At 46.3% G+C, this 142025-nt stretch overlaps 5 protein-coding genes and 1 long non-coding RNA gene across 19 annotated transcripts; 5 read left to right on the top strand and 1 right to left on the bottom strand.

Annotated features, from left to right (window-relative positions):
• Positions 1-612: 612 nt before the first annotated feature.
• RGS16 (regulator of G protein signaling 16) lies at positions 613-7958 on the top strand. Its single transcript, XM_038413309.2, has 5 exons — positions 613-761; positions 2141-2242; positions 3140-3201; positions 4653-4819; positions 5114-7958. The coding sequence occupies exons 1-5, from the start codon at positions 721-723 to the stop codon at positions 5312-5314; spliced, it is 573 nt and encodes a 190-aa protein (XP_038269237.1). The 5' UTR covers positions 613-720; the 3' UTR covers positions 5315-7958.
• A 16653-nt stretch (positions 7959-24611) lies between these two features.
• Positions 24612-43889, top strand: LOC122455371 (2-5A-dependent ribonuclease-like). Of its 8 annotated transcripts, none has more exons than XM_043520233.1 (8): positions 24663-24861; positions 32815-32907; positions 37433-39086; positions 39415-39503; positions 39954-40171; positions 40284-40419; positions 41920-42071; positions 43683-43889. In XM_043520233.1, exons 3-8 carry the CDS (start codon positions 37637-37639, stop codon positions 43819-43821), a joined length of 2184 nt encoding a protein of 727 aa, XP_043376168.1. In that variant the 5' UTR covers positions 24663-24861; positions 32815-32907; positions 37433-37636; the 3' UTR covers positions 43822-43889. The 8 variants fall into 8 exon arrangements, with proteins under 8 accessions (XP_043376167.1, XP_043376168.1, XP_043376166.1 ...); XM_043520231.1 differs by lacking the exon at positions 32815-32907 and adding an exon at positions 26743-27097; XM_038412276.2 differs by lacking the exons at positions 24663-24861; positions 32815-32907 and adding exons at positions 25398-25595; positions 35596-35709.
• On the top strand, positions 40601-78273 carry LOC119859748 (2-5A-dependent ribonuclease). 5 transcript variants are annotated; one of them, XM_043520224.1, is made up of 9 exons: positions 40601-40611; positions 58681-60360; positions 60767-60858; positions 63733-63944; positions 64107-64239; positions 67630-67745; positions 68160-68257; positions 76840-76946; positions 77957-78273. In XM_043520224.1, the coding sequence occupies exons 2-8, from the start codon at positions 58878-58880 to the stop codon at positions 76911-76913; spliced, it is 2208 nt and encodes a 735-aa protein (XP_043376159.1). In that variant the 5' UTR covers positions 40601-40611; positions 58681-58877; the 3' UTR covers positions 76914-76946; positions 77957-78273. The 5 variants fall into 5 exon arrangements, with proteins under 5 accessions (XP_043376159.1, XP_038268202.1, XP_038268198.1 ...); XM_038412274.2 differs by lacking the exon at positions 40601-40611 and adding an exon at positions 56271-56517 and having other exon boundaries at positions 64110-64239; XM_038412270.2 differs by lacking the exon at positions 40601-40611 and adding an exon at positions 56273-56517.
• On the bottom strand, positions 75143-109169 carry RGSL1 (regulator of G protein signaling like 1). Its single transcript, XM_038414306.2, has 22 exons — positions 109157-109169; positions 105279-105361; positions 102972-103046; positions 102043-102172; positions 99116-99220; positions 98681-98842; positions 95918-96918; positions 95036-95098; positions 91613-91844; positions 90155-90262; positions 89575-89683; positions 88360-88553; positions 87114-87231; positions 85709-85805; positions 85034-85163; positions 83879-84056; positions 81888-82026; positions 81042-81166; positions 80747-80859; positions 77054-77149; positions 76662-76725; positions 75143-75582 (listed from the first exon to the last, which is right to left on the bottom strand). The coding sequence occupies exons 1-22, from the start codon at positions 109167-109169 to the stop codon at positions 75546-75548; spliced, it is 3372 nt and encodes a 1123-aa protein (XP_038270234.2). The 3' UTR covers positions 75143-75545.
• On the top strand, positions 99964-107859 carry LOC122461259. Its single transcript, XR_006283131.1, has 3 exons — positions 99964-100085; positions 104638-104692; positions 107027-107859. It is a non-coding gene; the product is annotated as an uncharacterized LOC122461259 (long non-coding RNA).
• Positions 109170-128945: 19776 nt separating the features above from the next.
• On the top strand, positions 128946-137463 carry GLUL (glutamate-ammonia ligase). 3 transcript variants are annotated; one of them, XM_038414157.2, is made up of 7 exons: positions 128946-129183; positions 131312-131502; positions 132896-133057; positions 134008-134154; positions 134675-134802; positions 135054-135253; positions 136525-137463. In XM_038414157.2, exons 1-7 carry the CDS (start codon positions 129050-129052, stop codon positions 136841-136843), a joined length of 1281 nt encoding a protein of 426 aa, XP_038270085.1. In that variant the 5' UTR covers positions 128946-129049; the 3' UTR covers positions 136844-137463. The 3 variants fall into 3 exon arrangements, with proteins under 3 accessions (XP_038270085.1, XP_038270087.1, XP_038270086.1); XM_038414159.2 differs by having other exon boundaries at positions 129017-129173; XM_038414158.2 differs by having other exon boundaries at positions 129056-129178.
• The last annotated feature ends 4562 nt before the right edge of the window (positions 137464-142025 follow it).

The raw sequence follows: 142025 nt of genomic DNA, 5'->3' as shown, positions 1-142025 counted from the left end.
ATCTGGAGATTGTAAACCATTTAAACTGGGTTTATAGTTACTTATGCCAGAATGCTGCAAAATTGCCTGAATGTAACAGTGCATCTGGCCCATTGTTTAAACCCCAGTGAGGACAAGCACATTGTAGCTGGTGTTTTCCCAACATGCTCATATCTGTAGTGCAGACAGGACTAAGTAGTCTCCAGCCAGTGGTACTTGCTGATAACTGCTATGCTTTTCATATATTACACAGATTATTTTATTTTAAGAAAAAGAAAAGCTTCCCCTTCTCCAGACACCTGTAACAGCATATCTTCCTTATTTCATGGCAGACAATCTAGGGGCAGTCACAATGATAATGGCTTCTGATGTTTACATAGCAGATATAGTTTATAGGTGGAAATTAGTCTGTTTTTCCTGTTATCTGGGAACAGGTTAGGATTGTGATGTTCAAGGACAGCTCTGATTCTCCCCGCACTTCCTTCTCTTAACACACACAAAAGAAACCCACCTAAATCATTATCATCTTTTCTTACTACTGTCGGAGCTTTTGGTTGGCTAGAGGCTGGAGCTGTGTGTGGCTAACCCCACCCACTTCTCATGTGATATAAAGCACAGCTCCCAGGCCCTGCTTCCAGGCTACAGCACAGGATTACTGCAGTTGCTTGCTGCTTTCCATTCCAGTGACAAGGAAGAAGCCTGTTGTCAGCTACCTACCCTCCTGCCTGCCCAGTTCTCAGCATGTGCCGGGGTTTAGATGCAATTTCCACATGCTTGGAAAGGTAAGAGGTTTTGAAATATGGGAACTCTGGGAAATAAAGGACTCGTTGATACAGAAATATTAAATTCAGTACCAGACCTTATGGCCCCTTTTGCATGGGCAATGATGCTGTTTGTAAAACTGGGACACAAACTGTGTTTAAATCATAGCTAACAATGGTTTAAGCAATATACTTTAGCAATATAGTACCAGGGAGGAGAGGAATGTAGGAGTAAGCAATATGAAGGAATAGTGCTGCTTTTATATATTTTTAATGCTTGAGGTTTGTCTTGCTATCCCCTTCAATTGCAGAACTTGCTTTGCCCTGACAGCAGCAAACATATTTAAAATAAACAATTATGTGGATGCAGAGTCTTGTGCTACCTGTTTGGCATTGAATTGATTATTTTTATAACTGTTCTGAGACAACTTGTATAAGCAGTAGAATATGAATAACACTTGATCTGTACCCTTTCTTAGGGATGGTACTCTAGGGAGCAGGTGATATAGCGGGTAGCTGTCTCTGTATTGTTGCAAAGATGCAGTGGAAGGGAGGTGTCTCAATACTGTCACAGAGATGCTGTGGCACGGAGCTGTCTCTGTGCTGGCATAGACACGCCACTGCAGGCAGCTGCACCAGTACTGCAGCAGAGACCATGTGGCATAGATAGTTCTGTTGTGTTGCAGATACACTGTGGCATGGGGCTGTCTGCACAGTGTGGCAGAGACAGCAGGACAGGGAGCTGTCTCAATACCGCTGTTGAGAAGAAAGCGGGTTCACTATATTTTCCCTGAGACTCCAGAGCAGAAGAGAAAAGAACTGAGGACAAGAGGATCAGGAGAGCAGAGCAGAGATTGACCAATGGACACCAGGGTGAAGAGGAAGCCAGAGGGATAACGAAAGGGCCATACAGGGCAGGCAGCTGCCTCTATGCTATACACTAACCAGGCAAACACCTCCACCTCTATATGTGCATACAGGAGAAGCGTATAGAAGAAACCATCTCCCAAGGAGCTACTGAGAGTTTTCTAGTGGGTTCTGGTGGCAAGGGGTGGGACTGGAGAAGATAATTCATAAGTAGGAACACGATAACTAATACTAAAGATAGTGGGCTAAGCCAATTACAGGAATAAAGGGCTGAAACTTCACTAGAGTCAATGGAGCTGTGCCTGCTTCTATCCATGTTTAATTTGGTCCGGTATATCCATGCTGGATTCAGAGAGAGTGCCAGCTAATTGCATCCTGTGGCCTTTTTCTGTAAGGATATAATGGTAACAAGCCTGTCCTGACAACATGCCTTCCCTTCATTTGAGGAGAATGAACCTCTGCCCCCTAGTGGCCATTCCTTGCCTCTTAGTATCTATTCCATACCCATCTGCTGCTCCTTTTCTGTCTTTCAGAGCCAAACAACTCAAGACTCGTTTAGGGATCCTGATTCATAAACCGGAGTTGGGACATGAGGCTGAGAGCTTCAGCACATCTGAGCAGGGCTCCAAACTGAGGTAAGCCAAGCCTGCCTTCTCTCCCAACTCAGCACAGGCCCCCTGCTGCTGTACGTGGGTGGACATAGGAAAGAGAACACAGCAACAGAGCACTGTATCATGAGTAGGGTGACCAGACAGCAAATGTGAAAAATCAGGACCGGGGGTGGGGGTAATAGGAGCCTATATAAGAAAAAGACCCAAAAATCGGGACTGTCCCTATAAAATTGGGACATCTGGTCACCCTATGAGAGAGTTCTATTAGTCCCCAAGGACTGCACTGGGATTGGATCATGTTTATGCCCTTCTCCATATGAGGAAGAAAGCCCAATACATCAGCAGAACTCACAGCTCTCCACTCATTAAGCCCCACCCTGAAATTTTCAGAGGGGAATGTTTATTACTCAGCTCTACCAGTCATAAAACCAGACTGGACAACAGGAGCCCTAGTGTGTGGCATCTGGAACCGTGTGGTGTCCCAGCTTCAGGCTAGACACCAGAGTGGACTTAACCAATTACTGGAGTCCCGCAACCAGCTGCTGGACTCTGTCTGGGAAATGTAGTCAACCTTAGAACCAGGACCCTCACTATTTGAAGGCAAACTCTTTGCCAGAGCTTGTACCAGCTGGAATTGGCTCTTTTGAATATCTATACAGAAAAACAACTGGCCATAGCTACACTGTGGAGCTAAGATCTAGCGAGTCATCTGGGAGAGTAAGTGAGTGAGAGAGAGGGAGGAAGAATGCTGGGTCTCTTACTTTAGTTTTCTATGGAGTGATGCAATTCTCTCCTCTTCCCCTAAACGCAGTTGCTTCTGTCACAGAGCTTTTTCTATCCCTGAGACTTTGGCCAGATTGAATACTTGTTTTTTTTTTCCATAAAACAAGGTTAATACTTCACTTTACTTTTCCTCTCCAGAAACTCCTCAGAGGAAGCACTAGAATGGAAGAAGTCCTTTGATCACTTGTTGAAGAGTAAAAGTGAGTATGAGTCTCTTGTGTACTTCCCCCTCATGCTGTCATACGAGACTGAGTGGGAGGGGAGACTAAGGACTAACCGTGTGCGTAAGTTCAGCATAATAGGTAATGTTTGCCCATTCTCAGACTAGAATAAAAGAAAGGTCAGTCTTTAAGAACTGCTTCCTTCTCCCTCCTGAGAGTATTGCTTTGATTGAAAAAAGGACAGTGGAGCAGATAACTGTCTGAACAAGCTGGGCAAAAACCAAACAGAATTGCTGCATGGCCAAGTAGGGTTGTCATTTTTCAGGCTTGGTCCTCTTTCTGGCAGAGACGTTGCATCACAATGCAATGCCATGTTGTTGGGGCATAAACGTTACCATGCTGATGTGGTCAGTGGGATGTATCACTTTGTCAAAACCTGGACTGTAAATTGTCCTGCAGACTAAGGTTATTACCAATCCCAGTTTCAATGCACATTCAGTAGAGACCCATGAAAACTGATATTGTTCAACTTTGGGATTGAGGCAATGCTACCGCTTGTACTGTTTAGAATTTTTGCAGAGGGAGAATTCGACAGCTTTCCTCTAGAATGGTAGGAAATGCCCAGAGGTATTGATTCGGTGTGATTTTAGTATATCCATCCTACCATCCAGACTGTCTGTACTTGCAATCTGCTGTGCTATGCACTAGTGTCCCAGTAAAAAAAAAATCTCTCACACACATAAGTACTTTTCAGGGATACACTTCGGAATCAGGTGAGGGTTATTTCCTTCCTACATGGCAGCAGTGCCCAGGAGTTAGACTATTAAATAAGTGACATTAGAAATAACAAATTTTAAAACTAAAGTGGACTGAAAATGTTACTGACATAATAGAAATGACTCCACAGAGGAGAGGCCCTTCTCTACTGATAGGTTGAAACAAGGAGCACAACCAAAACTGTGTCTTTAACTGTTTTGGTTAACAAGTACATTCAGAGGTGTGACTTCATAGACCCTCTTGAACATGAAGCACGTGTGCTTCTGCACTGCTTGTGACTTGTTCCCTGTACAACTGAGCCAAGAAGGAGAGAGTCACCACTCGGAGCTGTTCAGGTACTCGTGGAGGGCATATAAATACCTAGATAGATCTACAGAGATCTATCATCTGTTTCAAAGCCACAGGGATTACACTCTGGAGAACCATTCCAGAAGGTCAGACATGCAGAACATGCTGGAGACACTGGGTGTGCCCTGTTCCATTCTTGTCTGTGGGAAGGTGGCTTATTGGAACCCAGAGGCCAACAAACAATCTGAGAAGGGTGAAGTAGAATCTTATGTCATGGTCTGAACTCCCAGAGAGACTTTTCAATAATGCTAAATTACTCAATAAGCAAAATGTATTTTAAAACCTGGCAGCATTCTTTATCTCCTGAAGCTGCTTCCTTTTCCCCTTCTTCTATCCCTAAATCTAATTTTCCTTGTTCTTCACAGATGGGGTGGCTACATTCCATGCCTTCCTGAAGACAGAGTTCAGTGAGGAAAACCTAGAGTTTTGGTTGGCTTGTGAGGAGTTCAAAAAGTCCCGGTCAAAAACTAAACTGTCATCCAAGGCCCACAGGATCTTCAAGGAGTTTGTTCAAAATGAAGCACCTAAAGAGGTCAGAATTATTTCTAGCTTTTGTATTTTATGGTATGGGTGTGGAATTGAGAAATGTTTCACTTATTTAACATAACTTTGACAGTAATGTGCTTCCCCCACTCATACCATGGAAAAATTAATTCCCACACACCAAATGCTGTCTTACTATAGAAGGCACATCATCTGATTTCCCAGAAGACCATAAATATTTACAGTCATGCCCCCATTTTATTTATGGAGGGAAATCATTTTTCCTTTCCATATGGTAATGTTTCTACATGAAAAGAATATTGTGTCCTGTCCTTCCTCACAGGTGAATATTGACCATGAAACCAGAGAAATAACCCGGAAGAACCTGACAGCTGCCACTTCTTCTTGTTTCGATGCTGCACAGGCAAAAACCCGCACTTTGATGGAGAAGGATTCCTATCCCAGGTTCCTGAAATCTACCTCCTACCAGGACTTAACAGAGCAAGCCACCAGCCATAGCACCAGCAAGTGGTTGCATACCTGATCCAAGTCACCTGCACTGCCAGAAACTGGGGGGTGAGGGGAAGAGCCACATAGTGAAGCAAACATAGAGGCAGGAGCCTGAGAAACAGTGACTGAGGCAGAAAGAGCTCTGAGCAGTGGGGTTTTGGCTAAAGTCCTGGGATTCTGTCCTTATCAGGATCCCCAGGATCTCAAACGCTTCCATGTACCTCCGAGCTGTAGTGAAGAGCACCTATCCCACACCACGGGGATGGGAGATGGTGAAATGGGAACTGCTGGGAAAGAGATGGGTGGACAGTTGCTTATATGCAAGCAAGCACTCCAGTGACGGGCAGTGGGGGAAAAGTATGCAAGAAGAGACTTGCACTAAAAGCAGAGAGAGGGGAGCTGGATGAGAGGCTCCATTGAATAACAGCTTCCATTGAAAACAGGGCAGATTTAATTTCCCCCCCAAACTGTCCACCATCTGATGCTGAACTTTATGCATGTCTGTCTGTATGAGAGAGAGCCTCAGTCTGCTCTCAAGACCCTGCCTCTGTACTGACACAAATTATGAAATCTATATAGTGCTCAGAAGTTTGCAATTTCTGCAGTGGCCAATTAACCCACCCCAGTCTCCATGTTCTTGCACCAGCTGGAATTTCCAGCATCTCAGATCATAAAGATGCAAGCACAACTTTGGGTTTTCAGCCACAGGAATTCTGCACCTGCTTTGTTTTGATTGAGAGATTTCAGGTTCTATTCTGCCCTCTTCCATGCTTGCTTTGGGAGATCCTTTACACCTCCTTCCAGTAAGATATCAGCATAGCATGGACATTTCCCCACCCCTCACATAAACTACACAAGCTCATGTTTTGGTCTTGTAGATTATTGTGTGCAATCTTGGATTGCATGCCCCACTTTTTATTTTTGTTGATAAAATTTCATAGATGAGCACAGCACTTTACAAAGTACATACTTTGGGTATACCCTTGCCCTGAGGAGTTTACAACTGAAATTGGATTTATTGTAGATACCACAGTCCTTAGATACCATGGTGACAGGCACTACATAAAAACCCAAGAGAGGTACATAGAGAGAATGCCAATACAGTCAAGGATGAGGCACAAGTGTGGCAACAGCTGGAGTCCTAATTGGTCAGGGCTGGCATTGTTTTTTTTTTTTTTTTTCTTTAAAGAAGACATGGGGAAGGGGAGATTGAGGAGGGTTGATTTATTGTCTGAGTGTGGAATTGGAGAATGATGTTTAAAAAGGCCCAAAGAGACAGACTTTTAAAGGTATTTAGGCTACTAACTCCCAATTTTTTTTTCCATTTGTGTTTTCACCTGCAAAATGTGCCCTTCTGTAATTGACTGGGCAGGGGCTCCTCTTCTTACGGGCCGCCTTCAAATACAGAAGTTCGCTAAGATCATGCCTCCTCTCCTGTGCCTCTGCCTCAGCTGCCATAAAAGGAGCCCTGCAAAATATAGATTAGGAGATAACCTACTGGGGGGAGAAGGGGGTCTAATGTAATTTGTGTTTCTCATGCATGTTCCTCCTGAGAAAGAGAAATGGGTCCTTGAATTAAATGTGGGAGAGGAAATGCAGAGATCTCCCTTGGTTTTAAATCTGGGCTTAAGTCCCCTACCTGGTGAAATCAATAGGCAGAATACTGAGCAGGTTACTTGCATTTAATGATTCTCACAAAATAGAGTTCTGTAAGCATAAAGCTCTGAGACAGTGAAAGAATGAGGAGTATTTGTGGCACCTTAGTCTAAACAAATTTATATGAGCATAAGCTTCCCCCCCCCCCCACTGCATGTATCTGATGAAGTGGGCTTTAGCCCATGAAAACTTATGCTCAAATAAATGTGTTAGTCTCTAAGGTGCCACAAGTACTCATTCTTTCTGCTGATACAGAGTAACATGCCTACCGCTCTGAAACCTGAGACAGTGAAAGTGGTTGAAAACACATTTAACCAGAAGCTGCTGTCCAATGCTTCTCTGAGAAGCCTGTAGCACATTTCATTTGCTGAGACTTTTGGCACAAAACTTGATTTTTCAGAACCACCCTGATTAGGTATTTACAGAGCCGTTAGCTAGATTATATAATTATTCAGACACTGAGGGTGCAGCTACACTGGTGCTAGCAACAGTATAAATACTAGTGTAGCTCGGGCTCAGGTGTTTTCAGCACTGTCTCACTGAAAACCTGCCTTGAGCAAACTTTCCTGGTAAGACAGAAGCATAGTGCAATCTTACCTGCAGCAATTTATTCACAAATGCCAAATCCGGAGATCCTTAATCAGTTGATACTCATTCTTTGCCCCAACAACCTCCTTTTCACTTCCATGAGCATTTGCCTGAGTAAATACAGAGAATTTGCCCTGGATCGCTAGTGGTGTCCTCCTATTGCAATTTGTCTGGCCAGTGGCTTCAAGAATCTCAAGAACTAGTGGCTGGACTCCCTTCTGCATCCTCCTCTCCTCTTCCTTCCAATTCTACCTCTGAGTCTTCATGGGTTCCAGCTGGGTTCTCAAGAGATTCTAGCTGCTTTAATATTTATTATTTATTTTCCACAACTGGAACTAGCTTCACAATGCTATTGAGATACACATTGTTCTGATTACATGGTTAACACAGTATCGTTATTTATTATTATTAGGAAATAAAACAAAAAAAATTGACTGCTTCCCTATTGTCTGTTTTTAAATTACTCTTTTTGCATTGGTGATCGTGGGACATAAATTGTAGTTTATGGCAACATTGCACATGGGTTGCATGTCCCTCACAATGTTGTTTTAAAACAATTACACTACCAGAAGCAGACACACTAAAGGAGTGGAAGGGGACTTTTTTCACAAGATAGCGGTCTTATTTAAGAGAAACTAACCAGTTCCAAAGATGATGATAGTAATTATTAAGCTTAAGAACATGTTCATTAATAATATTTAGCCCTCTTATAGCAATTTTCATCTTCAAAGCATTTTACAGTAACTTCTCACTCAACGTTGTAGTTATGTTCCCAAAAAATGCAACTTTAAGCAAAATGATGTTAAGCGAATCCAATTTCCCCATAAGAATTAATGTAAATGGGGTTGGGTTCCAGGGAAATTTTTTTCACCAGACAAGACAAATATTTTATATTTATTATATATATATATATATATATATATATATATATACACACACAGTATAAGTTTTAAACAAAATTTAATACTGTACACAGCAGTGATGACTGTGAAGCCTTGTTGAGATGGTGGAGTCACAGGGTGGGATATTTCCCAGGGAATGCCTCACTGCTAAATGATGAACTAGCACTTGGCTGAGCCCTCAAGGGTTAACAGATTGTTAATGTATCCTCACACTCTACAAGGCAGCATGAATGGAGGGAGGGGAGACAGCATGGCAGACAGAGACACACACCCTGTGTGTGAGAGATGTAAAGGGGCAATGCATGTCTATCTGCTGACCCCACTCTAAGGACACTGCCTTTTTAGATCAGGAAGTTGAGACAGCAGCTACTGCCTGCAAGCTCCCTCTGTCCTGAGCCCTGTCAGTCCCACCCCTGCTCTATGGAGATAGAGTAAGCAGGTGGCAGGAGCAGGGGACACCCTGATATTAGCCCCCCTCTTCCTCCTCCCCACCCAGCAAGCAGGAGACTCCTGGGAACAGCTCCAAGGCAGAGGGTAGGAGCAGCACATGGCAGTGCAGGGAGGGACACCTGAACTGCCTGGCAATTGATAGCTTGTTGGCAGAGACTCCAAGCGTTGCAGTCACGGAGGCGGGGAACCCAGCACACCGGAGCTGCCGCACAGGGAACTTAGGGGAGCTGATAGCGGAGCTGCGGGTCCACCCTGGTTCCAAGCCCCCACCAGCTTGCTGCAAAGGGTTGCTCTTCCTGCGAGCCGTGGACAAAGCAGACGGCTGCCAAACAACGTTATACGGGAGCATTGCGCAACTTTAAACGAGCATGTTCCCTAATTGATCAGCAATGAAACAACGTTAACTGGGATGACTTTAAGTGAGTTACTGTACAAACATTTACAATTCACAACTCCTGTATTAGATTGATGAAGAGTACTACTATTCCCATTTAACACAGGGGAAACCAAAGCAGGAGAAAATAAGTAAACTAGGTTTGCCAGGTGTCCAGTTTTCAACTGGAACACCAGATCGAAAAGGGACCATCTCCAGCCTGATAATAAATGAATGAGTGTAGGGGAGAGCAAGCAACAGAGGGAAGGAGGATGTAGTGAGAAGGGCGGAGCCTCAAACTCCCCAAGTTCAGAGGGAGTTGGTGTCAGATGGAATTGTAACTCTGGAGTCCCAGTTGCTAATCCTGTGCTAACACCACGAGACCAGACTGCTCCTTCTCATTAAAAATGTCTGTTCTGGGCCAAGGTGCTCGAAGCACCACAGGCCTGGAAGGAATACTCTGAGAAAAGTGAGGCTTACACACAGCTGTGAGTTATTGGCTTTACTGAAGGCTAGTGACCCACCCGCAATGGGGACTCCAAGCTTTGCAGTCACAGAGGCGGGGAACCCAGCACACCGGAGCTCTGCCTGGGACGGAGTCCAACAGAGGGGCAGACAGTCAGCGTTAATAAGCACTACACAAAAACAGCTCATGAATACAGAATTAGGTACTTCCCAAAGGGGGGCTTTCCGCTACCTGGCGAAGGGCCATGCAAAGCAGCTGTGTCCTTCAAGAACTATCTATGTCCCACAGTAACCTCTCAGCTCCAGAAAGCGAAAGTTCCCTAGCTAGGCCGTAACAAAGTCTTCCACAGTCCCTTACGCTGTCCTTTACCAGCAGCTGTTTCTTTAAATCTTCTATTGCTTTTACCAAAACAAAAAACAACCCCCCCCACAAAAACCCCCAACCCTTGAAATATTAGTGTACAAAATCCAAAATTCAACCTCAGCGATACATTATGAAGTATGACCATTCCTTTCCTAGTCTAACTCTCTGCTGCTGCCATCGCCAAGTGCCCATTGGAGGTATAGATTTTTTTTTTTAATTTCCCATTTTCTATTTACTTTTTTATTAAATGTAGATTCCCTTAATGAGTCAGATAAATTAGATTCACTGTACTTGGATACTGGCTTATTTTTGCATAGGAGAGTAAAGACGTTGAGAGATCCCCAGAAAGCTCTTATTAGGTTACACAAGAAAGAAAGGGTCAAAGAGGATTTTCAATAAAATAGTGTTAAAGCAGAAAAAAAAATACTTTGATTTCTTTTTAAACTAAAGCTCCTAACTGAAAAGTAGCTGTTTCTTAATACTCATTAAAGGTTAATCTGAAACTGAGTTATTGTAGAAAATCTTTAAATTGAGCAAAATATTTAAATTACCATAGGAAAAAAATATTTAAGAGTCAACTGAAATCTTTTCAAGAGCCTGAAGAATAGTCTCTAAAAATTGAGAGTGATAGAGGGCCAAACTCTGTTCAATTACTATCAGTGGAATTCTTCCAAATTTACATGGGTATAACAGAGGACAAAATTTAATGCTACATGAGTGATACTCAAGCAAAAACGAAATGTTGTCAGGTAGCTCTTTTTACATATTAAGTAGTTAGAGTCAATGGAGTTACAACCCACTCATGCCGGCAGTGAATTTGACTCTTCATTTTTCTTTTAAAAATATGGGGTCTAATCCATCCCTGGTATAATTTCAGTGAAATCATTGGACTGGGAGTAATTTGGTCCTTGGTGAACAATGCTCTTTCCACTATGGCTGAAATCGCATTGTGATGGGTTGGGTCACAGAAACTTCCCCAAGACTCCTGAATTTAACCCTGTAGTTTTCAGGGGTAATCTAAAATGATTTCAAAACCAGTTCCTTAAATTTACCATAGGTTGAAGCATCACCAATAGGCATCTTCTTGAATATGTCCAGAGCTTTCCAAGTCAATTTTGCAACCAAAGTGGTCATTTTTTTGATCTTCAGGAATTGCATGGAGAGTGCACAGTCTCTCAAAGGTGATGAAATATTCAGCAATATCACTGGATTCATCATACTATGGACATAAATGCTCCCATTTGTGGATTTTTGGGGAAGCATAGCCAGAAGCTGAAGGGTTTTGTCTTTTCCACTCCATTACAGTCAGTTCATGCTTCTGGATCTCAATCTGGGCCTGTATTTCTCTGTCTTTTAACTCCAGTGCTAGCTGCCTCTCTCTCTCCTTCTCCTGCCTTTTTTCGTCAGCCTCCAGTTGTCTGAGTTCCAGGGCTTTCTGCCTCTCTTCTTGAGCAGCTTGTTGGGCTAACCTCTGGGCTTCCACGGCTCTTTTGTGAGCTGCTTCCTCTCTATGGAGGCAGAGGCAGCCAGTCGTCCTGTGTGCAATCTCCTCCCTGGCTGCCTCTGCTTCTTTGAGCCTAATTTGAAACTCACGGTCCTTTGCCTTCTCTTCTGCTTCCAGTCTGGCCAGCTCTAGTTTTGTAGCTACCTTACTGACAGTCATTTTCCTGATTTCTTGTGCTTATTTCCCCTCACCAGAAACAAACAAACAAACAGAAAATAAACCAGTAACCACTTCGTCTGTTCTCCAGCCACCACACTCAAAACCACTACCGGTATCTCAAAGCAATTGGCTGTACACAGATCCTGCTCGAATACACCACTGTGACGGGTTTGGTCACAGAAACTCCCTCAAGACTGTCATTAGATGTGCTGGGATACCACTGAGAACAACCCTCCTGCCGGAACAGGTGCCCCACACTCCTGTCTTGCTGAGTTAGACACTCCAGTCAGCTTCAGCACAGACTGCGAGGTTGGGCCGCACCTCTCTGCAGTTCACTGAAACTAAGATCCACTCAGCTCAGGGGCTTCTTAGTTAACAGAGACTTTCCCAGAACCCAGTATTCAGTCTTTCTGGGCGCCTAAGCCACAAATGAATCCGTTTTACTCTGTATAGAGCTTATACAGGGTAAACTCATAAATTGTCCACCCTCTAGAAGACAGAGATATGCACAACTGTTTGCTACCCCAGTATTACTTACTTACTCTGGGTTAATTAATAAGCAAAAGTGATTTTATTAAGTATAAAAAGTAGGATTTAAGTGGTTCCAAGTAATAACAGACAGAACAAAGTAAGTTACCAAGCAAAATAAAACAAAACATGCAAGTCTAAGCCTAATACAGTAGGAAAACTGAATACAGGTAAATCTCACCCTCAGAGAGGTCCCAATTAGACTCCTTCCTAGTCTGGGCTCAATCCTTTTTAGACCAACATTGTAGTTTATGGCCTGGATCCAGCAATCACTCACACCCCTGTAATTACTGTCCTTTGTTCCAGTTTTTTTCAGGTATCTCATGGGGGTGGAGAGGCCATCTCTTGAGCCAGCTGAAGAAAAAATGTAGAGGATTCCAGAGCCTTTTATATTCTCTCTCGTAGGCAGAAACCCGTTTGTCCTTCTGTGGAAAATCACAGCAACAAGATGGAGTTTGTAGCCACCTGGGCAAGTCACATGTCCATGAATGATTCAGCTTTTTGCAGGCTGATGCCATTCATAGAATCATAGACTTTAAGGTCAGAAGGGACCATTATGATCATCTAGTCTGACTTCCTGCACAATGCAGGCCACGGAATCTCATCCACCCACTCCTGTAACAAAGCCCTAACCTAGGTCTGAGCTATTGAAGGCCTCAAATGGTGGTTTAAAGACTTCAAGGGGCAGAGAATCCTCCAGCAAGTGACCCGTGCCCCATGCTGCAGAGGAAGGCGAAAAACCCCCAGGGCCTCTGCCAATCTGCCCTGGAGGAAGATTCCTTCCTGACCCCAAATATAGCAATCAGCTAAACCCTGAGCATGTGGGCAAGACTCACCAGCCAGACACCTAGGAAAGAATTCTCTGTAATAACTCAGATCCCACCCCATCTAACATCCCATCACAGGCCACTGGGCATATATACCGCTAATAGTCAAAGATCAATTAATTGCCAGACTGAGGCTATCCCATCATACCATCTCCTCCATAAACTTATCAAGCTTAGTCTTGAAGCCAGATATGTCTTTTGCCACCACTGCTCCCCTTGGAAGGCTGTTCCAGAACTTCACTCCTCTGATGGTTAGAAACCTTCATCTAATTTCAAGTCTAAACTTCCTGGTGGCCAGTTTACATGTTAGTACATTATTTACATGTTAGTTTGAACGTTCCCACGAAAGCTCAGATATGCATTGGCGTCTCCCAAAGTCCATTGTCAGTTAAGTGTTTCTTGATTCGGAACTTACTCAGAATAGTCCTTTCTCAAGAAGCTGACCAAATGCTTCACTGATGCTACTGAGAATCAAACACATTGAGATACAAGTACATAACCAATATTCATAACTTCAAATACAAAAATGATACGCAACTACAGACAGCATAAACATAACCAGCAAATTACAACCTTTCCATAGATACCTTACTTGACCTCCCTTTTACAAGATTAGGTGCAGCTATAGGACCTTGGTTGCAACAATGATCTATATGCTTACAGTTCATGTCAATAATGTCACACACAATATAAGTTTGCAGTCTGATTTCATATCACAGTTCTAGCAAGATTCTCTGGAATAAAAGCCAACCAGTATATTCATGGAAATCATGCTGGAACTCCACAAGTGATAATCATGGGTACAGCCTTTGCTAGCAAAATCCAATCTTAATTTGTTTACAGCCTTAAAGCTTTGAAAACGCTAAAAAGACTTGAGAAATATAATCAAAACCCTTATATTAGTATTTCATTTGGACATGGTGATTATGTTTGGTTCCAATAAAGTTTGACAGTTTCCCCAGGGAAAGGGCTCTCTGAATTTGGAATCAGAAAACAAGATTTGGTTCTGGGTTTTGAAAACTCAGAAAAACTCAAATCTCAGAATCAGTACCCAGCGGAAAAAAACCCTCAGCCTTCTGTGCTTGGGATTCCCATAGGAACCTTTACTTGGTGCTTTTCAAAATCACAAGTGGGCATGACTAGTCCTGGGAACTGTATTATCATATTGACCTTCTCTAAGACCCGAGAAGAACATTATGTAATTTTTGCCTTCAGAAAAGAGTCCCTGTAATTCACCCTTTGCTCAAAGTTCTGAAGACATCACATTCTTCTGAGCTGACCCGTGCTCTCTCTGAGAGAGATGGCTTCTGTGAGTCACACCCATTCCTGTTTCTATTCACCCCTCCCCCTCCTCACTCCCTTTCCCAGAGCTAGCCAATTCACCTCCTCCCATCCCTAGTTCAGAACTTTCTTGACTGGAGCGTACAATTAAATAGCTGCGGGGGCGGGGGGGGTAATCTTGGAAACAGGAGAGCATGGAAACCCCCCCAGTCAACATTGCAAAAAACACATATCAAATCAGTGAGGGGAGATCCCCAAAAGTTTAGGATCGGAGAGCGGTTTGGATACGCCGCCTCAAGTTTAGAAGGTTTTGCAAAACTGCAGAGCCCCCCCATCTGGCTCTGTGACCTTTCCAAAACAATCATTCCTCCCAAAAGATCTTGGCTTCTCATACTTTTTGTAGTTTTCTTGAGGGAAGCCAAGAGGCTTGCCTCTCCCAGCTGGTGTGATTGAGGGGGTACCATCAGCCTACTCTCCCTTAAAGCATTTGGTGAGACATTGTTGTCGTTCGTCCATCTTCTTTGTGAAGCATGTGTCCCTCTTTCTCTTTCACTCTCCTTCTGAGGGTCCGTTCCCCTCTTTCTTTCTATCTGCCCCGTCGGTGACACAACGGGAACCCTTTCTCCTACCTGCCGTGCCCTCTTGTTACTGCCTGGGAGGCATGTCTGCCTTTCATTATTTCTATTCCAGTAGCGTCCAAACCATGCTAGGCTCTGCACTGACTTATAGGAGGACAAAGTCCATGCCCTATTGTTTGAAAAGACACGGAGGGGGATGAGGGGTAGGGGAAGGGGCACAGCATACAAGCAGATTGATGGGGCAGTGACAGGCACACTTGCCCTGCTCTCTCAGTGCTCCTGCTGTGAATTGGGAGAAGCCCCTGTATCCCAACCCCTCTCCCCAGCAGGAATGCTGGAAGGGCAGGGCAAGCCCCCATACCCAACCCCATTTCCCCAGCATGAGCAGGAGTCCCAGGAGGGAGCGGTCAGGGGACAAGGAGCAGGGGGGTTGGATGGGTCGAGGGTTCTGAGGGGGCCAGTCAGGGGGCAAGAAGTGGGAGGGGAAGGATAGGGGGCAGGGGCCAGGCTGTTTGGGGAGGCACAGCCTTCCCTTCCTGGCCTCCATACAGTTTTGCAACCCCAATGTGGCCCTCAGGCCAAAAAGTTTGCCTATCCCTGATTTAGATGGAGTATGGGGCCCAAAGTGTAACAGGTGTTAACATGACCTAGCCATTGTCCTACATAAAATAATTTTCAACAGGGTTCAGTATGCAGAGACCTCAGCCTGCTTAGTACTAGGGCAAACAGATCATTAAATATCTTTTTAACCTTTTATTAAAAAGATAGAAAAGAAGAAAAACAGTTAGTGTTTGAATTGTAAAGTATTAAGTAGGCCTTTCATTTTCACAATATCCCTTGCTCCCTTTCCCTGGAGAGAGTTTTGGAGCAATACCTGCCACACACAGCCCCATTTGACAGCCTCTAGATGGTATTAAAGATGGCAATAATTGTCCTTTTTTGGCAAAAAAGGAAAATCTTAGTTGAGATGGGCTGGAGTTGTTGTTGCTAGGGAGGCCACTAGTTTGGTTTTGAACCAGCCAGTCCTCTTTTTGGTTTGTGTGTCCCACATCCAGGCCTGAGACAAAACCAGATGTGGTTTTGTCCAGTACCTGACAGAGGATGTCATTTTGAAGAGCATGCCGTTCCACACGCACCCCACCCCCGGCCCGCAGCATGACCTTGCACACACTGTGCATGTGAGGTCATGCCAGCAAGGGCAGGGTGGCTCACACTGCAAAATGGCATCCCCATGTGGCATGACTTTACACACACCATGTGTGCAAGGTCCCACAGTGGGGGCAATGCCACACTGATGGGGGCAGCCCCACACCATTTCTGGAAGGACTAGAATGTCCAATATTCCAGGAATGCATAAGTGGTCTCCTTTCACAGGGTTCACTCACCACAGGTGGCACTTCTTCCTGGTCACCCCAGGGATTAGCTCTGGCCAAATGTTGGGCCCTCCTCTGGTAGCATTTTTCCTGTCATCCTTTTACCCTAGGATCAATCTCACTCCAGGAACCGCAGCCTCCTTTACATGACTCCACCTTCCAGCAGAGACAGTATGTGGTTCTCCCTTCCAGGGGGTATCAAAATCTTTCCAGAACAAGTTATCCCTGGCAGTCCATTGTTCTTTGCCTCATTTGTGCCATGTCTCCAATGGCTGGTAGAGGAATCCAGGCCCATTCTCTACTCCAGGTTCCAGTTCAGGGGCCCTCTAGTCAGTAGATAAGGCCTGCATTCCTATTCTTCGCTGCTTTCCCCCGATCCTTCTCCTACCTTCCCCAGTCTTTGGGTTTGCCAGCCTCCCAATTCCATCCTTCCAGGAAGTAACCATGGTCTACCCTCTATAATCCTAACCCACCTCCCTTCACCCAGGGAGTGACTGCAAACGACTCTACCTTCTGATGCCAATTCCCAGCCTTTATAGCTCCAACCTAGCTGTTCCTCCTCAGCTGGGCTCTCTCACTCAGTCAGAGGATTACTTGGCTACCAAATTCCCCTCAGCTGTGGCTTGTTGGGGTAATTAGCCCCCCATCTTTCTGGTCAAATGTGGGCTGAGCACCCCATCACATCATCCTAGTCATCATCGTTATTGTTGCTATATCCATTTCACAGAAGACAAAACCACACACACAATAGGGGAGAAAAAAGAACAGCAAAGATAGAAAATGCAGCTTCTGACTAAGCATTCCATCTGTACGTGTTCCCATTTTGATTCTGGTAACTCTCTCTGCATTAAATTCATGCCAGGATAATAGGGAAATATTTCCTAGAGCAATGGTACCCAAAGTTTTCCTCTCATGCCCACCACCCCACCCCCCACTTACCAGTAATGGAATCTGTCCAGGCCCCCTCTATTACTGCACTACTATATTACTCAGCAGAAGAGCTTAGGCTGAACATGGAGCTGGGGGACAGAACTGGGGATGGGATAGGAGCTGGATCTAGAGGTGGAGTTGCCTGGTGGCAGAGGGGGAATGAGGGCAGAGCTGGGGTGGGGCCAGAGCAGGGGTTGGAGTGGGGCTGGGGCTGGGGCTGGAGGCAGAGCAGAGCTGTGGCTGAAGCTGGGCTGGGGACAGAGTGGCGCTGCAGCTGGGGCAAAGTGGGGCAGGGTGGTGCTCTCTTCCCATCCCCAGTGGGCTGGGGGCTGAGACAGTCCCCACTGTGCACCCCTCCGAACATTCCTCCATGTCCCGCTAGTGGGCCATGCCCCAAAGTTCGGGGACTACTGTCCTAGAGCAGTGGTTCTCAACCCCTCCAGACTACTATATCCCTTTCTGGAGTCTGATTTGTCTTGCGTATCCTAGGTTTCACCTCACTTAAAAACCTTTGCTGAATGTATGTTGGAGCTAGTGTGGCAGTCTGTCATGTCATCTCTAGATTAGGGAAGGGCTTCAGACATGGCAGAATTGTGTGCAGTTCCACTTGGGTGGTGGAAGGAGAAGTTTCAGAATTCACCCCCCTGTTGTAACCTTTGATTTATATAGTCCCAATTAGTACTTTAAAGATAAGGAATAAAACCAATTTGAATTCTTTATGGTTCAAGCCTACAGGGCAATTACAGATAATTTAATTTAGTGGAGGACTGCAAATGACACAATGAGAGATAAAATCAAAGACTTAATTTAAAATAAAATAATGAATATAAGTATACACTGTGTATCAGACTTACATTTTAAGATGAAATGATGCATGGGCTGATTAATCCCTGGATGGGAAGAATGGGTATAATTTTTTTTCTAACAGTACCTTGATGGTGGATGGTGCGCCAATCTAAAATCAGCATACTACTTTTTTCCTAATCAATTATAATTAATTAACGTTACCCTTTACCATATTTATATTTTCACTACTATAATGCAATATTCTGTAATTTTTTATTGTCTATTTAATATGAAGTATTGTTTTAATTAATATCTGCATAAATGCTAAGCTAATAACTATCAGTATAGATAGTGTTTTTCAAAACATTAACATTTTATTTAAAATACTTGTAAAAACCAGTTAGGACCAAAACATGTTTACAACATGACATAGGATTATGCCCTAAATTGTTTTACTTTACTTTACTAGGCCTCACTTGACTATTGTCAAGCATATTTTTAGGAAATAAATTTTTGGGGCTATTTACATTTCAATACATTTATTTAAGCAAGCACCATCTTTATAAATGACACAATCCCTCCTTTGGTGCAGCTGATCCTCTCTTCTTGCACCTGTGAGGCCCAGCTCCTGAGCCCCAGCTTGCAGAGGGATAGGAGCAGATCCACAGGCCATTCCCTGCCAGGGAAAAGGGTGCAAAGTGTCGCAGATACTACTAGAGACCTGAGGCTGCAGTAACTATTGTGAAGAGACCCCAATGCAGCTCCTTATCTTCAGGAAGGAATCCATGCCTTTCTATCCCCACAAAACCATCCTACACAATGACTTGAAATTTGGATTTAGTGTGTATCTGGTGCTGGAAGAAAGTTGCCTCTAGGTGTAGAAACATGTAAATAGCCCGTTAGAATTATCTGTTACGTGTCGTGGGAAAAATATCACAGAAAAGTCCTTATGTTCACATTTACCTTCTCCCATCGACCTCCCCCTGCAGTTGTGGTCCTCCTCCCAAACCCATTCCTGTTCATACTGTTTCTCATTCCCCTCATTTACACTTTCATTTTATCCACTTCTTACTGTCTCTCTTCCTCTCTCCCATGCCCAGCCTTCTATTCCTCACCCCTTCTTTGCCCAGTTGAGCTGAGCTGTTTGTCTGAAACTCTGGTTGCTAATTGCAGATCTCTGATGTAGTAGCAAGGTGAGTGCTTGGCATATGGGTTCAGTGTGCAGGGACACAGCAGACAGGGAGGCAGATGAGGGCTGTGGAGATGCTGGGCAGCAAGTACCTCCATCCTCAGGAGAAAGGGTGCTGGGGTGAGTTACTAGTTTTGCTTCCTTGCTGCTAATGACAACAGCTGCTTGTGACAGTGTTGTGCCCATTGTATTTTGCTCACGGAAATACAAGAGGGAAAGGACCTAAGGGGGACTGAGAGCAAATGTGTGAAGTGCAGTAGGATGACAGAGCTGGCAGCTGGGCTTGTAGCCTTCACAACTTCAATAGCTTAGTCTTACTTGTGATATCGTTTTGTACGCCAGCCCCACTCACAGCCTTTGATATACCGGGTATGCTGAGAGAATGCTGTGCCCAAGTGATATCAGGGGTCTACAGGAGGCAGCTGCAAGTCAGAGTACCACTGAGGCTGCTCTGACTTATGTCAGGCATAGTCCCACGGATCAGGGGAGCAGAGAAGTGAGGTAAGACATTTGTACCTCTCCCCTGTGGCTCTGCTCTGAGCACATCTTGGCTGGACAGAGACCATGTCCTCTCCGTGTTCTGATCTAAAGGGCCTTGTACACTGCAGGTGGTAATGGAATTAACACAGAGAATCATCATCATCAGCGTCAGCATCAAGAAGGATAAATAGGGACCAATGTAGAGCCCTGCAGTGACAATGGGATCCCATGGGTCTTGCAGAGCCCGCTGCCATAATGTGGGAGTGAGTAAAATGTACTTTGTTGTGGGTGGGATTGTGTGGGCAAAAAAAACAGACTATGGTAATTTGCAGGGAACCAACATGCAAATTTAGCTACACCTACTGTTTAAGTTGACCTTATTACCGATCACTTAGTTTGAGCCTCTTTTTACAATTTATGTCAAAAACCTAATGCTGTGAGCAATTTTTCCACTAGCTGTCTCCTTCAGCCCCCAACTAAAACCTCTCCAGAGCATCATTAAAGATTTACAACCTATCCTGAGAAATGATCCCTCACTCTCACAGATCTTGGGAGACAGACCAGTCCTTGCTTACAGACAGCCCCCCAACCTGAAGCAAATACTCACCAGCAACCACACAACACAAACACTAACCCAGGAAACCTATCCTTGCAACAAAGCCCAATGCCAACTCTGTCCACATATTTATTCAAGTGACACCATCATAGGACCTAATCACATTAGCCACGCCATCAGGGGCTCGTTCACCTGCACATCTACCAATGTGACATATGCCATCATGTGCCAGCAATGCCCCTCTGCCATGTACATTGACCAAACCGGACAGTCTCTACGCAAAAAAATAAATGGACACAAATCTGACTTCAGGAATCATAACATTCAAAAACCAGTCGGAGAACACTTCAACGTCTCTGGCCACTCAGTAAAAGATTTAAGGGTGGCCATTTTGCAACAGAAAATCTTCAGAAACAGACTCCAATGAGAAACTGCTGAGCTTGAATTAATATGCAAACTAGATACCATTAACTTGGGTTTGAACAGAGACTGGAAATGGCTGGGTCATTACACATATTGAATCTATTTCCTTAAGTTAAGTATCCTCACACCTTCTTGTCAACTGTCTAAATGGGCCATCTTGATTATCACTACAAAAGTTTTTTTTCTCCTGCTTATAATAGCTCATCTTAACTAATTAGCCTCTCTGTATGGTAACTTCCAACTTATCTGTATGTATATATATCTTACTATATGTTCTATTCTATGCATCCGATGAAGTGGGCTGTAACCCATGAAAGCTTATGCTCTAATAAATTTGTTAGTCTCTAGGGTGCCAAATGCATCCGATGAAGTGAGCTGTAGCTCACGAAAGCTTATGCTCTAATAAATTTGTTAGTCTCTAAGGTGCCACAAGTACTCCTTTTCTTTTTGCGAATACAGACTAACACGGCTGCTACTCTGAAACAAGTACTCCTGTTGTTTTTGCGGATACAGACTAACAGGGCTGCTATTCTGAAGCCTTCCCATTGGCTCTTTTGGCCAGGTGCCCACTCACTTCCTTTTACATATGCATGCAGTCAGACTTTTTAACCCTTTACAGGTAAAGCAAGTAGAGAACAGCTGCCAAGAGGGATTTTATAGTTAACTGGCTGGCTGGGTGTCCATAAAAGGGAGCTAACCCCCACTTCATTTATCACACTATCTTTAGCAATCTCACATTTGTACCTTCTTTGCGTTTTGTCAAATCTGCAGTGAAAGTGTTCTTAAAATGAACATGTTGTAGGTAATCATCTGAGATTGCTATAACATGAAATATATGGCAGAATGCAGGTAAAACAGAGCAGGGGATATATAATTCTCCCCCAAGGAGTTCAGTCACAAATTTAATTAAGGCATGATTTTTTAAATGAGCATTATCAGCGTGGAAGCACATCCTCTGGAATGGTGGCCAAAGCATGAAGGGTCATATGAATGTTTAGCATATCTGGCATGTAAATACCTTGCAATGCCGGATACAAAAGTGCTATGCAAATGCCTGGTCTCACTTTCTGGTGACATTATCAATAAGAAGAGGGCAGGATTGTCTCCTGTAAATGTAAACAAACTTGTTTCTCTTAGCCATTGGCTGACCAAGAAGTAGGACTGAGTGGATGTGCAGGCTCTAAAATTTTACATTGTTTTATTTTTGAATGCAGGTTTTTTTGTACATAATTCTACATTTGTAAGTTCAACTTCTATGATAAAGAGATTGCACGACAGTACTTGTATTAGGTGAATTGAAAAATACTATGTCTTTTGTTTTTTTACAGTGCAAATACTTGTACTCAAAAATAAAGTGAGCACTGTACACAGTATTTTGTTGTAACTAAAATCAATATTTGAAAATGTAGAAAAACATTCAAAATATTAAATAAATTTCAATTGGTTTTCTATTGTTTAACAGTGTGATTAAAACTGCGATTAATTGCTATTAATTTTTAAATCATGATTAATTTTGAGTTAATCGCATGAGTTAACAGCAATTAATCGACAGCCCTAATTAATATGAAAAACACCTTACGATTACAGTTTCTCTATCACTTGAAGAAGATACAGAAGCGTGTATTCTAACAAATGACTAGTGACTGATGTGTAAATAGAAACATTTTCTGTGATGGGGATGTGGTGTTGGATTATGAACTAAATTCTCTGCCTGCTCTCTTCGGGGTGAGTATTTTATTGTCTTAAAAGTTAAAACAAAATTCAGAACATATTATTTTAATACAGTTGACTTAATATATCACTAATATATTAGTGCCTTGTTTTGTTAATCTTGAGCTAACTGGTATCAAATGTAAATTATACTGTTATAGTTTTTGCATCATTTTGTCATGGATTAATAATACTCTACTAAACATGAAAAATGGTGAAAGATGACATCATGTTAAGATCCTGCAGGGTGGGAACATAGCACCATGGGGGTTTTGGGCTACTAACACCTCCACATCACCCCAGGAGGATTAGGCTAAACTTCTACAGGAGGACCCTGTGAGGCTGGTTTTGGCAGAACATACTACCAGCAAGACCTGAGTGGCAGCCCCTCACAGCCCCCTGATTTGCCCATACCAGTACTTAAACCAGGAAGCCATGAAAGGGAGCTGTCTGAACAACAACACAGAATGCCTGTCTATCTCTGTTCCAGGCCCTGCTTATGCTAAACTCTGGGTTCCAATCCTGGTTTGTCCTTGACTTTGTACTTCAATTGCTGTCGGTCACCTAGTGCCTGACCCAGGCATCACAAAGCCAGATCCTGTAAACAAGAGTCAGGGTCAGTCAGGCTGGAGTTGGAGACTGGAGATCAGAGCAGCACTGGGCTAGAATTTAGTGGCAGGAATCAGGGCAGAAGTCAGGCTGGAGTCAAAGACTGGAGATCAGGAGTCAAGGCAAAATCTGGCACTGTAGCAGGCCAAGGTTCCCATGGTTGCCTGAACAATCCCTGGGATTAAGAAGAGGCACTTGGCCAATCAGAGGGCTACAGGTTCTGTCATTCCTTGTCTTGTGGGTGGTACATCCTATGATGCAAACTCTCCACGGTGCTCCCTGGTTGGAGCTTAGCATGGCCTCCTGGTGCCACTGTGGGACTATCAGCTACCCCAGGCTCTGAAGATCTGAATTCTAGTCCCAGGTCCTTACAGTTAATAGCATACACAGACCCTTTAATGTGTAAGTGACTGAATGCTGGTTTACCAACAGCTAGGAAAAAAGCAAATGTCTGTTCACGTTTTTAATGACAACATTTCAGCAGCTTCTAAAAACCAAAGAGTAGAGATTAACTATAGAAAGTACCTGACTGTATGGAAACATAAGGTGCCAGAGCTCTGCCATGACCAGCTCCCACTGGATGTAATAGGGAGGGGATGATCCGTGTGCTAGCTATGATGCCCTGATTCTCCAGTGAGCCCAGGGTGTAAAATAGAGCAACATGTGGGCTACTCTAACGTGTGAGCTGGCAGTGGTTCCTAAAGGATGCCATGCCAGCAGATGGCAACCTCATTATTCAGTGAGACCAAACACCAGTTGGAAGTTGCTGGAGCCTATTGTGCTTAGTCCATAACCTCTGCATTGGGGGCTGTGAGAAGGGGAGCGTAGCCAGCTCTATGCTCACTGAGGAAAGTGAGGGGTTTGTGGCCAGTCTCTTCTCCATGTATGCTCCTGATGTATGCAAAGGGAGCAGAACCAGGTAGAAAATCTGCTCTGATTTTTTTTCCATTTTTAATAATAGCTCCAATACTTCTGTTTATAATTACTTAGTGTTTACAGATTACACACTTTTTTGGGGTTATTTTCCTGAGTCTGTTTTGCATGAGTCAGTGAGCAGAGTAGTGACTGAGCATTCTCGCTTTGGGAGCTGACAACTTATATCTGAAAACTGTATTGTATTAAATTCACCTCTGAAAATACACAGGACACAACCTGGATAAGAGGGAAGCATTTCCTAGAGAACCTTGCCACTTGCCAAGACACGTACATTTTTTTGGATGGATTTGTCTTTGGTAGGCAATTGTTGCTGTCTCTTGTCCCGATAGGCTATACATGTACCAACAGCTAGGAACTCTGATGAAAGTTTTACACTGCAAACATATCCATTTGTTAGAATTATCTATGATGTGTCAGGTTTCAGAGTAGCAGCCGTGTTAGTCTGTATTCGCAAAAAGAAAAGGAGTACTTGTGGCACCTTAGAGACTAACAAATTTATTAGAGCATAAGCTTTCGTGAGCTACAGCTCACTTGCATCCGATGAAGTGAGCTGTAGCTCACGAAAGCTTTTGCTCTAATAAATTTGTTAGTCTCTAAGGTGCCACAAGTCCTCCTTTTCTTTCTACGATGTGTCATAAAGGAAAAAGACCATAAGGAAGTCTTTGACTTCCTTCCTAAGACACTGCAGGAAAAACGAAACTAAAATACCTAGCTGAGCGCTCGGTGCACCTCTCTCCTCCATTACTCTGTTTGCACTGTTTTTTCTCTCCTCCTCTTTCTGCTTTTTTCTTCTCCATCCCTTACAGTCCAACCCTCTGTTCTCCCCTCTCTTTGCTGAGCTGTGCAGCTAGAACTCTGAACAAGCAAGGCAAACACTCCTGTGCGAGACTGCAGGTGTCTGAGGAAGCAGAGAGGTGAGTGACTGGTCTGTGGTGCCTTACTAAAGGAAAGAAAAGGAGAGAAGGGCTACTGGCAGACATGTCAACCCTGCGGCGGGGGGGGGGGGACAGAAATCGGGCTTATTTTTGGCTTAATTGGCTTGTGAGTGCTTGTTTGGCTTGTAGCGTGTTGCTGCTTCTTTTTTGGATCGGCTCCCGGCAAGCAGGGGCAAGGGGGGGAGAGAGTCCGGGGTGCCCAGCGGGCCCACCACAGGCCCAGCCTGCATGCCGGGGGGAATCTAGTCACCAGCGGCAGCGAGTTGTATGGGCCCACGGAGCCCAGGCTCCAGGGATATTCAGGGCCGGGACCCAGCTCCACCAATGTTTGGATCCGGGTTTCCCCCGCCGCGGAGCATCAAGCGGCCCCCACCTGCCCTTCCCCGCGCGCCTGCCCCCGACCCTGGAGCGTCCCTGTCTGATTCGAAGAGCGGCACAAGAGCAGCGGCGGGAGGCGCGTAGCGCTTTGGCAGCCCGCCCCGCCCTTCCGGCTAGGAGGCGGCTTGGGCTCGCCCCCCGGAACAGCTGCTGGGGCTTCGGCGAGTAGCTGACCCCGTGATCCGCGCCCCCCCGCCCCCAGTGAGGCTCCGGTGAGGGAAGGAGGCCGCGCGGGATGGCAGCCCCCCCCCCCGGCACCCATCACAGGGCAGGCAAGGGGGCTTCCTGCACCTGAGAGGGGGCCCAAGGAGCAAGTGCAGTGACGGTGGTGCAGGGTGAGTGTGCTGCTGGGGTGAGGGGAAGAGCTGGGGTCCCTCCCCCAGAGCTTGCCGATGCCGGTGGAGAGAGGGTTGGGGGGAGTCCTCCTCTCTGGCCCTAGCCCTGGGGCAGCTTGTCTGCACCCTAAGCTCCTCATCCCTGGCTCTGCCCTACCCCACCCCAGAGCCTGGGCCCCCAGACAGAGCCTTCACCCCCTGACCCCCGGCCCAGACTCTGCCCCCCAACCCCTTCCCCGGACCCTGCACCCCAACTGCCTGCCCCAGCCCAGATCCCATACCCCAACTCCCTCCCAAAGCCCCCCCCTTTCCCCAGCCTGTCCCCTGCACCCCAGCCCAGAGCCCACCCCAACTCCCTGCCCCAGCCTAGAGCCTGCACCCAAATGCCCTCCCCCCCTCCCGCACCTAAGCTTCCTCCCAGAACCTTAGGGACGTGTGTGGGGGGGGGGCAGGACTTGATTCCATTCTGGGGACCAACAAAAATTATACAAACCTGCTGCTCCTGCTAGTTACATAGAGTGTTGGGGTTCTTGGGGATTGGCTTGTTTTGGCCTTGTTTTGAAATGGGATTAGCTTGATTTTTGGCTTATTGTGAAAGTCAGGGTACTCCTTTACCATGTGAAAGTTGGCAACTGTGGTTACAGGTGGTTGAAGGGATGGTTCAATTTTAGTCTGGCTGTATTACAAAAGCAAGGAGTGCAAGATGAGCCATAAGCAGAGGAATGATTAAATCCAGGAAGATTGTGATTCCTCTTTCCAAGGCAGTTAGTTGGGCCACAGTGACAGTATTTCCAGAGAAGATGCTCACTGCTTAGGTCAGCCATTGTGCTCCCTCCCTCATCCTCCTGCAGTGGTTTTCGCTGTCCCTTTCCCACCGAAGGCCAGTAACATCTGACAGTGGAGAGGCAAGACTGACACCATCCCACTCAATAAAGCTTTATCAGCATGATGAGTGTTGCCAAAGTGTTAAAAGGAGCCAGCACCTCAGGGATGTCAGAGCTGGGAGCCATCTGTCTGGGATAGGGCTTCCTGATGTGTTTAAGGTCTAATCCCCTGTATTCGTTAGTCATTACTGCTGATACTTGAGGAGTTGAGAGGGTTCTCTGTAGCATGATGTTGTCTGTACTTTCTCTCCTGTTTCTCCTAGGGTTCAGGGACAGTTTTTTCCTCATCGCTCTTTAGTGACGAGTGTTCTATTGTTGCTGATAGTTGAAGGAATTCTCACACTCCCTCTTCTTTTGGATACTGTGGAAGCAGGTGTCTCTCTGTTTCAGGATATCCTCTGTCACGCTGGTTGCTCCATCATTCATCTCTGAGTTTGCATTCTGCTTTAGACCTTCTACCTCCAGGTTACAGTCACTGCCCATGGATGTATGACCTGGGAGCTTGTAGGGACTTCAACCCTTCCAAAATGTTGGGGACTGCAGTAATAAATAAAGGAAACACAGGATTTGAAACAGAAGCTTGTCTGTCTCTATTAAAAGTGGACAAATTTAGTTATGGTACAAAACTACTCATTAAAGCAATAATAAACTTCTTTTTTTAACTCTAGCTCCCTCCCCCCAATAAAAAAAAGGTGGCTATGCCCCCTGCTGCTTCTCTATTTCATAGAATCATAGGACTGGAAAGGATCTCAAGAGGTCATCTACTCCTGTCCCCTGGACTCACAGCAGGACTAAGTATTATCTAGTCCTGACAGGTGTTTGGAGAGTTTTAAGAGCAGGTTAGACAATGACAGAGATTCCACAACCTCCCTAGACAATTTATTGCAGTGCTCAACTTCCCTGACAGAAAGTTTTTCCTAATTTGCAACCTAAACTGCCCTTGCTGCAATTTAAGCCCATTGCTTCTTGTCCTGTCTTCAGAGGTTAACAAGAACAATTTACCTCCCTCTTCCTTGTAACAACCTTTTATGTACTTGGAAAGTGTTATGTCCCCTCCCAGCCTTCTCTTTTCCAGATTAAACAAATCCAATTCTTTCAATCTTCCGTCATGGGTCATGTTTTCTAGACCTTTAATCATTTTTGTTGCTCCTATTTGCAAATGCGTCCCAGGTAACTTCAGTTTCTGCCAGGGTTCCAGGCCTGTGAGCTGCTCTAATTCCCAGAGATGGCCACAGGGTGTAGGACAGGGGTGGCCAACCTGTGGCTCCGGAGACACATGCGGCTCTTGTATAGGCATCGACTCTGGGGCTGGAGCTACAGGCACCAACTTTCCAATGTGCCGGGGGGGTGCTCACTGCTCAACTCCCTGGCTCTGCCACAGGTCCTACCCCCCCCTCCACCCCTTTCCACCCCCTCCCCTGAGCCTGCCATGCTCTTGCTCCTCCCTCTTCCCCCCAGAGCCTCTTGCAGGCCACAAAACAGCTGATCGGCTAGGCTGCTGGTGGGCAAGAGGCGCTGGGAGTGGAGTGGGGGAGCTGCTGATGTATTACTGTGGCTCTTTGGCAATGTACTTTGGTAAATTCTGGCTTCTTCTCAGGCTCAGGTTGGTCACCCCTGGTGTAGGGCAAGTGGCTTGGTGAAGAATCGTTCTAGCAGCTGAGGAGGTGTGATGAGCTCCGAGAATCACCACATGGTCCTGAAGACCTCGGTGCCTCTCAGCTGTGCTCAGCAGGAGCTTGGGGGAAGGGGAGGTGATGCCTGTATCTGGTGAGGCTGTTTAGGCCTCTCTAAGTACAGGCGTCACGTCCTAAGCTCCTGCTGAGCACATCTACACTCAACGCAGGCAAAATAGAGGCCAGTCCAGGCCCTGCCTGGGGGAGATCCTAAACAAGGTGTTTTACCTTGTTCTTACATAGTAGGATACTCCTCCACCATGAGAAGAAGCAGTGAATGGAGATGAATAGGAACACAGAGATGGGATGGGAGATGAGGAGGAAGAGAGAACTGTCAGGTTGGGGAGAGGGACGATTTGACATAGTCAAGTGACACTTTTTCCAGTCATGCACGTGCTGGGCCCAGGCACTAATAGTTTGAAGCCTATTTTTGCTGAATTTCAGGCACTTTTCTCTACCTCTTCCTCAAAAAGAAAAAATCACCTCATACTCAGCAGAATATGCACACAACCCTCCAGAGCTTGGGATCTCATCAGCTAGATCTCAGCTTAGTTAGAAAATGTCCATTGAAACCATTTTCAAATGTTGACAACTCTGGCTAGTGTGTATAGAGTGCTTTGATGATTAAAGGTGCTAGATAGTATCAGTGCTACATATCTGAACTAGATGGTAGGACTTCTTGGGTTAGGGTTTCCAAGGTATGGTTTATGGGATTATGGTTAGGGTACCATATAATAGTACTACTAGGGATAGGGTTCCAGATGGCGGGGCTCTTGGGCCTAAGGTTTTGGTTCCAACCTATAGTACTCCAGGCACTAAATATATGGTTTCAAAGGGTAGGGCTCCCCAGGCTAGAGTTAAGGTTCCAAAGGTTATGGCTCCACGTGCTAGGGTTAGGCTTCCAGAGGGTAGGGCTCCCTGGACCGGGGTTAGGATTCGGAAGGGGAAGGCTCCCCGGGCAAGGGTTAGGGTTTCTGAGACTAGGATTCCCTGGGCTAGAGTTAGGGTTCCTGTGGGTATGGTACTTGCAGCTGGGCTTACGGATTCTATGGGTGGAGCTCCCAGCCCTAGGGTTAGGATTCACAGGGTAAGGTACTTAGAGCTAGGGTTTGAGTGGCTATGGGTAGGGCTCCCTGCCCTAGGGTTAGGGTTCCTGTGGGTCAGGCTCTCTGCCTTAGAGTTAGCATCTCTAGGGATAGGGCATTTTGAGCTAGGGTTTGGGTGGCATTGGATAAGGTACTTGGAGCTAGGGTTAGGGTTTCTATGGTAGGGTTCGCACCCTAGCATTTGGGTTGCTATGGGTTGTAGCCTGAACTATAGTTTATGTATTAATTACTTTGATTTCTTAAGACTTCCCAGATAATCACTTTGTGGGTTGAAGGATCTTGTCCCATGATCAGGCCCAATATTATTCAAATTATTATATAGTTGGGAACCCTAATGTGCGCAGTTGGAACACTCACATTATACGAATTCTTCTGTATTTAAAAATAGTTTATTAATACATTTAGTGCAGTCACAAACACCCCAACTCAGTAAGATAGAGATACTACAGAATGTATATCTGCACATCCATATACTCCCACAATCCGTTGTGAAACAATCTGAAATGTTAGCCATCATCTTCCTCATCACCAGTGGCCATCATTCTGGCACCTCCCAAGGACTACATCTCCTTCTCCTACTGCCCCTAGCCTGGGATGCAACTTTTATAATATGATATGCTGATGCCGCTATGTTTGATGCATATTCACTAGGAGTACTTCCCTTTTTCTTTATTTGTATATTCTCACCTTACTAATTTTGGTGTGTCCTTCTACTATAGGGTTAGTATATCAAAGATTTTAACTTATTATCATATATGTCAATCCACTAGCATGGGCCTCTTGTGGTTAGGTATCTACAGATGTAGCTCTTGTACCTGTTAAGTACATCAGTTTGTTGCCATGACACTCTTGTAATTGGGTCCTGTTCCTGTGGTCAGAAATTCCCCTTAAACACTCTATGTTCAGCTCCCCAATACTTGCGGTTTCCATTGGGCTGTTTATCTGTGCAAAGTTTATCTATTCAAAGCTCATAGGCCTAAAGCCTTATGCTAACTTGCTGAAGCTAATCTCTTACAGGATACAGGCCATCTAGCCCTGTACGGAGAGTGATCAGGTAAGGTGAGCTTTTACCAGCAGGAGAGGAAAAAAACAAACAAAACCTTTTGTAGTGATGATCAAGGTGGGCCATTTCCAGCAGTTGACAAGAATGTGTGAGGAACGGGGGGGAGGGGGGGGGAAGGAAATAGTTTTACTGCAAAAGGTTTTTTTTTCTCTCCTGCTGGTAATAGCTCACCTTACCTGATCACTCTCCTTACAGTGTGTATGGTAACACCCATTGTTTCATGTTCTCTGTGTATATAAAATCTCCCCACTGTATTTTCCACTGCATGCATCCGACGAAGTGAGCTGTAGCTCACAAAAGCTTATGCTCAAATAAATTTGTTCATCTCTAAAGTGCCCCAAGTACTCCTTTTCTTTTTACTTGCTTATAAAATCAGACACAAAAATACAAAAGTGGCACGGCACACTCTTACTGAAAAATTGCTTGCTTTCTGATTTTTACCATATCGTTATAAAATGAATCGATTTATACTTGCATTTCAGTGTGATACTTAAGCCTGTTTTTCATTTGTGAGCCTTATCTGAAGCCAGGGCCCTGGGGGACAGGCTGGAAGCCTGAGGCCTGCCTCCTGGGGCTGAAGCATGTAATTTAGCTTTGCAGAGCCCCTTGTGGCATTAAGCCACAGACAATTGCCCTGTTTGCACCCCCCCACCATGTCAGCCCTAAACCCATCCCATGACCCCCCTGGGCGTCGCAGCCCTCAAATTGAGAAACACTGATCTAAATGAGTCGAGTACCTCCCAGAAGATCTCTATGTACGTATCCCTGGTTGAGAACCACTATTCTAGAGTATCTTGCCATTTTTACTTCTGGCTACATGTTTTTTAGACAGTCATGACTCTGGCAGGTAATTTTCGCTGTTTTGTTTTAACTGATAGGCCTTACATTTACTGACAATTGGTAACCTTTGCTGAATGTATGTTGGAGCTAGTGTGGCAGTCTGTCATGTCATCTCTAGATTAGGGAAGGGCTTCAGACATGGCAGAATTGTGTGCAGTTCCACTTGGGTGGTGGAAGGGGAAGTTTCAGAATTCACCCCCCTGTTGTAACCTTTGATTTATATAGTCCCAATTAGTACTTTAAAGATAAGGAATAAAACCAATTTGAATTCTTTATGGTTCAAGCCTACAGGGCAATTACAGATAATTTAATTTAGTGGAGGACTGCAAATGACACAATGAGAGATAAAATCAAAGACTTTTATATTCATTATTTTATTTTAAATTAAGTATACACTGCATATCATACTTACATTTTAAGATGAAATGATGCATGCAGGGCTGATTAATCCCTGGATGGGAAGAATGGGTATAATTTTTTTTCTAACAGTACCTTGATGGTGGATGGTGCGCCAATCTAAAATCAGCATACTATTTTTTTCCTAATCAATTATAATTAATTAACATTACCCTTTACCATATTTATATTTCCACTACTATAATGAAATATTCTGTAATTTTTTGTCTATTTAATATGAAGTATTGTCTTAATTAACATCTGCATAAATGCTAAGCTAATAACCATCAATATAGATTGTGTTTTTCAAAACATTTTATTTAAAACGCTTGTAAAAATAAGTTAGGACCAAAACATATTTACAACATGACGTAGGGTTATGCCCTAACTTATTTTTAATATACCTTTCAATTGTTTTACTTTACTTTTACGAGGCCTCTCTTGACTATTGTCAAGCCTATTTTTAGGAACTACATTTTTGGGGCTACTTACATTCGGGGGCGGGAGGGGGGCTCTAGCAATTTTGCGGCCTCAAGCAGTCGCCACCGAATTGCCACCATGCCAAAAGCGGTGGAGCTGCCCCCCAAAAGCTGCAGCGGTGGGAAAAGCGGTGGAGCTGCCACCGAATTCCCGCCGGGGGACACGGACCGCTGACCTATTCTAATTGCCGCCCCAAGCACCTGCTTGGAAAGCTGGAGCCTGGAGCTGGCCCTGCTTACATTTCAATACATTTCTTTAAGCAAGCACCATCTTTATAGATGACACAATCCCTCCTTTGGTGCAGCTGATCCTCTCCTCTTGCACCTGTGAGGCCCAGCTCCTGAGCCCCAGCTTGCAGAGGGATAGGAGCAGATCCACAGGCCATTCCCCGCCAGGGAAAAGGGTGCAATAATTATTGTGGAGAGGCCCCATTGCAGCTCCTTGTCTTCAGGAAGAAATCCATGCCTTTCTATCCCCACAAAACCATCCTACACAACGACTTGAATTTTGGATTTAGTGTGTATCTGATGCTGGAAGAAAATTGCCTCTAGGTGTAGAAACATGTAAATAGTCCATTAGAATTATCTGTGATGTGTCGTGGGGAAAAATATCACAGAAAAGTCCTTATGTTCACATTTACCTTCTCCCATCGACCTCCCCCTGCAGTTGTGGTCCTCCCCCCAAACCCATTCCTGTTCATGCTGTTTCTCATTCCCCTCATTTACACTTTCATTTTATCCACTTCTTACTGTCTCTCTTCCGCTCTCCCATGCCCAGCCTTCTATTCCTCACCCCTTCTTTGCCCAGTTGAGCTGAGCTGTTTGTCTGAAACTCTGGTTGCTAATTGCAGATCTCTGATGTAGTAGCAAGGTGAGTGCTTGGCATATGGGTTCAGTGTGCAGGGACACAGCAGACAGGGCGGCAGATCGGGGCTGTGGAGATGCTGGGCAGCAAGTACCTCCATCCACAGGAGAAAGGGTGAGTTACTAGTTTTGCTTCCTTGCTGCTAATGACAGCAGCTGCTTCTGACAGTGTTGTGCCCATTGTGTTTCCCTCATGGAAATACAAGAGGGAAAGGACCTAAGGGGGACTGAGAGCAACTGTGTGAAGTGCAGTAGGATGTCAGAGCTGGCAGCAGGGCTTGTAGCCTTCACAACTTCAACAGCTTAGTCTTACTCGTGATATTGCTTTGTACGCCAGCCCCACTCACAGCTTTTGGCATACCGGGTATGCTGAGAGAATGCTGTGCCCAAGTGATATGCAGGGGTCTATAGGAGGCAGCTGCAAGTCAGAGTACCACTGAGGCTGCTCTGACTTATGTCAGGCATAGTCCCACGGATCAGGGGAGCAGAGAAGTGAGGTAAGACATTTGTACTTCTCCCCTGTGGCTCTGCTCTGAGCACATCTTGGTTGGACAGAGACCATGTCCTCTCCGTGTTCTGATCTAAAGGGCCTTGTACACTGCTGGTACTGGAATTAACACAGAGAATCATCATCATCAGCGTCAGCATCAAGAAGGATAAATAGAGACCAAGATAGAGCCCTGTAGTGAGAATGGGGTCCTGCAGAACCCACTGCCATAAAGTGGGAGTGAGTAAAATGTACACCTATACCCCGATATAATGTGGTGTGATATAATGCGAATTTGGGTAGAAAGCGGTAAAGCAGCACTCCGGGGAGCGGGACTGCTTTACCTTGTTGTATCCAAATTCGTGATACTGCAAGTGGTTCCTCTGTGCCCCCCCCTTTACTTGCTGAGGCCCTCCCACCCTAGCTCGCCTCCGCCTCCTCCCATGAGCGTCCTGCAGCTCCGCTTCTCCTCCCTCCCAGGCTCGCTGATTGGTGCGGCAAGCCTGGGAGGGGGGAGAAGCAGACCTGCGGTGCACTTGCGGGAGGAGGCGGAGTGGAGGTGAGCTGGGGCAAGGGGGGCCGCAGTGAGTAAGGGGTGGGCACAGAGGAACCGCTCCCTGCCCCAGCTCGCCTCCGCCACTCCGCTTCCCCCTCCCGCAGGCTTCCCGTGCCAAACAGCTGATTGGCGGCGGCAAGCCTGGAAGGGAGGGGGGAGAAGCCAAGCGGCGGCGGTGCACTTGGGAGGAGACGGAGGTGAGCTGCGGTGGGGAGCGGTTCCACTCCCTACCCTGATATAACGCAGTCTCACCTATAAGACGGTAAGATTTTTTTGGTCCCTGAGGACTGTTATATCGGGATAGAGGTGTACTTTGTTGCAGGTGGGATTGTGTGGGCAAAAAAAAAAGACTACGGTAATTTGTGGGGAAACAAAATGCAAGTTTAGCTGCACCTGCTGTTTAAGATGACCTTATTATTGATCACTTAGTTTGAGCCTCTTTTTACAATTTATGTCAAAAACCTAGTGCTGTGAGCAATTTTTCCATTAAACATTTTTCAAAACCAACAATAAGCCTGACATAAATAACTTGAATGGTTACAATGGTATATATATTCATGTGCTATAATATATATTCTGCTTACTGTATTTTTCACTCCATGCATCTGATGAAGTGGGTTTTAGCCCATGAAAGCTTATGCCCAGATAAATTTGTTAGTCTCTAAGGTGCCACAAGGACTCCTCGTTGCTTTTTTTGTTTTTCTTTTTTTTAAAGATATGTAGTAACCCTTTCCCTCATTCTGAGAGAGAGTGGCAGCACCGCCTGAAAAAGCAGCATGTTTGCTAACTCCCACAAACACCTGCCCTCTATGACATCAATCAGGAAAAGAGGGCAGAATAGAAGCATGTTGTCAGTAGGACTGGGCCAGTGCTCAATAAGGAAATTTCTGAATCTTTGTTCTACCCTTTTTCAAGACTCTCTTGTTTTTCCCCCTCTTTATATGGTAAGACTCTTGGTAATAGTTCCTCTAACAAGGCTGTAGCATTTTTTGATGGCTCGGAAAAGAGCCTTTTATTTTTACAGTATGTCTCAAAAGATGTAGAAAATAAGTATTGTGAAGTAACTCAAACATATATAAGTAATTTAATTATACATTTAAAAAACTTTTAAACAAAAACTGTGATAAGTGATTCGATTCATTTGGTTTTCTCAGAAGATAATCAAGCTTATGTGAATTAAACTTTTCCTGTAATTAACACTTTGCAGCTTTTCTGCCAGTTTCCTTTTAAAATCATTCTTTTCTGTCAGATCCACAAACAAGCCCAGAAGGAGCTAGTCCTTGGTAAAAATGTTTAACAACTGTCACCTTTGACAGTTAGGCTGAATTTTATTGTTCTGTAACCGTTATAACCTCTCTTTAAAGGGGAAAAGAGATTATTACTTTTATAACTCGGTTTCTTTTCCTTCATAAGATAGAACAACAACAAACCTTAACTGAATAATATATCCTTTGATTCTGGAGAGTATTCATTAGACACCTTTTTAATTCATATTGTCCCATTTCCCTCCTCATGTATAATGCTGTAAACCCTTACTCGCATTTGATTATGATACGCCTAAATTTTAAACTAATGGCCCATTTTATATCTCGGGGGACACAGTCTTAAATGTGCACACTATTCTTAAAGATTTTCTGACAATTGCCTGTCAGTGATAGGTGTGTCTCCAGATTCTGAATTCCTTCCTGATTGATGAAAATGATGAAAGGGTCAAGAAAGTCTAATGGACAAATACGGGCTTCTCACTGGGCAGAAAGGGGGCAGAGGTAAGGTGCGACTTTTTGTCTAATATTGCTTACTCACTGGTCTCTTCACTGGGCTAAGAGCATAGCCACCTGTTCAAAACTGAATGGTGTAATAGATATGCGTATACTTTATATTCTCCAACAAAGAACAGGAAGCATCAGGTATTTGGTGCATATAATGAAGGCCATGTGTATTTTGCAGCAAGTTTAACCTAAATTTCACAGCAAGACCTATGATTTCTGTGGCACAATAGTGCTAACTTCTGGAGTGAACTGAAAATTCTTCAGCAGCATCTGGAGAATGTAAAAGTTCGAGAAGCACAGTAGCTGGATCTTTCTAATACACTTACTGGGGGTGAATAGTTAAATTTCCTCATTACGTTCCAGAGGCAACATCCAATTAAGATCAGCTTGTATTCAGATCATATTTGAAAGGTTATCTTCACAGTCATGATGACTAAAAACTTATGTTTTGAAAATTTAAGATTGGAATCTCCTGCACTCTTCTGTACAGAGAGTAATTCTGTAGGAACTCAAGCAGCTTCAGAATTGAAGAATACACAGAGCCATATTTATATAACCCAAGTACTGTCAACATCTAATGACAAACACCCTTCTTGGTGTCTTGTCCCCACAGACAAGCACACCCAAGAGTACCGGGTGTGTGTCTAAAGGTACAAATTACTCTTTCCACCCCTACCAATTCATTATGATTGTCAATCTGTACTGATGAGAAACTCAGAACCAAATTAGCAGGGGCTGTTGTATGTGGACTCAGAGGACATCTGATATAATCCCCCTTCCCACACACACAATCACTTCTGGCTCTGAAAACCATGTGGTGTAATCTTCACTGTCCTGTCTCTTACTGATCCATAGACTATCGCTAAAATTTTGAGTTTGTCATGGAAGTCATGGCTCCGTGACTTTTATGACTTCTGGAGTGGCTGGTGCGGCTGGCTCCGGGGCTGCCCGAGCAGCTCAGGCAGCCCCTAGGCCTGTCGCACCAGCTGCTGCTGGGTCAGTCTTGGGCCACTGCCCCTCCCATAGCAGCAGGAGGAGTTTGGTGCGGGAGGGGAGGCTCAGGGCTGGGGGTTGGGGCGTGGGAGTGGGTGAGGGCTCTAGGCAGCGCTTACTTTCGGGGGGGCTGCACCGAAGCATAACATGTCCCTCCCTCAGCTCCTAGCTCTGCATGTGTCCTCTGCCTGCAGGCACTGCCCCCGGAGCTCCCATTGGCTGTGGTTCCTGGCCAATGAGAGCTGCAGAGCTGGCAGTGCTAGGAGCTTGGGGAGGGACATGTCCCTGCTTCCAAGAAGCCGGGTAAGGAGCCTGCCAGTCCTGCCAACCCCCCACCAGCAGCAGCAGGGGTCCTGAGCTGCTCTCACCCGAGCACTCGCAGTGCCCACCGTACCACCCTCCCAGCACTTACAGTCCCCACCTGTACCTCCGCTGCACACCTGCTGCACCCCCTGGCCCTCCCCGAGCACTTGCACCCCCCCTCCCCCCATGAGCAGCCCCAGCCCCACCACGAGCACCCGCAGCACTCCCAAGATTTAGTCAGGGGTATAGTACAAGTCATGGGCAGGTCACAAGCCGTGAATTTTTGTTTACTGCCCGTGGCCTGTCCATGACTTTTACTAAAAATACCCGTGACTAAAATGTACCCTTAACTATCGCCTATCAAGCACAATTGTAAAGTCTTAAGAGTCAGTAAACAGGTTTGTTTTCTCTCTTTGCTAATCAGGTGGAATATGTGAAGCATGGAGCCCTTGGAGCTGGGTAGTGCTGGTGCACTTCATCAGCAAAACTCCATTCCTGTTCTGACAACAAAGGCACTGACCAATCTGTGCCTTCCATCTTAAATGAGAGCCCAGGAAGTACATTATATTGAAGAATCTCCATTTGAAACGGACACAGAACAAGAGCACAGCCACTTAGCTTAACAGTGATGGAGGCCACTGGTAACAGCCAGGAAGAGGTATCGACCTCAAAAAATGAAACAGCAGCAGACAAATCCTCTGTGCTAAACGATGCTGTCCGAAACCATTCAACAGAGAAAGTCCGGGAGCTGTTGGCGGAAGGAGCAGATGTTAATTTCAAGGTAGGAGGTGGTTGGACACCTCTGCACAGTGCGGTACAGGATGATCAGGAAGAGATTGTTGATCTTCTGCTGGAGCAGGGTGCTGATCCATGTGCCAGGAAGAAAAATGGTGCCACTCCCTTTATTGTAGCAGGGATAGTGGGAAATGTGAGACTTTTAGAGCTCTTCCTTTCTAAGGGATCAGAAATCAATGAGAATGACGACAATGGTTTCACAGCCTTTATGGAGGCTGCTTATTATGGGAATGAGGAGGCCTTAAGATTCTTGTACTATAATGGGGCAGATGTGAATTTGCGGAGGGTGGTTAACGAGGAGAAAAGATCACTGAATAAAGGTGGGGCAACAGCCCTGATGGATGCTGCCAGGGAGGGTCACCTCTCAGTCGTAAAAATTCTTGTCAGTGAGATGAAGGCTGACATGAACATCTGTGACAACCAGGGCAGGAATGCTTTAATCCATGTCTTCCTTCCAAGTGATAACAAGACAAGGGAGTCAATTGCCCCAATTGTTCATTTCCTGCTGGATTGTGCTGTTGATGTGAACAGAAGAGATGAACATGGGAAAACTACCCTCATCCTGGCAGTTGAGATACAAAGTCTGGATTTGGTAAAAGCTTTATTGGAGAAGAATGAAGTTGACATCAATGATGCTGACAGAGAGGGCAAAACAGCACTGATGATAGCTGTAGAGAAAAAATATTATGAAATAGCAAAGCTACTGTGTGAAAAAGGGGCAAGGACTGACCTTGGGGACCTTATTGGGATTGTCAATAGGAAATACAATAAGAAAATGGCAGATCTTCTTCGCCAGTACGGCGCCAAGGCTGGTCCAAGTCAACCTCAAGATTGGGAACCCACCAGCAAACGCTGGGGAGAGCAGCTGAAGGTTCTCTACAACATGTATCGTCCTATGATTGGAAAACTTAAAATCCTCCAACATAATGATTTCAGGATTCAGAGAACCTCCCAAGGGGGCATCTACCTGGGACTCTTTGATGGGAAGGAGGTGGCTGTGAAGATATTCCGCATTGGCACAGAAATTGCTAAACAAGAGAAAATGTGCCTTGAACAATGTCTGACCAGCAACCATTTAGTAAAGCTTTTTGGTGCTGAGGAAAAGAAACCTTGCCTGTACTTGTGCCTCTCTCTCTGTGAGAAGAACCTTGAAGAACACCTGAGAGCATCAGAGAATGAAGTGAACTGCAAGAGTATTCTTAAGACACTCTTTGAGGCAGTTCAAGAACTACACATGTTTGGATTTGGCCATCAGGATCTACACCCACATAACATTTTGATAGGTTAGCTTGTGTGTTCTTATCATTCTTATTCTATTCTCCTATTGCCCATAGTTGAGAAAGCGAGGCATTATGGAGCTGACCGTGTACGTCAGCACTGTAGAGATCTTTTTGCACAGAGAGGGGGTGTGTGCATTCGTGCTCATGTAGTATAGCAGCCATAAGTATCAAATTAGTTTTGCCCTCCTACTGAGAGATCAGGTTATCCAACTGAATAATCTACCAAAGAACTCTGGGGTCATGCGAATAATTCAACCAGGTTCTAGAGAAAAGGGCACAACACACACATAAAGACAGACAACAGATTTAAATATTCCTCTTATTTTGTCAGATGCTGCTGGTAAAGTTCGCTTAGCGGATTTTGATAAGAGCAAAAGATTGAGTGAAGGACAGAATGATGTTATAATCAAAGATCTGAAGGTAACTTTCCATTAAACCAAAATTATGTTTCAGATTACTCCTCACATCTTTTCTGTCTTTTGCTTCCTTCTTTCTATTCATTTATTTTCTTTGCTTTCTTGGGGCGAATCAGCTGATCTTCCTGCATATTCAAAAGGAAATGTATAACAGCGTGGTTTCTGGAAATTCCCATAGCACAAGAGACCACAATACAAGGAAGTGACAGTGATTAGGAATTAAGATTTTCTCCAATTCCTGGAAGTCTCTTCCTGATTTTGCTCTATGCTGTCAGTATGGTGGGCTCTCTAATACAAACACTTCATGAAGTGATTGTTGCCATACACATACACACAAGTGTACTGATTTTACAATCAGTGTGCTGATTTTAGAAGATAGTTTCTCTGTCTCTGTTTCTTTTTGATGGGAAGTTGTGTGCCCTGGGGTGAAACAGCCATTCGTTCTCCTGCTCAGGTGCTCAGAAGACTGGTCCTGTATGTTGTTACACTGGGTAAGGCCTCCTTTGAGGAAAATGATAGAGACGAATTGGATGCAAGTTGTCCAGAGGATGTGCAGGATTATGTGGAGACTGTAGACCTAAGGGAAAGTCTGGTCTCCCCTGATGAAGGAATCCCAGTTGAAAACCTGCTGAGAGAGTTGATCCAACATCCCTTTTTCTGGAGCAAGCAAACGTAAGTGCCATGAATGAAAATTACAAACCCTCAAACAGCAGATTTGCCGGCTGCCCCATTCTGTCAAGAATCAGTGCAGCTGGCTAACCCCAATGTGCCTTTGATTCCACAGCAAGTACAGGTTCCTGAGAGACGTTGGGAATGAGAGCGATATCAAAACTCGCAACACCAAACATCACAACAACAAGAGTGAGATTCTGAAAGCTTTGAATTGTGATGAGCACCCTTTGCAGCAGTGGACTGAGCAGGTAAGCTGTTTTGCTGTGGATGCACAAGGAGCAAGTTTTCTTACAGGACTTGCAGGCCCCATTTTAAACCTTAACTGGAAGTGTAACTCCATCCCTATCCAGATAATGTGGGGGCAAAATCTAATCAAATCTAGGAGATTTAAAAATTACCATCACTGTCTGCTGGAGTGGTGTACACAGAGCTTCCAGAGAGTGGTTTGTAGACATCACCCTAGGACTTGCTGCTTAAGTTGTGACAAGCCTTTTAAACGGAGAAGGTGGTTAGAGTAATTTTCCCTGTGTTGGACTGCAGCAGTGAGGGTGTGCAAAGGGAGGAAAAACGAGGGAACTTATTAAAAACCTTGGAAGGTGCTTGACGGCAATGAGTGAAGTATAGAAGAATCTTAGACCTGGTCTACACTTAAAAGTTTTATCTGGGTAAATAACTGTCGGCTAGGGCTGTTGTTTTAGCTGGTGTGTTTGTACTGGTATGAGCCCTAATGTGGACACAGTTACATCAGTATAAAGGTGCCTTATACAAGTACAGCCTATTTGGCTTCCAGAACCAGAATAAGCTGTACTGATACAAGGCACTTTTCAATGGATATAACTGTCCACAGCAGGGGGGCAGGTTGCTGCTTTAATTGTACCAATATAGTTAAAGTGGCAAAACTTTCTAATATAGACAAACTTCTAGACAGCTTTCACTTATTTAATGAATTAATGTATAAAGACTAACATAGGCATCCATCCTAGGCCCCATGTGCCTCACAGTTTTAGCACAGTAAAAAACCATAGTTACACAGTGTACCACCCAGATCCTCTGCCCCAGTTCTGTCCCCTTCAGACCTCTTCCGTGGTATATACGGGATGGAAGGCTGCCCTAATGGAGTAACTGAGGATTCCCTTTGGACGTAGAAATATCCAGGTGTCATAAAAATGATGTAATCAGCTCTGTTACACCTGTTCCTAGCCTGCATGGTGTAGAGAGCATTCTTTAAGTGGAAATGCAGATGGCCAGGGTACTCTGAGCTCTGGCGATCCTCGGACAGTATTGTAGTCCATATGGACCTTTCCAAATAGTGCCACAACTATGAGGGTGGAAAGGTGATACTAAACCACCTTTGTCCCTCTCACCCAGTAGAACTAAGACACCCCGGAAGATCTAGTTCTAAATCATGATGACAGCCATAATAATAATCATGCCTGTCTATCTCTCAGCCCTGCTTTTCCCCAAATGGCTGTGCAAAGAGAAGGGCATTTGGGAAACAGATGCGTTGTGTCCAGAAGATTAACAAATCCACACCCTGGTGTACCCAGAGGGGAATCAAACAAGATAAACCCATAGAAATTTTGTATGTTGTTACGCATATATTTTAATATAAGTGCTATAAAATATTGCTCCATCTATGAGAAATTTATGTGTATGATATTTCTGCAGAGTGAGACCACTGCAGCCAGGGGAGGCTGTTGTTTTGTGATGTGTGAATGGGATGGAATAATCCAGAGTGTTTATTTCAGATTGACAAATTGGTTCTGGACAGCATGCTCAATCCCTTCAGCAAGAACAAGAACCAGAACCAGAACAAGAAGAAACCGTATGAAAACTATGTCACGGACCTACTGAAGTTCATCAGGAACATGGGCGAGCACTTTGATGAGAAGGAAGAAAAGTAAGTGATTGCTTCACAGTCCGTGCCAGGGATGAACAGTCCCTAGGAAGCTTTGTCTGTCTGTAAAAGGCTGCAAGTCCCAATAGGTTTAAGAGCAGGAATCCTTTCTTCAGAAGGACATGGTACCATTCAAGGAGGGTAAAAACATGCAGGGTGTGGGGAAAAGACCGTTTCCCGGTACTCCAGCATGTTATAAACTAAAGCGTGTCCAGGTTATGAAGGATAGGTTCTCCAGCAGCACAGTGCTCTGTAGTTGCATAGAATAACGTTATGTGGATACAGTGTTTCATATTATGAAAGTCGCAAAATACTAACAATAGATAACCCCAGGCTCACCACCCAAAGGCAGTTTACACAATCAAGATGCTTCTGAACTAGTTTTTGCTTCCAAATCATCACTGTGGTCACACATTGATCAGAAGCTCTTGTTCCGTTGTGTTGTTTACCAGGCATCTCCAGAGAGGTAATGTGACTATTTCCACATCCTCATGCTTTAGGAACAGGAGAAACACATGCTATAATCATAGTATGGAAGAGCTCTGCGGGATAGATGATGATTCGGTTAAGGCAATGGTGTGATGCTGCAGCAGGACATCTCTGAATATCAGCTGCCTGACCTTCTGTTTTCACCAGATGCTGGTGCTTCCTTCTATGACAAACCGCCCCAGGATGGGCTGCTTGTACTATAGTTTTTTTTTCATTATTGTATCCAACATTTAAAAAACTCATCTATCTAAGTATTTCTCTAGCACTTATCTTTATAGTACTTAGGTGCCTTATCTATAAATTATGAAGCATCAGTCCTGCTCCTAAGGGATCATAATTCTCTCCTCCTACATGGGTCTGTCTTCACTGCAGGGTTAACTCGAGCTCTTACTAAGGTGTTGCCATTAGCCCCTCCTCCCATCCACAGATGAAATTCTGTTGCCCAAGTTCAGTGGTGCTTTCAGCCTGTGCTCCTCTGCCCACTTTGCAATGAGGAGTCAGGCTAAATTACTGCCATGTTGATAGTCCTCCAAACCTTCCCACTGGGGCCCAGAAGGACAGACAAGTTCTCCCACAACTCACTGGGAAAGAATCATAGAGCAGCTCTGCTTACTGCAGCACAAAAGGCCCTAGAATATGATTCCAGAAGCCCTAGTAACACACAGAGGGGAGTGCAACACCAGTGAGAACACGGTAACATAAATGTGCTTTGCCATGTGGCTGCAGTGCTCACACCCTGTCTAGGCTAAGCCAGGTTCCATTCACCCATGTTATATCTGCAGTGAAGTCATGCCCTATTAAAGTGCTTTGATGATTGGACTGTATGAGGATTTTGAAAATAATGAGCTAAATGGCCCCTCATCCATGAAGAGATTAGTCCTGTGGGATGGAGAAATAGAAGGATAGTGGGAGAGATTGGAAAAGCAGAATGTGTCAGATCAGGGAGATAATGGATATTAATCATTTCTAGGAAATCCACTCTTGTTTGCAGAAAGCTGTTGAAATGGCTTTCACTGTATAGGGAAACAAATGGGGAAACCTGACCATTTGTTCTGATCCTTTGACACTCTTTAGCAGGGTAGGGGCTTCCCAAGTTTAAAATCAATTGTTGTTGTTCTGTTTCAGGGTCAAGGAAATAATCAAGGAGCCCTCGGAGTATTTCCTGCACCTGTTTCCAGAATTGACAGTTTATGTCTACAAGTGTTTACGTAGCATACAGCATCATAAACATTTCCCAAGCCCTCAGTGTCTTTCTCAGCTATAGCATGTTCTGTTGCTTCAGGTTATATGGCTGAATCCCATTGACTAACTTCCTTTTCAGGACCATTTCGTTCAGCTGCCAAAAAGTGTCATATAAAGTGGGGAAGGGGCTGGGAGGGTAGAGAGTATTGGAATTTCAGTCAGTGGATCTGGTCTCTGGATTCAGCACTAAAGCACTCAGCGGTAAAGATGATATGTTTGAGTGGGGTCATGGAGGACAATTACATTGAGGAAAATGCTAGAACTAAGTGCTAGAAGGGAAATGTAAGCTGGTGAAATGAGCAGAGAGTTGAGAAGTAGGTAGCCCTAAGTTCTAATCACAGCTGTACTACTGACTCACTATGTGGCTTTGGGAAAGTCACCTCCCTTGTCCATTTCTCTCTGTAAAATGGGGGTTTGTGATTGGATTACACCCCAGTATTTACACAGTATTGTAATAATCTTTGTACAAGGCATGCCTTGTGAGGTATCATTTGAAAACGCATAACTAGCTCATCAGTAGTATCATGGTAAAATGCATGTAGCAACATTGTGTAAAGTTATGAGCATAAGCTGAAATCACTGAAATATATTTTCCAGAAAAGTTTGGGGAGTGGTTAAACGAATATCTCAAAGACAAAGAGCAATCTGACCCCCCAGCCCCATGTCAACAAAGCTAATGGGCCCTATTAACTACAAAGAGATAAATTTTAAGTGAGAATAAGCATAGGGAATACAGTCAGAAATAGTTACAAAAAAAATAAAGATAAAATGCTTCCTATTGCTAAAATTAAAGTCCGCTGGAAATGCTTTTCAAAGAGGGACTGAAACTACAAAAAGGAGGGGCAAACACCCCCAAGAGATCCCGCTCTCTCTGCCTGCCCACCTCTTTCTCTGCACCTGAGAAGACAAAGGAAACAGCCGTTGGACTCTGGGGGAGGGGTCCTGTCCTAGATGTTGGTCAGTAATACTGCTGGAAGCGTGTGATAAACTTCGCTTGGATCTAATATAATTTAAGTTCAGCATTACAAAGTGTGTTGTCTTTATTTTTCTTGTAACTATTTCTGACTTTATTGCCTTACTCCTCGTGCCCTCCACTGTACCCCTACAAAATAGATATGCGTCATCTTTTATTCTGCTCCATTGGTAGGAATGTGTGGCTCACGTTTGCAGGGCCACTGCCTGTGCCATACCCAGGGTACAATCTAGATTAACGAGTAGCTGTGTCACCCCTTCCCACTTACCTGGGGTGTCCTTTATAATGCTTTGCTGCTGTAGTCTCCAGTCTGGACTGCTCACAAGTGGCCTTCAACATGTAAGTTACTCCCAGGTAACTCTGTATGTGCTGCAACCAGCCAGCCGCACCTTGGCTTTTACCAGCCTTCGACACAGTACAGGAAGACCCCAAATCACTCCCAGCCTTAAGATTTTCCCCCAGAAATATATGTCCCATACTTCCCTGCCCTCTCCTGGACAATACAAGTATGTTAAGTCCAGTATTTCTTTAAGATAATATTGCCAGCTTGTTATTTCAAATAGTTCTTCAGACACTTCAGTTTAAACACACTGGAGTAGATAAAACATTACAAGAAATTTATTAACTACAAAAAGATTTTAAGTGAGTACAAGTAATGAGGCATAAAAGTCAGAAGTGATTACAAGAGAAATAAAGATAAAACGCAACTAACGCCTAACTTAACAAATTATGTTAAGTTCAAAGCAAAGTTTTTTCTCACCACATGCTCTCAACAGTTTTACTGGTTAAACTTCTTAGGACAGGACCAGTGTACCCTCTAATTTTTCCCACCCATGTGCAGAATGAATTTTATGTGCACCAATATGGAGGTGATGTATGACACATCACCTTCATATTGGTGCACATAACAAAATTCATGTGGTGGGGGTGGGGCTGAGGAGTTCAGAGTGTGGGAGGGGGCTCAGGGCTGGGGCAGAGGGTTGGGGTGTGAGGGCTCCAGCTGGGGGTGCGGGATCTGGGGTGGGGCTGGGGATGAGGGGTTTGGGGTGCAGGAGAGTGCTCCAGGCTAAGGCAGGGAGAAAGGACTCCCGCCCCCCCCCAGCTCTCCCCACAGCAGCACCTGGACTGGGTGGGGAGAGGCGCCTCTCCCTGCCACAGAAGGTCTGGGGTTGGGGCTGCAGGATAGGTACCCCTCCCCTGGCAGGTCCAGGCTCAGGGAGGGGTGCCCCGGCCTGGATCCGTGCCACTCTGGCCATGCCTGGGGCCAGGCCACGCCACTCTGGCTGTTCTTGCGGGCCACAGCAGGTCCAAGCCGCAGAAGAGGGACACCCCGGCCGTGACAGGTACCGCAGCTTACAGGGAACTTAGGATAGGATCCCTTCCTCTGTTCAATGGCTGCTTCCTTTGTCCCTTCTGGTGCAGTTAATCGAAAGACAGAGAAAGAGGAAGGAGGAGGAGGAGGTGGGGGTCCCTTGGAGCATTTAGTCCTCCTTTCTATCTCTTGGAAAACATTTCCAGCTGATATTCAGGAGATAGTGTCTATATGTTGGGATATTCCCACTTGTTTCCTAGTCCTTTGTCTCCCTTCCTGCTTGATGGCTCTGTTTACTGCTTAAATGCAAATTATGCAGAGCGCATGTTCCTTTGTTTGAGACAGACCTGTTTGCCAAGCACAGTTTGGAACATGTATTAATTACATCATGCAGGGAAATTGTGTAACTTCACATATGGTGTTGCCACACACATTTTATTAGGGCAATATTGATCAGCAAATTATGGGTCTTCAAATGATACTTACAAGACATGCCTTGTACAAAGATTATTACAATAGTGTGTAGGGTGAGGACACGGGTACATTCTGTCATGCTGCCATCCTGTACCTGTGCTGTGTATTCACTGTCAGGCTTGGCCTCCCTCTCGCCTGAAGAGGCAGTCCTTTGGTTCCCATGGAGTCTGCCCACCAATCCCAGTTATCAAATATGCTGGCATTACATTTACTTTTTGTTTAAAAGCATAAAAGACAACTTGGTGTGAAGAGAGTCCTAGCTTCAATGCCAGCCTTGGCTCTTTAATCTTTCTTCCCCAGAGAGCAGCTTTCCAGCTCTCTCTTGAGATCTGTCTTTGTAGTGGGGATTGAAAACTAACTAAACTGAGCCTTTGTCTTTTAAATGTGGCAAACATAAATGCAGGAACCCAGGTAACAGCTGGATGAGTGACAGGGCCAGGTATACAGTTGTATAGTTTGTTTTATAAGCAGTTGTTTCACTAGAAATTGTAGAGACATTTATGAGGTGTATTTAATGCGGTAATCTCATAAATTTTCATTTTAATGCTATATCATTATGAGAGTCTGGAACTATTTCTATGTAGTATGGAAACCATGGAGCTGATCTTGCAAAATCTTATGATTGTAAGTGATCCTGAATCCTGTGAGTAGGCTCACTGAAGCCAAAGGGAGTACCGGGATGAGTATTACTTGTGTAAGTAAGGCTTTGCAGGGTCAGGCCCAGATTCAGCGCAGCACTGGTGCAGAAGCATTGATGCGTGGGGGCTGGCAGGAATGAATATATTTTCCTGTATGTATTCACAATATGCATATCGATGCTTATGACATGTAATCTGTGCAGTTAAATGCCTGCAGGGTTCTTTGCTTTTTCATCTGTACCTGCTTTCTCCCCTATCTGATGTATGCAGTTATTGGATTTGTTTGTCTTTTACACTGAGATTTTTTTCAGAGTAGCAGCCGTGTTAGTCTGTATTTGCAAAAAGAAGAGGAGGACTTGTGGCACCTTAGAGACTAACAAATTTATTAGAGCATAAGCTTTCGTGAGCTACAGCTCACTTCATCGGATGCATTTTGTCATCAGTATTCCCAGATAGACCTAAATCAGGAATAAACTCGGTTGGACAATCAACTCTTATTCCACTTGAAGATGAATAGAATATAATCTATATCTCTGCATAGAAGGAGAATTAGTGACAAGTGGGTGGGTTACAAGGCCATGTAAATGCCCTAGGACTCGGGAGTTCTTCAGCACTCCTGTGGAGGTAAGTTGGGCAGGGAGGATGAAGCTCAGCACCTACTCAGAGGAGGCCCTTTCAACACACTGGGTGGGAGTCAAGTTTCAGTTGCGGAAAAGAAAGGGAGAGGAAGACTCTGATGTGACATGCCCCCATCTCACAAGGAGAAAGTCTAAAGCATTCCTGCACTCAGGCAGCACCGATTAGGCACATCTGCAGAACATGCTCCACCGAGAGAAGTCGGCCAGCTACAAGGACCAAGATGGGAGCTGAGTAGCTTGTATAAGGTTGGGATGTCCATAAGCCGTTAAAGATTGCTATCTGTTTATGTTGCTTGAATGGCTTGGGGGAAGGCAAGAGAGACCCTAATCAGCGTATCAAACAGTTTCTCCAGTACATTTAGTGCACAGCATTTAGGATTCCAAGTTTGATATACGGAGTCACTCGGCAGGAAGATCTACTGGCTAGTGGTAAAGAAACCTGGTTGGGAAAGAAGAAATTCAATAGTCTTTGCTCACTTGTCCTCTGGACTGACGGGGCTCTTGCATGTCAGATATTTTGTCTCAGATGTTCTTGCATCATAATTAGAAACTATATCAACAAGAGGGATTCTGTTTTGGAATGGGAAACAAAATGATGCCCATGTACACACAGTGCAGGTTTAGGGGGTTACACTCATATCAAGGATTGGTGTATTCAAGGCACAGGACTAGACCAGAGATTCTCACAACAAATTTTTTGGTGGTCTCTTGCTGGTGGCCACTCTGAGAAATTTTCCTAAAATACTTAATTAACTTTAGGAAAAACAAATAAATATGCACACGTACATATCAAAATCATTGTAATTTATTAATGCAGGGTTTTTTCAGATTCAATAATAAAAACAATGTACAGTTGTATTTTGCTGCCCCTGGACCCCACTGCCTCCATTTACCTCACCCACCCATCACCTCTTTCTCTCCCCCCCCATGCTTCCCCCAGGGCCCCATTACTCCCCCCCCAATTGCCTCGGGCTCCCTTCCCCAACCTTGCACCCTAGGCTCACTGTGACATTTCACTCCATAATGTTTTATGGAAATATGCTTATGGGTTTAAATACGATGTAACTTCATGCAAAAAGTCTCTTGTAAGGTATCATTACAAAGGCTATAATCTACTGAATATATTCCTTTTATTTGTATGCATGTATCCTCCTTGTATCTGAAGCTGGAAGTATAACGCTGAGGTCTGATTGTAATTATGCAAAGTGTGGGCCATTAATGGTGGTTTGGAATCTTGATGGCTCCTATCAACTAGGACAATTGGCTGTAAATGGCTCTGTTTACTTGCAAACCCTCTTGTATATGTGTAGGCCAGCCCAGGAAGAATGGGGGGGGGGGGTGTCTCACAGGACATGTGACCATGTCACATGATACTGGAATCCATCTTAAATCTGGTACTTTTACATTTAGAAGGAGGGGTGGGGACCCAGAGAGACAAAAGATTCCCGCCCTGTGCCAAAGCTATAAAAGGGGGTGGAACAGAACAAAGGGGTTTGCAGTCATGAGAAAATCTCTAGTTTCCACCTAAGATGCCTGCAGGAACTAACAAGGACTGTACCAGGGGAAAGGATTGGGCCCAGACTAGGAAGGAGTCTAGTCTGTGAAAGAAGCTTTTTGGAACATCTCTGAGGGTGAGATTTATCTGTAATCAGTTTCTTAATGTATTAGGCTTAGACTTGCGTGTTTTCTTTTATTTTGCTTGGTAACTTACTTTGTTTTGTCTGTTATTACTTGGAACCACTTAAATCCTACTTTTTATACTTTATTAAGTCACTTTTGTTTATTAAAGAACCCAGAGTAAGTGATTAATACCTGGGGGAGCAAAAAGCTGTGCATATCTCTATATCAGTGTTATAGAAGGCAGACAATTTATGAGTTTACCCTGTATAAGCTTTATACAGAGTAAAATGGATTTATTTAGTGTCTGGATCCCATTGGGAACTGGGTATTTGGGTGCTGGAGATAGGTGACCTGCTAAGCAGTTTTTGGTTAAAGTCCGCAGCTTTGGGGGTGTGGTCCAGACCTCTGTCTGTGTTGGAGCAGGCTAGCATGTCTGGCAGGATTCTGGCATCCCAAGCTGGCAGGGAAAATGGGCTCAGAGGTAAACTCAGCACATTAGATGACAGTCCCAAGGGCATCTCTGTGACCGAACCCATCACACTCACCCTGCTCCTGGCCTCTTGACCATGGTGAACAGTAAGGCCAGCTCGGTTGAAGCCCTGCCGCCCTTGGCTGAAGCCCCATGGTTGGATCCAGAGGGGGAAAAGACCAGAGCCTTCCCACTCGGGGGGCTGAAGCTGAGAGCCCTGAAGCTGGGGTGAGGGCTGAAGCATGGAGCCTGCTGCCAGAGCCCCAAAGCTGAAAGAGAGGGAAGGGGGGTTTAAGCAAGAGCCCCACAGCTGAAGGAAGGAAAAAAAGGACATTACTTACATTACATTCCTTCCTTGCTTCCTTCATTACTGCCCATTCCTGAGGAGTTGACAGGGTTTTCTGTAGCATGATATTGTCTGTACTTTCTCTCATTTTTCTCCCAAGGTTCAGGGACAGTTTTTTCCTCATCACTCTTTAGTGACAAGTGCTCTATTGTTGCTGATAGTTGAAGGAATTCTTCACACTCCCTCTTCTTTTGGATACTGTGGAAGCAGGTCTCTCTCTGTTTCAGGATATCCTCTGTCACACTGGTTGCTCCGTCATTCATCTCTGAGTGCACTCTGCTTTAGACCTTCTACCTCCAGGTTACAGTCACTGCCCATAGATGTATGACCTGAGAGCTTGTAGGGACTTCAGCCCTTCCAAAATGTTATGGATTGCAGTAATAAATAAAACACAGGGTTTGGAACAGAAGCTCATCTGTCTCTATTAAAAGTGGACAAATTCAGCTTTTATACAAACCTACTCCATTAAAGCAATATTAAACAGCTATTTTTTTTAACTCTAGCTCCCTCCCCCAAATAAAAAAAAAAAAGATGGCTATGCCCCTGCTGCTTCTCAATTTCATCGATCATAGGACTGGAAAGGATCTCAAGAGGTCATCTACTCCTGTCCCCTGCACTCACAGCAGGACTAAGTATTATCTAGACCATCCCTGACAGGTGTTTGTCTAACCTGCTCTTAAAAATCTCCAATGACAGATATTCCACAACCTCCCTAGACAATTTATTCCAGTGCTTAACTTCCCTGACAGGAAGTTTTTTCCTAATGTGCAACCTAAACTGCCCTTGCTGCAATTTAATCTCATTGTTTCTTGTCCTGTCTTCAGAGGTTAACAAGAACAATTTACCTCCCTTCTCCTTGTAACAACCTTTTATGTACTTGCAAAGTGTTATGTCCTCTCCCAGCCTTCTCTTTTCCAGACTAAACAAATCCAATTCTTTCAATCTTCCGTCATGGGTCATGTTTTCTAGACCTTTAATCATTTTCGTTGCTTCTATTTGCAAATACGTCCCAGATAACTTCAGTCTCTGCCAGGGTTCCAGACCTGTGAGCTGCTCTAATTCCCAGAGATGGCCACAGGGTGTAGGGCAAGTGGCTTGGTGAAGATTCTTTCTAGCAGCTGAGGAGGTGTGATGAGCTCTGAGAATCACCACATGGTTCTGAAGATCTGGATGCCTCTCAGCTGTGCTCAGCAGGAGCTTGGGGAGAGGGGAGGTGATGTCTGTATCGGGTGAGGCTGTTTAGGCCTCTCTAAGTACAGGCATCACCTCCCAAGCTCCTGCTGAGCACATCTACACTCAATGTAGGCAAAATTGAGGCCAGTCCAGGCCCTGCCTGGGGGAGATCCTAAACAAGGTGTTTTACCTTGTTCTTACATAGTAGGATACTCCTCCACCATGAGAAGAAGCAGTGAATGGAGATGAATAGGAACACAGAGATGGGATGGGAGATGAGGAGGAAGAGAGAACTGTCAGGTTGGGGAGAGGGACGATTTGACATAGTCAAGTGACACTTTTTCCAGTCATGCATGTGCTGGGCCCAGGCACTAATAGTTTGAAGCCTATTTTTGCTGAATTTCAGGCACTTTTCTCTACCTCTTCCTCAAAAAGAAAAAATCACCTCATACTCAGCAGAATATGCACACAACCCTCCAGAGCTTGGGATCTCATCAGCTAGATCTCAGCTTAGTTAGAAAATGTCCATTGAAACCATTTTCAAATGTTGACAACTCTGGCTAGTGTGTATAGAGTGCTTTGATGATTAAAGGTGCTAGATAGTGTCAGTGCTACATGCTGCCACTAGTGGACATATCTAAACTAGATGGTAGGACTTCTTGGGCTAGGGTTAGGGTTTCCAAGGTATGGCTTACGGGATTATGGTTAGGGTACCATGTAATAGGACGGATAGGGATAGGGACAGGGTTCCAGATGGCGGGGCTCTTGGGCCTAAGGTTTTGGTTCCAACCTATAGTACTCCAGGCACTAAATATATGGTTTCAAAGGGTAGGGCTCCCCAGGCTAGAGTTAAGGTTCCAAAGGTTATGGCTCCACGTGCTAGGGTTAGGCTTCCAGAGGGTAGGGCTCCCCAGGCCAGGGTTAGGACTTCTGAGACTAGGATGCCCTGGGCTAGACTTTAGGGTTCCTATGGGTATGGTACTTGCAGCTAGGGTTAGGGATCCTATGAGTGGGAGCTCCCAGCCCTAGGGTTAGGATTCACAGGGTAGAGTACTTAGAGCTAGGGTTTGGGTGGCTATGGGTAGGGTACTTGGAGCTAGAGTTAGGGTTTCTATGGTCGGGTTCCCGTCTTAGCATTTGGCTTGCTATGGGTTGTAGCCTGAACTGCAGTTTAATTATATTGATTACTTAAGAATCCCATTATCACTTTGAGAGTTGACAGGATCTTGTCCCAAGATCAGGCCCAGTATTATTCAAATTATTATACAGTTGGGAACCCCATTGTGCACAGTTGGAATACTCACACTATAGAAACTCTTCTGTATTTAAAAATAGTTTATTAATACATTTAGTGCAGTCACAAACACCCCAACTCAACAAGATAGATGGGGATACTACAGAATGTACATTGGCACATTCATATACTCCTACTATCTGTTGTGGAACAATCATAAATGTTAGCCATTATCTTCCTCATCACCATCACCTTCTCCCTCATCACCAGTGGCCATCATTCTGGCACCTCCCAAGGACTACATCTCCTTCTCCTACAGCCCCTAGCCTAGGATGCAACTTTTATAATATGATATGCTGACACCGCTGTTTGATGCATATTCAGTAAGGATATTTCCCCTTTTCCTTATTTGTATATGCTCACCTTACTAATTTTGGTGTGTCCTTCTCCTATAGGTTAGTATATCAAAGATCTTAACTTATCATATATGTCAATCCACTAGCATGGGCCTCTTGTGGTTAGGTATCTACAGATGTAGCTCCTGTACCTGGTAAGTACATCAGTTTGTTACCATGACACTCTTGTGGTTGGGTCTTGTTCCTGTGATCAGAAATTCCCCTTAAACACTCTACTTTCAGCTCCCAATACTTGGGGTTTCCATTGGGCCATTTATCTATGCAAAGTTCATCTTTTCAAAACTCATAGGCCGAAAGCCTTATGCTAACTTGCTGAAGCTAATGTCTTGCAGGATACAGGCCTGTACATTTCTTCCATTAGTGCTGAATATAATGCAAACCAGTGAATATAATAAAGGCAATTTAGCTCACTGGGCTACAGGGTAGGATACTTGAAGCTAGGATTTGGGTTGCTAAGTGTAGGGTACTTGGAGCTAGGATTTGGGTTGCTAAGGGTAGGGTTCCCATCCCTAGGGTGAGGGCTCCTGTGGGTAAGGTAAATGGAGCTAGGGTTAGGGTTGCTATGGGTAGGGCTCCTCGCCCTAGGGTTTGGGTGGCCATGGGTAGGGTACTTGGAACTAGGGTTACGTGGCTATGGGTAGGGTACTTGGAGCTAGGGTTACATGGCTAAGGTTAGGTTACTTGGAATTAGGGTTAGGGTTCCTGTGGGTATGGTTCCCTACCATAAACTTAAGTGTTTCTATGAGTAAGGTTAAGGGAGCTAGAGTTAGAGTTGCTATGGATAAGGCTGATAGCCACTGATGGACCTGTCCTCCATGAATTTATCTAGTTCTTTTTTAACCCTGTTATAGTCTTGGCCTTCACAACATCCTCTGGCAAGGAGTTCCACAGGTTGACTGTACATTCGGTAGGGCTCCCCACCCCCTTCCCACCCTGGGTTAGGGTTCCTGTGGGTAGGGCCCCCTGCCCTAGGGTTAGGATTCCTATGGGTAGGGCTCCTATGGGTGGGGTTCTTGGAGCTAGGTTCTGGTCCTATAGTAGGCATCCCTGGGCTAGGGTTCTAGTGGATAGGGCTCCCTGGGCTAGGGGTAGGTTGCAAATGGTATGATTTCTCAAGGTAGGGTTAGGGTTCCAGTGGTTAGGGCTCCCCTGGGTAGGGTTATGATTTCAAATGGTAGGACGTGTCAGAATAGAATACGTTTCAAGAGGTTAGGGGTCTGTGCACAAAGGTATTGTTCCAGAGAATAGTGCGCCCCAAACTAGGGTTCCAAATGTAGGACTTGTTGGGATAGGGATTGGGTTCCCGAGGTGGTGCTCTCGGGGCTAGGGTTAGCAGTGGCGCAAGTAGAATCAATTTCTTCCTGGTATGGGAGGGGGGCACCAGCTAAGGGGGGGGCACATGACCTCTCCGTGTGACCCTCTATGCGACTCCTCCCTGCCTCGCCCCCCGCCTGGGCCCCCACATTCTCCCCGTCCCTTTCCCACGATCCATCCCACGTTACCTGGGGCGGCGGGGCTCTGTCCTCCTCCTGCTGCACCAGAGACTTCGGCACCGCAGCGGGGAAAGGAGCAGAACCCCTGCCCCCGCCCCCTGTCCCTTCACGGAGCTGCGTCTTCACAGCGGCAGCCAGGCCAGAGGACCTCGACTCCTGCTGTGTCTTTCTAGGTCTCCGTGCCGGCCATAATAACTTGCTGGTAGCGTGTCCCGCACCATGCTGTCCTACTTGCGCTGCTGAGGGTTAGGGTTCATAAGCGTGGGGCTTCCCGGGCTAGGGTATTCGTGGCAGAGGTGAGGCATTCAGGACTAGAGTTGGGGGTTCTGCATGGTCTGATTGCTGGGGATAGGGTGTCAAAGGGTCTGGCTCTGATTGCTCGGGTGAGGATTCCATATGATAGGACTTCTCGTGCCGGGGAGGGCTCCCCGCGGGGGCTAGGGTGAGGGGTCGCAAGGGGAGAGGTTCTCTGGATAGGGTTACGGTTCCAAAGGGGAGGGCTCCCTGGGCAGAGGTCACAGGGGCGGCCAGGTTTGTATAATTTTTGGTGGTGCCCAGAACAGGTCCAAGTCCTGCCCCCCCCCGCCCTGTAAGCTGATATATATTTTTTAAAATAATGTAAAAATATGAGGGCTCTGGGCTGGGGATGAGGGGTTTGTGGTGTGGGAAGGGCTCAGGCAGAGGGTTGGGGTATGGGGTGGGTCTGGGGATGAGGGGTTCATGGTGTGGGGGGGCTCAGGGCTGGGGCAGAGGGGAGGGCTCTGGCTGGGGGTGTGGGCTCTGGGGTGGGGTGGGGCTGGGGATGAGGAGTTTGGGGTGGAGGCAGGCTGCCCCTGGTTGGGGCCAGAGAAGAGGACTTCTCGCAGCCCTCCCCCTACTGGGAGCAGCGAGCTCCGGGGGAGGGGCCCTGCCCCCCACCCGGCAGCACACTCACCTTGCACCACTGTCACTGCACTTACTCCTAGGGCCCCTCTCAGGCCCAGGAAGCCCCCTTGCCTCCCTTTTGGTGGGGTGGAACTGCCATCATGTGTGCACCTTCTTCCCGGCTGCTGCCCCTCATTGTAGCCTTGCTGGGGATGGGGCTGCCCCTTGCCCAGCCTGAGGCAGGAGCGGTGACTGCTGGTGGAGGGTCCCGCTGGAAAAGGGAAGGGTCCGTCTGTCCGAGGCGGAAGGGCAGGGTCAGGGTCAGGTTGGGGCAGCCTGCCCTGGCACTAGTGTTTGGGGGGCGCTAGGACCCTGCGGCGGCAGTTGATGCTGGGGGAGCCGGCAGGGCAGAGCGCAGTGGGGAGCTGCAGGGGGGCAGCCGTCTTCTTCCCAGGGCACAAGGAGACGCTGGCGGGGAGGGCGGGGCCGGGGGACAGACCCGGCCCTGAACATCGGTGGAGCTGGGTCCCCGTGCTCTGAATATTGCTGGAGCACGGGCACCATGGGCCCCTATAACTCCCTGCCCCGGATAGGTCAGGGTCCCAGATTTTAGGGCTTCTCAGGCTAGGGTCAGGGTTCCTGAGGGGCGGGCTCCCCAGGCGCGTGCTAGGGTTCCAAAGGGTAGGGTTGCAGAGGTAGGGCTCCTCGGGCAAAGGTTTCAAAGGGGGGGGGGGCTCCCCATGCCCTACGCTGCAGTGAAAAGCCATTGCGGTTCAGCGTACTCCTACGTCTGCAACGCCCCGGAGTGAGCGGAGCCAAATCCACCCTCCTTCCGCTCTGCCGGGGAGCCAGGGACAAGGGGGCGCCCAGAAGCTCAGCGGCTGCTGGGGCATGGCAGGGAGAGGACGTGGCTTCTAGGGAGCCTTTGCAAGATCCCAGCCCAGCCCCTGAGCGGACCAATGCCTTGCAGTTAGGGGAAGCAGACAAGGACCCCAAGGAGCTGCCAGTGGGCAAGTACCCCGAGGAGACGAGGAGGTTTGGACCACGGCGCCCTACACCCACACTGTGGTAGGAAGTAGCCCAGGGGGACCAGACTCTAATCCGGAGAGTGAGTCAGCGTGTTGCGGGTGGAGCCCCGCTGACCCTAGTGACACACCCATCCGCCCCTGTTAGCGCCCTGGGCGGGGACCCGGTGGACCCCTCTGCTGCCAACGCCACCCCTAGGCCTGTGTGTCGCTTGTGGTGTGTCCCAGACCGGAAATTGCGGGCCCCAGACTCTTTGCTTGTGGGCTGCCTTAGCCAGGAGGCCTAGGCAGAAGCCTGCTTACTGCTCTGCGCCGCCCTGCCCAGAGCCCTTAGAGCAGGAGTAGTCAATTATTTTTCGTCAAGGTCCAAATTTTTTGGTCAAGGAATAGGCAGGGTCCAGATCCTTGCTCCAGCCCCGGAGCACCCACAGAGTCGGCAGGGATGGCTCAGGGGTGTGAGATCAGGGTGGGTGGACAGGCTCCAGGAACTGCTCCTGGGTGGGGGGCACGAGACTGGGGTGGGATGGGTCGAGGCCGGGGACCACTCGGAACACAAGCATGGATTCGCATGGCTCTAGCCCCAGCTCAGCTTCAGCCTGCATGCAGAGGCAGCATGTAGCTGTGGCTAGTGGGGTGGGGGAGGGCACAGATGAAAGGTTCTGGAGGGTCATGTACCCCCCATCCCCACTGCTGTGTGACTATATTTCCAAAGGGAAAAAGAGGGCACTGCGCATGGGGCTGGTCCATGCCCTGTTCCACCCCCTCTCCAGCTGAGGAGTTGCCCCGCGCCTTGTCCCTGCTCCAATCTCTGCACCTGAGAGGTGGTGCCCCCTCCCTCCTCCCACACACGCTGGTCTGGATGGTCTGCGAAGTAGACAGCCGTGCTGGGACTCCAGCTGCAGGGAAGAGGAAGCAGCCCCATGTTGGGGGGGGAGGGAGAGAGAGGAGGAGCTCAGCCAGCCACCCTGCTCCCTCCCCAGGCTGCACTGACACACTGAGAGCACAGCTGCCAGAGGTGTCTGGAGAAATGTGAGGGAGGAGGACATATGACCCTGTTTGTCCTGCCCACAAGTCACCTCTGCCCCTGGTGTCCACTGAAAAGCATCTGGCTGTCCAGATTTGGACTGTGGTCCGCCTACTGACTACCCCCGCCTGAGAGACTGTGTTTGCTGGCTGCCTTAGCCAAGAGGGTTAGGCACAAGCATGCTCCCTGCTTTGCCCCACCTGGCAGTGTTCCCTCTAATTTTTTTCCATACTAGTGTGGAATGAATTTTCTTATGTGCACCAATATGGAGGTGATGCGTCAGACATCACCTCCATATTGATGCACATAACAAAATTCATGTGGTGGGGGTGGGGCCGAGGGGTTCGGAGTGTGGGAGGGGGCTCAGGGCTGGGACAGAGGGTTGGGGTGCAGGGGTGTGAGGGCTCTGGCTGGGGATGTGAGCTCAGGGCTGGGATAGGGGATTGGGGTGTGTGGCGGGTCCGGGGCTGAGTTGTGGCCAGGGGAAGGGTCCTGGCCACTGCAGGTCCGGGCCAGGACCGAGTATCTGCACAGTACTAAATAGACTTCTGTGCGGCTGTGCAGTTTACAGAGAATTTAGCCACCCAGCTGCCCAGAGCTCCTCAATAGACTGTTAATTCCTGTCTGCCTGGGTCAGAAGGTGCTGGGCTACGGACTGTTTGTGGCTCGGCTCTGCCCCACCCAGAGGGCCAGAGCTCCTCCTCCCCCCCAGACTGTTCCTTGCTGTCAGCCCCAGCCAGGCACCTGCAGGCTAAAGACTGGCTGTGGCTCTGCCCTGCCCAGAGGTCCGAAGTTTTCCCTATAAACTTGTTGTCTTCCTGTAGTGAGTTGGAGTGGCCTCCCTCCTCACTCGAGAGCAAGGGACAACTCCACGCTCCCTCTGAATGTATTGATCTATCCATTTAGGGGGTTACATAATACAGCATTTTAGTGCACAGTAGGTTTTTCACCTCTTGGGATTTGGGCACTAATCCAGGATTAAGAAAATGAGTTTAATAGTATTCATCTTAGTCCCTTAGATTAGAAAACATGAGTTCCACTCCGTTCCCATGAATTCATTATAATTATAAGTCTTGAGTACAGGGGAGGGGAGTAGAGTGGGCATGGCTCTAAAGAACACTTATTGCAACTATAAACTCTGGGATTAAGTTAACAGGAGATGCTACTTTTTCTGTTAACCAGGTGAAATAGCTGAAAAAAACTCCTGAGGGAATCTTCAGGACTGCACAGTGAAGCGTTGTGTGCTGCTCTCATCAAAGGCAGATATAGATCTATGTCCTTCTTCCCAGTTCGATTGTATGGGAAATAAATTTTGTTCTAAAAACTGCTCATGAAAGGGACAAAGAGGAGCAAAGGGCACAGCCACTGATTTATCCTTCATGGAGGCCACAGGCAACAGCCAGCCGGTGGCACCAAACGGCTGCGGAAATGGAACAGCAGCAGCCACAGCGTCTCAGTTAGATGAGGCTATCAAAAACGGTTCAGTAAAGAGAGTCCGGCAGCTGTTGGAGGAAGGTGCAGATGTCAATTCCAAGATAGAAGGTGGTTGGACACCTCTGCACAGTGCTGTACAGGCTAATCAGGAGGAGATCGTTAGCCTTCTGCTGGAGCAGGGTGCTGATCCACATGCCAGAAAGGACAACGGTGCCACTCCCTTTATTATAGCAGGCATAGTGGGGAATGTGAACCTTTTGGAGCTCTTTCTTTCTAAGGGGTCAGAAATCAATGAGAAGGATAACAACGGCTTCACGGCCTTTATGGAGGCTGCTTGGTATGGAAGGGAGAAGGCCTTGAAATTCTTGTATGAGAATTTCTCAGATGAGAAAGAGAGGGATGTGAATTTGGGCCGGATGGTCAGTACACAACAAAGACAAGTGTACAAAGGCGGGGAGACAGCCCTAATGGATGCTGCCAGGAATGGCCACCTCTCAGCTGTGAAAACCCTCGTGAAAGAGATGAGAGCCAGCGTCCATGCCTGTGATAACTTTGGCAGGAACGCTTTGATCCATGCTTTACGGCTGCCTCGGAAGAGGAACACCATACTTAGAGAAAACAAGAATATAGAACCGATCGTCTCCTTTCTGCTGGACTGTGGCGCTGATGTTACTGGAAGAGATGAAAATGGGAAGACTTCGCTCATCCTGGCAGCAGAGAGGCAAAGTCAGGATTTGGTGGGATTGTTACTGAAGACATGCAAAGTTGATGTTAACGCCATGGGCAATGGTGGCAAAACAGCGCTGAAGGTAGCTGTGGAAAACAACCATGAGGAAATAGCCAAGCTGTTATGTGAGAACGGAGCCAGGGCAGATGGTTGTGACGTTTTTGCGGCCAAAGAAAACTACAACAATGAAATGGTGATGTTGCTGCTCAAATACGGTGCCACGGCTACTAAAAGTCAGCCTCCTAAAGAGTGGGCACCCACCAGCAAACGCTGGGGAGAGCAACTACGGCGTCTTCACAGTATAAATTCCCCTCAGATCGGAAAACTCAACATCATATTTGATGAGTATTACCGCATTGAGAGCACCTCTGAAGGAGGCATCTACCTGGGATTCCATGCGGGGAAAGAGGTGGCTGTGAAGAGATTCCTTCTTGGCAGTGATAAGGCTAAACAAGAATCCATGTGCCTCAGTCACTGCCATAGAAACAGGCATATGGTAAAACTTCATGAGATTGAGACTCATGGCAACTGCCAGCTCTTCTGCCTCTCCCTCTGTGAGAGCAACCTTGAGGATCATCTGAGCAAATCTGCACAGGGAGTGAATAATCATGACATCCTCAAGACGCTCTTGGAAGCAGTGAGAGATCTGCACTCTTTGGAATTAGGCCATGGGGACCTGCACCCACGTAACATTTTGATAGGTTTGTGTTTTACATTCGGTTCCATTTAATCCTGCAGCCTGGCTGGGAGAGAAATTCTAGAAAGCAGGGTATTAGAGAAGATTCAAACCCATGACTTGCACCGTGTGTGTGTGTGTGTGTTCACAAGGGTGTTATACATACTACAACATCCTTGTACACATGCATATGTGTGAAAGACAAGGATATCGTGTGTATCCGAGACAGACAGAAGGGGGAAGGAAACCTGATCGCATTAGCAACAAAGCCTGCAGTTCAGCAGCTTTACCATTATTTGGAGGGATCAGGGCATCCCTCTGAGTAACCCTGCTCTGGGCAACAAAGGGTTAATTCAGCCACACATTAGAAAGGTGGAACACCACACAGGAGCTGTTCATTTGCTATTAACAAATTATGTCGCTTTTGCTAGATGCGGATGATAAAGTTCTTCTTGCAGATTTTGATGAGAGTAGCAGTTTTGCTGAAGGTCAAAGGGAACTTATAATCAAAGAAGACTTGGAGGTACTTTTCCTTAATACTAATATTGTGTTTACAGTTTTTCAACTTTCTGCCCTTTCTTTTCTGTTTTTTTTTCCTAGTCTCTTTTTCTTTTTTTAAATTTCCTGTGGGGAGAGATCTTAGCCTGCTCTGCTCATACAAGAATAGCATGTGGTTATGCCTTTTGAGCCAAGCGATTAGCTAACATTTGGGGTCTTGTGAGTCGATTCTGTTAGGAAAAGAAATAAATTATGGAGCCAGGTATTTCTTTGATGCACTCCTGCTTATTTACAAAGAATGCACATAAAGTCCAGTTTTCCTGAACACAAAAGAAATCAAACAGCAGGCGACAGTTTCTTTGCTCACAGTCCCAAGCCTTTTGCCCAGCCAGCATTCAACCCAAAAGTTATGTCTCTTAGCTTTTGTCAGCGTCAGGATTTAAGCGCATCTTTGGCTGTGCCTTGGCTGCTTCTATGTCTGCTTCTGTGGGTTTCTGCCCCCGCCACAAGTCCTACTCCAACAAACTATACACCTCAAAACCTCTCTTCCCATGTAGCTCAGTTTCTGACCTGATCTGCATGGCTGGTATTTTGAGTGGTGGTCTCTATTGTTTCAGCTATCTATTCCATAAAGGAGCTTGATTATTTCTTACATTTATACTGAAGAAATGGCAGTGGTTAATGCAACCCCCAACCTAACAATATAGTTATTGGTCTCTGCAGAATCATACATAGAAATAGACAATGCAGAAGGTCAGAGTACTGTTGATAGGAAATCAATTTGGCATCAGCCAATCAGATGGCTTGATTTCTTGGACATTCCAATGCTTCTAAAAAAAAATACAAATTGCAGGTGCATGTGATAGAAATAATGGATTGTTCCGTCACTTCTGATAAGGGACCTTCTTGATCCTTTAATTTCAACATGCTAATATAATGATGTGTCAGAAACAGCCAAGAAATCAAAGGGTTGCAGCCATGTTGTGGCACTGCAATCTATTCTTTAGACAGAGCCAGCTCTCCCTGGCTAGATCTATGTCTTGTGATTGATTTTTTTTCATTCTTTTATATCTATATTGTTTTTATTGCTATACCAGTCCATTGGAGCCATGCAGGCAAGGAGCTTTGGAGGACGGGGGCTACCAAGTGTCAGATCTATTGTTAGGAAGTTGCTTTTCCGTGTGGGGTAGGAGATGAAACGTAACTCCATCAGTGGAACAATGTATGTGAAAATCTTACAACCCAAAGTTCCATCCCTTTGCTTTTCACACAGATGGAGACAATCTGGCCCATAGTCTTTTCTATGTATCTTGTTTTCAGTTTATTTTAAACTTGATATAAAAATACAATGGCCGTAACACCTATAGCACACTGCAGCATATGGGCAATTTGACCAGGAGCTCGTCAGCTTCTTGCCGTAGATCACAAGAAGTAGACAAAGCTCCTAAGAAAATGGAATTTTTAATAGAAAAGGATATTTTTCCCCACCAGAAGCAAGGCCTTTGGGCATTACAAGAGGTGAACATTGAAGACTTTTTCCTCTGAACTATTGCAAGTTGCTGTTTACAATGTGCACTAATCTGACAAGAGGATCTCTGCTATTCTGGTTGAAATGGCCAGCATGTTCTTAGCTGCAACTGGGCTGACTGCTGTAATGTATTTATTAGTTTCAGAGTAGCAGCCATGTTAGTCTGTATGTTCACTTCAAATGAAACAGACAAAAATTGGCTGCAAAGCTATAGCTAAGTTAATTTTTAGTTTCTTTAATTGTAGATCAGTGTTTCTCCACCTTTTCAGGTTGGCAACTTCCTATTGAAAGTTAAAAAAATGTTGCAACCTTGTTACTTTTATAGTAAACGTAAGGATAAAAAAGTATCGATGATAATGCTAAGCTTATATAATTTATTTGTGTGTGTGTGTGTTTTGGGAGGTTGACAGAGAATACTTGATTTTGAAGGGAAAGGTGAATTGGGAGTGGGGGAGTGAGATTTTCTTGCTTTAGATTCTAATTAAAAATTTCAATGCCTCATGACACCCCTGGTTATCTTTCAGGACTCCCTGGGGTTGCAACCTACTCATTGAGAAAAGATGAATAAAACTGTTGAAGGACAAGTCATTTCCTTATATTACATGCACAATAAAGGGAGGGTAACAGATGCATAAAATAGGCCTTAGGCCACAATCCAATTGACTTCAGTGGCATCACTCACGGTTTGTGAAGTTACACACACGTGTTAACCTTTTCAGGATTTAGGCCTATGGGAATACACCACAGGCAAAGCAGTTCATCCACTGGTTCAATTGTTCATCCAACTCCCAAACAGAAAAAAATAGTGAAGGTTGCTAAGTATCATTTAAAAAAAACAGTGAAAGTTGCTAAGTATCAACAATTTATTTAACTACTACATCATTTACAAAACACAAACCTTTAACAGCAAGGAAGTGAATAGTTAAAACATCATAACATCTTACACCTATGTAATAAACGTAAGCACGTTATTCTTTCGTAGTCTAAAGACATATATATTTCATTACAACACAACAACCTTAACTTTGATCCACGGATTCCATTATTTTACATGCAGCATTTTTTTTAAAAAGCCCAACAATCTTGATTTCAGTATCAAAACAGCTTCTTTTAAGGGATACTGTAAGTGGGAGATATTATCAATTCATATATCTATTTTTGGTAAAGACCCTGTACCTGCTGTTTCTTGAGAATAGCAGAACAAAGAGGATTTGGCCCATAGAATGAACATATAACTGAATCTATGCGGATTATGGGCTCAGTATTGCTTCTTCTGAACTCAAGCAGAGCAGGATCTAATCCTGTATGCTCTCTCTGCTGGAGGTTTTGGCTCTGGAAGTGAAATATTCTGATGCTTGTTCTCCTGCTCAGGCACTCGGAAGGTTGGTCCTATATGTTGTAACAAGGGGTAAGGTCCCTTTTGATGGACCTGATGGAGAGGATGTGGCTGCAAGATGTCCAACGGATTTGCAGGGTCACATGGAGATTGAAGATCTCATAAGAAGTTTGGTCTCTCCCCATGGGGGAAATTCAGTTCAGTTAGGAGACTTGATTCACCATCCATTTTTCTGGACCCATGAGAGGCAAGTGTCATTAACAATAGTTCTAGGATCTCAAACAATAGATACAATAGCTGCAATGCTCCTGCCATAACCTCCCAGCTTTGGGATAATAAATGTGCCATGACGACCCTGACTCACCTTAGCAGGTACACATTCTTGAAGGACTCTCTTTCAATTCCACAGCAGGTTTGAGTTTCTTGTGGATGTTGGGAATAATCCAGACATTGAAAAACGCAATTTTGAGAGCCAGATTGTGAAAGCGTTGAATTGTAATAAGGCAACAACTGAGAAGCACTTCTACCAGTGGACTAAGAAGGTAAGTTTTAATCAGCTAATTGTATATTAAGAATAATCCTCCAAATAGGCTTCCTGCTGTGTCCTGTATTCTCTGTATCTTTGTTGTATAGTGCAAATGTTCCAAGGCTAAGACTGTTGTCAGTTAGTGTTTTATACAGCACCCAGCACACTGCTGGCATTTAAATCATAAATTAAATAACAATAGGCAGCTTGTACTAGGAAAGGTGTCCATGAAGACTTCTAGGCCCAAAGGTTTTCTGTATGTGGGCCACAGATGCCTCAGCCCAGATTCCTGACTGTGGATCAAGACTAATTTCCTTCTCTCTCTTTTTGGTACATCATCATAGTCCTTTCTGCTTGATGGTTGGTTGGACTACTGCCTGTATTCAATCTTTTCTCAGTCTGCTCATGTTCTGTGTCCACCGTGTCTTCAAAGACAAGAATACCTGTTGCTGGTGGCAAGGCTGAAGGAATCCATAAATGCTTTTTATTACTCAGCCTGTCCATTGCAAAGTGAAATGGAGGACCTCTTGCCAAAGCCTACTTGATTTAGTGATCAAAAGCAGCTAATGGCCAACCAAGGGATTTGGCAGAATGAAATTGACACATAATCAAGGCATCATCCAATATACATATTCTTCCAGTGCACTGATGCTAAATAACTTCATTATCAATGGATTTCTGTACCAAATGGAATCTGAATTGGTTTGCCAAATTGCTATTTAAAATATACTTTAGATATTTTCTTCTTAGGAAAATGCATTGTGTTTTTCTTATATTGCCATTTCATATTTTAAATATCTGAAAACTTCATCAGTTTTGTACCTCTTCAAATATATTTTTTTTGCCATTTTTTCATTCCAAATCCCTTCCCCCACATACTGTCATGCAGGTTGCACACTTAAGCACTCAGATATTAGGAAATGACAAAATTAAGGTTACACATGTAATGCTAATTATTATTTATTTTTGTATTAAAGTTTTCCTAGCAGCCTGTACCCAGATCAAGACCCCATCATGTTAGGTGCTGCATGAACATCTAGTGAGAGATAATCTCTGCCCTCAGGAATTCACAATCTAAATAGACAAGAGAGAGAAGGTGGGAGAAAGAAAGTATAATTTTCATTTTACAAATGGAGAATGGAGGCACAGAGAGAGTCAGAGGGAGTCTGTCACACAGGGAGTCTGCTGGAAACTTGAATCCAGAGCCAGATCTCCTGAGTCCCAGTCCAGTGCTTTAACCATAAAATCATCATTCCTCTAACTCTGCCCCCTTGTATATGCCTGAAGATATGTAGTGAATGGGCTCCACAGGGCCCGATCCAATGCCAGTTGATGTCAATGGGAGCCTTTCCATAGGTGTCAGGTATCAAGCCCTCACTGCACACCTTACAAGATGCACCTTTCAAGGTTCTAGGGGGGAAAAAAACTGTGTTGTGTTGTATTGAGAAATAGTATGTAACGTAATTAGAGTCTCTGAGCCAAATTCTGAAATCTGTTACATGAATTTGGTCCTGAATACTATGCATTATGTATAAGGCAGGGGTTGGCAACCTCTGGCACGCGTGCCAAAGACGGCACACAAGCCGATTTTTAATGTCATGCTGCTGCCTGCGGGTCCTAGCCGCCGGCCCCGCTCAGCCAGCTGCTGAACCCCGGCCGGCAACGGGCTGAGCAGGGCCGGTGGCTGGGACCCCGGCAGGCAGCAGCGTGCCATTAAAAATCCTGCCCGCCCCAGCCCGCTCTTCTCCATCCCCCCCGGGGGGGGGGGCAGGATGAAGAAGCTTGGTCCTGCTGGCTGCTGCTGCAGGGCAGGCAAGGTCCTCCCTACTCCCGCCTCTTCCCCCAGCATGCTGGGTTCCTGCCCCTCCTCGTCTCCCTCCCTGCCGCCAATCAGCTGATGGCCCTTGCGAAGGTGGGGGAGAAGTGGAGCTGCAGCGCGCGTGCTGCTCCAGGGAGCAAGCGGAGAAGAGGTGGGGACGGGGCCTTGAGGAAGTGGGGGTGGAATTGGGGCATATCCCCTCCAGCCCCCTGGTGTGAGCCACTCTGGGCAGGGAGTTGAGAGCACCCTCACAACCCTAGCCCATACTCCCAGCCCTCGGCCCTGATCCCTGCACCCCCCCATGACCCCAGCCCTGATTCCAGTACCCCCCCACACCCCATGCCCTGACTCGCACCCCCCACACTTCCACCCCCTCCCTGAACACCAAACGGGAGCTCCTGCAACCCCCACACATTCCCACCTAATATATAGACTTATAGCGAGAGACCTTCTAAAAAACGTTAAAATGTATTACTGGCACGCGAAACCTTAAATTAAAGTGAATAAATGAAGACTCGGCACACCACTTCTGAAAGGTTGCCAACCTCTGGCATAAGGGTAGTTAAGGTTGCATATACAGTCTTCACTGTGGCACTTCCTGACTTTTAATGGTATTTCTATGGCTTCAAAGGAAAAAAAATTCCATAACTTAGAACGGTTTGGACCCACCAGAATTCTCTATATCAGGTGTGCAGTGACTGTGCACCTTAGTCAGTAATGCAAAAGGTTCTGTGGAGCCCTGCCTGTTGGAACGAACACTTTTGGTGTGCAGTAAACGTACACTCACTGAGGCCTTTGTGTAAGGTGCTCGGTCTGGGTAGCCCCCTATGACGCTTCAGTGAGTCTCTGTACAGCTATTGCTGCCTCAATGCGTAATATAGCTGTGCATGCTCACGGTGCATCTAGGCTAGCCAAGCACACATGTAGTGCTGCATGCCTGCATTTAGAACTCTAAGACTGGCTAAAAAAAACCCTGTACTTGTACAAAGCACTGTGCGTGTGCAAACTGTGGTTTCAAGACCCTGCAGAAACAAAACCACAAGTCACCAGAGTTATTTCTCTTTGCATAGGTCTATTTTCTCCCAGCTAAATTTCAACTTTCTTTGATCTAGTCCTTTCGGCTCTCAGGGGTTGCAAGCTTGGGTGGTGGTTTTGTTTATAATAGGGAAGGTTCTTAATTTTTATTTTTCTTTCGAGTTATTTCTTCAAGAACTTATTTCAAGTTCTTAACAGCTGGACTGTTTTAGCTCATACTCTGTGAAAAAACAAAAACAGCCCAATTCATCCCCAGACAGACACTGAACCTGGAAAATTTCAGCCTGAGATGTGAAAAGTTTTGGAGAGCTCTGAGTGACTGACAATAGGGGGTTACAATGGAAACAATTATGCAGCCTTAACTCTCGCTGTAGCTATAAAATAGGTATGGTCAATTCTGTTGAAAATATAAGAAATAATGGGATAGTGACTATGTTTCCAGTGTGGGATATCACAGTAGCCAGGGGATAAGAAGGAGGGGGAAGGAGGAGAGTATTTTCTGTGGTATGGGAACCTCATGGAGTGACTGATCTCTTATGGGTCATTTTTCAGATTGATCAAGATGTCCTGAAAAACATGAAAAACAAACGCCCCTATATAGATACTGTCATTGACTTGTTGAGGTTAATCAGAAATGTGGGGGCACACTATGGTGGAAAACCACAATGGTAAGTGGTCGTATGGGGATTGATGTCCCAGATGAAGATAGTTTCGGGGGGGCTGTGAGGGGACTTGAGGAGGAGCAGGTCCTTTTTTCACTTCCAGCATTATAAAGAAAAAAACAACTTTAAGTGCATTTTGCAACCAGATTTTGAAAACTAGTGGCCGAATCCTCTCTCCCCCCCCCCCCCCATGAAGTGATTTTTTTTTTTGTTAAATTCCAGGGCACGAGAACAAGGGTGAGAATGGAAGAAGCCACAGACGCAAAGCAGGGAGAGCATGAACCTTATTTGGTTTTCAGAAAATTCTCTCAAGGCTGGTGAAACTTCACTGGCAGAAGCAAAAAATGGGAAAACCTATTTCTTTGATACTTCTCAATGAATTGGGATGCCCCACGTAAAATCATCTGTTTTCTATTCTAGGTTCAAGGAAATAATCCAGAACCCATCACAGTATTTTGTTGACCGGTTTCCAGATCTGACATTTTATGTCTATGAGCATTTGCGCCGTGTGGACAGAGGTTGGTGGGATTTAATTATCTATTTGGTAAATATCTCCAGTTTGGGAACTCAAATTAATCAGTTTATTTTCACAAGCACGCTCTGCCAGTGTTAATCAGAATGAAGAGAAGGCCTTCATTGGCCCCAAGGCTGATGTATCTTTATGAAAACTCTCGATTCCCTGGCTTGAGAACCACTGGCTTAGACCTTTGTTGTAAACAGACCTCACACAGGAGTGAACAAGAAGTTCCCAACACCCCTTGGCCTGGCTACATAGACTCATTAAGGTCAGAAGGGACCATTATGATCATCTAGTCTGACGTCCTGCACAATGCAGGCCACAGAATCTCACCCACCTACTCCTGCGATAAATCTCTCACTTATGTCTGAGCTATTGAAGTCCTCAAATCATGGTTTAAAAACTTCAAGGGGCAGAGAATCCTCCAGCAAGTGACCCGTGCCCCATGCTACAGAGGAAGGTGAAAAACCTCCAGGGCCTCTTCCAATCTCCCCTGGAGGAAAATTCCTTCCTGACCCCAAAAATGGCGATCAGCTGAACCCTGAGCATGTGGGCAAGATTCACCAGCCAGATACCCAGTAAAGAATTTTCTGTAGTAACTCAAATCCCACCCCATCTAACATCCCATCACAAGCCATTGGGCCTATTTACCATGAATAGTTAAAGATCAATTAATTGCCAAAATCATGTTATCCCATCATACCATCTCCTCCATAAACTTATCGAGTTTAATCTTGAAGCCAGATAGGTCTTTTGCCCCCACTGCTTCCCTTGGAAGGCTATTCCAGAACTTCACTCCTCTGATGGTTAGAAACCTTTGTCTAATTTCAAGTCTAAACTTCCCGATGGCCAGTTTATATCCATTTGTTCTTGTGTCCATATTGGTACTGAGCTTAAATAATTCCTCTCCCTCTCCGATATTTATCCCTCTGATATATTTATAGAGAGCAATCATATCTTTCCCCTCAACCTTCTTTTGGTTAGGCTAAACAAGCCAAGCTCTTTGAGTCTCGCTTCATAAGACAGATTTTCCGTTCCTCGGATCATCCTAGTAGCCCTTCTCTGTACCTGTTCCAGTTTGAATTCATCCTTCTTAAACATGGGAGACCAGAACTGCACACAGTATTGCATTTTAAACCATGCACACAGTATTGCAAGTGAGGGCTTACCAGTGCCTTGTATAACGGTTCTAATACCTCCTTGTCTCTACTGGAAATACCTCGCCTGATGCATCCCAAGACCGCATTAGCTTTTTTCATGGCCATATCACATTGGCTGCTCATAGTCATCCTGTGGTCAACCAATACTCCAAGGTCCTTCTCCTCCTCAGTTACTTCTAATTGATGCGTCCCCAGCTTATAACTAAAATTCTTGTTATTAATCCCTAAATATATGACCTTACACTTCTCATTATTAAATTTCATCCTATTACTATTACTCCAGTTTACAAGATCATCCAGATCCTCCTGTATGATATCCCGGTCCTTCTCTAAATTGGCAATACCTCCCAGCTTTGTATCGTCCGCAAACTTTATTAGCACACTCCCACTTTTTTTTTGGTGAGGTCAGTAATAAAAAGATTGGTCCCAAAACCGATCCCTGAGGAACTCCCCTGGTAACCTCCCTCCAGCCTGATAGTTCACCTTTCAGTATGATCCGCTATAGTCTCCCCTTTAACCAATTCCTTATCCACCTTTCAATTTTCATATTGATCCCCATCTTTTCCAATTTAATTAATAATTCCCCATGTGGCACTGTATCAAACGCCTTACTGAAATCTAGGTAAATTAGATCCACTGCGTTTTCTTTGTCTAAAAAAATCTGTTACTTTCTCAAAGAAGGAGATCAGGTTGGTTTGGCACGATCTACCTTTTGTATAACCATGTTGTATTTTTGTCCCATTTACCATTGACCTCAATGTCCTTAACTACTTTCTCCTTCAAAATTTTTTCCAAGACCTTGCATACTACAGATGTCAAATTAACAGGTCTGTAGTTACCGGGATCACTTCTTTTTTTTTCCTTAAAAATAGGAACTATGTTAGCAATTCTCCAGTCATATGGTACAACCCCTGACTTTACAGAGTCATTAAAATTCTTGCTAACGGGCTTGCAATTTCATGCGTTAATTTCTTTAATACTCTTGGATGAAGATTATCTGGGCCTCCCGATTTAGTCCCATTAAGCTGTTCGAGTTTCGCTTCTACCTCAGTTATGGTAATATCTGCCTCCATATACTCATTCCCATTCATCATCCTACCATTATCCTGAAGATCCTCATTAGCCTTATTAAAGATTGAGGCAAAATATTTGTTTAGATATTGGGCCATGCCTAGATTATCCTTAACTTCCACTCCATCCTCAATGTTTAGCGGTCCCACTTCTTTCTTTGTTTTCTTCTTATTTATATGGCTATAGAACCTTTTACTATTGGTTTTAATTCCCTTTGCAAGGTCCATCTCACTTTATCCCTACATGTTCTGACCTCAATAAGGTAGCTTTCCTTGCTGATCCCTCCCATCTTCCACTCCCTGTATGCTTTCTGCTTTTTCTTAATCACCCCCTGAGATGCTTGCTCATCCAACTTGGTCTACAACTCCTGCCTATTAATTTTTTCCCCTTTCTTGGGATGCAGGCTTCTGATAGCTTCTGCAGCTTTGACTTGAAGTAATCCCAGGCCTCCTCTGCCTTTAGATCCATAAATTCTTCAGTCCAATCCACTTCCCTAACTAATTTCCTTAATTTTTGAAAGTCAGCCCTTTTGAAATCAAAAACCCTAGTCGCAGATTTATTTTTGTTAATCCTTCCGTTCAGTTTGAACTGAATTAGCTCATGATCACTTGAACCAAGGTTGTCCCCTACAACCATTTCTTCTATGAGGTCCTCACTACTCACCAAAACCAAATCTAAAATGGCATCCCCTCTTATTGGTTCAGCAACTACTTGATGAAGGAATCTATCAGCTATCGCATCTAGGAAAATCTGAGACCCATTATTACTACGGGTATCAGAGTAGCAGCCATGTTAGTCTGTATCCTCAAAAAGAAAAGGAGGATTTGTGGCACCTTAGAGACTAAGGTGCCACAAGTCCTCCTTTTCTTTTTATTATTATTACTAGCACTTATCCTCCAGTGTATGTCTGGAAAGTTAAAGTCTCCCATGATTACGCAGTTTCCATTAGTATTTACTTCATTAAAAACATTAAAGAGGGCTCTATCCATATCCAAATTAGATCCCGGCCGTCTATAGCACACCCCAAGCACTATCCCAGGGGAGGCTCTAATAGTTTTCTTCCCCAATGTGATTTTTGCCCAGACGGACTCTGTCTTATCCATTCTATCACTTCTTATTTCTTTACATTCTACCTCATCATTGATATACAATCCTAATCCACCACCTTTACCTTTATTTCTGTCTTTCCTAAATAGCACATACCCTTCAATACCTGTATCCAGTCATGACTACTATTCCACCATGTTTCTGTTATCCCGATAATATCTGGTTTCACTTCCTGCACCAGTAGCTCTAGTTCCTCCATTTTGTTACCTAGGTTCCTCGCATTGGTGTACAAATATCTTAATTTTTGCTGTATCGCCTCGCTCACATTCTTTACCCGATTAGGCACGGTCATTCTACAGCCAGTATGACCTATTAGACCGGTATCCACACTGCCCTTCCTCCTTATGTCCATTCTCCTACCCATGGCTGTATCCTTTCTTACCTTTTCTTCCCTCTCAATGCTAAAATCCAGCATGGAGATTACCTGGACATCTCCCAACCATCCCCCAAATTCCTAGTTTAAAGCTCTCTTAATCAGTTGTGCCAGCCTCCATCCTAGAAGTCTATTTCTTTCCCGACTCAGATGAAGTCCATCCCGAGAGAACTGTCCTCTGTCCATGAATGCCTCCCAGTGGCCATACATCCCAAAGCCCTCCTTATAGCACCACTGCCTGAGCCATCTGTTGATAGTCATAATCTTGTCATACCTTTGTTGCCCTTCTCTAGGAACAGGCAGAATCCCACTGAAGATCACCTGAGCCTCGATTTCCTTAAGCGTCTTCCCCAGCCTGGCATAGTCTCCATTGATGCGTTCAAGGGAGAATCAACTGTCATCATTTGTTCCCACATGAAGGATAATTAGTGGATTCTTTCCCGCTCCCTTTAGGATCCTTTTCAACCTCAGGTCTACATCCCATATCTTAGCACCTGGAAGACAGCACACCCTTCTATTCTCTGGATCAGCTCTGGTTACAGGCCTGTCTATCCTTCTCAGTAAGGAGTCCCCCCCTGATCAGTTAGACATGCCTTTTCCTGGTGACGGTACTATTCTCCAGTCTCTCCCCTGTTCCCTCTGGCTGCAAGTTCTTTCCATTCCTATTCTCCCTTGTAATCCTTTTCATCAACACATCCTGTATCCTCCTGGGGCTTATATTTGGTGTAGTCTCCATTGATTCTTCCCCTTTTCCTATAGGACTAGTCGCTCTTCTCTTCTTCCTTGCCCTTCCACCTTCAGTGACTACCTGCTGAGCCCCTTCTTCATTTTCCAACTCTGCAAAGCTGCTCTTGAGCTCTATTTCTCCTTCACTAGCCCATCTTTTCCTCTGCCTGGTTCTTTTAGTCACATGCTTTCCTCACCCAGTCTCCCCTCAGAATTCCTCAGTCCTGCTTCCATCTGCAAGTCTGAGCTTTTCCTTTCAGATACCTCATGTCTTTGCTCCATAATCTGCTCAAACCCCTTCCTAAACTCAACCAGACTTTCCATCTGCATCTCCAAACCTCGGATCTTTTCCTCCATCAGCTCTATCAGATGGCATTTCATGCAGACAAAACTCTTACCAGGTCCCCCCTCCAGGATCATGTACATACCGCAGCTTTCACATCCAGTCATCTTCATTGTGTCTTCCACTACATGGGTCACTCCCACTGCTGCCTCTGTATCTGTCATAGCCTTCCCACCTAAATCCTGTTAATCTTGGAAACACAAACCACACCAAAACCCACCCCCCACAGCAAAAACAAACAAACCCCAAACAAGCACCACAATACAAACTCCCCTTTCAGACTCCCCTGTTTACAGCTCTGTTTGCTGGCTCCTGTGCCACTGCCTGACAAGGAGTCCTATAAAGGTAGCCAGCCAGTCAGAGAAGCCCTGCCCCCTAATCAGGGCTCAGTTTCTCTCCCAGCACAAAGCCCCTACAAGCCTCTACACATACAAATAATACAAATACAAAACCAAATACAAATACCTTCTCCTCCATCAGAACTCCCACTGAAACTCCCGTTTACAGCTCTGTTTGCTGGCTCCTGGGAGCTGCGGAGTCAGCACTTGGGGTGGGGGCAGCATGTGGAGACCCCCTTGCCCCCCCCCCAGGGGCCGCAGAGACATAGCTGGCCACTTCTAGCAGCGGCTTGGAACCAAGGTCTCTGCTCCTCCCCCTCCCTCCCACCGCCACCTTCACACCCCGGGGAACAGTTGTCTGGTCTATGCTAGCAGTGTGTAAATGCCCCGGGGCCAGAAGTTCTCTAGCATCTCCAAAGAGGGGATGAAAGTGAGAACAGGAGATGGATTCAGAGGATCATATGGTGTGTTCAGAGTCTGAAGGGACAGGAATTCATTGTGGAGGTTGCTCTGCTAGTTTTATTTAGAGGAAGACAGAAGGGTACTAGGAACACATCAAGCAAACAGAACCTTTTATTCTCTGCACTTGCTAGTCTCTGAGCAGAAAGTTTCTCTGTGCATGTGCATATTTCTTGAAATTCAGAACTTTTTTCCCATTGCAGCATCCGCTAATAACATCAGAGCACTAGGCTTCCTGCTGTCTCTGTGGAGGGGAAAAACACTTTACATCACATGCTGCAATGACCTCTGGGAAGTTAACAAGCGAGAAGGATAGTGGGGTACAGATACAGCTCCCTTAGGCCTTGTTTACATTGGGGATTACGGCCAGCACAGTAGCTGCACTAGTGTAGGCAGGCAAAAAGGCTTTAAACTGCTGTTAGATTAGCAACAATGCAGCTTGCCCAGGCTTCAAGGAATCACAAGCTCTCCCAGTGCAAATTGTATCTTGTAGAGCTTTTGCTTGCCCACACTAGGAGTTTGCACTGGTGCAGCTACTTTGGTGGCTAGCCACTGGTGGCTGTAACAGGGGCATATCCCCAGGGTAGACAAGGTCTTACAGAGAGATCAGATTTTCCTGCAATGTTGCTTCAAAGGCACAGAGGGGGCCCGCTTACTTTGTGTGAGGTGTTGGAACAGCTCCCTCTGAGAACTGAGACAAGAGCATTGCACCCGGGAAATCAATACACCCAAGCAGCAAACCTATTAATTATTATTTATTGGTGTTACGGAAGTGCCTACTAGCCCCAGTCATGGACCACAGCTCTAGGAGCTGGACAAACAAAGACCAAAAAGACAGCCCCAGCCCCAAAGAGCTTAGAATCTCAAGATGAGACAACAGGTGGAGATAGACAGACAGGGAGGTTACAAGGAAACAATGAGACAATATTGTCTAAATAGACTAGACAGCCCCAGGCTGCGGGAAGGGGTCTAACACATAAGCAGAGTGATCAGCAGGATGGCAGCAAACGTCATGTTTGTTCCACAACTATTTTAGGCCAGGGTGAGGAGTGGCTTTACTTAGTTAGGGGATCAGCCAAATGGAAAGGGAGGTGAAAGGGACAGGGCAGGGGAGGATAGGCTAAGAGGGGCAGGTGTGGACTGAAGGTGAGGTGAAGATACTGTGAGGAGGGAGGGGGAGGGTTTGAGCAAACAGCCAGCCAGTCAGGGCAGGGCAGAGCAAGTCCGAACCAGCTACAGTTTTGACTGCAATGTCTAGAGGTCCCTGCTTTGGCTGTGCTTGCCCCATCGGCTGGAGTTTCTGGCTGGCTGCTCTCTGCTATTGTCCATCAAGTGGAGGGGTGAGCAGGCACTGCCTGTCCTAGTGCCTAGGCCTAGCTACCTACCTCCCGGTGACCTTTCTTTCTTTCTTTTGCTTCTACTTATTTCTTTATGGGGGAAGGGGCCAGTGATTAAAGAACATTATTGAAGGCAGAAGATGCCATCATTGTCCACAGCCAAGGACTATGAGGACAGGTGTTGTGCAACCCATAGGTCTGCCAAAGCACCTAATGCCTGACCTGGCATAACCCCTGATATTCTAGTCCAGACCTCCCACCACGGCCCTGATAGTGCACCTTAGTCCTGACCTGCAGCACTGCCGTGCCTTCAGAGCCAGCCTCCGGGTGGAGAGGGACAGTTGCTCTCACTCAAACAGTGAAAGCGGGGATGGATTAGGATGGCTTTTTAGAAGCATCTTGAAGCTGTTGCCTGAAGGAAAAAGAGCAAGAACGTCAGGCAGTGCCAATCCAAGATGGGTGGGGGACAGGAGGGCACCCACCCTGTACTATACAAATGCACTGGAATTGCAACAAAGCTGAGAAGCCAACAATCCCATCCATCCCAATGAGTTTTGGTTTGTATGACACAAATGTTGTCATAGATACAGTCATTTCCTCAAAAGCAGAACAAGTTTCAACATGTCCCACCACTCCTTCCTGGTCCTTGGTCCATGAGCATGTGTCCATACATATTATTTGTCAGCCCATCCCAACTCTATCTAGACTTAGTCCTACTTTCTACTTTATCCTCTGGAGTTAGAGTTCAGAATGGTCCAAGGGCTCTTCACCAGAAGCGGTGAAATGAAAAGCCTGACTATCAGGGAAGCTATGCTAATGGCGAGGTGTCTTGGACTGGGTATAATCTCCCAAACCCTCTCTGTTGGACCATTTGGAACAGAACTGGACAAAGCACTGGAGAGTATACAGTCTATCGGAGTCCCTCTATGCTCCCATCGCTGCAGGATCAGAGTGCCTTCCAAGGATTTAGTCTCACAATGCCTGAGGGAGGGAAGTGTTGTCATCCCCACTTTATAGATGGCAAAATGAGGTGCAGAGAGAGTAGTTAATTCACTGAGAGTCTGTGGCAGAGCCAGGAACAGAAGCAGGATCCCCTGATTCCCAGTCCAGTGCTTCAATCGCAAGATTATTCTAACAATCCCCTTCTGTTCCCCACATTGATGAATTAGATGGATGCTGTGGTGGGCACCGTTAGGCAAACGTTAGGTACCGAAAACCACATCAAATAATCTAATTCACTGCTCATTCTGTGCCATCTGTGCAGGGGCAGAGAGGGGCATAAAGTAAGTTACCTCCTTATTCTGTAGTCTTCTTCAGCTGGGGTTACTTTCCCCACTCTTAATTGTGCCTGGGGTAGGCTGGGGGGACAGGGAGCTGGTACTGCCCACACAATTTTTACTCAGCTTGGGAAGAGAGTGATTTCCCATCTCATGCTGGGCACTCACACCGGGTCTGGATGGAAGGCGATGAGGTTTCCCAGTCATTACCTACCCGATCTGTTGGGTCACACAGATGCCAGATGGGGGCTTTTTCCAGTTGAGGCTTCCAGATGATGCTGAGACAAAACCCAAGAGAACTTTCCATCATGTATTGAAAATCACCCTGCAGGCCCCCTCCACACAAGCAACCAGCAGCATACTAACATCTAAGCATCTTTTTTCCTGGGCAGATAGGAAGATGAACTCAAGAGAAAGAGCATTCCTAACTTCTCCTCAGGGTAAAGAGATCAGCAGGGGGACGTGATGCTCCCAAGATGGCCTGGCAGCATCTACGCAGGTGGGCATAGGAATAACTAGAGACGGGAGAGTGATTTCCCAGGCTCCTTCCTCATCACTTGGCACTCGGTTCCCAGGTCAGAGAGCCTCAGGGGCAAAGTTACTTACACTTTTGCTCTATAGAAGAATCCACTTCCTCCTGAGGCTGAGGTAGCAGCAGCTGGATCCCCTTGAGCAGCGTGAACCTAATGATCGGATGGTCCTCTATTGAAAGAGGAGGCAAAACAATACACCACAGAAACTTCTCCAGCATTGGGATTCTCCTCTAATGCATGTCCAACAGATCCCCCTTCCTCTGCTCTATCACCCAGCTGCTCCCATACAGATTCGCAGGCCTCTTCGGCTCCGTTCATCTGGACTGGCAGACAGGGTTGAGGGGGGACTGGAGAGAGAGATTGCATCCCCCTCCCTATCCCATATTAAATGACTGGGTTGTGACATAGACACATATCCTTGGGCAAGAGGGGAAAGGAAGCGGCTCAGGGTAATCCAACAAGCATCTCATTTGATGTTGTTGTAGCCTGTTCTCCTTGAACATCAGGCACAGTCAATGAAACAAGATGAGAGGACGAATGAATAACAGAGGGAACCACCTCCTGCCCTAGGTTCTGCTGCAGCAGTGGTGATCGACAGGGGTAGGAGCTACTGACTGTCCCATGCATGGTACAGGTCTTGAAGGACAGAAGGTGGGGCCTTGTGTTTAGTCAGATGTTGTTCAAGGTGGTTGGTTTGGTTGTGTGAATGGAGAGGGAAAGAGGAAGGTGGTACATGGAGCCACAAAGACATGCAGCTTTACACACAGCCACACAGTTTAACACATTGCCACACATGCCCATCCACATCCATAGTCTGATATATACATGGCGCCAGCCAGCTGTTATATGTACAAGAACAACATGTTTACTATACAAATTGTAAGATGAAGCACCATCTTCATATGGCAGATGTCATTTGAATTTCTCCCTCCCTGAATGAGAGATTTGAAGTTCTGAATTATATTTTTTTTTCAAGCTTTTCTAAAGGAGGTCCTTCACCACATCCTCAAAGGCTACAATCCCAGGTGAGACATCACTTTGAGTACCGGAAGCTGCCCAGTCCTCTGCTGATGACAAAATAAGGCACAAATGAAGCAACAGGGACACTATGTGGCCAGGTGGAAGAAAACCTCAAGTCTCTTCCTTGGGAATTTCCCAGAAAGAGAGGCACCCCAGGGGAGTGGGGTTGGGAAGAGAAACGAATTTAAAATATATACATGCTGTGATGTATTGCTCTGCTTATCCACTTCTTTGCGGTGATTGTAATCCCAGAAATAAACTAAAGTAAATAAAGGTGCTTTTGTGTGATCAATATATATTTAGGATTTTTTTCCTAGTAATTTTAGAGTTCTTTTTTTTTTTTAAACTATTTAACCCATCCTGTCAGTAACCTCACTAGGCAAAGCTTTTACTTTAGGGCATGATCATGATCAGCAAGGTATCTCAGCAAAAGTCAGCAGAAACAGTTCAGTTTGCAAGTCAAAACAAGATTTTTCTGACTGCCTAAAATACAGTTTTATCCTGGGTTTGGAAATCCAGCTGGGTACTTTCCCCTCATCATACAATGACACTAACAATACAGATTCCGCCATCAGAGATTGGCTGGCAAGTGTGTGGATGACATGAAGCAGAAGAGAATCTGCTTTGCTCTCCCACCACTATCTCAGCTTTGCAGTGCAGACACTGGTAATAACTACAGATGGTTCTTCTCATTTAATGGGCAGCTCTAGAAACTGACACAAATACAGCGAATAGCTATAACACACAGATCAGAGTGATTTATGCACTGTCCTCTGCTGGATCTAGTGAGGATGTTAGTCTGTTAAAGGCCTTAGCTACAGAGTCTGGATTCTGCTAGGGGCCCCAGTCCTGCAAGGAGCTTTGTGCAGGCACAGGGATATGCCCAGTTGGCACTCCTTGCTGGATTATGGCCATGATGGGACGGAACAAAGTGCTATTTCAACAGATTCCATTTGCTGTCCAGTCCAGAGCAACACTTGAATACTGGGAAAATGATGGGTCACATCTCAAAGCATCATGGTTTTTAATAGGAACTCTGGTGCCTGGGTGTGGACAGCATGGAATAGAAATAGTTAATGACTGTAATAATTTACATGTACTGCATATAGCTCTTTCCATAAAGCTCTTTATGAAGATTTGTTTACCCTCCCAAACAGCCCTGTCAGGTAGATACCCTAAGTCTTTTTATGTGCAATTGAAATTTTGACTGATGTCTGGCTGAGAATAATCATGTGATGAATCAAATTTTGTCTGGCTCCTTGGAAGGTCAGTAATCCTGACTTTGGGACTAGAGCCATGACGTGTTGAGGAGCTGGTCTCAGAAGCCCCTGTTAAACATTCCACAAACAAATAAGGAAGGGAAGTTGGCGTGGTTACACATAGTAACTTCCACTTTGAGTGAAAATAAGATTTATTGTTCCTTGGGATAAATATTGAGCTCTGTTTGGCCTGGGTCAATACATCTTGATATGCATTTCAATAGACATCAATGGTCTTGATTCAACACTCAGATCAATAGAGCCACATAAAACTGCTGTAACAAAATAGAGAATCAAGGCTCCAGATCTTCATTTTATATGCAGGGAAATCGAGGCACAGCAGTTACATGACTTGACCAAGGTCATTCAACGATGTAGCAGAGAGAACAGAACCTTAGACTCCTGACTCAGTTTTCCATTCTAACTATTAAAGAAAATAAAACTCCCTCTTTTCATAAAAAATTGACTATTTTGATTAAAAGTGGTAAGTCAATTAGAAAATTGCCACATGAATACTCAGTGAGGAATCCAAGCTGTCAGAGGGAGTGACAACCACTTTAGTGCTAATGTCTTAGTATTATTTCATAGCTTGGTTCTTAAAGGAGCTGGTACTAAGTGCCAGGCTGAGGAGTGAAAATTGTCCCTGATCCCTAGGAGAATGTACTCTACACCAGTCACTCCACTTCACATCAGAACTCTAGTGAGTATCACCCCCAAACCCTTATTGTAGTTTCTCTGCATTCTAAGTGATCAGTGCAGCCCTGGTGTAATGCCACTGATGTCAGAGAAGTTACATGAGAGATGAATCACTCCTCAATCTGCTTTCATCTCTGAACCTGTCTGGGAGCAAATTCACAAACCAGAATTAATTTGGTTTAATTTCTGTTTTGAAGGGTTGAATGTTTTTTGGGACATGGTCTAAGGAATCTAGTGTGTTTATTGTGGAGAAAGTGCATTTGATGGATATGACCCTGATTTGACTTTCTGTATTCAGCAGCAGAAGTACAGTTATGGGATTTACCACTGAGGGATTTTCATGAACTATCTAGGAGGGAATGAAGGGAGAGGCTCTAGTGGTTTTGAGACCATCATGCTGATTGAAAAGGATCCCCAACATAGGAAGATAGGAATTGACAGATCAATATTAATCCATCAATTCATGTCTTCTGCTTCAGTTACAGTATCTGTATCATTATCTGATGTTTCACAAAAAAACTCCTAGACAATTGTGCAGCACTTTACCTGGAGGAAGATTCCTTCCTGACCTGATCCAGTTTACACCATGAAAGCTGCCTGATCTATGCAAATGCTCACCAAATGAAGGTACTTTAATATCAAACTTTGCCTCTCATACAGAACCCACTGGTGAGATGCTACCTGAGGCATTAGAGGATGGGCAAGGCTGAGAGGACTAATGAGCAGCATACGTGACATGGCGAACACATCAGAGAAAGAGAGAGGATGAGGAAGAGGCAGTCTCAGCTTACCCCCCCTGAAGATACTGGATGTCCTAGGTGATGTCTTAGCAGGGAGTGGAGAGAGATATTTTTTTATCTTCGGGTACCTGCGGAAGGACTTCATTGCCTTCCAGTTACAGTATCTGTAGGGGAAATTCTAATGTTAAGGACAGACAGCTAATCAAGTCTAACACATTTGAGGAATATGGCCAGGGATAATGTCCTATTCGGACTCACATTTTCTTTGGAAGGAGGTAAGGCGAGAGAAAGCCCGACACCCACCTCTGCACCCCCCTTGCCCAGCCCTAAAGAGAGGGATTTTTACCTTTTCCAGAAGTGTATCAGAACTGGGAAGACATTGAGCAAGGCCACATGATAAAGGCTGCGATCCAGGACCCCTCTGGAAGTTAAATTCCGGATTAAATCTTTCTGGCCTTCAGAAATGTTCACCTGGCCACAGAACAGAGACCACTTCATAAATGGGGCTTGAGGCAAGGGTGGCATCCCTATTGGATCCCAGAGAGAAACACCCCTAGTAATTCCACCCCACCCCTCGCATCTTCCAGGATTCTGCATTCCACTCATAGAGCCCTGGTCACAATTCAAAGGTCTCCAAGCAGGGTCTCGGTTTATTTCCTGGCTAATAAACCAAAATCCAAAGGAATCCCCTTTCTGCCCCTTCCCTCACCATGCTTTTAAAAGGTATTTAAAAAGAAAGGTGGTTAAAACAGCAGTGTGCTATGAGGAGGTGCACCATAACGGGGAGGGAGAGTATGAGTGATCTCTAGTGAATACAGACTGAAAGGCTCTTCTCTATTGACTGTAAAGCCAGCCACTGTGTCTCAGCCCTGACCAGAAGGGCCCATACTTAGATGGTCGTTCAGTCACCATGCCCACTCACTCACACTCTCTGGATTACCAATTAGCGTCAGTTGTGAGAGTGGTTTTGCTGACGATGGACACTCTCCATTAGGACCTGGATTGAAGCTAATAACTTACTTTGCACAATGTCAAAGTTATCAGAACTGCAGTATGTTCAGCTGGAGCAGATTGAAACTTGGGTCCCATTAGTAATTCCTCGAGCCAGACACCCCCAAGGCTCTCAGGTGATGATTTGCAGGCTCCAGGCCTCCCTGGCAGTGAGCATATAGGGCATGTTACAGCGTCCTACCCGCAGTTTAGGAGGGACTTCGGAGTTCAGGAAGAGTTTGGTGATCGTGGCCACTTTGGTCTTAAGAAAAGCGACATCCCTCTCTGTGTACATCCCGCAGGCTGCAAGCACTGCGGCCGAATCAGCCAGGTGACAAAACCTGCCAGGACAAATGGAAGGGGATGTCTAAGAGAGAAGCTATGGGTGTGACTGTCTACTCAGACTATGATGCAACATGTGGCTTTTAGCTGAGATTTTCTAAGCCACGTAGGGGATTTGGATGCCCACTTCCAACTAACATTCACCCCCTGCCCTATGGCACATGCCTTCCTCCAAAGAGAGTGTGACAGGGTGTATACGCCACACTGGTATACAAAAGGCTAATTGGAGCCAGAGAGTCATGAATACACCCAATTGCACCTGGAGGATGGGCCAGGTCCAATTAAAGATGAAGCCCAGCTGGGGAGGAGCTGGGAGTTACAACGAGATGAAGAAGCTGCAGTGAGAAGGCAAGAACTCTGCAGTCCTTCTCTGGTCAATAGAGAGGCCTGTGGGTCAAGGGCAGGATTTCAGGGCACTAGAGGAAAGAGGAAACCCAGGGGTGGAGGTGGGGGAGTAGGCCTTGGGGATCTTCTCCTGACACGGGAACCCTGGAACAGGCCAGGAGAGAGACTGGGAAGACAGAGGGGTGGAGCAGTCCCTCTAAGGGGAGCTCTGACAAAGAGGAACAGGACTTCCAGGGGAAGAAACTCTGAGAAGTATCGCTCACCACAAGAAATGGAAAGAACTCTACAGAGCCCAGAAAGGGGCAGCAGGAAGTCCAAGGTAGGAAGCACTCAAATGAGGAGTCTGGGGGAGTAGACCTTGTCTGCTTCCACAGGGTCCCTGGATTGGAACCCAGAGAAGAGGGAGGGCCTGGGTTCTCCTCCTGGCCACTGAGGAAGGTGGCATGATACCTCCATACAAAGAGTAAGGACTCTGGGAAACCTGGAGACAAGGGATGTAAAGACCACTGGGCCTAGAGTCAGGACTGGAGACCTGACCTAAGGACATCAGGCTGGTGTTTGTAGGACTTTCTGCTACCCTGGAAGGGGTGGGACTGGATGTGGCCTGGCCAGAGGGTTGAGTCACTGGAAAAGGCAGACCACCACTAGGCTGGAACAGCTGTTCCGCAGCTGGTGCCAGACCAGAGCCTGCTACACCACAACTGGCCAGCTGTTAGTCACTCAATGACAGAGGTGGGTGGAGGATGGCATAAGGGTTCCCAGATACTTTCATGGGGCAACTACACCTCAGCAGAGGGATTGTCTTGTGCTTCCCACTCCTCCCATTGGCCATCATGACATCCCTGTGTCAAGCTCCAGCAGGAAAATACCGAATGTCAAACCAGGAGCAGCAACCAGTAGTGTGTAACTAGCCCACTCTCTGCAGGCCACAAGCGGTGTACGAGGTCACAGTTAGGGTAACAAAATGTGTACACAGGCAGCATGGCGTGACTTGTCGGCCCGCCCACCCCCTCCAACCCCCCCCAAACAACCTCCTGCCCTGAAGAAATGCAGCTTGTGTCACTGCCATTCCTGTGGTGGCTGGGAGGGTGAAAGTGAGCATTCTTCAGTGTTCTCAAAAAAGAACTTGTGGCACTTTAGAGACTAACAAATTTATTTGAGCATAAGCTTTCGTGAGCTACTGCTCACTTCTGTTACTGCCGCTCCCTGATTAGCCAACAGGTGTCGCTGCAGAGCACTCAGCAACTGGTACTTGTTCACACCAAGACTCCCTTCTGGCTTGTGCAAAAGGAACAGGCCTTTGGGTCTAGTCTCTTTGCCCTGGGAGCAGAGTGCCTCCCAGCACCATATCACTGCAGTGTAAGCAACAGATCAGCTGAGTGTCCAACAGACCAGTGTGTGGTGCCGCTCTGTCTGAGCCAGCCCGTCAGGCCAGGGATTTTATCGCCGCAAGACAGGAAAAATCGAAAGGTATTTGAAACAAACGGACAGGGTGGGAATGCTTACTTCTCAATCTCCAGGTAAAAACTGAGGTCGTTGACCAGGAAGTTGATGGAAATGTGCCGCTGGTTAAAGAGCCGGCGCTTCACCTGTATCACCTCCACATCTCCCATGTTGGCAGCTGGCATGGACTGGCGGGGGCTAGACATGGCAATGTTACTGCGCATGGAGCTAATGGGCAAGTCTGAGTGAGGACAAGGGAAAACCTGAGCAACTCATCTCCCTCAAGCTTCTGCAACCCAGATGTTGAGTAAATTGATACAGTGTGAGCATGAGACAGATGACAGGGCCAGCACTAATGGGTTTGATCCACACCTCATTTCAGGCCCATGTGTGTCTCTCTCAATTTACCCAGTCCCCCGACAATGCAATCTTGTACCTTCACCCCCACCTAAAGTGCTTTACTCTTCGGGCTACAGTTTGCTGCTGGCGTCTCTGGCCCTGTAATCCTCAAGCTGTACACTTCCCCCAGTACACACAGGGCTCATCCAGAGCCTTTATAGTTCACATTACTCTCTAATCCCCATACCTCTCCTGCCCCTCAGCACTATGCTAAATCACAAGGAATTTACATCAGTGCTACACCCTAAATCACCACATGGAGGAAATACTCACAGCTGAAGCCAGGTACTAAGTCACTGCACAGACTTATTGAACATACACGAAGCAGCTGGTGAATGCTGTCTTCAGACGAGTTGAAAATGTAAGGTGTAGGGAGCTTCCAAGGGGGTTATGCAGTACAATTACTGCTTTAAACATTTCCAACCTGATTTTTCATTATAGTGCCCAATGGGTGCCTAAAGTAGGCTGCCCATCTCCTCATATGGGTGCTCAAATAGCACGAGCTGCATAAAATGCCACTTTGAGTGGCCAGCTGCAGAGCTGCCTGCCCAGGTTAGCAAATGGGATTTCCCCTTCTCCAGTGGCTAACTTCCTCCTGGGTGGAACAGATTCTTGCTATGGAGAGAACAACACAGCTGCTTCACTCCTTCTGAGCCAGCTGGTATCCTGGCCTCTTATATGCCTCCAATAGAGAACCCTTGGGTAAGAAAATGACAGCAGGGGACAAGCTACCAGGTTTCTGCTATTGCCTCCCCTAAAGTCTGCTCACCCCAGGAGACAACAATGGTAGGCAGGAGAATGAGCAGGATCGAGACATACTTTCTTTTTGATTAAAGAGCTCTCTCCGGAGAAAGTCCTCAAAGTCTTTGCGGGATTTCCAATTGTTCATCTCCCTCCGGAACTTGCAGATGCTCCTGATGAAAGCCCGGAGCACGAACCACACTTTCTTCTGTGGACAAAGTGCATGGAGAGAGTCAGCCTATGTACAGCACTGGGAGAGGAAGCAAGGCAGGGAACTGAGGCAGTAAATAACTATGGGCCTGATGGGAATGCCTTCAGACTAATTATCCTGATTATTCCCTGGGGATCTGTGCCCAGGCAGACCTGCCACTCTGAACTAATGCACCAAAATGCATCCCCACATTAAGTGGAATTACTGACCCCACTGAGCCACAGTCATTGCTTTTGAATGTCACTGGACTTCAGTCAGAACCCTAGGGGATGCGGACGCTAAATGAATTTCCCGATGAAAGTCAGTGGGGCTCTGCATGGGCACAGGGGTCTGTTTGCAGATGAGCTTACAGCCCAGGGGCTCTACACATTAACTCTCTCTCATTTTTGGACAAAGACAGTTTGTTCTGCAGCCTCGCATGACCCCTCAGCCCACTGGCATCAACGCATTTACAGAGAAAACAGCCCCTCCCTGCTCTCAGGCCTGTGCTATGGGATCTAGCTGGGGTATCAGCAGACGGAGTGCAGGCCATCCTTACTTACCAGCTTGTCCGTTATGAAGGATCCCCTCCCCTGCCTCATGACAAAGTGAGTGTCAAAAATATCGCTCCCAGGGTACAAGTCTTGGTACATCTTAAACCTGCCGGGATGGGAGAGTATTAGAGAAAGCAGTGGCAACCAGTCAGTCAGTAAAGCAATGGACTTCAATGCTAAGAGGAGACTGGCGTGAAGGTAGAGACAGGGAGGAGAGAGGTGGGGGGGGGAATGGAGGGACCAGTCCCAGAATGCTGGGTAACCCTGGATATCGCTTCTATTGCTGCAGTGAAACCTGATGAGGAGGGTGAAACTGATCATCCTCTGATCCCCTCCTCACCAGTTTCTGCTGCTGCAGGGGGCTGCTATGTATGGGTAACCCCAGCAATGCAAGGACCAGCTCAACCTGCCCCTTATAATATATCACAGACACACTTGTGAAAAGTTATGAGCCACCCTGCTGTCCTTATGCAGGTAAAACCCTTGTCTGCTTCAATGAGAGCTGTGCCAGAATATGGACTTGGCACTCTGGCCACTGCTTAGGTGTATCCTCCTACGGGGAGAGAGAGACCTCCAGCAAATTTAGCAACAATGCCACTGGCCTCTCAGGAAGTGTGATGGGGCATCCACCCCTCACAAGGCTGAAACAAGCTAAAAGGGGCCAATTAACCTTACAGGCTGCACCTGGAGGAGAGCCAGGGGTGGATAAAGCCTAATGAAAGATGAAGCCCAGCTAGGCATGGGCAGGTTGGGCTTGAGTAAAGCCAGGAACCTGAGAGCAAGAGGGGGCTGCAGGGAGGGGCTCTGCAGTCACTCTCTAGAGAGAAAAGAAGTTGCCTAGGGACAAGGATGAGTTCGAGGGGGAGTGTAAATCCTGGGATCCTATCCTGGACTACAGACTCTGGCAAGAAGCTGAGAGGGGGAAATAGGCCCTGGGAGCGGAGGAGGCTTGGGCTGGTAAACCCAGAGGTGGGCCAGGAGATAGAGAAGTGAATTAGGAAGGAGCCCAAGGAAACAGCAACAGAGTCAGAGACTGCGTAGACTGTGGTTGCTAGGCACAGGGTCCCTGGGCTGGAACTTATAGTAGTGGGCAGGCCTGGGTTCCCCTACCAGCCATTGGGGAAGTGGTACTGGACCTGGACTTGGCCTGAAAGACTGACTGACATGGCATATGGACAGCGTCAAGTGGGACTTTAAGACCCCAGAAGGGGAGGACCAAATAGTGACCTGGCTGTAAGGCTGAGTCATGAAGAGGAAGCACCCCAAGTCCCAGAGAGATAGAGAGGCCATGGTGCAGGCAACTGAGGGAAAGGGGCACCAGACCAGGCGAGAGAGAATCCCCAGACCCAGCCACAAGGAGGCACCCCAGGAGTGAGTGTACCCCGTTAAAGTGAAATGAGCCAGGACTACTTACCATTTCTCTTCCATTGCTTTCAGGACAAAGCTCTGTGCTCTGAACAGCATGGAGCTGGTGACCAGGCTGGCCTTGGGTATATCTCTGATGATGGAAGCTTGGCACTGCAGCAGTTCCTCTAGAAAAGATGCACAGTTACCTCCTCTCATCTGCACTAGACATTCTATCATTGTAAGGACCCTCCTGAGCCATCCATTAATTTGCAGCCCTCATGTTCACAAGGTCCAGGAGCTCCATCACCATCACTATTCCCTCCACCACCTTTGCCCAATACATTTTCCCTCCTTCCTTGGCATTTTCTCCTTTTATAACATCACTTTTTAATCCATGAAGAAGTCTGCAGGCCACGTAAGTACCAAGGTACCTCACACACTTTGCAAGTGACACTACTGAGCTCAAAACATCTAAAGAATATACAGTAGGGAAGAATAATTTCCTCCACTGCTAGAATCACAAGATGAAATTCTATGCAGGAGGTCAAACTAGCTGATCATAGTGGTCTCTTCTAGAAATCTGTGTGGCAGTAAGAGCAGGAACCTCAGGAAACAGTAAGATGAAAATTAGAGTCTCCGAAGAGCAGATGCCCCACTGGTTTGGGCAGTGAGAGCTGGCAAGGTCCTGTGCACTCCGCTGCAAGCTGGATCTAAATCTTGCTGCAAGGTCCCTGGATTTAGCAGCACTGTGGCACAGCAGACTGGAAATGCCTACTGATAGGCCAGACCTTCTGCCTCCGCTAAAGTCCAGTTGTGGTGCTGGAGTGATACAACAGCATCGTAAGCCAGCCCTAGGTGGGGCAGCTGAGGATGCTCCCAGTGGTCAAGAATCCTCACCAATTTGCGTACAATTGTATCAGGGAGAGTAGCAGCTCCACCGTTGTGTGCCCACATATTCCCCATGCTGGAGTAAGTGGGCAATGCGTTGGCTTCCCCTCCCCTACCAATGCACCAACCAGTTGAGATGGTGCAGGGGGTTGTCCTAGCTTGCTGTGGGCAGGCCCAGCAACAAATTACTATTTCCCTCCTACCGTGGAGCAGTAGGGAAGAGGGGAGTGAGTTGTACCCCACGAGTGTCTGCGGCACAATGCATGTCCAGGCGACTCCTGGGATGGTGAGCTTAGGCGCTGCCCTTTGCCCAGAGAAATCACTCTAGGATGGGGCATCCCTTTCCCTTGTAACATTAGTGGGTGGCCTAGATCACATTTGCCTTCCTGGGTAGCTGAGCTCTGTGGAGTAGGGAGTCTGCGTACCAGCAGGCACTTTGTTGTGGAAGAAATTCTTGAGGATACTGTTGATCAAAGCCCTCTGAGCCTTGGGGCTGGACTCGGCACTGAGCTTCTCCACCGCCTGCCAGAAGAGCAGTGGGGCTTCGGCATTATGTTGTTTGAGGAACTGCCTGAAAAACTCCAGGTGGACAGGGTTGTGCAGCACTTCCATGAGATACCTGGTGGGGAGGAGACACTGGGTGAGGATGCAGCACCATGGCAGGACACTGGACCCTGATCAAGAGCTGGAGCCCTGCGCCCACATCTCCATTGGCACAGGGAGTTTTTGTCAGACTCCCAGTGACGGTGAGAGGGTAGAAAGCTTGGGGACCTCAGCACATGGGATCTGATGAAGGCATAGGCAGAGTAAGTCTTCTCCGTAATAAGGGAAAACAGATGTGTGCCTCCTACCCAGCTACTGATTCATTGAGAACCACAGGACCAGATGAACCCACCCATGACTCAACAGCATCAGTGGAATTTACCACACCTGGCTTCCACCAAAGGGAGCAACTGAGCCAAATACTGACCTGGGTTACACCAGTGTAAATCCTGAAGCCTGTAGAGTCATTCTGGATTTACACTGGTATACCAGACAGCAGAATCTGACCCAGTGGCTCTGGGCCTTCCATGCTTAACAGAAGATCCCAACCAGAGAACTAAGGTGGGAGCAAGGTTAATTTCACTAGACTTCAGCTGTGCACTTGAAGGCATCTGCCCTGACTGCCTTGGAACCCACAAGTGATCAGCAGCACCCAGGCCACATACTGGCCCTTGTGCTGAAGGAGTATCAGCTCAGCAGGGAGTCAAACTAGACAGGTACAAGAAATAAATGAATGAGGGGAGGAGGAAGCTTTATTAATGATGCTCAGCAGTTCCTCCTGATGGGTAACTAGGAGCGATTCAGCTCTCCAGGCTGAAGTGGATGTTTCCTGTACAAGTAGATGAGATGTGAGATTGCATATGAGGGTGTGTGGGGAGAGTGGGGAATACAGAGTTTCTTCCCCTCCCCACATTCCACTGTCCAGATCCCAGCTATATCAATGTCGCTGTCTGAGACAGCCCTACTCTGAGGCAGGTGGGACTGCTTCCACAGGAAGATGAATCAGATGGCAGGTGTTTGGGGGGTTAGAAAATGTGACGCCAGAGAGAGAGGAGGTGGTAAAAAGGAGAAAAGCTCCATGACGCATGGTTCTGTACCTGGGTCTTAGAGAGGGCTTTCTTAATGTGAGGATCCCCTTCCTCACGAGGGACAGACTTGTCTTGCTCGAGCGAACAGTCTTCCTCGCTTCGTATTCAAGATCGAACGCTGTTACAGAGAGAAGAGAATTGGGCCCATGGTTACTGGGAGCCATGTCGCAGACAGCACAGACTTACTCAGCCTCCAAGTGGAGGAAGCCAGAGGGCTCTGGGCAATCTCCTAACCCACCATGATGACATTCATGTCGTGAGGCCAGCCCAGAAGAGCCTGTGCTGTGGGAGCTCGTCACCTGAATATGGCCAGGTCCCTTTGGGGTTGGCTGCTGGGAAGCGTTCCTTGTCCCTGAACTCTGGGAAAGGGTGCTGGAGTGCAGGCCTTTCTGGGGGGCCAGGACTCTCCTCTCCCACTTCCTTCTGGAGATGATCACCTGAACCATAGGAAGCAAGTAGGTGGGCCTCTCCTCAGCCTAATCCTCTCAGGGTGCCTTCTGTGCTCAGTCCTTCAAGGTTGTGTCTGCTATTCTCTGCCCATGAGTTTGTTTTAAGTCTGCCCTGGTTCCAGCCCCTCATAAGCACTCACCAAGGGAAGGAAACATGTGGCAGAAAAGCTCATAGTCCTCACTTAACAGCTCTACAGCCATCGAAGGATTCCTGAGGGTCAGCTCCTCGAACATCATGCTCCCGTAGTCTGATGGGGCAGAGAGAAAAGGGGTTGGACTAATCACTTGTTCCACCTGTGGTTACCAGTCAGCCTTGGGAAGGTGCTTGAAGAAATAATTCATGGTGTTATATCCACAGAAGTGCTAGTCTTCCCACCCGCCCCCCTGATTCCTTCTCTATCCTGATCCTTTGACTCTCTCACCACTGTGATGAGCAATGACCAAGACAGGTGGTCCACAAAAACTCAGGCTTCACCGAAACTGCTTAATAATGACAGGTTTAGTAACACTTGGCACTTTCCAAACATTACTGAAGTCTCCCAGCCTCCTTGCAAGATGTGTATTGCTGTTCCCAGTGTAGAGATGCAGTTGATGAAGCACGGGGAGATTAAATGGCTTTCTTCAAGTCACACAGTGAGCTATATTAATCCAAGGGTCTACAACAGCTTTTGCCAGCGTAGACTCTTGTGCATGGCTCTAGGCAGCAGAAGTCCACTGGGCGAGAGCATGTGGCACTGCCACACCTCCCCTCTACTGGGGGGCCAAGGCAGTCCAAGATGTGAGATGAGGCCAAGACAACTGGCCATGGGTTTCCGTGCATTCCTGCTGCAGCCTCCACCCAGTGCAATGTCCCAGGATGGTGCAAAGAGGCACAGTTTGCTCCTCCTGTCCCAGCATGAGGGGATCTGATCCAGTGAGTCATTGTCAAAGCTGGAATTACAACTCAGGCATCCCTGACTTCAAAGCCCTACCCCTATTCCGTACTCTCCTGGGCATATCATATGGGCTCCCACTCCATATGTACCTTCAGACACCCTACACAATGGGAGACGTGTATTGTCAAAATCACTTTTCACCAGATCACCATAGTGGGTGACATCTCAGCCAAATTTGAATTGTGTGCCATCTCCCTCTGATCTGTCTTCAAATAAAGGGTCACAAAACATGGCATGAGCGTATTTTTCGCCACTCTTTGTAGAGAAAAGCTGAACAAAGAGAGACTGCAAAAAAGGTTTGCTGTGAGGATGAGGCCACGCATGGAAAATTTCAGTCCTAAGTATCAAAGTTCAAGCAACAGAGCTTGTCCAAAAAATGCAGAAAAAATGTTGCTGAAAGTTTTAAGACATTTTTTTGCAACATTTTAACTCTAGAAGCTGGTTGGAAGAACAGCCACCATTTTTGCAAAATAATGTTGTCAACTATTTAACATTTTTTCCAACCAATAAGCCACTGAAGAAGGTCTGCTAGAGGGAAAACACTTTTTACAGGTTACCTATAGGGATCACTGTAATCCTGCCTACACTGTCTTCGTCTAGCTTGACATGAGTGCCTCCCTCTCAAGTGACTGTGTCTAAGCCCCCAGAAGAGATTCCTTTTACCTGTCTTGCGCACAACAGGCTCCAGTTCAACCTGGATCGATCCCCCTTTTGTAAGATCCTGAGTGGCTATGAATCTCCAGTGCTCCTCTGAGAGTGTCTCAAAGTCCCTCACTCCATATAAGGCTTGGCTCAGAGTCAGGGATTCGTTTATCCTCTTGGCCAGCAGAAGGTGTTCATCTTTTCCATAAGTCTCCTCTTCTCCCATAGGCTTCTGGACCTTGCTCCTCTGAGACTATGGCCAAAAGAGTGGCGAATTATTGCCTGGAGCCCAGATGACATTCTTGAAATTGCTACACTAGAACATACTGGCAGCTTCTCCGCTGGCGCAAGCACCAGCTGCGTTGCACAGCTAGTCATGCTGTAAGATGGTCACAGTCATACTGTGTTTAAATGCAAGTGATTGTTTTTAGTATAGGCAAGGCTTGGACAGTTGCTGGTGCTGGATGCTTATATTGCAGTAGCACACAGAGGCCCCATTGTGCTAGGTGCTGTACAAAGCAACAGTCCTTGAACCAAAATGCTTATGATGTAAATATGTAAAAGAAACAAAGAGTGGGAAAAAGGGTGTGCTACAATCCCCATGTCTTACATGGGAAACTGTGGCACAGAGAAACCACATGATTTGCCCCAGGTCACACATGGAGTCTGCGGCAGAGCCAGGAATTGAACCTAGGTCTATTGAGTCTGGTACCTTAACCACAAGACCACCCTTCCTCTCCATTATGTAGGGGAAATCCTCATATTGTGCCTAATTGTATAATAATGTGGAGGACAAGGTAGAGGATGTGTCTTCCTGACACCAATTGATGATCCGGATGTGCCCTGAAGCATGAGAATTGTTAGCCCTTGAAGTGTAGTCTAATTTAGAGTATCCAGTAAGTAACATAAAAAATGCTCATATCATTCAGACACTGGCACACTCATGGCATTTTATTTAACTCATGGAACAAAAAGTGCTATTGGGAGAGAAACAGCCCATCCCTGTGACTGGCTGAAACCGCTGATACACTGCATGACACCATGAGCCCAGATCTGCCCTCCTTTATGCCTGTGTGACCTCATTGGCTTCAGCAGAGTCTCTCCCCTTCCCCATGCAGCCAAACTATATCCTTCAGGCCCTGCTGCTGGCTTCAGGTTTGGGCTCTTAACCATTAAGTGAGCAATTTGGATGCTTCACAAGGCAACAGGATTAGAATGTCCTTTACCTGAAAATTTTAAGATATGCCCACAAGCTGCCTGACCTATCCCTGGTGCTACTCCAAATTCCATAGCATGACACCAAGGATGAACTTAGCCCAGTTGCTTCATACCCTGCAGACCTCAGGGTTTTAGCACTGGCTGAAGTGCTAATTGCATTCATGGGCCAATTCTGTGATCTGAAAGATAATTTCCCTGTCAGGGGATGCGTAAGTACCTGGCTAACTAATTTACAACCATTAGAATTAATAAGGGCCAGATTTTTAAAGGTATTCAAGCATTACTGTGCTGAGGGTTGCAAGGTCTAACAGGGTTAGGATCCTAAATGTCATTTTTAAAGGGACTTAGGAACATTGGAGCCTAAATCCCATTGACTTTGATGCTTACACACTCTGTATATCCCACCAGGTGCCAGGCTGCATCTTTAGGTACCCAAATACCTTTGTAAAACTGGCCCAAGATCAATATTTTCAGAAGTGGCCATTGGTTTGAGGCACCCAGCTTAAGAAAACAAAGGTCTGATTTGCAGCCAGATATGCTAAGCACCCAAGGAAAGGGCGGCTGCAGGTGCTCAGCACCTTTTAAAGCCAAGACCCAGGTGTCTCAGGTTGGAACCCAAAACCGAGACACTTGAAAGGAGATGTCAGTTTGTAAATGTTGGCCTCCGTTAGAAGCGTGGCCCATGTGGGTTCTGCAGGAATCCAAATAAACCTGGATATTTTAGCACTTCTGTTTGAAAGTATGTTTTTCAGAGGCATTCTTGCCTCAAGGTGTCATTTACGGGGCTGGTATTCCATGAGATCTGGTCTTCTTGTGGAATTTCAACCACTGGTTAAGAGCAATGCCACGGGAAGAGGAGAACTCATGTAATTTGATTCCTTAAGGCAGTGAAAAAACATGTGAAAACCATAAACACAAGTAAAGCACAGTGAAAACTGCTAGCTGCCCCTCCCATAATAAAGGCCTTTATTGGCTGCAGGGTCACTTGTCTGTGTGTGCAGACTTTTTTTCTCTTTGTGTAATAATGGCAGCACCTGCTATAAGTAAGGGAAAAGAGGTGGGTCCTTAAAGAATGTATCAGTTACTCACTGTATTTCCTACCCCTGGTTTGTGTATGCAATTGGTACCTTGTTGTGTTTCCTGCCCAGACAGGTTATTTTTTTTTGCTACTCTTGGGTAGTTTCTGGTCAGGCAATTTTCCGGACAGCTCTTTCAAGGCCTCTTTCAAGACCTCACCAATAGGCTGCGTGACAAAGCTCTGTCCTTGCCTCCGTGGGTCCCGTGTTTCCTGGCGGATTTCGCTAGCCTCAGAGGCTCACTGTGACCCTCCACATAACCCTTCTTTCCTAGAGACAAGGGTCACCGTCTACTGAGCCATTTTCATCATAAGCCAGCGAGGGAGGTGAGGAGAAGTTATCCTTCCTTGCACAGTCTCTGTTGTCGCTCAGTCTCACTGATTTAACAGGGGGCAAAGGTGGGGGTGGGGGGAGCCCAGGACCACCCTCTACTCCGGGCTCCAGCCCAGGGACCCTAATAGTATCAGCTATGGCAGCTGACCTTTTAGAAACATGACATGTACAATTCCCTGGGCTACTTCCCCCACAGCAGCCCTCACTTCCTCAAGCTCCACTTCACCCTTACCTCAGGGCTTCCTTCCTTGTGCCTGATATGGTGTGTACTACTCAGCCTCTCCAACCGCGCAACTTCCTCCCACAGCTCCTGACATGCACACCCACCTAACTAACTGGGAGGCTTTTAACTAGTTTCAGCCAGCCCCTGATTGGCTTCAGGTGTCCCAATCAACCTAGCCTTCTCCCTGCCTTCTGGAAAGTTCTTAATGGGCCCCAGGTATCTTAATTGACCTGGAGCAGCTTCCATTTCACTTAACCTGGTACCAGGGATTTGTTTAGCCTGGAACTAATATATCTATCTCCCACTACTTCTCTATAGCCATCTGGCCTTGCCCCGTCACAGCTGCTAAATTTCAAGGGTTTGTGGCTAAGGAATTTGGGAATGCTGCTTCAGAGAGCTGGAGAGAGAGTCTTTTACACACACACCTACATGCACACACAGCAATATTCACACAAACCCTTCCCCAGGTGTGCATGGTCATTGTATGCTCAGAACACATGGGTATGCAGTGCACAAAGGGACACAAACATCCTCAGGCACACCAGCCAGGGGCCATCCTTCCAGTCCCTCCCCCGCATCACAACCTCCTCTTACCACAAAATGAAGAAACGTTTCATCATCAGCAGCAAGAAAGTCATCATAGAAGAAGCTCAGTATCTGATAAGGCAACAAGAATATGCTTTGTAAGCAAGCATGCTTTGTAAGAACATACTTTGAAAGCTCTCAGCTTTCGGTTTGCCAGGGAGTCCTTTGAAAAACCAGTGTAGTGCTGGGAATAGTGCTGTACTAATACCCTCCATGGATGCAGGAGTCTATTGCAGAGCCATAAAGGACTGCCCAGGTGGCCCAAGAGTGGGTTTGCCCCACACTACCCTGTCCATATGCCTCAACGCTGACCTGGAAGGGCCATGGCTAGGGGGAAAAGGGAATTCATTCTTGGTCCTTGGCTAAAGGGCCAGCTGAAGGGTGTTTTCAGTGATGTAGACTGGGTTAAGCCCATCAAATCATTTTGCATAGGCTACCCAATAGCTATGGTTATAATGACATTCAGTCACAGACTACATCACACTGAGAACACCAGCCTCAGTGTGAAAGGATCCCTAGCTCGCAAATGGGTAGCTGCTCATCTAAGTACCCATTTTGCACGCCCCAGTTTCTGTTTGCAGGTGTAAATCAGGCACAACAGCAAAATGTAGGTGCTAACCTTTGAAAGTTTAGCCTTTCATGTTTCTGGTAATAATCCCTCCTGCAGTGTCTGATTCAGAGTTTGACGTCTTACAATGGGACCTTAGAAGTCAGAAGCTCCAGGTACTGTGTTTGCATGTGTCCCGTGCACATTGTAAAGGGATCGTCAGGCACCAAAGTACTCAGTTTTGCAATGTTACAAATGACTTCCATTCATGCATAGCAGCAGCCCAACACTCTGAGAATGTCAATCACGCTTCCCAGCATTAGCATCCTGGCAGCATTTCCTACCTTGCAAATCTCTTCCTGTGCTTTTAATATCCAAGGAATGACCTCTCCAGAAGGCAGAAGATCTTGCAGGTTCCTGAGAATGTTCGGCTTCAGGGGAAGGTGCTGGGGGCTGCTTTCTGTTAAGTAGATCTCACATATCCTTTCACCCATCAAATGGCGCAGGAGGAAGCTGCCTCCTTTCCTGGAGCTCAGCACCATGTGCAGAAAATCCTCCAGATCGTGCCACAGATCCAAAAGATGACTCTCCACAGCATAGTTCTTGCTCTTCAAGAACTTCCCGAAGGGACGGCCAGCGCAGCTGTCGGCATTAAGTGCCCAAGGAAGGAAATCCAAAGAAGAAGAGGATTTGACTATCTTTTTCAGGGCTAGCAGTGAAGGCAGCTGGGCAATGGGTGTAGAAGTGTGTAGATCAGAGAGGCTTCTCCTTTTGCCAATCTCCTCCAGTTGAAGAGGCAACTGGGCATTAGGGCTGGGTGTTTTGAAAGAAGTGGCCTCTTCCATATCTTTAACAGCCCTTTCTGGATGTTGTGCCCACACAGAAGTCTTTCCCAGGGCATCCTCTTTTGGAGGTAGTTGCTTCGTGTCTGTCAGACTAGTTGCACTCCAGTCTGAGCTTGGCTGCCCCTCAGGCTGCAGCCCATGTCTTCTGTGTTTCTCTGTTTCTTGAGGTTGTCTTCCACAAGTTATGAGATCCCAGATCTGCTTCTTGGCTTTTTTACTGGAGTACGGCTCTGACATAGCCCGGCGGTTCCTAATGTTCATTGTGCGTGCAGAAGACACTGCCTTCTCCTTCGAGCCCACCTGTAATAAACGCTCTTGGTATTCCCACAACAGAGGCTGGCAGGCCTCCTCCTTCTCCATGTTCAGCTTGCAATGAATGAAGAAGTTAGGGAGCCAATAACTTTGGATCTTAATCAGGGCTACTTTCTGCATCTCGCTCAGGATCTCCCTCCTGGTGCTGATGTACTGAGGGTGCCAGCCTGAGATCTTCAACAGCGACTCTGAAAAGGGCATGGAGAATGTAAAAAGTAAGGGCTTAATACAGAGCCCACTGAAGTCAATGGCAGTCTTTCCGCTAACTCAGTAGGCTTTGGATCAGATCCTGCAAGAGTAGGTTCTTGAGAAGTGATGAGTAAATACGGCAGGGGACAGAGGAGTCCTACAGACTGCACAGTGCTCCCCATTTCATTATTTTGTATTGCAAGCTGCACATACACAAAGCTATTGCAAGGATGTCTAATTTTAATAACTTTTTTAAAACTTGGATTTTTGACTGTGGTTTATCTGTTCCATGACAAAGCAACACATGCGCTGTGGCTGTTTTTGTATACGTGCACAATCCCGGCATACAGCATGGCAAACAGAAGTCACTGCTTTTGCTCACTGCTTCCAGCCACAAGACAATGGTTTAACCAAGGGGAAATAACAGCAATAATAATACTTTGCATTGTAGAGTGTTTTATAATCCACAGAACTCAAAGCACTTTATAATGGAAGATAGAAGGGCATTACTGCCCACTGTTTTCCAGATAGGGTAATGCAGGCACAGGGACTAACAGTTAAGTGACTTGACCTAGGTCACGCAGTGACTCAGTGGCAGAGTCAGCAGCAGAATGCAAGCTGACTGCTTTTCAGCCCTCTGCTCGGTACATCAGACTCCAGCTGCTCCACATACATCTTCATCTAGAAAGGGCCCAGTGGCAGGGTCATAACCCCACCAGGGCTTTCTGTGAGTTAACGTCTTAGATTAGCTTGACTACTGTACCAGTTTGATGATGGGCTGCACAAGCCCTCACCCTGGCTGAGGTGGAATAACTCTCTCAAAAGGATGCCAGGACCAGTCAGTCTCCAGTTTTTCTCACTCTTGTGTTTGCCCTCTCTGCTCCACCACTTTCCTTCAGTTCTGCTCTGGAACAACTCCCCTCCCTTGGGTAAGAGAACGGATTTCATTTCCATCTCCCGTCAGTTCTAGTCTCCATCACTGCTCCTCAAGCCTGAGCAGGTGGAGGGTGGCCCTCTCTGGGGTGAAAGAGGTATTTGGTCTGGGGGGGGTTGCGTGAGCCCCCTGTTTGGGGAGGCTAGTTCCTGGCCTTCCCCTTTTGTTCCACCCAAGCCCCCAACCATGGCTGGAGGAGCCCCACCTCAGCTACCCTGAGTCTGGCCCACCATCCGGCCAACCTGCCCCAGCTGCCTCAAGCCCAAGGCTGCAGGCCAGCTGGCCCCAGCTGCCATGGCCAGCCTGAGCCCTGGGTTGCTGGCCCACCTGCCCCAGCCATTGAGAGTCCCAACCCACCAGCCTGCCCACCCTAGCCCCAGCCCCAGTGCCTGCTGGCTTTTGGGGAGAGGCTAAGCGAGGGTGGGAAAAGGAGCAGCTTGGGCGAGGGCATGGGGGAAGAGCGGGATGGGGGAGGGTGCTTCAGGGTGGAGCATGGACGGGGCCACATCTGGCAGTTTGGGGATGCTTAGCCTCCCCTAGCCTATGATACCAGCCGTCCATGATTTGGTCACATTGTTCATTGAGTGCTGGTATCTCTAGAACTATGAGATCTCTAACCAAGTAATACTGATGTCCATTCTGCAAGGTGGAGCTGTACGAACTTACTCCATGCTCATCAACTCCCTAGTTGCAAATATCACCCCATGTTTTTATCCCCAGCTCTTCAAGCCAGGTGTAGGGTGCTGGACATGACCAGAAAGTGAACAGATGCACTGAAGTCTTGTTGCTCCTGGCAGTTTGGATTCTTAGTCTCAAATTCTCCTTACCAATGGTCATGCTGCAGAGGGTGACCACTGTTGAGCCCTCCTGCAAATGCGTGGCCCTCAGCATTTGGAGCAGAGACAGGTAGAGATCTCGCTGGGCAACATCTGACTCGTCAATCTCCAAGATCCTTTCTGCAGCAAGCCAGAACTTTGTCAGCTCTTCCCCTGTGGGTCAGACACACAGCACAATGGTAAATGGCAGGGAAAGAATGAGAAAGTGGGGAAAGCGTGCAGGAGAGACATTCCCTGAAAGCATTGCTGATGAGACAGGCAAGTGCTATTCTAAAGTAGAAGAGTTCTACTTTAGTGGAACTACTTTAGTGGCCCTGCCTTAAAGTTACATATCCCAATGTCCAGATGCAGGGATTGCCACTCTGCACAAACATATGGCTACATAGGGAAGTAGGGGGCAGTACGAAGGAAGCTCTCTGTGGTCACCTGCCATTCCTTGGATGAAAGAACGAAAGCGCCACATTCCCCTGCTACCACTAATGCACTTTTCGAGCAGCCATTGATCTGCACTCTTCCATTTCAGCATCTCTGCTGCAAGAGAAAATGAAAGACATCACATCAGAAAGTACTCGAGCATGTGCATGTGCAAACACATCCCTATGCTCAAATACTTTCTGATGTGATGTGCAATTCCAGTAGACCCCTCTAGAATCCTTCAAGTGATCTCTGTTAGTTTCTGCTGGAGGACCAGCAGTGCCAGGAGCCAGCAGGCCAATGGACCCTGACCCTGTTCCAAAACCTAGTTGCCAGCTGGAACAAATAAGAGCCAGTTGCAAATGCTCAGCTGGAATTCCCACTAGTGATACCCAGCACATGAACATATGGACATGTAAAACCACACAAATGCCCTCCACACCCTGCCATTCCCTTCTCTGAGTTAGCCCCTCCCTGCTCCCATTTTTTGTCTTAACTGAGGCTTCCCCTCAAATCTTCCTGGTATCGAACATTAAACCTAGGTTGCAAGAAGAAACCTGAGATGCAGAGGAAAGATCAAACTGATGTGAACTTTGCTCCTGTTGACTTTATAATACAAGATGAACATGGCTCAGTTATCTTCGCAGCTCTTCTGATAATGACATTCTGACTCTGAGCTTTTGTTGAACCACATGGACCAAGTTAATCCATGGTGTAAGCCAAGTTTATCCAGGATGTCTGGACCTTGCGCTGCAATAGACACCCAGGCAGAGCAGCTACTTCCCCACTTGCAGGGAATTATGTGACTAGCACCAGTTGGGATAAAAGGCTGGAGCTCAGCCAGAGAGCGACTGCTGCCCGGGAACCTGGGGAGGACTGCACCAGCTGCAAACTGGGAGGAAGCAGTGCAAGGAGCCAGAGCCTCCAAGGACAAAATGCTAGAACCAGCTGCTCTTTGAGAGGGGCCAGGAGGTCAATGAAGGTAGGAAGTGGCCCAGGGAAGATCTTACCTGCTTAGTACAGGGTCCCTGGGTTGGAACCCAGAGGAGAGGGGGGCCCTGGGTTCCCCTCCCTGCCTCCAAGGAAGGGGATGTGAAAGCCTGCTTGATGCAAGGAAACAAGAACTAGTGATCCCGGTACGGGGCTAAAGACTTGGCATAAGATCATTGTACTGTTTGTTTGTTTGTTAGGCTCTCTGTTACCCCAGAAGGGGTGGGATGACAAACCATATGGCTGGAGGGCTGAGTTATAAGAATGGACAACCACTACAGGCTCAGAGTGGCCATCAACAAGGGCCACCAGAGTCCAAGAGGTTTCTACACTATGCCCAGTCATTAGAGGTGCACTGGCTGGTGGGTGACCTTTATACACCCAATGACTGCATTAAATATTCGCTTCCCTGGAGTTACACCAGATTAATCTGGCCCTATGTGTTTGTGCCCCATGAAACGCCAAGAGGATGCTGTCTGCCTTTCTCTCATTTGTCTTCACTTTCAACAGCTTTTCATTTCCTTGGTAAACAGGCTGTTGTCCTCATGTTTTGGGGTAAACACTATGGCCCAGATTCAGACCTGCTGCAACTGTGACACAGACTGGCTGGTTCAAAAGCTAGGACACTATTTTATAAGCATACGATACAGCAGACAAGAAATAACCCACCAATAAGCCTAAATCAGGGCTATCTCCTGACCCACCAAACCTACTATACATCACTGGAACAGTGGGGCTCCCAATGGCATATACCATTGGTTTCTATCTAGGATCATTCAAAAGATATCATTTTTAAATGTCTGCTGCTCCTTCAGATGAGCAAAAAACCAGGTCACCTCAGGACATTTATAAGACAGGATTATTTAAGCATCATGGTGGACAGTCCACCTCTGGGTGCAATTCCCATCAAGATTTTAGGGAGAAATTGACTAGCTGGTGACTTTAATGGGAGTGTACAAGTTAGACTTGGGTACAAGTGGTAAATGATTTTAAATGCCACAAAAAAGGTGTAAAGTGGGCAACTGCAGCAATTTAAAACTCAGTCATGGGCGTGCAAAAGGAGTGTAACTTATGGAGAGGGGGAAAGGAGGACTGGAGCAGAACAATCAACTACAGCAAGTCCCTTCACTTTGCTCTGTGCTCTTCTGATATTTGCTTTTTCTACTCCATGTTTCAGGGTATAATTTGTTGCGCCCCTTCTGCATGCTCATACTGTCAGAGTCCCCTTCGTGTAACCACGGTTTAAAGATCAAAATAGCCTCCTCAGCACAGTGTGACCTCGCATGCATCGTAGGTGTGGGGCCACACTAGTAGAGGTGGAGTAACTGCACATAAAAAAAATCAGATTGCGCCACTGCTCATGCCCATAGTAGTTGAGTGACTCCTAGAGGAACTGCCAGCAAATTCTCTCTCTCTCCAATATCTGCCTGTAGAGAGGAGCTTGAAAAATAGAAGGAATACGATCTTTTTATGTGTGAATTGAGCACATTTGACCTGGAATCACTGAGGCAGAATAGAGACCTCAGGTGTAAAGGCCAGAAGGGACCAGTCTGACTTCCTGCATAACACAGGCCACAGAATTTCACCCAGTGAGTCCTGCATCCCACCCATCACATCTGGTTGAGCCAGAACCTTGGTTTTAGAAAGACATCCAAGTCTGAGAAGTCACTGGGTTCCAATGTAAGTTGCTACAATAAACAATGCCCCTTTTGAGCCTTTTTCCAGTTTACAAATATTTTTCCCCTACACAAATGAAACCATTTACAAAAAATGCAACCATTTTATAAGCACGATGACCTAGTCCAGAATGCATCTCCAACTCTCCAAACCTCAGTCAGCATGCACCAGAGGTGAGCACCTTAACTGAACGGAGTCAGGGTACAGCACTGCTGACGTGTGAAATCCTGCCCTGCATAAGAATGTTTGTGCTTAAGGTCACCTCTGCTTACCTGCCTCCTTGGATCTAATGAAACTGAGAAGCTCCTGACAGAGAATGTAATGAAGACACAAGTTGGTTTTACAGAAGTGCGGCAGCCGGTACTTTTCCATCCAGGTCAATAAGCCTTTGTACTTTGGCACCTGTATTCCCCCCAAAGATTGATTAGACTCTGAGGAATGATCTATCCCTGGTGTAGCTCCATTGACCTCATTAAATGAGAACCCATTAGGGCTAGGGGCCTGTAAGATTCCCAGGGCTTAAAGCCTGGTAGGACTTGTTTTTCATGACTTTTTCAGGGTAATGAACATTTTGTGGGACTTAAACCCCATTGATCACAATGGGGTTACACTTAGGGGGATGGGGATTTGCTTCCTGTCAGTGAAGCCAATGGGAGGAAGAGGTGGTGATGATGCAGCTGGAGCATCGGGGAAGCAGGGTCCCCAGTGAGAACAGCAGGGATCAATAGTGTCAAAGCACAGGCGAATCCTGCTTGTAGCAGTGGAGAGGAGAGACCCTGCAGGAGGTGGCTTAGGGTGAAGGCTCCTGGTTTTGCCCTATCCTGTTTAAGGATGGAATGTTCTGCTCCACACTGTTCTATCGAATTCAACAAAACTTCTGCAGATGGGGCCTGATCCTACTCCCCCTCCCCACCCCTAAGTCAATGGGAGTCTTTCCATTGACTTCAAGGGAATTTGGATCAAGCCCCATGGAACTTCCCCAGGATCAGGGCCTTGATCATTTGTGCTCCTGATTGTACCCAGGGTTCACAAAGAACATGATTCCCTATGTTAAAATAAATCAATTAACGGAATAAACATGAGGAGGGGACAAAAAGGAAGGAGAGTCAGCCTTGGAAATCTTAAACTCTAGTTGTTCTGCCCACCCCTGCTGTAGAAGGTATCAGCCCTCCACTGCATGCTAAGAAGGTTATTGCCTCACCAGGTAGCATGGTAACTCTGGCCACAGGAACCACTGGCAAATGTTGGCCATGTAAATGGGTGTCTGGCCAAAGACCTGTGAAGAAAGAACAGGAGAGAAGTGAGAGAGATTGGGGTGTCGGGGAGGGGCTGATTAGTGGAGTCAGTAACTCCTCTTGGAAAAGCCATCTTTCCTATAGACAGTCCTCACCACTTATTCTTCCAAGTCATGCAGCGTTCTTCCAACCTTTCTTGGTAAGCAGCGACACTCGTCAGACACAATTATTAATAATAAATGAAACAGCTGTTTAAAACCAAAGTGATGCACCCTCTCTATAGTCACTGTTCTCAGTGTGTGGTCTGTGATGTATTTGTATTACAGCGGGGCCTAGGTACCCTTGTGTATTAGTGTTGTATGTACTGTGAGTAAAGGGAAGCCCCTCCCCTAGAGAGCTTACAATTTAAACAGTCAAAGAGTGGGAGAAAGGAATGATTGCTCCCACTTTGCAGTTTAAGTGACTTACTTAAGGTCAACCGGGAAGTGTGTGGCAGAGCCAGGACTTGAACCCAGCATCTCGGAGGCTTAACTCACAAGCTCATTCCTTCTCTTCCATGAGCTCTGTCCTACTAGGCCCAAAAGTAGCCATTTTAGGAACAAGCTCTGGAGAAATTTGGAAGGCAGAAGGGATTCCTAATTCCCACAAGCAGTCACAATCTCTGTTTGACATCTAAAAAGACATCACCTCCATCAGTTCATCATCCGTCCAAGCTCGAACATCTACACTGCTATCTTTTAGCCCCACGGGACTCAGTCAGTTGACCTAGGCTCTGAAACCCAGTACTGGGTGGGGGGTCTTTTACAGCAGAATAGACATACTCAGGGAAACCGATGGTGCTGGAAGTGGTGGAGTTGAGTCTATATTTTTCACTCTGATCAGTATTGAATCATTGTCTGAACAGGCTGTGACACTGGCAGGCCAGGCACCAGCTCTTGCCAAGGCTGCAGGCATTAGCTAAGAACAGACAAGCTCATAGCTGGAGACCAGACCAATTCACTTATGTGTTAGTGTTGTTCAAAATAGGTATTAATCTTACAAGTATGTATGTATGTTTAGACTCTACAGGATGTTTGTAAGTTGTTGCATGCATTAATCTCATTTGTAATGTCTGTATTCTTTGCTATAAGGAAATAGGTAAGCTTTGATTTATGGCTTTGAAAATGTTTGCTCTAAACTTCTGAACTCATATGAAAAGAGTGTTTCTCCTTCACCCTCCACCGCTTGTCCAGAAGGACCATCAAAATCAGATGGGCCATCAAGGAACATCACAATACAAAGGATTGGTAAATGGCCCTATTGCACCTGGGAACTGTTATGTGCAAGTCCTGTCCTATGGACTTGGAGGCTGAATGAATGAAATAAAAAATGAAAACACAGGAAAACTAGTCATTTCTTTGCTATTCGAACTCTCACTGGACCAGAGACTCCAAACTGAGGCAGAAATCCCTGGGGTGACTCACTGGGTCCACCCTGGAAGACATCTTGAATTGGCAAACAACCACATCTCTGTCATCTTTGGGATTTAGATTGCAACTCATTTGTGCATATATGGTTGTTTGCTTTATCCCTTAAATAACTTTCTTATTTTGTTTTTCCTTTTTAATCAACCTTGAAATTTGTTTATTACAGGATTGGCTATAGGCATTGTCTTCGGTGTGAGATCTAAGACACAAATTGATCTGGGGTAAGTGACTGGTCTCTTGGGACTGGGAGCAACCTGAATATTTTGTGATTTTTGGTGTAAGTGACCATTTATCATTAAGTCCAGCTTGTCAGAGTGGCAAGATAGACTGGAGAGTCTAAGGGGACTGTCTGTGACTCCATGGTAAGACTGGTGTAATGATCCAGGAGTTCACATCTGTTACTGGCTTGGTGAAATCTACTTGTAGAACACACCACCAGTTTGGGGGCATCTGCCCTGTTTTTGACAGTCTGCCCTGAGGTAGGCAATCCCTGTTGTGAGCGACTCCAGACAGCGCAACACAGGCACTATGTGCAAAAATAAGGTGTTATTCCTTCTGTGCTGCCCAAAGTCCTGCTTGGACAACTACATTCTGCCCATCTAACCTCCTCTTCCCCCCCCCCCATAGGTAGTTTGCAAAAGCTGACAAAATTACATCCAAAGATGCATGCCCACGGAGCAGGGGTAGGGATAGCTACCAGTACTGAGCAGTACTGGCCTGAAATTCACAGGGTTCCCTAAGACCTGCAAACTCATGGAGGGTAGAATCCAGAAAGAGAGTGAGCTAAACTGTAAGATGGAAACTTACGGGGAGATTCAGGAATGTGTTGAAAAAATCTACAAAGACTTCATCTTCCAGCAGAACCACCAGCTCCTTGGAGGCTATTGTTGCTAGGGTAGGAGAAGAGAAACAGTTACCCAACTTTTGTTACAGAGAGGGAGCGAAACTGAACCAAAAAATGAATTTTAAAACACTAGGGTAGCCCACTGGGGAGTATTATAGGGTCCCATCTGTGCTAATTACAGGAGGTATGGATGTATTACAGCCACAATTTGCAAGCTTACGCTCAAGCTGCAGCTCACACCTTTAGCTCTGGAAGTTCCCAGTTCAATCCCTGGTAGTCTTCATATTAGGAAAGAGAATTGTTTAAAACGGTTCTTAAATAATTCCTTCTAAACCCAGTTTAAGGAACACAAAAGGAGGAGAACGTTTAGTAGATTGGGTTCCTGTAATATTGAAAACTCTGAGAACACTTCCACACAGAGGCTTGGGAAGGGTGGACAAGTTCTCTCACAGTACACTGTGGAACAATTCCTACAGCAGCTCAAGTTAGTGAGGTTCTAAGAATCCTGAGATATGCCCCAAAATTATCATTGTGCCTGACCTGGGTTACGGCAATGCCAATGTGGACACAGCTGTGACTTTAAGCACCCCCTTGTTCTCACACTACTGCAAAGATGTTTGTACAAAAAATGCCTTGTAAGGTATCATTTGAAAACTAATAGCAGGTCTATAGAGGTGTAAAAATCATGAATGGTATGGAGAAAGTGAATAAGGAAGTGTTATTTACCCCGTCACATAATACCAGAACCAGGGGTCATGCAATGAAATTAATAAACAGTAGGCTTAAACAAACAAGGAAGTACTTCTTCACACAATGCAAAGTTAACTTGTGAAATTTGTTATCTGGGATGATGTGAAGGCTAAAAATATAACTGGGTTAAAAAAAATAGATAAATTCATAGAGAATAGGTGTATCAGTGGTTATTCGTTAAGATGGTCAGGAATGTAACACCATGTTCTTGGTGTCCCTAAATCTCTGACTATCAGAAGCTGGGACTGGATGACCGGGGATGATCACTCGATAAATTGCCCTGTTTGGTTCATTCCCTCTGAAGCATCTGGCACCAGCTACTGTTGGAAGACAGGATACTAGCTAGATTGGCCATTGGTCTGACCCAGTATGGCCAGTCATGCTCTTATGTTCTAGCACAACGATCATTAATATCATTGTAAAATGCATGTATTAATCTAATGTGTGAAGTTATGAGTTCCCTCTCTATAAGTTTACTAGAAGATGTGTAAGAAGACAGCCTGGATAAGCAGGTCCGTCCTAGACAAAGAAATGAGGGTTTACCTGAGTTTACCTGTTAGTCATTAACAAAGCTATAAAGCAAACCATCCTGGGTTGTCTTGAGCCTGAACCCGAGACACATAGAATTAACATGGCTCCTACAAACCAGAGAGACCAAATCCCCAGGAGGCCTTTCTAACCTTGAGAACAAAAACTATTCTTTAGGAATATAAAGAACAGAGAGAGATTCCATCTTTAACTTTCACCTAAGACAAGAGAAACCAGTACCTTGTATGTCTGTGGAAGGGTCCTGACTGAGAGACAGCCAGCCATGCTGGACCAAGAGCAATTGGTGAGCGAAACCTTGCGAGGTAGAGTATTAGACTTCTAGATGCATGTTTTCACTTTTGTTTGCTTGTAACCATCTCTACCTTTATTTCTTTTGCTTGGCTTCACTTAACCTATGTCCTGTTTGTGACAGGGTTTACCAACCCTGCACTGGGCCTGTTGGATGGGACCAATCACTGTGGGCCCAGGAAGCCACGCCCCCTTATCCCTGCTACACATGCTCCAGGTAGAAGGGACAGATAAAAGGAGACATCCCAGCTCAGTCTGGGCTGGCTGAGGAGAAGGAAGGACCTGTGTTGCAAGCTCCTGCAGAAACACCTGAAACTCCAAGAGGTGAAAACTGTGGACCAGGATTAGGCTGCAGACAACCAGATGACCACAGAGGTTTATGGGGACACTGAGCTGCTACCAGCCAGGAAGAAGCCTGAGGTGCACCTTGCGATAGGAAGTGACCCAGGGAATGTAGTAGAAGTTGATGCTTAAACCCTTAACAGGGAATTTCCCAGCTTCATAGGGCCCTGAGTTGGAACCTGGTGGAGCAGGGTGGGCCTGGTTCCCCTACCTTTCCCCACTTTCCACTAGATGTGACTACTGCTTGTTTGCTCTGCCCTGCCCAGGGGCTACAAACTGACTGTTTGTTCTGCCCTGCCCAGAGGCTCAGAGCCCCAAATTGCTATTGCCTGCCCCAAACAGGAGGCTCAGGGGCCATACACTGTTTGTTTGCCCTGCCCACCCAGGGGCTACAGACTGCTTGTTCTGTCCTGCCCAGGGGCTGCAGGTTGATTGTTTGATTGACCTTGCCAGGGGTCCTGAGCCTGCCTTGTTGCAATATCTGATCCCACAGGGAGTCCTGATTACTGTGTGATGGGGTGTACCAACCCTGCACTGAGCCAACAGGGATGGCCCCTCTTGACAAGCAGGATTCCCCCATCACATTGCTAATAAAGTTGTTTATTTTAATCTAAATCAGCCCAGTGCTGTGTTGAATTTAAGTGACTATTAACTTCAGTTAACATGGCAAGCTGCTGGGTATTGTCTCTCTGAAGGAGCAAATGAGCCTCATTTCTCTGAGTGGTGCAGGAGGGGGCTGGACCTTTCAGGGCAGATTGTTTTGTACAAATTCAGGACTGGAAGTGCTTTGGGATCATCTTGCCAGGAGTAACCAAACCTGTGTGGGGCTGCTGTGTTGTAGGCAGGCTGTTGCAGTCAGAAGCACTGACCCAGAGCTGCACAGCACACAGACATTCAGGATATTGCATTCTTGTCTGGTGGCTGTTGGTGTCCAGGCTGTGACCCACAGCAGCAGAGCATTTAAGCTATCCAGGGTTACAGGGCAGGCAGTGACATAACCCCTTACTGGTCTGGATTGCACTCCAAAACATGACAGTGGCTACATGGGTATGAGTTGAGTGTGGCTTTATAGCGTGGACACTTGCGGGTAGGCGTGGCTAACCAGGGTGCCCATTCCTGGGTCCCCGGACCTGAGTAAACTCTGCAATGAAGACATATCCTGAAGGAGGTTTTACGTTTTGCCAGTTTGTCCCAGTGTGGGATCCCAGTTTCTGAAAGGTCAAAGGACAACTCTTAAAACAATTAAAGAGCCTAGCTCATGCATAAATAGCATTAGTACTCTGAAATCAATGAGTCAGTGCAGGACAAAATAAGAGACACTGTGGCTGACTACAGGAGAGGACTAATCCCAAAATAGATTTTAAGACTAAAACATCATGTGCCAGAATTCCAGCTGGTGTGGATAGGAATCGCTCCTTTGACCCCTGAAGCTACTCCAGCTTACACCAGCTGAGGAACTGGCTCTGTAAATTGTTACCCTTTAACTGCTTTTCTGCAGAGCAAGTTAATAAATTCCCAGAAACCAACACAGGTCAAGGGACAAGAGAGACAAAGTGACTCAGGTTACAGTGACTGTGATTAACTTCAGAAACTCCATCCATCCAAGAATCGAAAGGTACTATACGAACATTATTAATGAATGGAGTCTCCCGATATCCCTGTGAGGTGGTATTATCCCTGTTTCACAGATATGGAAGAGAGGGACAGAGGCAAGATGGGCACCTAGAAAATGTGCACTCCAAATTAATGGATACTTCTGAAAGCTTACACTTAAGTGACCAAGATCACACAGCAAATCTGTGTCAGACAGGAATGGAACCTAGATTTCCTGAGTCCCTGGCCTGTGCTCCCACTTTTCCCTCTTTAATTGTTTGCTAAGGCCTCCAGCAAGGATGTGTTGCAGGTAACTCACCTGTCTTGTTCATGTTTCCCCTGTCCTTGAGATCTTTGTTGTCACTGCCAAGCCAGACCATTCTAGAGGGAGTTGGTCCTTTGTGATGCGTTAAGGATTACTTAGAGTTCCACGTGGTACCAGCTGGTGAAAGTGCAATGCTACTCTGAAAATGGCACTGCGGAAGTCTATGTGTATCATCCACTCAATGATCTCTGATCAAATCTGGGATCATTTCTTTTCTAACTGCAAACCCTACAAATGTACCTTGGGAAACTCAGCGTCAAGCTGGGGACTTGCTGTCTCAAGCATCATCCCCTGTAAGAAAGATTCTGAAGGCCCAGTGTAGGCCCTTAGTGATCTCTGTAACCCTTTTATCTTCAGATTAGGCCATCACCTGTCCTCCGGCTTCTTAAATGGTGTAAAGATCTTCCAGTCCTTTCCTGTAGCAAAATCACCTTCAAACAAAACACATTTGCTGTGGAAGCCACAGAGGAAATACTGGATTCTTCAATACAGCCAGTCACTTCTCTTGATTATGGTCACAGTCCTCCAGTGAGCTCTGTCCCCACTTCAGGAGCCCTGTTCAAGTCAGACTCAGCACAGAATCACCTTCTACCCACATGCGCCATGGAAGAGAAGAGCTTGTAGGGAATGTGATGGGTTCGATCACAGAAACCCCCTTTCATAATGACAGGTTTCAGAGTAGCAGCTGTGTTAGTCTGAATTCGCAAAAAGAAAAGGAGTACTTGTGGCACCTTAGAGACTAACAAATTTATTTGAGCATAAGCTTTCGTGAGCTACAGCTCACTTCATCGGATGCATTAGGTGGAAAATACAGTGAGGAGATTTATATACACACAGTGTATATAAAGGGGGGGGAAGGGAGGAGGAAAACCTTTTGTGGTGATAATCAAGGTGGGCCATTACCAGCAGTTAACAAGAACGTCTGAGGAACAGTGGGGGGTGGGGTGGGGGGGAGAGAAATAACATGGGGAAATAGTTTTACTTTGTGTAATGACCCATCCACTCCCAGTCTCTATTCAAGCCTAAGTTAATTGTATCCAGTTTGCAAATTAATTCCAATTCAGCACTCTCTCGTTGGAGTCTGTTGTTGAAGTTTTTTTGTTGAAGGATAGCCACTCTCAGGTCTGTAATAGAGTGACCGGAGAGATTGAAGTGTTCTCCGACTGGTTTTTGAATGTTATAATTCTTGACGTCTGATTTGTGTCCATTTATTCTTTTACATAGAATGTCCAGTTTGACCAATGTACATGGCAGAAGGGCATTGCTGGCACATGATAGCATATATCACATTGGTAGATGTGCAGGTGAACAAGCCTCTGATAGTGTGGCTGATATGATTAGGCCCTATGATGGTGTCCCCCCTTCCTGCTGGTAATAGCTCATCTTAAGTGATCACTCTCCTTACAGTGTGTATGATGAAACCCATTGTTTCATGTTCTCTGTGTGTGTATATAAATCTCCTCACTGTATTTTCCACTGAATGCATCCGATGAAGTGAGCTGTAGCTCACGAAAGCTTATGCTCAAATCAATTTGTTAGTCTCTAAGGTGCCATAAGTACTCCTTTTCTTTTTGAGAAACCCTCTTGGGACTGTCACCTGATGTGCTGAGACTACCTCTGAGCCCATTTTCCCTGCTAGTTTGGGCCTCCAGAACCCTGCCTTGTTGAGCCAGATACACCAGACTGCTCCAACACAGACCCAGGGTCTGTACCACATGCCCCAAAGTTGCAGACTTGACTGAAAAAAGCTTAAGAAGTGCTCCTGTCTCCAGCACCCAGACACCCAGCTCCCAATGGGATCCAAATCACAAATGAATCCGTGTTCCTCTGTATAAAACTTATACAGGGTAAACTCATAAATTGTCCACCCTCTATAATACCAATAGAGAGAGATGCACAGCTGTTTGCTTACCCAGATATTACTTACTTACTCTGGGTTAATTAATAAGCAAAAGTGATTTTATTTAATATAAAAAGTAGGATTTAAGTGGTTCCAAGTAATAACAGACAGAACAAAGTAAGTTACCAAGCAAAATAAAACAAAATGCGCAAGTCTAAGCCTAATACATTAAGAAACTGATTATAGATAAAATCTCACCCTCAGAGATGTTCCAATAAGCTTCTTTCACAGACTGGACTCCTTCCTAGTTCGGGCCCAATCCTTTCCCCTGGTACAGTTCTTGTTAGCTCCAGCTCAGGTGGTAAATAGGGGTAAATTTCTCATGACTGGAGCCTCCTTAGTTCTGTTCCACACCCTTGTATAACTTTGGCACAAGACAAGAATCTTTTGTCTCTCTGGGCCCCCAACCCTCCTTCTAAATGGAAAAGCACCAGGTTTAAAATGGATTCCAGTACCAGATGACATGGTCACATATCCTGTGAGACCCCAAGCTTTCATTCTTCTTGGCCTGTCTCACAGGAAGGCTTACAAGTAAACAGAGCCATTTACAACCAATTGTCCTAGTTGATGGGAGCCATCAAGATTCCAAACCACCATTAATGGCCCACACTTTGCATAATTACAATAGGACCTCAGAGCTATATTTCATATTTCTAGTTTCTGATACAAGAATGATGCATTTATACAAATAGGATGGCCACACTCAGTAGATTATAAGCTTTGTAGTGATACCTTACAAGAGACCTTTTGCATGAAGCATATTCCAGTTAGCATATTTTCATGAAATCATATGGAGTGCAACATCATAGGCAGCATCAGCAATTCATCACCCTGGCTTCTGAATCTCAGCTACTGCTCTATTCTGTAGGTAGCCTGGCTTGCCAGCTTACACTTCAGGCTTCACCCACTCTCGGGCTGCAAGCTGGACTCCAGCTCAGGCTCCAAGACCCCTTGCTGCCCATGCAATGCAGGGAGTTTGCACTGTAATCCAATTAGCTCTCCTTTATGGGGAAAGGTGGAGAGGCAGCTGAAGGCAGGTCTCAGAAGGGCAGGGAGATGAAAAATGATATGTTGAGTGCCAGGCAGCTGCAGAATGGTGAATTCCACTGCAAAAATGCAGAATCCTGTGGCATCTTGGAGAAATGCCGTATATCATGGTCATCTAATTGTGGAATCCACAGGGGCCTGTCTGAGATGAGTGTGGCAGATCACACTTCTCAGAATTATTGGTTCAGGCTGCCTGCAAACTCAGAAAGGTGCTGCTACATCGCTTTACATTAAGGGCATGTCTACACGTACAGCGCTGCAGCGACGAGTGAAGACGCTCTATGCGGACAGGGGAGAGCTCTCCCATTGGCATAATAAAACCATCTCTGTGAACGGCAGAAGCTATGTTGGCTGGAGAAGCTAGCTCACCGCAGATGGGTGCTTATGGTGGTGTAACTTGTGTCTCTTTGGGGAAGTGGTTTATTCACACCCATGAGCGACATAAATTACGCTGACATAGGCTATATATTTATACATTTTATTTCTAATTTACAACGTCTTGTCTGAGCTTTGAAGCACAGCAAGGATTTGAGTAAACAAATCTTACTATTCTTTGAAACAGAGCACATACCTGCTGAGAATCTATGACATCATGTTAAAATGCAGGCCTGGATTACCCTGACAATGTTAGTGTCTAATAAAAACAACAAGGAGTCCAGTGGCACCTTAAAGACTAACAGATTTATTTGGGCATAAGCTTTCATGGGTAAAAAACCCACTTCTTCAGATGCATGGAGTGAAAATTACAGATACAGGCATAAATATATACACTGGCACATGAAGAGAAAGGAGTTATCTTACAAGTGGAAAACCAGTGTTGACAAGGCCAATTCAGTCAAGGTGGATGTAGTCCACTCCCAATAATTGATGAGGAGGTGTCAATACCAAGAGAGGGGAAAATTGCTTTTGTAGTGAGCCAGCCACTCCCAGTCCCTGTTCAAGCCCAAATTAATGGTGTTAAGTTTGCAAATGAATTGTAAGCTCTGCAGTTTCTCTTTGAAGTCTGTTTTTGAAGGTTTTTTTTGTTGAAGGATGGCTACGTTTAAATCTGTTATTGAATGTCCAGGGAGATTGAAGTGTCTCCTACTGGCTTTTGTATGTTACCATTCCTGATGTCTGATTTGTGTCCATTTATTATTTTACGTAGAGACTGTCTGGTTTGGCCAATGTACATGGCAGAGAGGCATTGCTGGCACATGATGGCATATATCACATTAGTAGATGTGCAGGTGAATGAGCCCCTGATGATGTGGCTGATGTAGTTGGGTCCTCTGATGGTGTTGCTAGCTACATCATGGCTACCCCTCTGATACTTAGTTTCTAATGGCTAAGAGTAATTTGTGTTCCATGACAGCAGGTGGCACCATAAGATTAGAAATACTAAACTCAACAATTATTGCAACTGTGTTTTGATTCTTGGTATCACATTACACTAGATGCATCAGCAGAAAGACAGGAATCATTAATACAAGGTCACTCCTTTCAAATCTCCCTGAGTTAGTTTTAGCAGTTCCCTCCAGGTTTGCACACACAGAGCCAATGCCTCCGGAGACAGTGTCTAGTGGATTGAGCATGGGGCTGGGAGTCCAGAGTCTTAATCCTGATTCCAGGGACACTGACTTATTCTGTGGCCTTCAGCAAATGATTTCATCTCTCTGGATCTTCTCAGGCCATGTCTACTGTACAAACTTTGGTTGATGTAAGTTATGTCGGCATCAAGTCGCCACAGTTAGTACAGCGTTGTGCACGTGCATCCTTGACTTCTTGAGCTGGTGCTGCAGTGTGGGAGTGTTTGTGGCGGTGCACCCTGTGTACATATCCTAGTGTGGGTAGTTTTGGTAATATGTGATGGGGCTGAAATGAGCCACTCAGGGTGACTAGGAGTAAGGGGTCAATTTCCTAGTGTGCATCTGTCTCCATCCTATAATGTCATGTATATCCCATAATTTTGTGCCTTTTAAAAAAATCCCACAAACCTACATGGCCCTCCTCCCTGTCCATCTCTTACAGAAGCATGGAGCTCTGCATTATTGTCAGGAGTGTCGCAAGCACAGGACGCACAATCCTCTGATGTTTGTGGAGCTGTAAGAAAAACTGAATCTGTGGGGAACGTGACTATTTCTTGGAGGACAGATTGCTGTGGGACACAGTGAGAATCAATTCAAGGTTATTGGAGGCATTCACGGAGCAGCTGCAGATGGGGGAGTGCTGCTTCTGGGGCAGAGAAACAATCATTGACAGGTGGGATGGAATTGTAATGCAGGCTTGGGATGATGATCAGTGGATGCAGAACTTTTGGATGCATAAGGCCACATTTTTGGATCTGTGTGATCAGGGCTGTCTCTAGCTATGCTGGGGCCCTATGCAGCCCCCCTGTGGGAGTTGCAAGCCTCCATGGGGGGGGCTGGCTTGGGGGACAGAGAGGAACCAACCCCCAGAACTCACTGGCGGCGCAGCTGGGGCCAGGCCGCTGCACTTCCCACTGCCGGTGAGTACAGGCCCAGCCTTGCTGCAGTCCTCAGGGGTGTGGGGGTGGGGCTGGGGTGGATCAGGGACAGAAAGAGGGGGTCTGGGACAGGGAAGGCGTGGGGCGGATCATGGGTGGAAGAGGTGGGACAGGGGCTGGAACAGCACGCAGCTGCGCAGGGCACCAGGAAATTTGGTGCCCCAAATTTCTTGGTGCCCTTCGCAGCTGCGTACTTTGCGTATGGGTAGGGACAGCCCTGTGTGTGCTGAGCTCACCCCAATCCTCCAGCACAGGGATGTCAAAATGAGAGCTGCGTTGACAGTGGAGAAGTGAGTGGCAATGGTGCTGCAGAAACTTGCAATACCGTACTGCTATCGATCACTAGCAAGTCATTTTGTAGTTGGAAAATCCACTGCAGGAGCCATCTTTTTGCAGGCGTACAGAGCCATTAATCATCTCCTGCTATGCAGGCCTGTGACTCTCAGCAATGTGCAGGACACAGGCGATGGCTTTGCAACAAGGGAATTCCCAAGCTGCAGCACTAGATGGCATGCATATCCCTACTGTGGCACCAGACACCCCTGCCAAAGAGTACATCAACCGAAAGGGCTATTTTTCTATGGTTCTGCAAGCATTGGTGGATCACTGGGAACGTTTCATGAACATCAGTGTTGGCTGGTCAGGGAAGGTTCATGATGTGCGCATCTTTAAGAACACAGGACTGTTCAGAAAGCCACAAGCAAGGAGATTCTTTCCCAACTGGCAGATTACCATTGACGATGTTGAAATGCCGATAGTGATCCTGGGTGACCCAGCCTTCCCCCTGGCTCATGAAACTGTACACTGGCCACCTCAACAGCACCAAGGAAAGATTCTACCACTTCTGAGCAGGTGCAGCATTACTGCTGAATATGCTTTTGGTAGCCTGAAGGGACACTGGCGTTGTTTGCTCACAAGATTGGATGTCAGTGAAAAAAAACATCCCAATGGTTATAGCTGCCTGCTGTGTCCTGCATAACACATTCTGGGCCCGATTCTCTGGTCCATTATGTCCACTTTGTGCATGTGACAGAGTGGACTTGAACTGGCTAGGGGGGAATTCCCTGTGCAAAGGAGCTATCCACTGGCATAGAATTGGTAAAGCCAGTGGAGTCAGAAGTAGCATTTCTAGGGTGGGTTGGTGGCAGGAATGAGCATGGCAGACTGAAGCTATACTACCACCAATCATCCACTGGGGTAAGATCCCAGAGGGACCATACACCACTGATATCAATGAGCGCTACCTTTGCCGATTTATGTTAATCCCACATGACATGGAATCTAGGATCTACAACCAGCTCCCTGCACTGTGCCCATCTCAAGATGGCTTAACAGAGTTGGGTGGGGTGGAGAGTTGGACCCTCTGTGTTATACTGATATTCTATACAAGCCATTCCTTGTGGTGGTGCATTGATATTTGGTGTGATGGGGTTCAGTAATGAGAAGTAGCTCCAACCAGTGTTCTTGTGCCAGACTACCACCAAGGCTACTGACCAGCTAGAATCTAGGGTTTGTGAAGGTGATTCTGTACTGGTGGGCTGTTGAAGGAGGGGCAATGGGACCTACTCCTGCTCCCATTGAAGTCAACAAGAGCTTTGCCCTGGATTTCAGTGGAAATAAGATTGGACACATTTACTGTTATATACTCAAGTTCTCCTGTGAAACTTATGTAGAAACCAGAATCCCATCTTGGCTAAAGGTGTCACTTCACTTTTCCAAAGCAGCATGGTGGTGGCAACCTACAGGAGGCTCAGAAATCCCCATTTCAGTTAACAAGCCCATTCCCACCCAATACGTTTGAGAGCAGCAGGTGCTGTCATCAGAACGCCACTTTCTTCAGCATCGCCCAGCTAGAAAGCCTCCCCTCAGTGCCAACAGTCATGTCAGTCCAGGTGAGGAACATGTAGGCTGAGAGATCAGTTTTGGAACCTCTGCCTTGGTCTCATGGTTTTCAAAGCCTTCTTATAGGGCCTGATCAAGTGTTCACTGATTCAGAAGGAGTCTTTCCGTTGACTTCAACAATGGGCATTGGATCCAGCCCCTTGCATTGGTGAGCTATGCCTGTCTTTTGCACTATAATGTCATTGTCACAGTTGCCAACATTCACATGATGCGTCATGATTGGGGTTCTTGGTTTGTCGCAGCAAATGTTGCAAAACCACAGATGACTCCTGTCACGTTTTGAGTCAGTCACAGATGTGTGACTCACCCGGGTTTCTGCATTCTTCTCACCACCCATGCAAGGAACAGGAACCGAGTTCTCCTCATGTCCCTGGAAGGCTCTGGGAGCAAGGGCATCAGGTCTTTTTACTTCCTCGGCAGGGAGGCCCAAGGGAGGCAGGGTGATTCATATCACTCTGCAGTCGGGAGGCTCAGAAAGGGATTGGCAAGTCCCTTCAGCCAGAGCCAGATCAAACAATGCTTCGGAACTGCAGCTGCTGGCTCCCTGTCCCAATTGTGATGGGACCACCAGTGCCTGCATGAGGCATGATGCTAATGATCTGTTGCCATGTGGGGTGGGGAATGCCAGCAGTTTAGGGTGAATGATCTCCAGCATAAGAATCAGAATCCCCCATGAGAATCGGGATGTTCTTCTTCAATCACGGTCCAGGCTGGAGTATATCACAAGTTCCCCCCCTCACTATTCCTTTGTCTCCCCAAACACTACACATCATCTGGCCACATTACTTCCCTTCCAATCTGATCTATCACAGGAGTCTGGGGCAGGTATGGAGCAGCAAAACACAGCTAATTCTAATTAATTAGCAGAGAGGACAGAGGTGCCACACATTGTACCCCATGAAATGCTGGAAACAAAGCTATACATTTCAGTTTCGACACATGGTAAAAAGTATTTCTGATTACAGGAAGCTCTCGGGTTTTTTTTTTTTTTTTTTTTTTTTCCACCAAATGCATCCGATGAAGTGAGCTGTAGCTCACGAAAGCTTATGCTCTAATAAATTTGTTAGTCTCTAAGGTGCCACAAGTACTCCTTTTCTTTTTAGGAAGCTCTCAGTTAATCTCAGCCACAAGAGGGGCCAGGTAACCTCTGCGTGACACTGCATTTTTGCCATGACTGTCACATGCATGACTCTCAGATCATGACTCCGTTAGGAAGAAATCCATCATCCTTTCTGTTGGTAATTGACCAAACTGAGGGCCAGATCCCCAGCAATTGGTGTATGCCTGCTGACTTCAGCTGAAGTACCAATCTGGCCCTAAGTTGCCAATTTACAGCAGAGGATCTGGACCTGGAAGTCAGTGGCAAGCAATAACCATGGAAACTTATGATGCCATTTCTCCAGTCACTTTTCAGAGCAGAATGGCACCTTACCGCCATTCTTTTGTTCTGCAGCTTGTGGGCACTTTTGCTGTGTGTGTGTGTGTGTGTGTGTGTGTGTGTGTGTACACGTACTGTACTGGTATGATTATTGTAACTCCTACAATAGCATGAGTGTGACTTCTCCCATAGGAGAGCTGGAAATTGCACTCGGGACCTCCATGGGTAAAGCCACACCATCCCAGCACACACAGGTACTCTCTGTTGTTTAGGTCAAGGTCTAATCATGATCCACCCAGCTGCTCTGTAAGGTGATGTAACTTCTTCTGAAAATCCGTCCAATCACCCTCAGGAAGGATTCACTTTCACCTTCCCAGGTTTCGCAGGGATCTCCCCAGTATGGCCCAGTTTCCTTCTGTCCAGCAGTGAGGTGCATGGAATCTCCTTGACACCCTCTTCCAGCAGTAAATCATGGGGCTTTCTTGGGCTCCTTTTCCTTGAGAGGCTCTCCCCCCGGTTCTGGGGTCTTCTTGGGCTTTCCTATTCCCACTCTTTAGAGGAAAAGTACCTCCAATTATGAAGCAGAAAGCAGGACCTCCAGCAAAGTCACTTCCAGGTGAGCACAGAACACCAATTTAGGTTTTCCATCTGCCTTAATCCCAGTGAATTATCTACTGGAGGGAGTCTGCTCCCTATAGGACATGGGTGCACCCTTCACTAGCTGACAATTTCCTCCACCCAGGATAGCCACAGAGAAATCAGGGGCCTCAGTTTGGTCACCTGTGGAAGGGACTGTGTTTATGCTGCTGCTCCGTGAAGGGCAGAAAAGTTCCATTTCAGTGAATGCAAAGAGAGGACTTATTTAAAATGAGGAATTGAGAAGCTCAGAGCAATGGGACTGTTTTTTACAAACAATAAGCAGATAAGGATGGGGTTGCAACACCAAGCTCATCAGAAAGGCCTTTTTACACCTTATAATTAGCATTAATATTCTAATCCTAGACCAACATGACCTGCTCACCTTCTTTAATAACATCTCTCCCATATCTTCATTAACAAGCACAACATCTGAATGGCACAGTGGGGAATTCATGCCCTAGCATTTCATTGTCGGTGACCCCAGTGCTTATGTTGCCTAAGTCACAAAGGGAGCAAGTGTGGTGTTCTCAGCCTGGTCCAATATAAATTGGCACAATTCACAGCTGCTGCTAAATCCAAGGCTAACCTGCCAAGGGTTAGAGGTGCATTGGCAAAACTAGCTGCATGTGCACAGTACCTCTAAGGCTACTGGTTGCACACGTTGAGAAGCTGTACAATTTACCCATGCTTTTGTTCCAGGAGAGGGGTGTGGAGATTATTTCTCATCGGAATCCATTCCCTACAACCAGCGCCTATTTCAGAATCCCTGACTGAAACCTGACAGTCACTTGGTAGAGATCCAAAACACATCCCATCACTTCTGCATGCAGCTGGTTCCAGACAGCAGTAACGGGCTTCCATTTGCTGGGGACCTCTAGAGATACTGGAAGTCACACACTAGACCAAGTTGTTACATGGAGGAAATGGTGCTGTATTCTCACTTGCCACATGCACAATCCCATGCTTCCCCCCGCATCATACCCAACACTCCCTATCACTCCACCCCACCCAATCCCCAGCCTTGTTATACCAATAAACTAAAAACCAGCAGGATCTTATTAAAGGGAATAAGACAAAATGTCACATTTATTTTGAATACAAAAAGAATCATAGTAGGCAGTCAGTTATAAGCTGTAACATTTCATTCAGTGTCACATTCATTCACACACACACACACACACACACACACACACACACACAGATTCTGCAGCTGCTGTATAGTTACCAGTCCTGAATGTAGCTTGAGTTCGTGGCTTGGTTTCATAGCTTATGGCAGCTAACTGGCTAGGAAAGCCGGGCACAAGGAAGAGCTGGGTCTCTGCTGGGTATGCACCAATGCCCTTCCATGTTGGTAGCAGAATGTTGCCCTTCAAAGTCTTCCATCTCACTCATCCTTTTTGTAGACTTTAGTTGAATCCAGAGTGTCTAGGTCTTGCTGTGTCACGCTGCCTCTGGGTTTTGTGTGATTGATCATCCGTCAATTGCAGACATGACTTTCAGCCTAGGACCTGGCTTTGATGTTTCTTCAATTGTACTTTTGATCTTTTCTTTTGAGGGTGGACTCCTCTTACTTTGTCAGGGCTGTTTTCTGCATCTTCAGCCGTTGGGTGTTTACACTTTATTTCATCAAGACAGGCTGGGGCGGGAGGTTGATTCCATCATCCATACATACCTCATTCACACATCTAAACTAATAAGATGGCAGCAGGGTTTTGCAAAACTGAAGGTTGCAGCAAGCTTTTACAAAATGGAGTGAGCATTTTAAAATGGAGTTTGGGACAAGTTAAAATGGAGTTTGAGTTACAATATGGACAAGTGTAAGGAATGGCAAACAGTGAACAGAAGTTACAATGTTGAAACAGTGCAAGTTTTAGCGATTTAAGCAGCAATTGGATTGAAAGTGAAACTCAATTAGCCAGTTATTGGGGTAACCGGTTTTATGAATGAATGTTGTTCATTCATAAAACTTTGCTTATGAAGTTATATTAATAAAGTGAACAATTAAAAACAATTTCATTGATCAGTTCTACAGCCTACCTGCCTCTAGACCAGTGAAAGAGTCCCTCTTTGTTGGCAGTGAGTATGTGCTGGTGCTGCAGGTCACATTGCACCACCACTCTGATCCAGAGTTTGGAGGCGGGAAAAAGAGGCAACACATCTCTTCCTCTTTCTTCCTCCTCAAAAGCTGTCTAAGTAATATCACTGAAAGATTACTCTGCTTCTCACTGTTTTTGCTTGAGCATTTCTCTCCACACATACATGAAATTAGACCAGTCCCTTTTATTTTTGCTTCTACTTCTCATGCACAAGCCATGGCTGCCATGTTTGGGTTGCATGAAGCTTGTTTTCATTGGAATTAAAAAGACAACAACAGTAAAGTCTCTGATTTTTACACAGCCAAAAGCCTGGTCCTGTAATACAAATAATTAAGGACATAAGTGAGGTCACAAGGAATTTAAAACATATGGAAAAAAGTGAATGTGTTCTTAAAAATCAATTTAATCTAATCTGGGACCACAAGAACTGAAATGCCTTAATCACAAGGTTACTGCATGGTGTTACTTCAGGGCAGAGTTAAGGTTGTTTGGGTGTGTGATGGTGCTGCCCGTGGGGGCCAGCTGAGGTCACTCAATCAGGGTGAACTACAAAGAGAATGGGGCAAACAAATCCCAAACGCTGGTGGATATTCCAATATTTAGATTACCAAGACAGCACAACACAGCTTCTATGCTATGCACATTGGCCAAACTGGACAGTTTCTATGTAAAAGAATAAATGGACACAAATCAGACATCAAGAATTATCACATTCAAAAACCAGTCGGAGAACACTTCAATCTCCCTGGTCACCTACAGACCTAAAAGTGGCAATTCTTCAACAAAAAAAACTTCAAAACCAGACTCCAACGTGAGACTGCTGAATTGGAATTAATTTGCAAACTGGACACCATTACATTAGGCTTGAATAAAGACTAGGAGTGGATGGGTCATTACACAAAGTAAAACTATTTCCCCATGTTTATTTCCCCCCTACGGTTCCTCACACGTTCTTGTCAACTGCTGGAAATAGCCCACCTTAATTATCACTACAAAAGGTTTTTTTATTGTTTTTCTCTCCTGCTGGTAATAGCTCACCTTACCTGATCACTCTCGTTACAGTGTGTATGGTAACACCCATTGTTTCATGTTCTCTGTGAATATAAAATCTCCCCACTGTATTTTCCGCTGCATGCATCTGATGAAGTGAGCTGTAGCTCATGAAAGCTTATGCTCAAATAAATTTGTTAGCCTCTAAGGTGCCACAAGTCCTCCTTTTTCTTTTTGCGGATATAGACTAACACGACTGCTACTCTGAAACCTGTCTTACTCTTAAGTTACTGATAGAAACTTCCATCTTAATGGAGGTATTTTTGTGTGGGACTAGAACACAGGTCTCTTGAGTCTCAGTCTAAGCATGCTAATGTGTTAGCCACTACATCATATACCCTGTCAAATAAGAGGCTACTTATGTGGATTACATTACACATGTGCTTAAGGCTCTGATCCTGCAAAGACTGGCTTATGTCTGCAACTTTATGTACATGGGTAGTTCCATTGACTATAAAGGGACTATTCATAAGCCTAATGTTAAGCATGTGTTTAAGTGCTTGCAGGATCAGGGCCTTAGTGTTTGCAGTATGCGGGCCTAATTCAGTCATATTATAGATAGACACAACAGAATGCTGCTAATTCTCTCTTTGTTAATCTACAACTCAAGGTCCTGATGCTACAGTTGGATCCATTCAGGCCAGCTTTTGGGTTACTTGCCAATCTACAAGGTGCGTTAGTCTTACAGCCACTATTAGTGAGGTTCTACTGCAATGAGGAATACATTTAGCAACATGAACAGTAATGGAAGAAATACAACATACGCAGTGTGACCAAGTTAACGCTGCTAGGCAAACCCTTCAGCATTTACAAACTGTTTAGTTTCTCAGCCTTAATGCTACACTAACATGGAATGTTTTGCACTTGCGGATGTACCAAAGAAATCAAAGTCTAGTCCTCAACCCTCAGAGCTAGATCTTTATCTTCCTGCCATGCCCATGCCCCACCTTCCCAAGAACCATGTGCTTCTTGTTAGCAGTGACTCTAGCTCACTGCTGATGATCTGCCTCTTTAAAAGGCCTGCATTCAGGCCAGTCTGAGCTAGGTCTCCCATAGGCAGAAGTGCTTCAGGAGTGTAGGAGGTTTATGTTGTAATTCCCATTTTTTGCAAAGCGTAGAGAAGGGAGTTTCAAACTCTGAGGCCTGGGAAGAGGTGCCAACCTGGAAGAAAAGACTTTGTGCTGAGGCTTTGCTGGCTTACAGAACTGGGGCAAGATAGAGTAGCTGTGATCCCTCCTGTTTGCCCCATTGAACTTTGGGGAACCTAAGTGAGTGGGCAGAAAACCAATTTCACAGGCTGATGCACCAGCAAAGGGAATTGCAACTAGGCTGTCAAGATGAAGAGATAAGAGTGAAGGGATGACGTTTTTCTTGGCCCCATCTGGCCCCACATTCTCCTCTCTGCTCTGAGATCACCAGTTCCCCTAAATGCATCATTCACAACATAGCAGCTAAGCCAACAGTTCTCAAACTGTGGGTCACAACCCCATTTTAATGCCAACTCGTTAAACTCGCTGAAGCCAAAGCCCAAGGGCTTCAGCCTAGTGTGGCAGGACTCGGGCTCTGCCCCCACCCGGGGCGGTGGAGCGGCAGGGCTTGGGCTTGGGCTCTGGCCCAAGCCCCATCCTGGGCTGGGTCATGTAGGATTTGTTGTCAGAAGGGGGTGGTGGTGCAATGAAGTTTGAGAACCGCTGATTAAGCCTTTCAGTGCCAGGTGGGGGATTTAAAAAAACCAACCCCCCAAGAACCTGCCTTGCAGTGCAACCCAGAGATAACTGCTAGCCTTTGCTGCTTTTGAAAACCACTTCAAAACCAGCAATCGTGTACCCTTGACCTGGCAGCTTCTTCAAAGCAAGCCCGGCACCTCTCTTTCAATATTTATTCATTATAAAGTAAATTGGGTGCATAGGAATCAAAAACCTGCTTCTGGGAATGTCATCAGCCTGATACGGAAATCAAAGGGATAAAAATCTGCTGCAAGATATGCAAGGTCAGTGCCTGCTGCACCTGTTTAAGCCACTGAGAGCAACCAGTGACCTTCCACCTCCCTGGATTACTTAATCAAATGCACAGGGCAGCCATGTCCCTGATGGTATGGGATTTACAGCGTGACTAGCTGAATAATCTAAAGGCTGGTCAAGAGACAAATGGGTGCTGCTTCCTCACATTATTTTATTAGTTAATTTTCCAAAATCCATCTGCCACCATTATATTGGGCTTGATTTTACAAGTCCCCTGTCCCTGTGGTCTTAGCTCTGCCCTTCTAGGGATGCCGGCTTTCCATCACCCCATTTAACCTCTCTTCTGCACACAATGCTGTACTAAACTACCCTCTCCCAATTCCAGACTACATCACCAAACATCCACAGTGGTGGTGGGATAATGTGGTAAAGGGGTGTGTGCAGAAGAGTGAAAGGGGAGCAGAGGTAAGGTTGCAGTCAGTGTATGGTCTAAGATGCATGGTAGTTGTGGAACTGGTAAGGAGTGTGTGCCTGTAGGTAGAGGGTATGTTTGTGTTATATCTACAGCAGCCCCAAATGCTCCCTGGCTAAGTTTTTTGTGTATTAAGAATTGCATCTGCAGTTACATTGGTGAGGATTGCAAATTATAAGAACTATCAATCTTCATGCTTCAGGATGTAACCTAATGTAATCAGCTGGGTCAGGAAGAAAGTTCTCACCTCCCTCCACTATGGTATTGAACAGGTAGGTGCATTATGGATGTGTTCTGCCTTCTTCTGAAGCATCTGGGATTGGTCACAGGCTGAGACATGACACTGAGCTAGGTGGGCCATTTTTTCCCCTAGTGCAGTATCTCCATTTAAAAATATATCTTTTTATTAAAAGTGACCTTAGGGCTGGTGAAAGATACCAGAGATTGTCCTTATTTCTTTGTATTATATTAGTGCCTAGAGGCTCTAGCCAGGATTGGGGCCCCATTGTGCTAGGTGCTGTACAAAGAGAATAAATGGACAAGCCCTGCCCTGCCCTACAGAGTTTACAGTCTAAATAGTCTGGGAGCCTGAAGTTCTCTATTTAACCAGTGAATAGTTACAGCATGAGGAGTAGCCGTGTAAGCTGCCCTGCCAATGAGCCTTAACCATGGCCACTAGTAAAGAAAATAATTTTCTTTTCATGCTCTTTTGATCCTTGACTTCTCAGCTAAAACTACCAAGCAGGCTGCTGAGTGGTGCTGAAGGAGGGGATGACTTCTGAGATATGGCTTGATTAGATAATACATTTGTGTATTAAAAAATCTGGGGGGGAAGTACACCATTTCATAGGGCACCAAACCAGCATCAGACGGTAACAAAGGCCCCAATACTTCATGCAGACTTCATTAATCCTGCCCAGGGTCCTGCTATAGTCAATGGGGCTTGGCCCAGGTGCTGATGGATTCAGCTTTAGCATCAGGGCCTACCTTTGTACACTTGCCACTCTGGGCTAGATTTGAATTCATTGCTGTGTTGCCAACTCTCGTGATTTCATTGTGGAGCTTGTGATTTTGAGGTTTTTTTCATAAAGCCCCCAACTTCTGGAGTCATGTTATTACCTACGAAACTTAGTTTTCATTGTAAAAACAATAAGTTTCTAACTTGGCTGCAGAGAAAAGCCTGGAAACATGAACAGTGAAGTCTCCAACACAGGAAGACACACACAAAGAACCCAACACTTATTATCTTTAAACTCTTCTGATTTTTAGGCCAATCTCATGATGTTTTGCGGCCTGACTTGTAATTTTTTGAACGCTTGGGATTGTCAGTACTGGAATTGCTGTCCTAGAGATGAAAGTCTCCCTGTACCAGCCATTACCAGTCCTTTCCAGTCTCATCCCTGCCATGGCAGAGCCTCTGTTCTGAAAATATTTTAAGATGCCCAAAGTAACAGCTTGGGTAAGGGTGAGGGGATAGAGGCTGGAGATAAAGACAAACATTCCCCCAAAGATTACAAATGGGTAGGAAGAAAGAATAAAAATGTGCATTTTATTCCCACCCCCTAAATGCTACATTGTCTTTCAAAGGCATTACATAAACATAACATGGGGAGCTATGCTGATATATACCCCTTCAAAGTGGGGCATGGCAGTTGTCCTCGTCTTCTCAGTTCTTGGACAGGCTTTCTCTCTAAAATTAAACACTGACTAGAATGAGGGTCAGTAGAGCACACAAGAGGGAATGAGGAATGAGTGATCTGTGCACCCACAAAAATAAACTGTAACTGAGGAGGGGAAAGCAAGCATGTAAACAAGTGAAATGGAGCTGGCTAAGGAAATGTGTAATTCCCCCTGAGGTCTCACTAGAGGCACTGTCCTTACACCTGCCAGGCTAGGCCTTTCTCTCTATTCCTTGTAAACAATTCCTGAATAAGAGAAGAGTGCCTGGGAAGTGTAATGAATACTGAACAGAACAGAATGTGCAAAATACAGCATAGCACAGGGCTATGTGCACTGAAAATGTCTCTGTTCCAATGTGAAATAACAGGCGTTGAATAACAGAGTCTTGGAAACAGAAATGGGGGGAAATCTCTTCTGGAATTTCCCCAAGGGGAAGAAATCAACTAACAAATACCAGGTGATGCATGAAGACGTTTTTAAGACCCTGGAATCTTCTGATCACTCTAATCAAACACCAGGACTCTTGAACTGAAATCTAGAAAACAATGAGATTTAAAATAGATTGAAGTGTGTGTGTGGGGGGGAGGGTTATTTGCATCAATAAACTGAACTCATTTCCAACTTACTACTTGTCTATTTCAGAGAAGCTTTAGCCATCCAAGCTAGTATTTTTCTGAATCACCTTCACTGCAGACCTGTGAAAAACAGACTTGAATATAACCCAGGTCCAATGTACCTCTAATTACAAAATTTGCTGGGTTGATCTTTCTGCTGCAGTCTCCAGAGTCCAGTTATGCAGCAGGAATGCTGGCTTAGGCGTGGACTGACCAGGTTTCTACCCAACAACAGATACTTAGTCTGTTTTTTTCAAATGACCGAATCTGACCTGGCCTCTAGTCCAGTATAACGTGCCAGTTTATCTGTCCATAGTTTGGGTCAGGAATAAAAGAGGTCACTCAGCATCAACTTCTGAAAAGTGGATGTGAAGAGCAACAATGCATGCGTAGGATGAGGAGCGAAATGGACCTGTTAGAAAGGAGGAGGAAACAAAAAACCAAAAGAGAATTGAGGCAATGTAGTCATAGCCTCATTACCTCTCTCATATGTCTGGTGGCAGGTATTAATTAGTACCTGCTTAACCCATAATAGAAGGGGAGTGGGATCTTTCTTCTGTAATGACTGCACTGCCTAAGAGCTTTGATTGGCTGCAGCGGGCTATTGTAGTGCTATAGCTAAGCAGTACAGGCTAGTGCTGAAAGACCTGGGTTCAAATCCTGTTATCAAGCCAGTTGGTTACAGGAATGCTGGATTTAATGCATCCCTTTGCTTTTGTATCTACATTTAAACCTGGGCTTTCTAGGCTGCAGGAAATTGCATGTTGGGGGACAGGAAAGGAGGTCAGGTCTGGGGGCATGCCCCTTGACTCTTCCTCCAAAATGCTAAAGAAACATGATGTGTACCTATTTCTTACTCAGCTGATGGGGAGGGTATATAGACATCAGCCTTGGGACTAACCCTGGGAAAGTGACATGCTTGTATTGTCCTCCGTGTGAGCTGACATGCAAAATAATTGGCTCCCTGTGTAAATGCTGCCGTCCCTTTTCCGAGGAGGAATTTGGACTGTTAAGGGGGACACATTACCCATGAATTGACGCAGCTCCATAAACTTCAGTGATACTATCTCACTTCGTACCCACTAAGGATTCAGTCCCCTCTGACCACAACACACACTAGGGATGTGCAGTGCCATCCTACCTGCCACCACCTTGTTGAGAGTGCCCCCTGGATACCCAGAGAGCTGGGAGCAGTTGCAATCAGATTTCCTCTTTGAAATAGGTAGGAGCTGAGAGAAGTGAGAGCAGTGTTTGTGCTGGAAAGCTCATTTCTGGGGACGGGTGGAGGTGAGAATCTTGGTGAAGTTCAGGTCTCTGAGCCTTTGTATTTGCAGGGTTTGGATTTCTAAGGGGCTGAGAAATTCATTCACTTCTCCCCCCACATTCTGAGATTATTCTAAGGCAATCCAGGGAGCAGCCCCAGTGCCTCTCCTGATGGGGGGAGGATAGGCAAATTGAATGCAAATGGTGCACTGCAGTGGCCTCTGAATCCTGATTCTTATGAATGTGCTGCAAAGTGAGGAGGGCGGAGCAGAAGTGGGAGAAGAGACCATTCCCAGGATGGAAAAATACTGGCCAGCCCTTCTAGCAGGCCATACCGACTGCTGGGTGCTTCCCTGCCATCTCGAGTCCTAGGATGTCAGCCTCCCTGAATTCCTGGTCGCTGCTGACTCCATTTCCCCTCCTCCCTGCCTAGCCAGGACATGAAATTAAAATAAATGTGCTCAAAGCTCCGTTGTTTTTGTATAGCCGGGGGGAAAGCTGGGTACTCAGCTGGCACCCCCCACCCCTGCCCAGTAACCCTATGGGTGCCCTAGTTAGGCAGCTTTCCCCCCTCTGCCCTGTTTAGCGAGCAGGGCTTGTTTTTGTGCATGCAGTTATATAAAGAAAGGGCAGCTGTTAACGTAAAGGCTTTGGAAAGCCGGGAGAATTGATCCCGTCCGCACTTTCCAAGAACCGTCAGAGGGGAAAAAATAACCCCCTCCCCCTGCTTTCTAAACCCGGCTTGGCCTTTGCCTCCCCGGGGGCACCAAGTGACTGGGGAGGGCACTTGCTTGCCAGAAAAGAGCGGCACAGGGTGTGTCAACAGGCAGCCGGAGATTTGCAACGCTGGGAATCCAGCGGGAGAAGGGCCGGGGGGGGCCGGGGGGGGGGAGGAACTTCACCCTAAACAGAGTTTTATTGTTAGCACAATTACAATGCGCATCCCGAGCCGCCCCCTCCTTGGGCGGCAGCGCCGGCAGAGGCCCCGGGCCGCTGTCCCCGGGGTGCCTCCTTCGTTCTGAAACGGGGCACAGCGAGCACCGGCCCACGGGGCTCCCGCAGGCGCTGCCAGGGGAGCGGGCTCGGGCAGAGGGGCCAGTGGGCGGCTGCGGGAGCGGGCGGCTCATTCTGCGCCCTGAGCTCGTTTTCCTCTCCCCGCTGGACAAGGCGGGGGCCCCGGCCCGGCAGGAGCTCGCTCTGGTTTTCCTCCCGGCCCGGCCCGGCCCGGCCCGCCTCCCTCCCTCCCTCCCGCCCCCGTCGCCCTGTCCTCGCTGGCCCAATGGCTGGGATCCACGGGCCGCCCCTCAGCTGATCGTGTCGTGCTCGCGTCTCCAGGAAGCCAATCGGACAGCCCGGGGGCCGGCACCGGCAGCCGATAAATGGGCCGGCGGGGAGCTGGCGCCTCCAGAGCCAAGCATGGGAGCGCCTCGGGGGAAGTGAGCAGCCAGCCAGCCGCTCGCCCAGCCGCTCCTCCGCATCGCCTGCCCCTGCTCGGCGGGCAAGGCAAGGCAAGGCAAGGCGGGGTGATGGGAGATCTCGGCCCGCGCTCCCCCATGGATTGGGTCAGGGTGGTTTTGCGGGGATGCGCTGTCGCCCCGCGGTGGGGGGGGCTCCAGGCTGCTTTGGTGCTGTTCACAGGCACGGGAGGGGGGGCTAGGAGGACGCTTTGCTTAATGTGGCGTGGGGGGGGGGGGGGTTTGCTGCTTTCCCTCAGAGGCTGGCCCCGCTCCGCTTAAACCCATGCACCCTGCGTCTGGCCGGCCGCTCGCACCGCGGCAGAGAAATCCCGCAGGGCTGGTCCCACACGGGGCTCGGGTCTGCAATGCTGTATTAAAAGGCTGGATCTTGGGGCTTTTTTTTTTTTTTTTCTGAAATGCCTCTCGGTGTCTGTCCCTATTTCGTTGTCTTGCTTCCAGTCAGGCTCCGATCCCTCGAGCAGGGAGATTCCTGCCCTGACGGCAAAGGCACGGCTGGGCGTGGGGTACCTGTATCCCTGATGGTGTCTGGGGCAGGTACACCGCCATAGCTCCCCTTTCCAGGCTGCTCTGTTTAGCTGCTTTAGGTCCCGGAAGCAGCCACTCCAGGGGGCAGCTCCGATTTAGCCGTGTAAAGGGGAGGGGGAAACTAGGTCGCTCTTGATCTTTGCTCCGAGCTTCCTGGGACCGAAGATCTCCTCGCAGTTGCTCTGCACAAGGCTCCTTAGCAGTTCCCTTAAAAACAAACCAACCAACCGGGAGAGCAGGCTCGGAAAGAAGGAGAGCCGGGGAGGAGGGATTTGCGTGAAGAGAGAAAAAGCCATAGATCGAATTTCTCGCTGACCATAAAGAGAAGCCGTGGGGGGCAGCAGTGGGTCCTTCAGTTGGAAGCTTTTACAGGGCCAAACCTGGACTGCCACGGTAGAGGCATGCAATCAAATGGGCAGTAAATGAAGTGACAGCAAGGGGGAAGGAGAGTCCAGAGAGGTTTGTATCTTGGGGGGGTGGTCTGCCTTCTGGCCAGCTCTAGGGGAGAGGCAGGCTGGTTCTGAGACCCCAGCTGTTTCCAGGCTGGAGTCAAAGCAGTGCTGCTTTTATTGCCAAGAAATAAATAAAAGCAGGGAAGGGGCTGAACAAAATCTTGTCTGTGCCAGTCAGAGGGGTGGCTGCTTCTGAGAGTACCAGAGAGGGCTTGACTTGGTGGCCAGCTGGGATAGGGTTGGCAACAGCCAGCAGGGCTCCGTGACTCCCCAGCACAGCCGCTGGTGTGACAGAGGCATTTCTGCATTCCCCATATGGGACAAGGGAGTACAGTGTCTTCTGCCAAAGCAGCTACTTCTCAGTCAGGGGCTTTTGCCCTGAATAGGCAGAGCCAGGGGGCTGTAAAAGAGCCCCGTGACCTCAGCTTGCATCCTCTGAATCTGCTACAGCTCTCCCTGCCTCCAGATGCTCCATGGCTGAGGGGCCTCTTGAGTCTCTGCTGTTCAAAGGTTACTTATTTTTCCTTGGGCTGTAGTTAGGGGCCCCTCATCTTCCTTAGATAACAGTATTGTATATCTTCAGATCACATGGTCTGGAAATGGCCTGTCTGGCAAATGGTCCTTACGGGAATGGGGAAGGACCGCAGAAGGCCCTGTCTAAGCTAAAGTGGGCAAAACCTCTGTGCAGTGATGGAAAATGTATGTTCTGAAACTGCATTTTGTGAGTGCAGAGTTCACGGTGGAGTCAAGGAGCCCTTCTGAGGGGCTGCTGATCTTTTAATGCTCATAGAACTAGAGAGAGAAAAGAACAACTCCATCAGCTGCCAGGGCAGGACCCAACCCCTCAGTAGATGAAATCTCGTATATCTTGAGACCACAGGGAATCTTTGGAGCCAAATGATTATTGTAGCCGGTCTCAAACCATGTTGTTGAACTGCTGTATTGATCCACTGTCTGTTTCCTGTAGTGTAATCTACTGTATTCAGATTCACAACTGGTGTCATCAGCTATGACACTGTCTTGGATATTCTAGCATAAGTGTCTAGGGGACACTCAGTACACACATCTCTCTCCTGTTGCTGAGCTGTGAAGATCTCCCACTTGGTCATTTTCTTGTACAAGGGTGCGAGAACCCACTTGGAGCACAGAAATATTCATGGCTGGCTTTTCCCTCCCCTTCTGGCAGGACCCCAGTAACGTACCCCGCAGCCATGGCCACGTCAGCGAGTTCCCACCTGAGCAAAGCTATAAAGCAGATGTACATGAAGCTGCCTCAGGGTGAAAAGGTGCAAGCTATGTACATCTGGATTGATGGGACTGGGGAGCACCTGCGCTGTAAAACCCGGACACTGGACAAAGAGCCCAAGAGCATTGAAGGTAAGAGGGCAGGTGTGTGATTGACACAAATTAAATGCTGGGACTACAAGCAGTTGCACCCAGTGGGTTTGCAGCAATATAGGGCTTGGCTTGGAGTCAATCATCTGACCACAGAGCTGCAAAACATTGCTGTGCAGTTGGAAGGCAAAGCTCCTTTTTGAGTTGGGGTTGTCTCTCCCACATAGGGGAAATCTGGACCAGAGACAGTCAGTGCATTCCACCCCTCGAGCTCTTTGTATCGAGTACATAGCTCCCATCTCACTCCCAGTGTGTGTTTGGGAAAGGGGACAGGCTGAGCAAGATGCACTTCATAATCTCCTGATGCGGAAGGAGATCCGGGAGACCACTCCTTTCCTTGTGGGGCAGAGGTGTAAGTAGAGCTGGGAATCAGTGACGTGTCCCCATGGGCTAAAAAAGGGTGTCTGTCTGCAGGGTATTACCAGCCTGCTGGCTCTTTACCTGTAAAGCTCTTCTCTTGGCCCTGGGAGATGGCTGGAAGAAAGCGATGGGGAGATAATCTATCCAGTATAATTAAGAGCTTGTGCGTCTCAGAACAAACAGCCCTGACTGACATAATAGCATTTGGATTTCTTCACTTGTTGCCAGGACAGTTATAAAACCAAAGCATTGTGCATGAGTGATCAGAATTATCTCCCCGCCCACCAAGGAAGTGGCTGGCACAGCTTGTTTGGCACCCACAGTACATGGAAGGGGATAACAATGGGGGCAGAATTAATTGCTTCACAGCGGCTTCAAATGTGGTCACCCTGCAAAAGCAGTATTCAATGGTGGGGCCTAAGCCATGCTCAACTGGAGGGGCATAGGTAGTGTGAAGGGGATGTTCTCTCTCCACAAACACTGGACTATCCAATCGATGTTCCCCCTTCAGGCAGCTCTAGCCCTTGTGCATTCTCCCAAGATTCCCTGCACCAGCTCTCTGCAGTTGCATCAATGTGGAGGAGCATGTTTCAGGGCCGTCCAGGACTCTGGAGACAACTGAGGACACCGGACTCCCTTTCTCATTCCTTTTGACTTGTAGCATCTCCCTGACTTCCTTTGTTTTGGCTAGGGAAACCCATCTGGGTCTTCATCTTACCATAGCATGTTGGCTACAAGATAGGAAGTGTTCGTCAAGGACGTCTGCAGTGCAGTTAGCTGAACTGGACTTTGCTGATGTCCCAGCTTTTTGTTTTTCCACAGGGTAGCAAAGAGCAATTTCCTTACCCATCTTTCAGTGGGAGCAAATCAGCAAAAAGTACAGTGTGTGTACCAGTGTCCTTTAACGAGCAATTTTTTTTTGCACAAGGGTTGTGCTGAATCTGCTGGTGAACTCCTCTTGGTTATGGAAAGCTGCTAACATAAAGGGGTGAATTTTTTTTTTCTCCTGCTCTAGATCTGCCCGAGTGGAACTTTGACGGCTCAAGCACCTTCCAGTCTGAGGGTTCAAACAGTGACATGTACCTTCTCCCTGCTGCCATGTTCCGGGACCCTTTCCGCAAGGACCCCAACAAGCTGGTTCTTTGTGAGGTCTTAAAATACAACCGCAAGTCAGCAGGTATGGTGCAGTGCCTCCCCCCAAGAGTGGCTGCAATAGTTCTGGGAGGGGTGAGAAGGTCTGCTGCCTCTTGGAGTAGAGGAGGATGGGTGGAAGGATAACTGTCAGAAAAGTAGTTAATGGAAGACTTTACCAAGCACCATTAAGGCATTAACACTTTAAAAGACCTACAAATAATCCTGCCATGAAGAGCTTAGATATAAAGAAAAACAAGATGCGGTAAGCAACACCAATGGAGAAACTAGCCTTAGATGTTTATCTGTTCTGGTCTAGCTCCTCTTGTCCCTGGCAACATGTAGATGGAGGAGTATGACATGGGTCAGTGCTTGGAAATACTGAAGGACTCTTCAAGAGGAACTCCACATCTCTCCCAGCATTGGGGACTAGAAAATCATTTTATGGGGCAACATGGAAGGGAGTGGGGAAAAGTGAATTGAGTGGTATCACTGATTGGAGGGGATAATGTGAAACTGAGGGAACAAAAACCTCTGACCTGTGAGATGCACGCCTGGTCATGGACAAGTAGCTTCTGTGCACATGATTGCCAGCATATGATTCAGGAGACTAAGAACATTCTGAAACACTACAAGGAAGTCCATAAGATGGCACCAACAACCAATAGGGGCACCTGCTATTTAAGTCCAGCGGTCCTACCTACCACTTAGATCTTACATTGGCTAATGATGGTGGGGACAGAGCAGTCTCTTTGGGTCTGAATTTCTGGGCTTTCCTAGAGGTCTGGGTGGGGAAATGATTTCCCCCAGACAGCCTGTATGATAGTGGCTTTGTCCAGAATACACTGGCAAGTCATAGCTTCCATAGTGGGATAAGAATCTGGGCTGTTCCACCAGAGCAGCTCACCAGACTTTTTTTTTTTTTTAAACCAGTGGGATGCCCAGTGGCTAGAACATTGGTGAGCTAATAAGCTTTGTGCTTCTCTCTCATTCTAGAGACAAATCTAAGGCACACCTGTAAACGGATTATGGATATGGTGTCTAACCAGATCCCCTGGTTTGGGATGGAGCAGGAATACACTCTTCTTGGGACAGATGGACATCCATTTGGCTGGCCTTCCAATGGCTTCCCTGGGCCACAGGGTAAGCTTCCAAGAGCTAATGTCTGAATTAGGAATGAGAGCTCTCATGAGTACTTAACCTCAAATCATAATGTTAAGATCATTAATGAATGGGATTAAGTGGAAATGTTTAAAGTGAGACGAAAGATTCAAGGAGTTGCTAAAACTGGATCACCAAAAACTATGCTGACTATGACCAAAACTAAACGACAAAAGTAATCTTTTTAGAGACTGTATGGTAATCTTATGACATAGACCAGATTCATATCCAATGTTAGTTCTATTAGTCTACAATTCATTTAAATATGACCAGTTGGGCAGGGTTTTCAGAAGCAGGAGCTCAAAACCCACCGACTCTGAATGGAGTTGCACTCTGATGGTATTTTGTTCTACTGCAACCCCAAACAAAAGCGGTATGGACTTTCCTGCAACAAGTGCCTTCTGACAATCCTTTCCTAACTATACTCTGTGCTCTTCAAATAGTTTGTGATTGAGTTCACTGAAGACTACGTTCACCTTTCTTGTGTTCTCTGCCACTGCAGGTCCATATTACTGCGGCGTAGGAGCAGACAAAGCCTATGGCAGAGACATTGTGGAAGCGCATTATCGAGCGTGTCTCTATGCTGGTGTTAAAATTGGAGGAACAAATGCAGAAGTGATGCCCGCACAGGTAACTCTTTTGGTTTCACCGGCCATTGCAGTCAGCTGGCAACGGCCAGCGATGCAATGCAGAAGCTCATGATGCTAAACCCTGCTGCTGCAGTCAGTATGTACCCTGGTGTTTTGCAAATATTGAGAGTGCAGCAGGGTGCAGAGGAGGTGAATGGCATCTTGCAGCAAATGGTTCTTCACCAAACTGAGCCAATGGTTTCTGTGGTTTTTTTTTTTTTTTTTTTTTTTTTTTTTCCCTCTGCTCTCTAGTGGGAATTCCAGGTGGGCCCATGTGAAGGGATTGAGATGGGGGATCACCTCTGGATTGCACGCTTCATTCTACATCGGGTGTGTGAAGACTTTGGGGTAATCGTGTCCTTTGATCCCAAACCCATCTCTGGGAATTGGAATGGAGCCGGTTGCCACACCAACTTCAGCACCAAGTCCATGAGGGAGGAAGGAGGCCTCAAGTAAGTTTCTCTGCAGCTGGGCTAGTTGCATCCATCTGGCAAGCTCATCTAGGAAAAGTGGGCTTTACCAACAGCAGCAAGATTTCTACAGAGCTGAGACTCCACTTGAGGCACTAGTTGGCTTGCCAGAGGAATAGCAACATGTCTTGCTCCATGCAAGAGATTTTTGGCTTGAATACCCCAGAGATTATAGATTTTTTTTTTTACAGGTACTGAACTCCCTTCCCACTGTAGCTGTTGCACACAGGTTGTCTGCACTGAAGATTTGAGGAAATTCCCCCCAGTAGTGGTCTAACACTGGTACAGTTCCACCAACACTAGCCATGGTGGAAGTGCTAATAAACAAGGGGCAGCTATTCTTACCACTGTCTAGCACTGGATTACTCAACTCTGTAAAAAGGCCTGTATTCAGTCTCTAATAGGCATTTCTGGTGCTAGACCACAGGAGGGAGAATTTCTGCCTCACTGTAAACAAGGCTAAATATTGAAAGTAGATTCTGATTAGACTAGTTTTAGACCACTGGCTTACAGATTCCACTGTACTTAAGAGTCTGGGACTTTGTTGTTCAGGGACCAGATTGTACTCTTCAAGTACAATGGAATTCTGTTAAGGATCAATTTGGGCATTTCTCTGCCCACTCCTCTCCCCTAACTTCAGTTGGTGCATTCAGATTATCACTACACCTGCAGAACTCATAAGCTTCTGAAATAATAAAACGTGTCAAAGCACAACCTGTCTTCCCAAGGATAAAGAAAGCTGTACCAGGCATCTTTAATGGAAATGCAACTCAGCCAAATTATTGGTTCTAACTGGCACCCCCACAGGTTCGTTACCTTCAGTCAGTGAGAGTCTTGCCTGCCTTTGGGATCCTCCCACCCCTCCTCACCCCCCAATAAAAAAAAAATTGAGTCTCACTGGTCAGAATAGGTGAAGGGAAAACCCAACTCCACATGCAGGGGAACTGGCTGTAGGGAAGTAAGATTTGAACCATGTAACCAAGTGATACTTTAGGAAACTGAATCCACTCTAACTCACTAGCAATGAGAGGAAGGGGCCCATGGCTGGTACTGGCTTGAGTGGAAATGCTTGCAGATAAGGGACTGAAACATGGGCTTTGTGGGGGGGTGGGGTGGTTTTTTGGGGGGTTTTTTGGGTGGGTTGTGGGAGAAGGCAGGAACTTGCCCACTTGGCTAATGTCATCCATGGCCAAGTGAACAGCAGCACAGCCAGTGTTCTTGCCAAAGGCTCACAACCTCCCACCTGTCTCCAGGCATATAGAAGAGGCCATTGAGAAGCTCAGCAAGCGGCACCAGTACCACATCCGTGCTTACGACCCAAAAGGGGGGCTGGACAACGCCAGGCGCCTGACAGGCTTCCACGAGACATCCAGCATCCATGAATTCTCTGCTGGCGTGGCCAACCGTGGGGCCAGTATCCGTATCCCCAGAAACGTGGGCCAAGAAAAGAGAGGCTACTTTGAGGACCGCCGGCCCTCTGCCAACTGCAACCCTTATGCTGTGACAGAGGCACTAATTCGTACGTGTCTTCTCGGCGAAACCGGGGATGAGCCCTTTGAGTACAAGAACTAAGTGAACTGGCCCCTGACAGACACTGCTTACCCCCCAAACATCCCTTCTAGATGTAATTCTGAGGGCACAGGTTACCACTTTCTTTGTGTCCCAGTAACTCGTGTTGTGTTGGGGGGAGGGAGCATTTAGTTCTTGTTGATGTCCCTTTATTGATGCTTGAGAGGAGGAGTGTGCTTTAGAGAAGAATTTTAACCACTGTTTTGTCTAATTCATCTGTATGTCTGACAGGACCCAGTGGCTTCCATGGACACAGGGTGATAGGCTGAAGGAAGGTGGATGGACAAGAGGCTATAATGGGTTTTGCCCAAGAGAGTAACTCCCATGATAACAGACCAATTGTCCTTGGATTAGGGTTATTTGGGGGAGAAAGGAATAAAGCAGCTATGATAGATTCTTACCCCTTTGCACACTTACATATGGTGGGAAATTTCCTTTCTCTGGCTTTGATAAGGCTTTTGGGCATCTTCTTGAGTTCTACTGTCACAGCTAAATGTGGGAGCTGGTAGCAAATTTCCTCCTCGCTCTGTCATTGGAAGCCACTCGATCTCCTGTGTCTAACACAGAGTGAAGTAGTATTTTTTTATATTTAAATGTAAAAACAAACTATATAAATTTTTTTTTAAAAAAAGACGTTCCAATAACTCGGCCAGTTGGAGCAGGCAGGGTTCCTGAAGGTACTGTTGGAGGTCGAACTCCAGCATGGGCTAGAGCAGAGGATAGAATGGGGAGGTGGGAGGGGGGGTGTCCAGGAGGGGAGAGTTGACTTTTTTTTTAAATACTTTGAAGTATGGCTTTGCCATTCCTGGCAGGACATCGTTTCAGCACTTGGAAGCTAGCGGTAACTATCGTAAATTAAACTCGAGCTGATGTGGGCGCATAGCACGGCTGAAACACAAGGAGGATACTCTAAATTATGAGTTGGCTGGTCAACTTAATTGTGTTAGCAATGGGGTCATGGGTGTTTTATTTTCCAGTGGGATTAGCATATCACTAAAGCAGAGCTTTTGATAAAAAGAAACAAGTTTTAGATTTTAATGTTTTTAGGGTTTCTAAAGTTGTACAGTTTACAGAGACCATTAGTGTTGGTATGTCCTGGCACACAAACTGCCTGCCATCTAGCCAGGACTACTCTAAGGAGGGGGCTCTGTGCCCTCACTGCCCCTAAATTCTCTCAGGGGAATGCCTAGTGGGTTCAAACGTTTCGGGATTTTGGATGGTGCCAATATATGCCGTTGCATTTGGACTTACAAATTTTCTTTTATAATAACAAACCTTAATTCTGACTTCTTCTCTGTGGTTTTATTCCTCTGAAATGTCATGTCATGGGCTCTTAACTATCTGGAGGTATTTCTTCTCTCTCCTGGGATGAGATGGGGAATCCTGGACACATGCTCATTCTCTGGGCAGAACGCCATAGCTGGCCTGGAGGAACTCCTGGGATTAGATTGCCAATTTTGGTCAGATGTGTTTCATTACATGACAGTTTTTAATTAAAGATTAACTTTAATTCCTAGAGACTCCAGGACAATCCAAGTAGGGGTGCCAACCCACCCTGGATGAGCTGGGGAATTCAGATGTGGGATCTTTTTAAAAGTCCCCCAAAATCTGAAGCCATTCAATTATGTAAGAACACATTTTTACAAAGCCGTTCAGCTAAATCCAGCTCATTATGCCTGCATCTGTGTACCTGAAATGGGGCTGTGACTTGCTATTGTTCACATTAGTTTTCCTCTAATTGTCTGCCCCTGAAAGAATCCAACAATTCAAACCCCCTTCTCCTCAGAAGAGATTAATGCAGGAACCTGAGCCTAGTAGCAATGCCTTGCCTCAAAGGTTTCTAAACAGAAGGCCAATTGGTGCTGACTACATGCAAATCCTCCCTGTTTCACTTGGGATCAGGGTCACTGTGATAAAGAGAGAATGGGGAAATGTACAACTAAAACAGCCAGACTCCTAGGGTGGGATTTTCAAAAATGCTCCATGTTGGCCTTCCTCTGCTCCCATCTTGGGTATTTTACTGTTGACTTCAGTGGAAGCCGCTAAGCCAAGGGCAAGCACTTTTGTACATCCCACATGTAATCTTTCTAGGCAAATACTTATCATTCTTAACTTCCCATACTACTTGGGTCGGGGCCTCACTTCCTAAAACCATAGAGTCCATGTATTGAAAGTGACCTCTAGCTTCCCCCTCCTGGAAGATTCCATGCAGCATCCCCTTTCCTAGTTGTGCCAGTAGGAGATGCCCTCACAGAATTCACATAACGTTACTGGAGAAACCCTGGTGCTCAGTGCATGGGGCAAGTCGGGACGCAGGGTTCTGTGGTGGTCTTGATGCCACCCGGTTCCTAAAAGTGAAGGCTGGTAATATAAGAGCAGGCTAGTTGGGTCTGACTACCCAGGTACCTCAATAGATGAGTGGACAGGAAAATAAGTGTTTGCCCTATACAGCCTGGATGGCAGCAAGGACTTTCATAAGCCCAGCATCAAAAAAACCCCAACCCTATTCCTAGAAGGCATGCATGCATGATTCAGCTAGGCTGTCACTCTAGCCTCTGAGGCATACTAGGTCTGATCATGCTGGCAGTGCTGGGAAGGGGGAAGCCTGGCCATTACAAGCCCCAAGGAACCCTGGTTGGATGAGTACAGCTCCCATAGGGGTTTTTCTGGAGGGGTGTGAGGCCCTCCACGGTGGACACGATACTTTGTGCAAGGCTGGGCTTCTCACAGGTGCAGAGGGGAGTTATGTGCCCCAAACCAAGCAAATCTCAAGGGGATTTGGGAATCAAATGCTGTCCCAGCTCCTGTGGGAATCCCAGCCTGAATGCTTTGACAAAGGTGAAAAACATAACTCCTTGGAGCAGAGAGGATTTCTGCTTAAACACTGACTCACCTGTTTTCTTAAAACAACTTCCCACAAACAAAACCACCCTTCATGGCAGCAGCCCTGCTGTGGGTTCACAACTCAAAGATTAAAGTGTAAGTGGCCCTCCTTGGAGGGGAAGTGTGGGCTGGCAGCTAGGCTAAGGGAATGGGAGCCAGAAATGTGAGTTCTAGTCCCAGCTGTGCAATACACTTGCTGTATGACCTTGGACAAGGTAGTTTAATATCTCTTCCTCCTTTTCTGTGCTGGTAACATGGGGAGGCTGCTTACTTAATGAGTGGCCTGTGGCCTAAATCATAAACCAGATCTGTCCTCTGTTAACTATACTACAGAAATTCATGTTGTTATTAAAGGCCAGTCTGAATCCTCTCCTGCATATGATGCTTTGTCTACCCATAGATCACAGTGCTTTGGGATAGTTTTGGGATAGTGTGATATGCTGCCAATGGATCACTCCCCTGTTTTTAACATGCAGCTACTTCCGGGGGGGGGGAGCATGCCAGCAACACAAATGAAGAATGAATTGTGCAGAGGGGCTTTAAGGTGGCAGTAAGTGATTAACACTCTTGACCAAATTCAAATTTGGGGTAATGTTCCTGCTCTTGGCAGACATGTCACAGGTGTCCTATGACCAACCATGAGTGGTGACGATCTCAGCCTTACCCCTGTGACCAGGAGCACCAGCACCGTTCTTTATGTGCTTCCTCCCTCCATCTTGGCTGTTGGCTCAGCAGTGCCAAGCACTCTCCCACCCCCACCAGCCCCCATCACTGTCCTGCAGAGCCTGGGATTTCATTGGACATCTCCCTTCCAGCACTGATCAGGCCTCACCCTGGGTAAGCTTGAGATTTGACAAGCTCACTGCCCGTTGTGGCACAGATGTAGGGTGCCAAGAACTCTTCTTCTCCATATTGACATCCCACTTTTATTTCTTATGGAGTCTTTCCTATCACATCTTATCCTTAAAATAGCCCATAGCTGAACATTCCCCCCCAAATCTTCCATGAGGACTAGTCCTGTCCCCTGGAAAGCTAGCAGCTGAATAACATCCTTCCCAGAGTAAGCACTCCCAGTGCACCCTGAATTTGCAGGCAAAAAGCCACCCCAAAACTCCTGTGTGTACTGTTATCTTTAACAATCACCCATTTGAGGCTCAGCTTGAGTCCCTCTCTCTCCTAATTCTTTCCCTGGTTCTTGTAGCAAGTGGGGGCAACATGCTCACCTTTGTTACATGTGGGAATGAGCAAAATAGGAGAAAAAGCCCCTGAATTTGTGGCTTTCGATAGCAGAACTACTCTCCACTGGACATTCCCAAATGTGGCTGAGATATTTGAGTGGAGATCCTCTAGTTAGACTAGTAGTAATCCCCTTCTATCTCTCTTAGTGGGGAGAAGATGCCAGCCTAGAGGGGTTTGCCCAAGCTTGTGTGTTTTGAATAGCCAGGGGTAATAGAGCAGAGGCTTAGGCCTTTCATAGTCATGCATTTTTATTTTTTTTTTGCAGGCTGCACCTATTATTTTCTGTACGAGCCCCCAGATCCATCTCCCATGGAGACAGGACCCAGCAGGCAGACATTTGTAATGGGGTTTTTACTTGCCTGCTGTGGTTCCCCCAGCACAAAAGAGGCCATGTGATCCTAGGTTAGCCCGTGAAGTATGCTGAGTGCCAAAGGCTGCAGGGGAGGGGCATCTGTATTTTATGCTAAGGCTAAATGCAACCCATTTTCCCCCAAATGGTAGTGGAGGACATGGGGCCTTTTTAATATGTACAAATAAAGGGTTACATGGAGGGCCTTAGGAGGTGCTTGTAAATGACATGATCAAATGCCTTTGAGTGACAGGCATGGATAAAACAATGGCACTGTCTCCCCCCAGTCCATTGCTTCTCAAGTTATCTAATGTACTAATTAAAACCCGGTGCTTGTAATTTATAACAGCACTGCTTTGTTCTCTGATGATAAAAGAATTAAATCTACTCACGTTTAACATGTCAAATAAATACTGGGCTGAAGTTTGATAACTGTCATTGTTAAACTATAAAACTGATCTCCACAGTTTTAAAATCTAATTTATCTACTTTTTTAATTAAAAAACCCACAAGCCTATATTAACAGACTTCTTCACTGACTGGGAGAAAAAATGCTTTCTTTTCAGAAAATCTCTTCTATAAATCTTCGCTTTTGAGTCTCTTTTTATTATCTGGGCATTACCTCTTAATTAGTTAGAGTGCAAAGAGCTCATTTTTTGAGATTGGAACCGTTAAAAAGTAAAGATTCTTCACCTGAAATCCTCAGAAGATGAA

This window comes from Dermochelys coriacea, chromosome 8, assembly GCF_009764565.3.
Source record: "Dermochelys coriacea isolate rDerCor1 chromosome 8, rDerCor1.pri.v4, whole genome shotgun sequence".
In the NCBI taxonomy this organism is placed as follows: domain Eukaryota; kingdom Metazoa; phylum Chordata; order Testudines; family Dermochelyidae; genus Dermochelys; species Dermochelys coriacea.
The sequence above is the reverse complement of the archived record's forward strand: the minus strand, read 5'-3'. Positions and strand labels throughout refer to the sequence as shown.

Bases quoted from the DNA above. Each gene is read 5' to 3' on its own strand.
- RGS16 (XM_038413309.2), top strand. From the start codon at position 721: ATGTGCCGGGGTTTAGATGCAATTTCCACATGCTTGGAAAG. The intron at 762-2,140 runs GTAAGAGGTTTT...TCTGTCTTTCAG, and splicing joins ATTTCCACATGCTTGGAAAG to AGCCAAACAACTCAAGACTC. The intron at 3,202-4,652 runs GTGAGTATGAGT...TGTTCTTCACAG, and splicing joins TCACTTGTTGAAGAGTAAAA to ATGGGGTGGCTACATTCCAT.
- LOC122455371 (XM_043520232.1), top strand. From the start codon at position 37,637: ATGGAGGCCACTGGTAACAGCCAGGAAGAGGTATCGACCTCAAAAAAT. The intron at 40,420-41,919 runs GTAAGCTGTTTT...TGTTTATTTCAG, and splicing joins TGCAGCAGTGGACTGAGCAG to ATTGACAAATTGGTTCTGGA. The intron at 42,072-43,682 runs GTAAGTGATTGC...GTTCTGTTTCAG, and splicing joins TTTGATGAGAAGGAAGAAAA to GGTCAAGGAAATAATCAAGG.
- LOC119859748 (XM_043520224.1), top strand. From the start codon at position 58,878: ATGGAGGCCACAGGCAACAGCCAGCCGGTGGCACCAAACGGCTGCGGA. The intron at 64,240-67,629 runs GTAAGTTTTAAT...GTCATTTTTCAG, and splicing joins TCTACCAGTGGACTAAGAAG to ATTGATCAAGATGTCCTGAA. The intron at 68,258-76,839 runs GTTGGTGGGATT...TTTCCTGGGCAG, and splicing joins TTTGCGCCGTGTGGACAGAG to ATAGGAAGATGAACTCAAGA.
- RGSL1 (XM_038414306.2), bottom strand. The intron at 91,845-95,035 runs GTAAGAGGAGGT...TTTTGGCCATAG, and splicing joins AAACGTTTCTTCATTTTGTG to TCTCAGAGGAGCAAGGTCCA. The intron at 81,167-81,887 runs GTAGGACGCTGT...TTCTGTGGCCAG, and splicing joins AAGTCCCTCCTAAACTGCGG to GTGAACATTTCTGAAGGCCA.
- GLUL (XM_038414157.2), top strand. From the start codon at position 129,050: ATGGGCCGGCGGGGAGCTGGCGCCTCCAGAGCCAAGCATGGGAGCGCC. The intron at 129,184-131,311 runs GCAAGGCGGGGT...CCCTTCTGGCAG, and splicing joins GGCGGGCAAGGCAAGGCAAG to GACCCCAGTAACGTACCCCG. The intron at 133,058-134,007 runs GTATGGTGCAGT...CTCTCATTCTAG, and splicing joins ATACAACCGCAAGTCAGCAG to AGACAAATCTAAGGCACACC.